The following is a 114,268-nucleotide window of genomic DNA, read 5'->3' as shown; positions in this document are numbered from 1 at the left end:
TAGTTCTATATTCATATATAAACAACAAAGTTTTGGGGGATATCCACAAATATTTCTTCCTTTTGATCTATTTATAATCAAAACAACTACTCTTTATACATATAGAGTTCTATCATCAGATCTTCAGCTGAGAAGCTCATTCTACCAAGGTGCATTCTAATGTGAACATAAGCAGAACTTTTATATGTTAAAAAAAAAAAAAGAGAAACAAGTAGCATTTGCACATAAGAAGGAAGTCTGGTTGGAGTCCTTGAGAGCAAGCATGGTGACTGCATTCTCATTGGAAGGAGTTATGTTAGGTAAGACTACTGTAATTCTAATTATATGAGGTGACTTGTAGAAGAATGTTCCCACTGATAAACCATGGTCATGGTCCTGGTGTAATCCAATGTCCAATAAGAATTGGTGTTTTCCTGTCCTCAGATGTTTCATTCACACATTGAATGTTTCATTCAACCCTAGAATGACTTTCCACCTGTAATCGGCCACATTAGTTGGAGCTGGTAATCTTTTAAAACTGAAATGGAAGAACAACCTATTAAAGTTTTACTTGATCTGAATATGTGGAAAATCTCCAGGTCTAGGGAATATAGGTCTGATATGAATCACCAAAACAGAGTTACAACTCATCATTCAAATCCCAGACTTCCGACATAGCAGATCTGATTACCCTAATATCATCAATATGTGGACCAGCATGGTGTCCTGTTGGTAGAAATGTGATCAAAGTAACTGTGAACTAGATTGTAACTAGGGTTGTAGGGTTGGTATAGCTCTGAGGTAGGATAGTGAAGGTATAGCCAGCTGAAAGCAAACAATTTTTGATGGTCTTTACTAACAGGCATAGAGAAAAAAAGCATTCACCAGATTAGATTAGTAGCTGCAAATCAGGTGCCAGATGTGTTGATTTGCTCAGTACCAAAACCACATGTGGAAACAACAGGTGCACTTGGAGTCACTACCTGATTAATTTATGATAATCCACTGTCATTCTACAACATCCATGGAGGCAGGCTGAATGGGGAGTTCATAGCTTTGATGGTGGCACTTACCTTGTCAATTTCTCCAGGAGTGCAATATTGCTTTGGTCCACCATTTTCCTGGGTAGAGGCAGTTCTAGTGGCTTCCACTTGGCCTCTCCTATAAAGCCTTCACTCTATGGGTCAGGGAATCAGTGGGATTCTGCCAGCTGTTGAGTATGTATAGTCTAATTCTGTGTTCCAGACTGGGAAAATAATTGCAGGATGAATATAGGAGGCCTACGGTGGAGCTGAGCAAAAACTCCATCAATCACTGACCTCCAAATGCTCATACTCTGACCAGGGGACCACAGTGGCATTTTGAGTCTCCTGTAATTAGTGTCAGTTCAGAATCAGGCTTGGGCAATCCCAGAAAAGTCTATTTATATGCTCTTCCTGATGCAAAGTCACTCTGGTAAATGTCCTTGGGTGTCTTGGGAGAAGATGAGGAAGATTCAAAATATAAATTGTTCTGGAGCACCTGGGTGGCTCAGTCAGTTGAGCATCTGACTCTTGATTTCAGCTCAGGTCATGATCCCAGGGTCGTGGGACTGAGCCCCACATCAGGGAGCCTGCTTGGGATTCTCTCTCTCTCTCTCTCTCTCTCTCTCTCTCTCTTTCTTTGCCCCCCTCTCCTGCTCATGCTCTCTCTAAAGTATATATATATACTTTATCAAGTTTATGCTAGCCCTATATATATATATATATACCAATCTAAAAAATACACACACACACACACACACACACACACGTATATATAGGGCCCTGCTTCATAGGGGCCTACCTACCCTTTATTCAAGCAGGTCTGGGTCTGTGAACTAGCTTAAGTCTGGGAATTGAGTGATGAGTTGTAACTCTGTTTTGGTGACTCATGTCATACCTATATTCCCTAGATCTGGAGCTTTTCCACATACTCAGATCAAATAAAACTTTAATAGACTGTCCATCCATTTCACTTCTAGGGACACCAGGATCAATTAGCTAATATCAAAGAATTCTGTGGGTCAGGCTATTCAGATTACAACTTTGACTCCACTGTTTATTATAGTAACTACATCTACCTTATCGTTGCTGACTGTTACCACATGGTCTTTGCCTCTCCTCAGGATTCCATTATCCCCATTGCATTTAGGAATCCCAGTTTAATGGAAGTAGTTCCCACTGTTTGTAGATTCCCTTGGATTTTCTATGTAGATAATCTTATCAACTGTGACTAATGGCAGTTTTATTTCTTTCTTCCCAATCTTTGTACTTTTATTTTATTTTTTACACCTGTTAATTAACTGGTTAGTTTTACAATATTGAATCCTTATCTGATTCTTGTGTTAAAGGGGATTATTCTAAGTTTTCACAATTAAGTATGATATTTACTGTATGATTAACATACATTGGCTTAAGTAAGCTCTCCTATAGTTTGTCAGTGTTTTTAAAAATTGTGAATGAATGTTTTATTTTGTCACAGATTTATTTTGCTCTTGTTAAGATGTGGTGACTTAAATGGATTTTCTAATATTAAACCATTTGTGAATTCCAAAGATAAATCCAAAGATGTATTTTTTAAAACATGTATACATCGTTGGATTTGATTTGCTAATATTTATTTATAATTTTGCATCTATGTTAATGAATGAGATTGGCCTGTAATTTTCTATTTTCCTTATCCAAATTTGGTGTCAAGTTTATGCTAGCCCTATAATTGAAAATATCTCCTGTTTCCAACTCCCTGGAAGATTTTATATACAATTAGTGTGGCAGAGACCACTAGATGTCCCCAAAGAGAATGAAAAAACGATTTTCTGGCTTTCAAGGTCAGAGTTATGTAAATCGAATCAGAGTTAGGAATTGTGGTAGTCACGTGATTAATAACCTTACTAATTGTTTTATGCCTCATCTATCAGTTAATGAGTAATACATATTTTTTAAATATCTCAGTGTGATGGTAGGATTATCATCTTCTCCATGTAAGTAGATCTATCTTTGTTTTCTCATGTACATTCAAGACAACAGTAATAACAGAATACACCTTAAGGATTGTAAAACATTGCTGGAAAACTGAACCTTTTATCGTTGTGTGATGAGCCTCTATATCCCTGGTAATACTTTATGCCTTAAAGCAGGCACAGTTGACAAACTATGGTCCATTGGCATGAGAAAAAGAGAGATAAAAAAATCCAGGAGTATGAGAGGAAAATTAGAGAACTAAGTGATGCACTAAAGAGAAATAATCTATGCATAATTAGTATTCCAGAAGAGGAAGAGAGAGAGAAAGGGGCTGAAGGTGTACTTGAAGAAATCATAGCTGAGAATGTCCCTGAGCTGGGGAAGGCAAAAGGTATTGAAATCCAAGAGGCACAGAGAACTCCCTTCAGACTTGAATTGATCTTCTGCACAACATATCATAGTGAAACTGGCAAAATCCAAGGATAAAGAGAAAATTTTGAAAGCAGCTAGGGATAAACACGCTCTAACATACAAAGGGAGACCGATAAGACTAGTGGCAGATCTATCTACTGAAACTTGGCAGGCCAGACGGAATGGCAGGAAATCTTCAATGTGATGAACAGAAAAAAATATGCAGCCAAGAATTCTTTATCCAGCAAGTCTGTCATTCAGAATAGAAGGAGAGATAGAGGCTTTCCCAAACAAACAAAAACTGAAGGAATTCACCACCACTAAACCATCCCTACAAGTGATCCTAAGGGGGATTCTGGGAGTGAAATGTTGCAAGGACAACAAAGTACCAAAGACATCACTATAAGCATAAAACCTACACACATCACAATGACTCTAAACCCATATCTTTCAATAATAACACTGAATGTAAATGGATTAAATGCTCCAACCAAAAGACATAGGGTATCAGAATGGATAAAAAAACAAGACCCATCTATTTGCTGTCTACAAGAGACTCATTTTAGACCTGAGGACACCTTCAGATTGAAAGTGAGGGGATGGAGAACTATTTATCATGCTACTGGAAGTCGAAAGAAAGCTGGAGTAGCCATACTTATATCAGACAAACTAGACTTTAAATTAAAGGCTGTAACAAGAGATGAAGAGGCACATTATATAATAATTACAGGGTCTATCCATCAGGAAGAGCTAACAAATATAAATGTCTATGGGCTGAATATGGGAGTCCCCAAATATGAAAACAATTCATCACAAACATAAGCAACCTTATTGATAAGAATGTGGGAATTGCAGGGGACTTTAACACTACACTTACAGAAATGGACAGATCACCTAGACACAGGATCAATAAAGAAACAAGGGCCCTGAATGATACATTGGATCAGATGGACTTGACAGATATATTTAGAACTCTGCATCCCAAAGCAACAGAATATACTTTCTTCTCGAGTGCACATGGAACATTCTCCAAGATAGATCACATACTGGGTCACAAAACAGCCCTTCATAAGTATAAAAGAGTTGAGATCATACCTTGCATACTTTCAGACCACAATGCTATGAAGCTTGAAGTCAACCACAGGAAAAAGTCTAGAAAACCTCCAAAAGCATGGAGGTTAAAGAACACCCTACTAAAGAATGAATGGGTCAACCAGACAATTAGAGAAGAAATTAAAAAATATATGGAAACTTGGGGCGCCTGGGTGGCGCAGTCGGTTGGGCGTCCAACTTCAGCCAGGTCACGATCTCGCGGTCCGTGAGTTCGAGCCCCGCGTCAGGCTCTGGGCTGATGGCTCAGAGCCTGGAGCCTGTTTCCGATTCTGTGTCTCCCTCTCTCTCTGCCCCTTCCCCGTTCATGCTCTGTCTCTCTCTGTCCCAAAAATAAATAAATGTTGAAAAAAAAATTTCTTAAAAAAATATATGGAAACAAACGAAAATGAAAATACAACAATCCAGACGCTTTGGGATGCAGCGAAGGCAGTCCTGAGAGGAAAATACATTGCAATCCAGGCCTATCTCAAGAAACAAGAAAAATCCCAAATACAAAATCTAACAGCTCACCTAAAGGAAATAGAAGCAGAACAGCAAAGACACCCCAAACCCAGCAGCAGAAGAGAAATAATAAAGATCAGAGCAGAAATAAACAATATAGAATCTAAAAAAACTGTAGAGCAGATCAACGAAACCAAGAGTTGGTTTTTTGAAAAAATAAACAAAATTGATAAACCTCTGGCCAGGCTTCTCAAAAAGAAAAGGGAGATGACCCAAATAGATAAAATCATGAATGAAAATGGAATTATTACAACCAATCCCTCAGAGATACAAGCAATTATCAGGGAATACTATGAAAAATTATATGCCAACAAACTGGACAACCTGGAAGAAATGGACAAATCCCTAAGCACCCACACACTTCTAAAACTCAAACAGAAGAAATAGAAAACTTGAACAGACCCATAACCAGCAAAGAAATTGAATCAGTTATCAAAAATCTCCCCAACAAATAAGATTCCAGGACCCAGATGGCATCCCAGGGGAATTCTACCAGACATTTAAAGCAGAGATAATACTTATCCTTCTCAAGCTGTTCCAAAAAATAGAAAGGGAAGGAAAACTTCCAGACTCATTCTATGAAGCCAGCATTACTTTGATTCATAAACCAGACAGAGACCCAGTAAAAAAAGAGAATTACAGGCCAATATCCCTGATGAATATGGATGCAAAAATTCTCAACAAGATACTAGCAAATCGAATTCAACAGCATATAAAAAGAATTATTCACCATGATCAAATGTGATTCTTTCCTGGGCTGCAGGGCTGGTTCAACATTCGCAAATCAATCAATGTGATGCATCACATTAATAAAAGAAAAGATAAGAACCATATGATCCTGTCAATCGAAAGATGAAGAAAAAGCATTTGACAAAATTCAGCTTCCTTTCTTAATAAAAACCCTCGAGAAAGTTGGGATAGAAGGAACATACTTAAACATCATAAAAGCCACTTATGAAAAGCCCACAACTAATATCATCCTTAATGGGGAAAAACTGAGAGCTTTCTCCCTGAGATCAGGAACACGACAGGGATGTCCACTCTCACCGCTGTTGTTTAACACAGTGTTGGAAGTGCTAGCATCAGCAATCAGACAACAAAAGGAAATCAAAGGCATCAAAATTGGTAAAGATGAAGTCAAGCTTTCACTTTTTGCAGATGACATGATACTCTACATGGAAAACCCAATAGACTCCACCTAAAGTCTGCTAGAACTGATACATGAATTCAGCAAAGTCTCAGGATACAAAATCAATGTACAGAAATCAGTTGCATTCTTATACACTAATGAAGCAACAGAAAGACAAATAAAGAAACTGATCCCATTCACAAGTGCACCAAGAATCATAAAATACCTACGAATAAACCTGACCAAAGATGTAAAAGATCTGTATGCTGAAAACTATAGAAAGCTTATGAAGGACATTGAAGAAGATACAATGAAATGGAAAAACATTCCATGCTCATGGATTGGAAGAATAAATATCGTTAAAATGTCAATACTACCCAAAGCAATCTACACATTCGATACAATCCCAATCAAAATTGCACCAGCATTCTTCTCGAAGCTAGAATAAGCAATCCTAAAATTTGTATGGAACCACAAAAGGCCCCAAATAGCCAAAGTAATATCAAAGAAGAAGACCAAAGCAGGAGGCATCACAATCCCAGACTTTAGCCTCTACTACAAAGCTGTAATCAGCAAGACAGCATGGTATTGGGTGACACATAGACCAATGGAATAAAATAGAGACTCCAGAATTGGACCCACAAAAGTATGGCCAACTAATCTTTGACAAAGCAGGGAAGACTATCCAATGGAAAAAAGACAGTCTCTTTAACAAATGGTGCTGGGAGAACTGGACAGCAACATGCAGAAGAATGAAACTAGACCACTTTCTTACACCATTCACCAAAAAATAAAAAAATAAAAATAAAAACCACCTCAAAATTGATGAAGGATCTGAAAATGAGACAGGAAACCATTAAAACCCTAGAGGAGAAGGCAGGAAAAATCCTCTCTGACCTGAGTCCCAGCAGTTTCCTACTTGACACATCTCCAAAGGCAAGGGAATTAAAAACAAAAATGAACTATTGGGACCTTATCAAGATAAAAAGCTTCTGCACTGCAAAGGAAACAATCAACAAAACTAAAAGGATACCGATGGAATGGGAAAAGATATTTGCAAATGACATATCAGACAAAAGGCTAGTATCCAAAATCTATAAGGAACTCACCAGACTCCACACCCGAAAAACAAATAACCCAGTGAAGAAATGGGCAGAAAACATGAATAGACACTTCTCTAAAGAAGACATCCAGACGGCCAACAAGCACATGAAAAGATGCTCAACATCGCTCCTCATCAGGGAAATACAAATCAAAACCACACTGAGATATCACCTCACGCGAATCAGAGTGGCTAAAATGAAGAAATCAAGAGACTATAGATGCTGGTGAGGATGTGGAGAAACGGGAACACTCTTACACTGTTGGTGGGAATGCAAACTGGTGCAGCTGATCTGGAAAACAGTGTGGAGGTTCCTCAAAAAATTAAAAATAGATCTACCCTATGACCCAGCAATAGCACTGCTAAGAATTTACCCAAGGGATACAGTAGTGCTGATGCATAAGGGCACTTGTACCCCAATGTTTATAGCAGCACTCTCAACAATAGTCAAATTATGGAAAGACCCTCTATGTCCATCCACTGAAGAATGGATAAAGAAGTTGTGGTTTATATATACAATGGAATACTAAGTGGCAATGAGAAAGAGTGAAATATGGCCTTTTATAGCAACGTAGACAGAACTGGAGAGTGTTATGCTAAGTGAAATAAGTCATACAGAGAAAGACAGATACCATATGTTTTCACTCTTATGTGGATCCTGAGAAACTTAACAGAAGACCATGGGTGGGGAGGGAAGGCGGAAAAAAAGAGAGGGAGGGAGGCAAACCATAAGAGACTCTTAAAAACTGAGAATAAACTGAGGGTTGCTGGGGGTGGGAGGGAGGGAAAGTTGGTGATGGGCAATGAGGAGGACACCTGTTGGGATGAGCACTGGGTGTTGTATGGAAACCAATTTGACAAAAAATTTCTTATTTATTTATTTTATTAAAAAAATTTTTTAATGTTTATTTTTGAGAGAGAGAGCATGCAAGTAGAGGAAGGGAGGAGAGAGAGGGAGACACAGAATGCAAAGCAGGCTCCAGTCTCTGAGCTGTCAGCCCAGAGCCCGATGAGGGGCTTGAACTCACGAACTGTGAGATCATGACCTGAGCTGAAGTTAGACGCTTAGCCGACTGGGCCACCCAGGTGCCCCAATAAATTTCATATTAAAAAAAAACCCAAATGGGGACCCTTTCCTACGAAGTCAGCCTTAAAAAAGGACTACATGTGTTGGAAAGTTGCTTAGATCATGATGGACTTCTATCTTACCATTTTTCATCATTGTCCTCTACTAACTACTTAAACTACAGAATTGGGAAATTTCACCTTGTAAAAATTTTCCAGTGTTTTCCATGGATTATAAATGGCAGGTTATTCATGGCCTTCTCAGCAAGGCAAGCCAAGGTGCAGCATGGCCTTCTCAGCAAGGCAGGCCAAGGTGCATCTGGCCTTTATGGTGTGGCCTTCTCAGCAAGGAAAATTCAGTCCATATGCCAGCACCCATCGTAGTCTAGGAAGCAATGGGGAAGTGGTAGGGGGGAGGGCAGGGGGGAGGGCTGGCCTCCCTCCTACAGGGTCTTTAGGGCAGGTGGTGATCATAGCAATTTTGAGAGATGCTTCAGGTCCCTTTGACACCAGGAACCTCTGACATATCCTGTGTGTGGGATGCCACCTGGGAGTCAGGGGGAATTTTCTTGGTAATGGACCTTCTCTCTTCTTCAATTCCCAAGGACTCTCCTTTGGGATGCCTTTTAACCCACTGGAAACAACTCAGATTGCAAAATTTAAGAAATAACTGCTCTCCTAAAGCACTGCATGGCCTCAGTAGGATCTATCAGTTAGATCTCTCCTGCAAGAAACAGGGAGAATGTTAGAGATACCCTATGTCCAGGACTTTTTGTCTCTAAATCAGGACCTCAACCTAAAGGCCTCTTCCAGACTGTGTTTGCTCAAATGTGTTTGGCTAGTAAACTTCCTCCTGATATATTGGGTGATAATGGTCTAAATAAGTCTCCCTGAAATAAATCCAGGTTGCTGGAGGAAACACAGGCCATCTCTAATGAAGGGGATGCAGACTCTCTTGCACTGTTCCTCTTAGTAGACCCAGGTTACTCTAGCTATATGTGGGGGCTTCTCCCTCATTCATTTCCCAGGGTAATGTCTATAATTGTAACCAATGGTCTCTGGTAAGTCTATCTCAGGACAGGGACTTTAAGGAATATTCCCAAGCAGCTGCCAAAACCCTCTTTGTTTCAGAAAATTTCCCTGTCTTCTCTGGCCTGACATGGACTGCATGTTTCCACTTTGGTGGAAAAAACATGGTGTCTGCTCATCTGTCCAAGCTGACAAGGTTTAGAACCAGGAACCCTCTTTCTCTGCCTTCTGGCTGTGCTTTGCCTCTTTGGTCTTCCCCTGTTTCTGCACCACCTTGGGTGCAGCCTGTATCACTGGCTCTTATACCATCATCTTTGCCTCTGGCACCATTGGCTCCTCCTTCTATCTGCACTGTCAAGGATTAAAAGGCAAAACCCCCTTGGGCCACTCACTTCAGATTTCCCCACAAGTGTCCCAGGTAAGAATTGACAATGGGGAACAAATTCATTGACTTTTAAGTGGATGCAAGTGGAAAATATTCTGTGTTTAAGCTAATTTAAGTTTGTGGGTTTAATTAATATAGACATGCCTTTAGAGTTTTTAGCATTAAATATGAAACTTTTATACTATCTAGGTTTGCTAAAGGTCAAATAATCTCATATTATCTCTGCAATTTGTCAACAAAAAGATGACTTAAAATGATGGTTAATTCTGTCTCAAAGTTTTCATGGGTAATTGTTAAGATAGCTTTCATTCTTTGGTAATGAAACTTTAAATCTTTGCTTGCATGATAAATGGGATTGAATCCACTGGACATCTAGATCTTTTCCAAATAGAATGTAGTAGTGAAGAATTGAATTACTGAAAGTAGGTTTATGTCTTTTGGCTTCTTATTGAAGAGAAACTAAGGATATTTAAATCTGTTGGAAAACATGCTTTGTGCTTAAATGTGTCCATAAATTTGCCATCTAAAGAATTCTGGTGTGACAGACCACAATTGGTTACTACTTAGTTTTCACTGGAGACTAAGATTTCTAAGAGTTAAAAATTCTGCTAACTGTAATTAAGACTGATGGAGACTGTGATTAAGACTGCTGTCTAATAATAAGTCTTAAATTATATTTGGGTAAGTGCTATAACTATTCTAGAGATTATATGAAATTCCTGAAGCTTTAATATATATTGGTACAAGGCCATCACTTGGTATTCTGATTATTGAAGTGTTATATGTCACATAAATAACCGGATTTCTTGTCAGCTATACTCTCATCAGATCTTTATGTCCATTTTTTACTCTTTTTGTCATTTATAGTTTTTGAGACTCTTGTTAAAATATTTCCGGTTCTCTAATATGTGCTCTTCCAGATTAGGGAAATTTCTCTTAAGATATTTATGATTTACAGAAAGGTGATAGAATATTCCTCTGTGAACAAATTGAAGCATTTAACTTTCTCCTTGAACCCTCTGAAATTCAGAAAACTCTCATTGAGTATTCTTTTTTTTCATGGCAACTACAGATATTTGCATAAGTTCAATAAGCATCTGTTCTTGTAAGAGGACACCATTGGAAATACTGGTTATTTTACCAAGGCATCGACTGAAATGTCATATCTGAGAGACATACATAGACTCAAATGACTCTACAACGTTAAGGAACTAAGGTTGACTTTGTGAAGCATGAGCCATTAAAGCCCCTTGGAAATGTTGGCCTGATACCTTGCTTACAGAGTTCCCAGCAGCTTTACTAGGTGAGTAAAAATTGTCACTTCCTGGCAAGTGCCAAACCTCAGGATATTTTGGGGACCTTGAGAAGAGGAATTCACCCAAATCTACAGGTATTTCAGGCATGTGTGATGGCAAGTACTTGGCTTGGCTTCTGGCCTGGAGAGACTACTAAAAGTTCAATCTAGAGATTCCTTATGAAAAAGTCCCAGCAAAGCAAAAATTTTAAAGATCTATATGATCAATCACTATTCTTACTGAGCTTATGTAAATAATTAGGCCAAGTTTGTTAAAATTGAATTTGTTTTACAAATGACTTATTTTTGATTTGGCTATGGCTCTCCAAATTAAGGTTTCTAATATTCTTCCAAAAAGCCTTTTCTTACTTGTAGAGTTAACAATAGATGGAGACTATAATGCTCTGCTAAATTATTACATGAGACCAGGTTAATTCATAAATCTCTAAATGAATATGAGAAGGAAACCTGGTAAAAAGCAGACAAAAAGGGCCAGCCAAGATGTTCGAGGCTGGATACTCCCTTTTCATGCTTTTGGTTTCTGCAATCTTGCTTGCCTCTTGTATCAGCCAGCAGCCAGGAAACAAAAGCTTCACTGTACTAGTCCCACCCAGTCTGGAAGCACTTATGTATAAAAGACCAGTAAAACGCAAGCCGGATGCTCAGCTTTTGGAATAACTCAGCTGGGGGCGGCACTGGTGCGAAATAAAGTCTTTTCTGATTCCCCAAGTGCGTGTCCCTTCCTGGGCACTGAGTATTCCTGTAACAAATATGCAAACTGTATCCTCCCTAAATCTGATCTGACAGTTACTAGCAACCCCATGTAAACTCAGGAGACCAGGTTTATTTAAAGGTTTGGAAGTCTAATACAGTGGGGTATTTAACTGCAAAATGTCAGGGTCCCTACCGGGTCATATTATGTACTCCCATTGCAGTAAATTAGAAGGACATTCCTCATGGACTCATATATCAAGAATTAAACATTTCCTTCTTCCCAGGAATCTAGTATGCCCGATGACATGCCTTCTTATTCCTATGAACCTGTGGAACACCTCAAATTCCTCTTCCAATGACAATGAAGGACTTGAGGAAAATTTTGGTCAACTATCAAAGGTCTTTTATTCAGGCTTCTTTTTCTCATGATAATATTAAACTTATTTTGTTGTCTTTTCCAGTGTCTTTCTGCCTGGCCTTTCTTCACTGCCATAACTTGTAGCTGACAGATGATCCTTTCTACTCAAGAAGGTTCATATATGTTGGATTGACTGTTTCTGCCTTTGGTAACTCCTACATGTATATATACCCCAACTGACCAATGTTGACCCATAAGTAGGGACATCTCTATGCCCTTATTCAGCAGGAAGAGGTTACAGAAGGTAAGACCTTCCACTCTCAGCAACCTTAAAGATTTAAGGGTCAAAATTGTTCAGGGGTGAATGATGTGGGAAACAAAGGCAGAAGGAAATGGTAGATAAAATTAAATTTCCTTTTAACCTGCAGCCCATTGACAAATACTTGAGTCTGGCAGAGTATGACATTCCTCCAGGAACTCCCAACTGTCTTAATGTTAATGCTTTGCTAGAGAGAAAAACAACCTTGGCTTCACAATAAGCTAGGCCTCCAGGATCCTTCGAATCTTCGTTAGCATATTAAAATCTCATTGGAAACTTCCTCTTGCCTTACCTTCCTCAACTCCCAAGTATGTAATCAGCCACTCTTCACAACCCCAGGGCAGCTCTTTCTGCCCATGGATCCTGTCCCCATGCTTTAATAAAATCACATTTTTTGCACGAAAGATGTCTCAAGAATTCTTTCTTAGATGTTGGATCCAGACCCCCCTCACCACCACTCCATAACCTCATCAATTTCTACAACCTTATTGTGCTTTTGAGTTTTAATTTGTCCTGCTTTATAGATCTTCTTCTACTTTTGTTTTGGATTTATTGAAGCCTTTAAATTCATTTTTTTCTCTATACTATGGTAGAAGTTATATGCTATTTCTGTTATCTGAAAATATCATGCATTTTATACCATATACATACTTACATTGTACCTCTATTCATATATGATATTGTTATTACTGCCTCAATTTTTTTGAAACACTGTCTCTGCTCACTTTCCATCTTTAATTTTTTTCTTTTTTGAAAAGAAATTATCCAATTAAAAACTGTAAATGAGCAACTATTACACAAAATTTTTATAGAGCAAAAATTATTAGATGCTAAGACAGAACTGCTTAAATCTCTCCTACTTCCTTTTTTCATTTAATATTGACAATATGTTATAGACTTCCTTCAAGGTCAGTATATATAGACACTTTCCATGTTATTGTCTGTTTTAATTTTGTTTGGTTTTTATCCCACAAACTACACATTTTTATTATTGTTTTATACACTGTTTACTACTGAGGTAGACATCTTTAAATGCAATTAATTTCTGTCCATTTTTTAACCTTCTGTAAATGGAGTCAAACAGTATTTTGTCTTGCATCTTTTGCTCAAAATTATGTTTGTCATTTTATGCATGTCACTGTGCTTTAATTTGTTTTATGGTATTCTGCATAACACAACTGATATTCAGCCACCGGGCTCTTTCCAGTTTTTGTCCTAGCTCACCGGGAATATCTATGTCCAACACTATGAAATAACGTCAAATCATAACAGTTCTTCTTGTTAATGCTTGATTTTGCCTGATTTCTTCACACTTGCCAATATGATAGATTTGTTATAAAAAGCAGCACACTTAATCTCATCTTTCCTCACAGCACCAATGTTATCTTCTGCAAAGGCTGCCTGCCTCTTCATAGCCACAGCTCAAAACTGTCTTGGTTGAGTGTACAGAGTGGTTATTTTTTTCAAACTTGCAAGGAACCCAATTATTCAACTGTCCATGTTATGGCAGGCCACAGTTGGAGTTACCTTCATTAATAATACAGGGTCCTTAACAACTCTTCTTGCATACTGGATAACTCCAGCCAGAGACCATCTTTCTTACAAGACTTTGCTAAAAGCAGCTGGAAAAAAGCCAAGAAATCCACCATTCTGGATTCTTCTTACCATTTTCCTAATGCCACCTCCAAACTGTGGTCAAACTGTGCTCTAACCCCCAAATTAAAGCAGACTGCAACCTGGCTGAAAACTTTACTTGAAGCACCAGCTTCCCAGTCTGCCTAGCTAAAAGCCAGGGTTTCTATTATTAGGGAAAAGTGGAGAATGGACATTGATGTCTTTGTTATAGTTTCCTCTGGCATCATTTTTTCCCCCTGAATAATATGCTTTAGACCAGTGTTTCTCCTCAAGGGGACATTTCTCAATGTCTGCAGACAACTGGGAAGAGGGTGACATCTAGTGGATGGAGGGCAGGGTACTGCTAAGTATTCTACCATGCACAACACACTGCCCCCCCTCCCCTCACCCTCTACACCCCCAAGGAATCCTCTGGCCCAATATGTCAGGAGTGCTGAAGTTAAAAAACACCATTTGAGACATTTCTTTAGGTCTGATTGTGGTAATTCACCTTGAAAATCTTTATATTTCCCTAATTCTTGATTAGCTGAGCATACAAATCCCAGCTGGTGGCTGGTTTTTCCCCATATGTTAAAGATATTCCACTAAACTCCATCATTATTGATGGCATCAGTTATTTATTTTCTTTAGCCACTTTCAAGGTTATCTTTAGTGTTCCATGGTTTTGCTACTATGTAACTTATCTTGGGATTTAGTGGGGTCCCTGAGAATTTCTGTCTTTCATCAACTTGGAGGAAGTCTCAGCTTTCTATCTTTGATGTAGCCTCCCCACCTCTTCCTGTTCTGTTCTAGAGGTTTCTCTCTCTCTGCTCTGTATGTTGTCATTCAAATTTTCTTTCTCATCCTCTCTACTACTCAAGAAATATGGCACTTAGGTCTTGTTCAAATTTAGCCCTGCTTCCATCTGTGTCTGATTTTGTTTAATCTGTCCATTAACTTCTTACTTCTAATGATATATATTTTTTTTCATTTTTAAAATTGAAAAAGCACATTAGCAAAAAGAATGAAACACTGGTATTGTTTTAAAATGAATTTATTTGTGTCTCATGTCCATAAAATACAACCAGACCAACACTGAACCATCCTACACACCTAGAAAACTGATTGGAAGATTAACATAACAATCTGCACAACCTGAACCACAGAATTCAGCAGGTACGCAGTGTGGAGAGCCGAACTTTGGGAGCAAGAAGTTCCAAAAGGTAGGGAACTGCTTTTGCGGGCAGAGGGAGGCCGGAGACTGGGGAGGAGGGGAGAATCACCCCTCCCCAAAAGCAGCTGGAGAGAAAGTGGAAAATTGGAAATAGCCACAGAGACGAAACTAAAAAGGGAGAAAGGAGAAAGGAGAGGGTTTGAATTCCATTAAGACTGTAAACAAGGGGAGCGCAAAGGCTGCAACTCCGCAGCTCGATACTTGGCGGTGCTTTGGTGGGAAGGGCGAATCCCCAGGAACAGAGTGGGGTCCGGGAGGTTCTAGGGCCACAAGGGGGAAAGTGGTTCCACTGCTGGAAGGACATTTGGTAGAGACTGTTGAAGCCACCTGGTCCCAGCAGACCCCGGAAGGCGGCCATGTTAGCTGGTGCTGGGTCAAGGTTGTTAAGGGTGAAGCTGGTGCCAGATGTGGGTTGTGATTTTCCATAATCCCTGAGACACTGCTGCTACACTGTCTCGCAAACATCTGGGATGGGCTGGCACCTGGCTGCAGTCTCGGGGCATCGGCAACAACAGCGTCCAGGAGTTCCTGGGTGCAGCTGACATTCGGCCATTGCTCATTCAGCCATTCCTCAGTGAGACCCTCCCACAGAGGGGTGGAACGGGTCAAAGCCAAAGTACTTTGGAAGTAGGGGGCCGGGGAAAACAGCCGCATCTGAGACAAAACTTGGGGGAGAGGTGCTGCCTGGGGCCTGGTCACGGAGAGTGAAGAAGCGGGAAGTGGATGAGAGCTGAAGACAGAGGACGGATGCGCAATTGCTGATCCAGGAGAACAGACTGGGGAGCTGGGTGGCGCCATTTTCGTTGCTGCCACGCATGCGCATACGCACCTACGAGTCCCACAACAATCCATCCCAGTAGGCTAGCAGCGCCACCTAGTGAAGAGCAGAGCTGTTACCCAACTGGACCAACTTCACTCTTCAAGAACACAAGTCTCACCGCCGACTTAATTTATGGACGATAAAGAGCTAGATAGACTGACTTCTAGGGGAAAACGAAGCAATTTCAGTCCTACTTCAATCTGTTAGCAGATTCATCTATTCAATTTTCTTTCTTTTTTCTTTTTCCTTTTTCTCTTTTACAATTCTTTTCTTTTTCTTGTATATAGAAAGAGAAAACATTCATTTTTATTTTCAATTTTTATTAAAAATATCTTTCTTTAATTTTTATTACTGTACTTTTTACTTTTGTATAAATTTTTTCAAATTCTACTTTACTTCCATCATTTTATTTTAGCTTACTTCAGTGTACTCACCTTTTCAAATTCTCAATTTCCTTTTTTTCTTTCTTTTTCTTTTTTCCTCTTTTTCATTTCTTTTCCTTTTCTTGAATACAGAAAGAGAAAAACTTTATTTTTACTTTCAATTTCTATTAAAAATGTTTATTTAATTTTTATTACTATATTTTTTGTTGTTTGGTAAGTTTTTTCAAATTCTATTTTACTTCCATCATTTTATTTTAGTCTACTAGAGTGTATTCACGTTTCAAATTTTCAAATGATTTTTTTTTCTTTTTTATCTCTTTTTCTCTTGTTCATTTCTTTCCTTTTTTCTTAAATACAGAAAATGAAAAAATTCATATTTATTTTTAATTTTTATTAAAAATATTTTTCTTTAATTTTTTCTACTACATTCTTTACTTTTGTGTATATTTTTCAAATTCTATTTTACCCCCATCATCTCATTTTAGTCTACTTCAGTGTATTCATTTTTTCAAATTCTCAAACTATTTCTTCCCCCCATTTTTTTCTCTAATCTGTCAAACCACTTTCAACACCCAGACCAAAACACACCTAGGATCTAGCATCATCTACTAGATTTGTGTGTGTGTGTGTTTAATTTTTAATTCAATATTTTTTTAATTTTAATTTTTTTAGTTCAATTTTTCTACCTCATTAATTCCTTTCTCCCTTCAAAATGACAAAACTAAGGAATTCACCCCAAAAGAAAGAGCATGAAGAAACGACAGCCAGGGATTTAACCAACACAGATACAAGCAAGATGTCTGAACCAGAATTTAGAATCACGATGATAAGAATACTAGCTGGAGTCGAAAATAGATTAGAATCCCTTTCTGCAGAGATAAAAGAAGTAAAAAATAGCCAGAATGAAATTAAAAATGCTATAACTGAGCTGCAATCACAGATGGATGCAGCGGTGGCAAGAATGGACAATGCAGAACAGAGAATCAGCAATATAGAGGACAAACTTATAGAGAATAACGAAGCAGAAAAAAAGGGGGAGACTAAGGCAAAGAGCACGATTTAAGAATTAGAGAAATCAGTGACTCATTAAAAAGGAACATCAGAATCACAGGGGTCCCAGAAGAGGAAGAGGGAGAAATAGGGGTAGAATAGTTATGTGAGCAAATCATAGTGGAAAACTTTCCTAACCTGGGGAAAGACATCAAAATCCAGGAAGCACAGAGGACCCCCACTAGATTCAACAAAAACCAACCATCAACAAGACATATCATAGTCAAATTCACAAAATACTCAGGCAAGGAGAGAATCATGAAAGCAACAAGGGAAAAAAAGTCCCTAACCTACAAGGGAAGACATATCAGGTTTGCAGCAGACCTATCCACAAAAACTTGGCAGGCCAGAAGGGAGTGGTGGGATATATTCAGTGTGCTGAATCAGAAAAATATGCAGCCAAGAATTCTTTATCCAGCAAGGCTGTCATTCAAAATAGAAGGAGAGATAAAAAGTTTCCCAAACAAAAATTAAAGGAGTTACAAACCACTATACCAGCCCTGCAAGAAATTTTAAGGGGTACTTTCTGAGGGAAGAAAAGATGAAAAAAAAAATGTAAATAAAAAATATACATGTATATATATACACATATATACATATATATGTATGTATATATGTATATATGTATGTATATACACATACACACATATACATATATACACACATATATGTATATATGTGTATATATGTATACATATGTATGCACACATGTATGTATACATGTATGTATGTACACATGTATGTATACATATGTATATATGTACGCACATATACGTATATATACATATATATGTATATATGTAAATAAAATATATATATATGTAAATAAATACCAAAAGCACCAAAAGATTAGAAAGGACCAGAGAACAGCACCAGAAACTCCAACTCTACAAGACAAGCATCATAATGGCAATAAATTCATATCTTTCAGTACTCACTCTAAACGTTAATGGACTCAATGCTCCAATCAAAGACATAGGGTAACAGAATGGATAAGAAAACAAGATCCACCTATATGCTGTTTACAAGAGACCCACTTTAGACCTAAAGATTCTTCAGATTGAAAATAAGGGGATGGAGAACCATCTATCATGCTAATGGTCAACAAAAGAAAGCTGGAGTAGCCATACTTATATCAGACAATCTAGAGTTTAAAATAAATACTGTATCAAGGGATGCAGAAGGGCATTATATCATAATCAAGGGGTCTATAGACCAAGAAGACCTAACAATTGTAAACATTTATGTGCCAAATGTGGAAACACCCAAATATACAAATCAATTAATCACAAACATAAAGAAACTCATTGATAGTAATACCATAATAGTAGGAGACTTCAACACCACACTCACAGCAATGGACAGATCATTTAATCAAAAACTCAACAAGGAAGCAATGGCTTTGAATGACACACTGGACCAGATGGACTTAACAGATATATTCAGATCATTTCATCCTAAAGCACCAGAATATACATTCTTCTCAAGTGTACATGGAACGTTCTCAAGAATAGACCATATACTGGGACACAAATCAGCCCCAAGTAAGTATAAAAAGATCAAGATCATACCATGCATATTTTCAGACCACAACGCTATGAAACTTGAAATCAACTACAAGAAAAAATTTGGAAAGGTAACAAATATTTGGAGACTGAAGAACACCCTACTAAAGAATGAATGGGCTAACCAAGCAGTTAAAGAGGAAATTAAAAAGTATATGGAAGCCAATGAAAATGATAACAGCACAGCCCAAAACCTCTGGGATGCAGCAGAGGTGGTCATAAAAGGGAAATATATAGCATTCCAGGCCTTCCTAAAGAAGGAAGAAAGGTCTCAGATACACAACCTAACCTTATGCCTTAAGGGGCTGGAAAAAGAACAGCAAATAAAACCCAAAACCAGCGGAAGACAGGAAATAATAAAGATTAGAGCAGAAATTAATGCTATTGAAACAACAACAACAACAAAAAACAGTAGAACAGATCAATGAAACCAGAAGTTGGTTCTTTGAAAGAATTAACAAAATTGATAAGCCACTAGCCAGTTTGATCAAGAAGAAAGAGGAAAGAACCCAAATAAATAAAATCAAGAATGAAAGAGGAGAGATCACAACCAACACAACAGAAATAAAAACAATAATAAGAGAATATTATGAGCCATTATATGCCAATAAAATGGGCAATCTGGAAGAAATGGACAAATTCCTAGAAACATATACACTACCAAAACTGAAACAGGAAGAAATAGAAAATTTGAACAGACCCGTAACCAGTAAGGAAATTGAATTAGTAATCAAAAATCTGCCAAAAAAACAAGAGTCCAAGGCAAGATGGCTTTCCTGGGGAATTCTACCAAACATTTAAGGAAGAGTTAACACCTATTCTCTTGAAGGTTTTCCAAAAAATACAAATAGAAGGAAAACTTCCAAACTCTTTCTATGAAGCCAGCATTACCTTGATTCCAAAACCAGACAGAGACCCCACTAAAAAGGAGAATGATAGACCAATTTCCCTGATGAACATGGATGCAAAAACCCTCAACAAGATATTAGCCAACCGGATCCAACAATACATTAAAAAAAGTATTCACCACGACCAAGTGGGATTTATACCTGGGATGCAGGGCTGGTTCAATATCTGCAAAACAACGTGATTCATCACACCAATAAAAGAAAGGACAAGAACCATATGATCCTCTCAATAGATGCAGAGAAAGCATTTGACAAAATACAGCATTCTTTCTTTATAAAAACCCTCAAGAAAGTAGGGATAGAAGGATCATACCTCAAGATCATAAAAGCCATATATAAACGACCCAATGCTAATATCATCCTCAATGGGGAAAAACTGAGAGCTTTCCCCCTAAGATCAGGAAGGAGACAGGTATGTCCACTCTCACCACTGTTATTCAACATAGTATTGGAAGTCTTAGCCTCTGCAATCAGACAACACAGAGAAATAAAAGGCATCCAAATCGGCCAGGAGGAGGTCAAACTTTCATTCTTCATAGACGACATGATACTCTATATGGAAAACCCAAAAGATGTCACCAAAAAACTGCTAGAACTGATTCATGAATTCAGCAAAGTCGCAGGATATAAAATCAACGCACAGAAATCGGTTGCATTCCTATACACCAACAATGAAGCAACAGAAAGAGAAATCAAGGAATTGGTCCCATTTACAATTGCACAAAAAAACATAAAATACCTAGGAATAAATCTAACCAAAGAGGTGAAAAATCTATACACTGAAAACTATAGAAACCTTATGAAAGAAACTGAAGAAGACACAAAAAATGGAAAAAGATTCCATGCTTCTGGATAGGAAGAACAAATATTGTTAAAATGTCGATACTACCCAAAGCAATCTACATATTCAATGCAATCCCTATCAAAGTAACACCAGCATTCTTCACAGAGCTAGAACAAATAATCCTAAAATTTGTATGGAACCAGAAAAGACCCCGAAGAGCCAAAGCAATATTGAAAAAGAAAACCAAAGCAGGAGGCATCACAATGCCGGACTTCAAGCTATACTACAAATCTGTAATCATCAAGACAGTATGGTAGTGGCACAAGAGCAGACATTCAGATCAATGGAACAGAATAGAGAACCAGGAAATGGACCCACAAATATATGGCCAACTAATCTTTGACAAAGCAGGAAAGAATATCCAATGGAATAAAGACAGTCTCTTCAGCAAGTGGTGCTGGGAAAACTGGACAGCGACATGCAGAAGAATGAACCTGGACCACTTTCTTACACCATACACAAAAATAAACTCAAAATGCATGCAAGTCTCAATGTAAGACAGCAATCCATCAAAATCCTCGAGGAGAAAGCAGGCAAAAAACTCTTTGATCTTGGCCGCAGCAACTTCTTACTCAACACGTCTCTGGAGTCAAGGGAAACAAAAGCAAAAATGAACTACTGGGACCTCATCAAAATAAAAAGTTTCTGCACAGTGAAGGAAACAATCAACAAAACTAAAAGGCAACTGAAAGAATGGGAGAAGATATTTGCAAATGTCATATCAGATAAAGGGTTAGTATCCAAAATCTATACAGGACTTATCAAACTCAACACCCCAAAAACAAATAATCCAGTGAAGAAATGGGCAAAAGACATGAATAGACACTTCTCCAGAGAAGACACCCAAATGGCCAACTGATACATGAAAAAATGCTCAACATCACTCATCAGGGAAACATAAATCAAAACCACAATGAGATACCACCTTACACCTGTCAGAATGACTAACATTAACAATTCAGGCAACAACAGATGTTGGCAAGGATATGGAGAAAGAGGATCTCTTTTGCATTGTTGGTGGCAACGCAAGCTGGTGCAGCCACTCTGGAAAACAGTATGGAGGTTCCTCAAAAAACTAAAAATAGAACTACCTTATGACCCAGTAATTGCACTACTAGGCATTTATCCAAGGGATACAAGTGTGCTGTTTCGAAGGGACACATGCACTCCCATGTTTATAGCCGCACTACCAACAATAGCCAAAGTATGGAAAGAGCCCAAATGTCCATCTATGGATGAATGAATAAAGAAGATGTGGTATATATATATACAATGGAGTATTACTCAGCAATCAAAAAGAATGAAATCTTGCCATTTGCAACTACGTGGATGGAACTGGAGGGTATTATGCTAAGTGAAATTAGTCAGTCAGAGAAAGACAAAAATCATATGACTTCACTCATATGAGGACTTTAAGAGACAAAACCGATGAACATAAGGGAAGGGAAACAAAAATAATATAAAAATAGGGAGGGGGACAAAACAGAAGAGACTCATAAATATTGAAAACAAACTGAGGGTTGCTGGAGGGGCTGTGGGAGGGGGGATGGGCTAAATGGGTAACGGGCACTAAGGAATCTACTCCTGAAATCATTGCAGTATATGCTAACTAATTTGGATGTAAATGTTAAAAAATAAAAAATAAAATTAAAACAAAAGAATTTATTTACAATGATTACACATACATATATGGAAAATAGTAAATATTCGAGAAAGACTTCAACATTAGATTCTGAGACATTTTAAAAGACAAACCAGGTCATGATTTGAGTCAGACTGAAAGCCTCTGAGGACCCTGTGTAGGTCCTGTGAGTAATGCAAACAGCCTGGAAGACCATTTTCTGGAGGCTGAAGGATGTTACTTTTGTGGACAAATCATAAAAGTAGGAAAGCCCCTGTTCTAGGAGAGTGCCCTGGGGGGAGGGAAATGATGCCAGTGGCCAGCACAGTGGGGGAGCCTGAGAATGGAGAGAGCAGAATGCCTGGTTCTGCTAGTGAAGGAGGGCTCTTGATAGCAATGAGCATCTGCCCAGTGCCTGGTGGAGACCAACCAGGGCTTCTTAGGCTACTTTCTCTGAGGGAGGCAGCAGCAGGGGTCCCCAATGGACTCAGTGTCTGTGTAGGGACAAAAGGTGAGCCTCTGAGATAGGAAGGAGCCACATTCTCAGCCCACATCCAGATAGAGGGCTACATCTCATGCTCAGCAGAGAAGCAGGAGATGGTGTGGGAGGATTTATCTTCTATGTAAGGTAGGTAATTTGTGCAGTGACTTCATTTGCCCATATAAATGTAGGTAAAAGCTTATTCCTTGACCCCAACTGACTTATCATCTAAAGGAGAGGAGAGAAAGCCTAGGTGAGTTCTCCATCAGTGGTCAATGGTGGGGAATTCTCTTCGCACACATTGGTTCCAAGAAACCCCATGGTCCATGAGCTTCAGTGAACTAGCCTATGCTCCATAGGGGTACAAGCTTTTCTCAGAGACTTTAAAAACTTTTCCAGGAATATGAGAGATCTCATAAGCTGCCCCAATTTAATTTTTAGGTTTGATTAGAACTTCAGTAAGAAACACACTGCATTTCTCCAAGTCATCCATTCTTGCTCTAAATAACCAACACGCATTTGCCAAGGGCCATTTCCTGTGAATTTATGGGTTCTATTTCTTTTATAAGGTATGAAGTGATGATCTTTTCCAGTGACATCTGACAGCCCTTATCTTCTAAGTCAAAATAGTTTTTGTGGTCTGAGCACTGTTTTGGAAATTGATGCTGGGTGGGGAATGTGGGTTAGCTGTGGGAAGTGTTTGGGTCCGTGACTGGAATGCTGTGACAGTTCTAAGGCCATGGTCAGTGGGTTTGGGAGAAGGATGGCTGCAAAGGGAAGCACAAAGAGGAGGAGTGGCAGAAGACCTGCAGTACTCTCTCAACTCCACAGCCCCCTCCTTTTATTCTCTGGCACCAGCACTTGGCCTTTATGACATCAAGCCTCCCAGCCAATCATAGAGAATCATAGAGCTTTGCTTTCACAATGGATTGTCCAAGGCGATTCATGAATGAAAGCACCTTTACTACCAGTATAAATACATACTTCTTTGCTTGTGCTAGTTAGCATGCTTGGGTGAGGGCAATTATTTTAGTCATATGAACTTTAATTTCTGGGCAATTAAATTAAATTTAATTTTTGTGAGTTCTATATTTTAAAGGTGAATTTGCTTCTATGATGTCATTTAAAAACATGAATAAAATAAGGTCAGATGTATCTAAGGGAATTGATATTATTTTAAGAATATGCTAAAAGTACTGAGAATTAGCCAAATAATTTGGTAACAAAGAGGAACCGCTAGTACTTTAAACATTAAAAAAATTCCACCAAACAACTATTAGAACTAATAAATGGGGGCGCCTGGGTGGCTCAGTCGGTTAAGCACCCTACTTCAGCCCAAGTCATGATCTCACAGTTTGTGAGTATGAGCCCCACGTCGGGGTCTGTGTTGACAGCTCAGAGCCTGAAGCCTGCTTCAGATTCTGTGTCTCCCTCTCTCTCTGCCTCTACCCCGCTCTCTCTCTTTCTCAAAAATAATTAAACATTAAAAAAATTTAAAAAAGAACTAATAAATGAATTCAGTAATGGTGCAGAATACAAAACTAATGTACAGAAATTATTGTGTTTCTATATGCTAAGAATGAAATAGCAGAAAGAGAAATTAAGAAAATGATGCCATTTACAATCACATCAAAAAGAATAAAATACCCAGGAATAAATTTAGCCAGGGAGATGAAAGACCTATACACGGAAAATGATGACATTGATGAAAGAAATTGAAAACAACACAAACAAATGGAAAGATATTGTTACCATGGATTGGAAGAATATTGTTAAAATGTTTATACCACCCAAGCAGATTTAATGATATTCCTATCAAAATACCAATAGTACTTTTCACAGAACTAGAACAAATAATCCTAAAATTTATATGGAAACACAAAGGACCCCAAACATTAGCCAAAGCAATCTTGAGAAAGAACAAAACTGAAGGTATCATAATCCCAGATTTCAAGGTATACCACAAAGATATAGTGATCAAAACTGTATGGTACCACCATAAAACAAGACACATAGATCAATGGAGTAGAATATAAAGCCCAGAAATAAACCTACAATTATATGGTCAATTAATCTATGTCAAAGGAGGCAAGAATATTCAGTGGAGAAAAGACAGTCTCTTCAATAAATGGTGTTTGGAAAACTGGACAGCTACATGTAAAAGAATGAAATTGGACCACTTTCTTACACTATAGACAAAAATAAACTGAAAATGGATCGAAGACCTGAATGTAAGATCTGAAACCATAAAACTTCTAAAAGAAAACATAGGCAGTAAATTTTTGGACATTGGCCTTAGCAACAGTTTTCTGGATATGTCTCCTTGGGGCAGGGAAACAAAAATAAACAAACAAACAAAAACAAAAACAAACTATTGGACTATACCAAAATAAAAAGCTTTTGCACAACAAAGAAAGCCATCAACAAAATGAAAAGACAACCTATTGAATGGGAAAAGATATTTGTAAATGATATATCTGATAAGGGGTCAATATCCAACATATATAAAGAACTCATACAATTCAACACCAAAACAAAAAAACAAACAACCAAAAACAACTTGATTAAAAACTGGGCAGAGGACCTGAATGGTCAATAATATTGTAATAACGTTGTATGGTAACAGATGGTGACTACTTATCATAGTGAGTACTGAGTAATGTATAGAATTGTTGATTCACTATGTTGTATACCTGAAATTAAAGTAACATTGTCAACTTGTATGTCAATAAAGCAAACAAGAACCTTAGTCCTTTTACATGAGAGACTGTATTAGGGTTCTTCAGAGAAATAGAATGAATAGGATGTATATATAATACATGTGTTTATATCTATGAGAGTTATTATAAGGACTTGGCTTACACGGTTATGAAGGCTGAGAAATACAGTACTGGGAGGGCTGATGGTATAGCCGCCATCCAGGTCAGAGGCCAAAGGCAGGAGGAGACCAACGTCCCAGCTTGAGAACAATCAGGTAGAACTTTTATTCTATTCAGGCCTTCAACTGATTGGATGAAGCCCACCCACATTGGGGAGAGCAGTCTGCTTCACTCAGTCTAGGGATTCAAATGTTAATCTCATCCAGAAACACCTTCACAACGCATCCAGAAATAATATTTAGCTAAGTATCAGGGGCCTAGTCAAGTTGACACATTAGCCATCAGAGACCCAAGTGTTAATTTTACTCTTTTGGTACATTATTTATGTAACAAATTATAATAAAGGAGCAATCAACTTACTTTTATTTGTATGCATTTAAGTATACACAGATTTATAAATATATACACAGGTAATAAGTTAAAGTTTCTAACTATGGCTTAAAATATAATTAACTTAATTGTATATTAATGAAACATATATATATCATACTAAAATTATCAGTTGAATGAAATGTAACAACTATTTGAAATAATAGAATATCACATCTGTATACCTGTATCTTTCTGTTATGTATCCTGTGCAATTAACTACCAATTGTTAATTAGAGTAACCAATCTTTTTTTTTTTTTTAATGAGAAATGTGGGGGGAAAAAAGAGAAACTTGGGGATGAAGAGTTAAAAATCACACAGCTATATATTTCTGAGTATTTATCTTACATTATTTTAAAATCAGAGAAGGTAGGGGCGCCTGGGTGTCTCAGTCGGTTAGGCATCCGACTTCGGCTCAGGTCATAATCTCGCGGTCCGTGAGTTTGAGTCCTGCGTCAGGCTCTGTGCTGACAGCTCAGAGCCTGGAGCCTGTTTCAGATTCTGTGCCTCCCTCTCTCTCTGACCCTCCCCCCCATTCATGCTGTCTCTCCCTGTCTCAAAAATAAATAAACGTTAAAAAAAATAAAAATAAATAAAAAAATAAAATCAGAGAAGGCAAAACCAAACATATATGCAAATATGCAAATAATCATGTTCAATAATCAATGTGTTTCTAAATCTTTTTTTCTTTTCAGAAAATGTATAGGTCTTAGGGAAGGAAAAAATAAGATAAAAACAGAGAGGGAGGCAAACCATAAGAAACTCTTAAATGCAGAGAACAAATTGAGGGTTGCTGAAGGTGGGGGTAAGTGGGGAGATGGGTTAAACGGGTGACGGGCTTTAAGAAGGGCACTTTTTGGGATGAGCACTGGGTGTCATATGTAAGAGATGAATCACTGGGTTCTACTCTTGAAGCCAAGACTACATTGTATGTTAACTAACTTGAATATATATGTAAAAAAGAAAATATATAATTCTTTAAAGATTACTTATTAATTGATTTGCTTGAAGTTTTTAAAACTAGTTAAAAATGTGGAGATGACAATTTAACACATCAAAACTTTGTGAAATGTAGTATTGTAAGTAATTTATAAAATTGAGGCATTTAAAAAAACATTCATTGGGGCTCCTGGGTGGCTCAGTTGAATATCAGACTGTTGATTTCAGATCAGGTCATGATCGCAACGTTTTGTGGGATTGAGTCTTGCGTCAGGCTCTATGCTGACAGCCTGGAGCCAGCTTGGGATTTTCTCTCTCTCTGTCCCTCTCAAAATAAGTAAATTAATTTAAAAAATTAAAAAAAAAACATTCATGGAAGATTGAGGGAAGATGGCAGTGTAGGAGGACGCTGGGCTCACCGCATCCTGCTGATCACTTAGATTCCACCTATAACTGCCTAAATAACCCAGAAAACCACCAGAGGACTAGCAGAATGGACTCTCCGGAGCCAAGTGTAGACGAGAGGCCCACAGAAGAGGGTAGGAAGGCCAGAGAGGTGGTTGCACGCTACACGGACTGGTGGGAGGGAGCTGGGGGGGAGGGGTGGCCCGCCGGCCAAGCAGAGCCCCCGAGTCTGGCTTGCAAAAGCAGAGGGGCCAGACGGAGTGTGTTCCAACAGCAAGCGGGACTTGACATCTGGAAGGTTATAAGCTAACAGCTCTGCTTGGAGAGCAGGAGGGCTGGAGGACAAGGGAGGGAGAGTTGTTGAGCCCCTGACGACAGAACTCAGCTTGGCGGGGAACAAAGGCGCTCCCCAGTGCCATCTCCCTTGCCCATCCCCCAGCCAAAATCCCAAAGGGAACCGGTTCCTGCCAGGGAACTTGCTTGCACCGCACAAACATCCAACGCTGTGCTTCTGCAGATCCATCCCTCCAACGGGTCTGACTCCCGCCCGGTGCCACAGGGCCCCTCCCGACAGATCTCTGAAGGATAAGCGAGCTGAGCCTGCCCCTCCCACCCCTGTGCACCTTGCCGATCCGCCCCAGCTAATATGCCAGATCCCCAGCACCACAAGCCTGGCAGTGTGCAAGTAGCCCAGACAGGCCACGCCACCCCACAGTGAATCCTGCCCCTAGGAGAGGGGAAGAGAAGGCACACACCAGTCTGACTGTGGCCCCAGCGGTGGGCTAGGGGCAGACATCAGGTCTGACTGCGGCCCCGCCCACCAACGCAAGTTATTCAAGACAGCACAGGGGAAGTGCCCCGCAGTCCCGCACCACTCCAGGGACTATCCAAAATGACCAAACAGAAGAATTCCCCTCAAAAGAATATCCAGGAAATAGCAACAGCTAATGAACTGATCAAAAAGGATTTAAACAATATAACAGAAAGTGAATTTAGAATAATAGTCATAAAATTAATCACTGGGCTTGAAAACGGTATAGAGAACAGCAGAGAATCTATTGCTACAGAGATCAAGGGACTAAGGAACAGTCAGGAGGAGCTAAAAAATGCTATAAATGAGCTGCAAAATAAAATGGAAACAACCACGGCTCGGATTGAAGAGGCAGAGGAGAGAATAGGTGAACTAGAAGATAAAATTATGGAAAAAGAAGAAGCTGAGAAAAAGAGAGATAAAAAGATCCAGGAGTATGAGGGGAAAATTAGAGAACTAAGTGATGCACTAAAGAGAAATAATCTATGCATAATTGGTATTCCAGAGGAGGAAGAGAGAGGGAAAGGTGCTGAAGGTGTACTTGAAGAAATAATAGCTGAGAACCTCCCGGATCTGGGGAAGGAAAAAGGCATTGAAATCCAAGAGGCACAGAGAACTCCCTTCAGACGTAACTTGAATCGATCTTCTGCACGACATATCATAGTGAAACTGGCAAAATCCAAGGATAAAGAGAAAATTCTGAAAGCAGCTAGAGATAAACAGGCTCTAACTTATAAAGGGAGACCTATAAGACTCGTGACCGATCTCTCTACTGAAACTTGGCAGGCCAGGAAGGAATGGCAGGAAATCTTCAATGTGATGAACAGAAAAAAATATGCAGCAGAGAATCCTTTATCCAGCAAGTCTGTCATTCAGAATAGAAGGAGAGATAAAGGTCTTCCCAAACAAATAAAAACTGAAGGAATTCACCACCACTAAACCAGCCCTACAAGAGATCCTAAGGGGGATCCTGTGAGACAAAGTACCAGAGACATCGCCACAAGCATGAAACCTACGGACATCACAATGACTCTAAACCCATATCTTTCTATAATAACACTGAACGTAAATGGACTAAATGCGCCAACCAAAAGACATAGGGTATCAGAATGGATAAAAAAACAAGACCCATCTATTTGCTGTCTACAAGAGACTCATTTTAGACCTGAGGACATCTTCAGATTGAAAGTGAGGGGATGGAGAACTATTTATCATGCCACTGGAAGTCAAAAGAAAGCTGGAGTAGCCATACTTATATCAGACAAATTAGACTTTAAATTAAAGGCTGTAACAAGAGATGAAGAAGGGAATTATATAATAATTACAGGGAATTAGGGAGAATTACAGGGAATCAGGAAGAGCTAACAATTATAAATGTCTATGCGCCGAATACGGGAGCCCCCAAATATATAAAACAATTACTCACAAACATAAGCAACCTTATTGATAAGAATGTGGTAATTGCAGGGGACTTTAACACTACACTTACAGAAATGGACAGATCATCTAGACACACGGTCAATAAAGAAACAAGGGCCCTGAATGATACAGTGGATCAGATGGACTTGACATATATATTTAGAACTCTGCATCCCAAAGCAACAGAATATACTTTCTTCTCGAGTGCACGTGGAACATTCTCCAAGATAAATCACATACTGGGTCACAAAACAGCCCTTCATAAGTATACAAGAATTGAAATCATACCATGCATACTTTCAGACCACAATGCTATGAAACTAGAAATCAACCACAGGAAAAAGTCTGGAAAACCTCCAAAAGCATGGAGCTTAAAGAACACCCTACTACAGAATGAGTGGGTCAACCAGGCAATTAGAGAAGAAATTTAAAAATATATGGAAACAAATGAAAATGAAAATACAACAATCCAGACGCTTTGGGATGCAGCGAAGGCAGTCCTGAGAAGAAAACACATTGCAATCCAGGCCTATCTCAAGAAACCAGAAAAATCCCAAATACAAAATCTAACAGCACACCTAAAGGAAATAGAAGCAGAACAGCAAAGGCAGCCTAAACCCAGCAGCAGAAGAGAAATAATAAAGATCAGAGCAGAAATAAACAATATAGAATCTAAAAAAACTGTAGAGCAGATCAACGAAACCAAGAGTTGGTTTTTTGAAAAAATAAACAAAATTGATAAACCTCTAGCCAGGCTTCTCAAAAAGAAAAGGGAGATGACCCAAATAGATAAAATCATGAATGAAAATGGAATTATTACAACCAATCCCTCAGAGATACAAGCAATTATCAGGGAATACTATGAAAAATTATATGCCAACAAACTGGACAACCTGGAAGAAATGGACAAATTCCTAAACACCCACACGCTTCCAAAACTCAATCAGGAGGAAATAGAAAGCTTGAACAGACCCATAACCAGCAAAGAAATTGAATCAGTCATCAAAAATCTCCCAACAAATAAGAGTCCAGGACCAGATGGCTTCCTAGGGGAGTTCTACCAGACGTTTAAAACAGAGATAATACCTATCCTTCTCAAGCTAATCCAAGAAATAGAAAGGGAAGGAAAACTTCCAGACTCATTCTATGAAGCCAGTATTACTTTGATTCCCAAACCAGACAGAGACCCAGTAAAAAAAGAGAACTACAGGTCAATATCCCTGATGAATATGGATGCAAAAATTCTCAATAAGATACTAGCAAATCGAATTCAACAGCATATAAAAAGAATGATTGACCATGATCAAGTGGGATTCATTCCTGGGCTGCAGGGCTGGTTCAACATTTGCAAATCAATCAATGTGATACATCACATTAGTAAAAAAAAAGAATCATATGATCCTGTCAATCGATGCAGAAAAGGCCTTTGACAAAATTCAGCACCGTTTCTTAATAAAAACCCTCGAGAAATTTGGGATACAAGGAACATACTTAAAGATCATAAAAGCCATTTATGAAAAGCCCACACACAGCTAACATCATCCTCAATAGGGAAAAACAGAGCTTTTTCCCTGAGATCAGAAACACGACAGGGATGTCCACTCTCACCGCTGTTGTTTAACACAGTGTTGGAAGTGCTAGCATCAGCAATCAGACAACAAAAGGAAATCAAAGGCATCAAAATTGGTAAAGATGAAGTCAAGCTTTCACTTTTTGCAGATGACATGATACTCTACGTGGAAAACCCGATAGACTCCACCAAAAGTCTGCTAGAACTCATACATGAATTCAGCAAAGTCGCAGGATACAAAATCAATGTACAGAAATCAGTTGCATTCTTATACACTAATAATGAAGCAACAGAAAGACAAATAAAGAAACTGATCCCATTCACAAGTGCACCAAGAAGCATAAAATACCTAGGGATAAATCTAACCAAAGATGTAAAAGATCTGTATGCTGAAAACTATAGAAAGCTTATGAAGGAAACTGAAGAAGATATAAAGAAATGGGAAAACATTCCGTGCTCATGGATTGGAAGAATAAATATTGTCAAAATGTCAATACTACCCAAAGCTAATTACACATTCAATGCAATCCCAATCAAAATTGCACCAGCATTCTTCTTGAAGCTAGAACAAGCAATCCTAAAATTCATATGGAACCACAAAAGGCCCCAAATAGCCAAAGTAATTTTGAAGAAGAAGACCAAAGCAGGAGGCATCACAATCCCAGACTTTAGCCTCTACTACAAAGCTGTAATCACCAAAACAGCATGGTAATGGCACAAAAACAGACACATAGACCAATGGAATAGAATAGAAACCCCAGAACTAGACCCACAAACGTATGGCCAATTAATCTTTGACAAAGCAGGAAAGAACATCCAATGGAAAAAAGACAGTCTCTTTATAAATTTTTTTTATAACATTTATTTATTTTTGAGACAGAGAGAGACAGAGCATGAACGGGGGAGGGTCAGAGAGAGGGAGACACAGAATCTGAAACAGGCTCCAGGCTCTGAGCTGTCAGCACAGAGCCCGACGTGGGGCTCGAACTCACAGCCCTCACGGACCGCGAGATCATGACCTGAGCTGAAGTCGGCCGCTTAACCGACTGAGCCACCCAGGCGCCCCTAAAAAAGACAGTCTCTTTAACAAATGGTGTTGGGAGAACTGGACAGCAACATGCAGAAGATTGAAACTAAACCACTTTCTCACACCATTCACAAAAATAAACTCAAAATGGATAAAGGACCTGGATGTGAGACAGGAAACCATCAAAACCCTAGAGGAGAAAGCAGGAAAAGACCTCTCTGACCTCAGCCGTAGCAATCTCTTACTTGACACATCCCCAAAGGCAAGGGAATTAAAAGCAAAAATGAACTGTTGGGACTTCATGAAGATAAAAAGCTTCTGCACAGTAAAGGAAACAATCAACAAAACTAAAAGGCAACCAATGGAATGGGAAAAGATATTTGCAAATGACATATTGGACAAAGGGCTAGTATCCAAAATCCATAAAGAGCTCACCAAACTCCACACCCGAAAAACAAATAACCCAGTGAAGAAATGGGCAGAAAACATGAATAGACACTTCTCTAAAGAAGACATCCGGATGGCCAACAGGCACATGAAAAGATGCTCTATGTCGTTCCTCATCAGGGAAATACAAATGAAAACTACACTCAGATATTACCTCATGCCAGTCAGAGTGGACAAAATGAACAAATCAGGAGACTATAGATGCTGGAGAGGATGTGGAGAAACAGGAACCCTCCTGCACTGTTGGTGGGAATGCAAATTGGTGCAGCCACTCTGGAAAACAGTGTGGAGGTTCCTCAAAAAATTAAAAATAGACCTACCCTATGACCCAGCAGTAGCAGTGCTAGGAATTTACCCAATGGATACAGAAGTACTGATGCATAGGGGCACTTGTACCCCAATGTTTATAGCAGCACTTTCAACAATAGCCAAATTATGGAAAGAGCCTAAATGTCCATCCACTGATGAATGGATAAAGAAATTGTGGTTTATATACACAATGGAGTACTACGTGGCAATGAGAAAGATTGAAATATGGCCCTTTGTAGCAACGTGGATGGAACTGGAGAGTGTGATGCTAAGTGAAATAAGTCATACAGAGAAAGACAGATACCACATGGTTTCACTCTTATGTGGATCCTGAGAAACTTAACAGAAACCATTGGGGGAGGGGAAGGGAAAAAAAAAGAAAAAAAAAAAAAAAAGAGGTTAGAGTGGGAGAGAGAGCCAAAGCATAAGAGACTCTTAAAAACTGAGAACAAACTGAGGGTTGATGGGGGGTGGGAGGGAGGGGAGGCTGGGTGATAGGTATTGAGGAGGGCACTTTTGGGAGGAGCACTGGGTGTTGTATGGAAACCAATTTGACAATAAATTTCATATATTGAAAAAAAACCATTCATTATTTTTATTACTTTATTTGTTCAATACTTTATGCATATGATTTTTAAGCTTAAACTAGTTATGGAAATAATGGAAACATTTAACTCATAAAACCAATCTTGGAATTTTCTGAAGTTTGAATTGTGAGAAATGTAATATTGGTCTTAGATAAACCAAAATATTTTACTAGCTTTTTTTTTATGATGATAAATTAGTAAAGACTGAATCATACTGAAGTTTTTCTTTTATTTTGAAAATGATGCTTTTTGTCATTATCTTATAGGCAATTATAAAAGCTATTAGGTAAGTATACTTAAAAAAAAAACAGATTACTGGTTTATTATAAAAGGGTAGAACTCAGGAAGTGCCAGATGGAATAGAGGCGTGGGGCAGGGTGTGAAGAAAGGGTGCAACCCTTTCCAGGACCTTCAGGTATTCACCAACCCGAAGCTCCTAAATAAACTTTCTAAAGTCCATAAAAAGAAACATAGTTTAATAATGTTTCTTTTTCTTATGTAGACAATTTTGGCTTTATCTGAACTAAACATTCCTAAAGAATTTGTATAACAAATGAATGTGTTTTGGATGAATAAAGGAAATCTGTCATGTTTCCAAGAAAGGGGAGAAGAGAGGGGGGAGTGAGGTAGAAAACAGAAGAAGGAACTGGTTTTAGACAACTAATCATTTTTCTCTGTAAGCAGAGGAGATAGCTGAGGCATGCACACACACCAAAGAGAGTGTTGTATATTAGATTTTGACATTGACATCACTTGGGTCCTTGATGGTTCTGTTGAGTCACAAGATTTTTAATAACAGCACTTATTAAATTTTTTTTAACATTTATTTATTTTTGAGAGAGAGAGAGAGTGAGGTAGGGGCAGAGAGAATGGGAGAATCAGAAGCAGGCTGCAGGTTCTGAGCTGTCAGCACAGAGCCCGACACAGGGCTCCAGCTCAGGAACCACAAGATCATGATCTGAGCTGAAGTCAGCTGCTTAACCGACTGAGCCACTCAGGCACCCCAGCACCAGCACTGATTAATTCACAATGTATGGAAAGCAAGGAAGGATGCCTCCTGCATGAAACAATTTCATGAGACTTCTTTCTTTTTTTGGTATCTATCTCCTTAAAATATATAGCCAAACACTGACATTTATGCAATCAAGTGATTTACCAGTCAACATTAAAAACAAATTTTTTTTTAAGTTTAGTTATTTTGAGAGAGACTGTGAGCTTGAGCTGGGGAGGGGTAGAGAGACGGAGAGAGAACGAATCCCAAGCAGGCTCCACATTGTTAGCATGGATCCTGATGGGGGCTTGAACTCATGAACTGTGAGATCATGACCTGATCCAAAATCAAAAGTCATATGCTTAATCCTACTGAGCCACCCAGGCGTCCCTCAGCCATATGCTAACATATCTCAGCTAACGTATCTATGATTTCTGACTGTAAGCCTTTAACAGACTGGAGAAAAAGCACGGGACATGTCAATACCAGAAGCTAATCCTACAGGTGCTGATGAGGGAGAAAATTCTCATACCTTTTATTAGTTTTAGCTACAAAATATTTTAGGAAGGCAATTTTTGAGTTCAAATTGTGTTTAGAATCCTTCTTATACCAATTAAAGAAAGATTATTGGACAGTCAGAATTTTGTTTTCATTTTTTAGAGTAAGTCACCTCTCAAATGAATAGTTGTGTCCATACCAAAATTTCTCAAAAGAGGCCATTTTAATTCCAAATTATTTTTGATGAGATTGAGCCAGTTAGGGAGATATGCATTAGCATTCTAGTGAGAAAACATACAGAAAGCAGGTATCTGGTCTGGAAGAGGCAGAGTTTTAGACGGAGAAGATCCCAGAGAATTGGGGGTATGTCCATAGGTTGGTGCTCATGTAACTTTTCGGCCCCGAGTTTGTCAAAGGCCATGCATCACCAGTCACACTTTTCTGACTGCATGGAAGACAAAGCCCTCAGAGTACATTCTCAAGAGCTGCATGTCCTGGTGGGAACAGGGGAAACCTTGAGCCCAGGGATGCACACAGCAAGCATGTGCCTGTCAGCGATGGGCCTGTCAGCGTGGGCCTCCGGTAAGGCCTGTTCCTGGTCCCGGAAGGATTTCTGGAGCACCTGGGAAAGCATCTGTCTTCCTGACAGAATCCTGGCACTGGCTGTCTAGTCCTAGCCCAGGGGCTGATGGTTCCCTTTGACCCTGGCTGTGTAGAGACAGCCCTCTGTCCCCACTATGGCCAACTAAAGATGCATCTGTGTTGCCTCAATTTCCTCCTTTGTAGCTATGTCTAAGAGTCTGGACAGGGGAAGAAACCTCTAGATACGTTTTTCTGGGTAAACGAGATAACTGGAGAAATCACCTATCCCCCATGAAGACAGATGTACTTGAAGCTTCTCCAGCTTCTCTGGAGAACCCCCAAGATAGGCCCAGATCTCAGCATGGGAGCGTGCAGGGGCTCCTTCCAGTGACCAGGGTCTGTCCAGCACGCCTGCACAGAAGGCTGTCCTTTCACCTCCTTCTAAGGCTTCGCTGAAAGACACTGGCTCAAGAAATTCCCTCCCATCTGCACCAACCTATGGCCTGGCTAAGGCTGGACCAAGGAGCACCCTCCCCTTCTCCCCACCCCCCACACCCAGCCAATCTCAGCAATTCCTGTCACCATCTCACCACCAGGAGGCGCTCCACCAACATGAGGCGCCCTTGGACCAGCAGCCTGCCCCCAGTGTCTTCCTTTCTTCCCAGCCCTTCTGTCCCCTGGGTCTTCACCTGCAAGCTGAAAAATGTCCTTAACTGGGAATAACCGATTTTCCTTTTGAACTTGAGAGTATTTGCATGGTCACACCTTCCTGAGCTGCCCATGGCCAGAGTGGCCTGTGACGTCTACACCTTCATGCTCCCCTCTGCCTCCCCTGCAAGCGCACAGGACTGTGGGCAGAGTTCTTAGAAGAACAAACCAAGTGCTTTCAAACCTCATTTCAATTTAACTTAGATTTTGACACATAGCATTTTCTAGACCTTCTTTTACCTCCCAAACCACCTTGGTATTTTGCTCCTAAGTTTTTTGGGTTCAAGAATTTGGTTCTGATGTTGGTGTCAGAGCAGTACTTTGGTTCCCAGCCAGAGTCAGAAGGATGCTTCTTTGGTGGAGATGGGAACAAGCTAGGATGAGTGTGACCCAAAGGCCCTGTGGTCCCTGGGCACAGCCCGGGGCCAGCTGGACTTGGGGATGGCCCTCAGGGCTGCCCTGGACCTTGAGCACAAAGGGGCTGGGCCCTGACGGGAGCTTCGAGGCAACCTGAGGCTGAGAGAGACTTTGGGCAGGGCGCCCCTTCCAGCTATGTGCCTTCCCTAGTGGACAGGCTCCCTGATGATGCTTTGGTGGGACAGTGGACAGCTCCTCGGCCCTCCGGGAACGGATGACCACTTTCCTACTGATCCGGTCATGCTGGAGTGGGAGGCAGAAGCAGGGGCTCGGAAACACTGTCTCAGCCTGAGGACTCCAGGAAACCCCAGTTCTCGGGCCTGTGGAGCAAAGGCCTGAGGTCCCGCCTGCCTTGATTCTGTGGCCAGTGTGTCCTGTGACCCAGTCAGAATCCTGCCTCCCGTGGCCTCAGTGCAATGTAGGGGTGAGCGAGCCTGTTCTGCACAACACGCCCGTAGCATGTCAGCCCTGCCGCCTGCTGGCCCGTCCGCACCATGGTGCCAGGCCTGACACACCTTGCCATCCAAGGTCTCTGTTTCTGTATCCCCCCTGCCCACCCGCTAGGGGCAGGACTGCTGCAAGGGCACATCTGATCCTGACTTGTGGATTGCCTATGTGCAGTGCTAGCTCAGCAGTGGGCCTACACACGGCCGGGGGTGCTTCTGCCCGCTCAGACCCCTCACAGCCCCTGGGACACCTGGGCTCTAACCCCACCTCTCTTGTCTGCCTCAGGCAGAAAGGCCTTGGGCAAGTCTCCAATTTTGGGTGTCAGTTTCCTCATATGCAACGTTCATCAGCTTAGGGGGAAAAATTGCTAGAATGCTCCATAATAGGTACGTCCCCTGAGGGAAGGGTTTTGAGGGACCAGCAGCCTGAACTTGCAGGAAGCAGGGGAATGCAGGGAAGGAGAGGGTCCCGTGGCACTGACTCAGGTCTGATCTGTCTGGACACTGGCTGCCCCGCATCCTCCTCCTCCTCGTCCTTAGGAGTGAGGGGAACCTAGGCTGGCGGCCAAGACCACCCAACGGAGGGCTCTGCATTCCTGGGGCAGACTCACTGAGGGCGGGAGAAACTTCAAGAACACAACCTGGTGTCTCCTCTTAGAGGTGAGGAGACTGAGGCCAGATGAGGCCTTGCCCAGAGCCACTCTGTGCAGGGAGCCCCTGGGAGCCCTACAAAGGTGCCCTGGGGATTGTGTCAATAATTACAGAACAGGCACCTGTGGTGACCCTGCCAGGTCACAGGGCTCGTGGTTGGGATTGGTGCCCAGGTGGCACACGTAACAGGCAGTCTGGAAACAAGGAGGCACTTTGTGGGCAGCTAGCTGCCAGGCCTCACCCAGTGCATCGGTGGTTCCTGCACCCTGGGTCTGGGTGCCAGCCTCCCGGGAGCTTAGGCTCCCAGCTCTGGGGCCTGTGGCGGAAGGCTGCCAGGACCACAGCCCCCTGTAGAAGAGCCCAGAGCCGGAGGTACCATGCTCCACAGGACATGGTCTAACTGGCTCACTCTGGGGAAGCACAGACAGGTCCCTCCAGGGAAGTTGGGGTGGGGTGGTGATACTGGATTAGTATAGGGGAGGTAGGAACTCTAGGGTGCTGGGACAGTAGCCTGAGCTGGAGGGGTTCACTTCAGGGGCCTCTGCCTGGGATGTGCAGAGTCCTTGGAGGTTTCAAAGGTGAGCTGACTTCAGATGCAGCCCTGGTCCCTCTTACTTCACCGATCCATTTCTCAATGCCCACCACTCCCTCATGAGCTCAGGGGGGCTGCCTGGAGGTAGAGGTCTTTAAGAAATGAAGGAGGAAGTAGGGCTTGGGGAGATCTGTCCTGAAGACAGATGCGGCTTCTGATGTAAGCCAGGCCATCAGTTTCTTGTAATTTCTTATTGTGTTCTAGGAGTTGTGAAACTATTAATAACTGAATAAGGAAAACAATAATGTGATTAATGTATTATTTATTATATTATTGTTAACAATCAGTTCTGAGACAAAGTCCAATTCAAAACATATTACTGAGGATTCTATATTAGTTGATTTTAGAAATGGCATGATCCAAAGCTACTTTTCAATAAATTTTCTTACATAACCTTTAAGGAAGGAATTGTTCACCCCCATCATTTGGCTCTGGAAAATCCTTATAGGCAACATTTTTACATTAGAAAAACAAATTCAGTATACTTGTTACTGAAGGTTCACAGGGATGATATGCACAAACTATAAAAATTACACATCAGTATTTCTTTTGAACACACATTTGAATTTAAACAGTTTAAACAATCGGTGTTTTAGATGAATTTGAAACATACTTCAAGAATGGTTAACAGCTCCTTCCCTTTCTGATGCACTGTGAAAAAAACTCCCTTTCTTATTTCTTCAGCCAGCAGTAGGAGCCACAAAAATGGTGTCCCAAATTAGATTCACCTTATCCTCCTGAGAAACAAGCTGGAGAGGTTTTGGATCTGGCAAAATACATGATCCGAAGGGAAAGGACTGCGGAGAGAGAAGCCCCGCGTCTCCAGAGTGGGCCCGCCATGGCCCTTAGGTCTGAGCCGTGCTGCGACCTCAGGGAGGCCACACAACCACGCACACGGGCGGCTCAGAGGGACTTCATGCCGGAGGCGAAACACTGGTAGGAGCAGGAAGCCCGGGGTTGAGGAGGTGACAAATCCTGGATGGCCTGAACCATTTTACACTTGATTCTACTCGCTGGAACTCTGTGGGACACCAGCAAGGGTTTTTCCAGATAGTTTGTCCATGAGAAACCAGAGTCCCCTCACTGATTCAAAGACATTCACTGTCTGTTGTGTCATGCTGCCAACAGTTGTGATAGATTAATGGGTAGGAAAACCCACGGGTTTAAACCCAAGTTTTCTGTCACTAAGATGTTTCTAACAAACTGGTATCAGACTGCTTATGTCCATGTCAATACCATACATACATCCAGTTGCTTTTTTTCCTTCTACTCTTTCTTTCAGGAAAAATTCGGTTATCTAATCTTTGCCGTCCGTCGGTCTTCTGTTTTGGACAGCAACTGTCCCGTGCTGGCTGCAAAAGACGCATTTGTATTGACCCATGAGATGTAACTACAAAGTTGCATGTTGAATGAGTTCCATCGCTCCGGAGCTACGCTGAATGAGACTTGATTACACTTACGCACGCTCACTCATATAAAAATATATATCCTCAACTTCGTAGAACCCCTCATTTATATACCGCAAAATATGTTCCTTGATGCTGACATCTTTTTACCCAATCTTGCCAATCAGCTAAGAAACGCCATAAGACTGGGAGATAAAACCTTTTAAAGCAAGTTTTGTAGCAGAAATTAATTTTTAAAAAAGGTCTACTTTTAGAGCAGCAGTTAGAAATTTTGTACTTGTAATATGTAAATAATACTGTTATATTAAATTGTGGATTTAAATAAGTTTAACGGTTTCTTGCCTCTTCAAAAAATAATACCGATTTCTGTGTTACTTAACGGCTTCTCCATCCTTCCAGTTCCAAGGAATACAAACGTCTCCATCTTGCATGACAGAATAAAAATGTGAAATGCAGAGATGCATCCCTCGTAGGTAAGGCAGCGACTGTTGTAGAAGTCTCTTACAACAATCCACCATTTGTATACTAGAAACGCTGGGCTCCTTATAAAACTTTCCCAGAGAAAATTTCTTCGTTGAAGCCTCTATCAGTTCATTTTCAATAACCTTTAACCTGTCATATTGAAAATAAACGTAATATTGCCACAAGCTATCACCAAATAAAATAACATAAAATGTAGATACAATTTTATATATTGGGGCTCTAACTTTCCACTCTCAACATTGAAAATGGGGTTGCCCACAAGGGGCGAATTACATGCTCAGAACACATGCCAATCGTTGTCGTGCATGTATCTCTAAAAGTATTTGTTAAATCTTTTTTAGCAGCAATGGGTAAAAATAATTGATACATAGTTTAAAAAGTTCTAATCCTGCCTCACTGAGCAGCTGTTAGTGACCAAAGAAGGCAGAAAGCAGAGTGTAAAAGCCATAGTTTTAGGAACCACCTGCACTCTGACCCTTGGGCAGTAATGACTTCTGGAAATTCCCAAATACCCAAGCTGGCCCCCTGAGGAGGAAGGGCTCACTCCACTCCCTTCCCAACCCATCAGCTCCCTTTCTGCTCCCTCCCCTTCGCCTGCAAGCAACAATGCCTCTTCCATCAAGGGCTTGAGTAAAGGCCTGCAAAGTAGACAACTCCCGGCAGAACTTGGTGTCTTAAGTACATTATCCCACAGGTGGTCAATGTTTACGGATATGTTTTAATGTTTATTTACTTATTTGAGAGAGAGAGAGAGAGAGAGAGAGAGAGAGAGAAAGAGAGAGAGAGAGAGAGAGAGAGAGAGAGAGAGAGAGCATGAGTCAGGGAGGAGCAGAGAGAAAGGGAGATACAGAATCTGAAGCAGGCTCCAAGCTCCAAGCTGTCAGCACAGAACCCCATGCAGGGTTCAATCCCATGAACTGTGAGATCATGACCTGAGCCGAAGTCAGACACTTAACTGACTGAGCCACCCAGGCGCCCCAGTGAACATTCTTTTAAATGGTTGTTTCTTCTATATGTCAGTATCGAAATTATTTAAACTTTCTTCTATTATTGTACATTTCCATGGTTTCCAGTTTGTCTAAGTGACATTAAAATTTATAGTATGTGATATAGGGTAGGAGGAAACGTGAGTGAACTTCCACAGAAACACTGAGTGAGGACAGCCTGTCTGGGGACAGCTGGCTTACCGCTAGGCCCAGGTTACCCTGGGTTACGACCGCCCTATGTAAGAGCTGTGCACAGGTTATTCCCAGCCTCCAAACACAGCAGGGGTTCCACGGACAGTGCCTGCACTCCCCCTGGCAGCCAGGCGGTGCATCCAGGCGGTGTTAAGAGGCAGTCTTGAGAAGGCCACGTGGAGTCTACTTGGGACCCTGATACTAGCCTATTAGCATAGTGGTTTTAAACCGTTGGCAGGCTCCTGCAGAGCTCTTCCGAGGTTCCCTGTGGGGACGGGGGCCCCTAGTTCCCTTCCTCTTCAGATAGAAAACCAGCGAGTTTTTACCTTTTTTATAATTTGAATTTCCGCTTGGAAATCCACTTTATAGAGATATGCAGCTAAAAGGTGAAAATCACGGTCTAGGAGCACACTTCATCTGAGGGAAGCCAGTAGTCTTAACCACCCCCTGGTGATTACAAGGAGGGCAACCTTGATAGGGTGGGGGAAAAGAGCAATGGAGAAGAGAAGGCAGAGTGGAGGGGACCTCTGGGCCCAGAGTCAGAGGTCTGCAGAAGGATGAAAGCAATGATTAAGAGGGGAGGTATACTGGGACCAGCAACAAAGTGGTTTCCTCTCCACGGGTGGTGAAGCAGGGATGAAGGCTCCAGGGCCAGGGCCAGAGCAAGGCTCAGGCAACATGCAAGTTAATGGATTCAGTCCGTTATCTTCCCCAAGGTCTCCTGTGTGCCAGGCGCTGATGCTGGCACTGGAGGGAATAAGAGACAAGAGTCCCTGCCCTTGTGGTACTCACATTCTGTCTGGGTGGGCACAGGCACTGAATAAATAAGGAAAAGAGCTTGTCAGAGGCCGATGGTGGGGAGTTCGAGGGAGCAAGGCAGACCAGGGGATGTGGAGGGGGTGCTGCAGGGGAGGGGGCTGGTTCCGCTAACCGCCAGGGAAAACCTCACCCAGAAAGAAGGTAGATGCGAGCTGAGACCCAGAGGGAGGTGAAGGGCAAACCGGGAGGACACTGGGAAGAGGCGCTGCAGGCAAGGGCCAGCCGGCTGGGGCAAAGTGAGCGAGGGATGAGTGGAGGGGGTCCTGGCCTGCAGGCCGCTGACGAGCCCCGACTGGGCTTCTCACAGAGTAACTCACTCTGGCTGCTCTGATGGTCACTGTATTGACCCGACTCACTGGTAGGATGGAACTTTCGAAAGCTAACCTATGTGAACTGCATTTCTTTTTACTTGACTTCCTCAAAACCTGGTAGCAATACACTGAACCTGTTAAGTGGCCGTTGAGAAAACAGAAGCAGCAGCAACAGTGCAGCCAACAAAACTGTCAGCCCTGACGATGACAGGCTGGTCAGGGCTGCTCCCGAGGGTTCAAGCTGACTCACAACTGAGAAAATCACATCACAAACACGGAGGCTGAGCACCCAGTCAGGAAGCAGGGTGTTTGTGCCAACGCAGCTGTCACCAACCCCACAAGCCAAACAAAGATGCAGCTCCTTCACTTAGTTCTTATACGCAAACGATCCCGTTATTTCTTGTCAAAGGGATGACTTCCGTGGCCCTCCTCCACTGCCACCCTCGATCTCTTCTGAATGAGCAACTGGTAGGGACGGAGGGGGTGAGCAGGTGGCAGGACAGGAAAACCTGGAACCAATGCCCCAACGGTACACGGCTCAACGGTCACCTCTACCTTCCGGGTGCCAGTCTCCGTCCTCCTTGCTGCCTCCCCGGACACGTGCAGCCGCCTTCTCTGGGCCTCCGTGGCCTTCGGGGAGCAGTAGCCTTGGTGCTTCTCACTCAGCCCCACCCTGGCCCAGCTACCCAGCGCTCGCACCTCCCACCAGAAACACATTCCAGGACGGCAGGGACCCGGCCTCCATCTTTCTATCAATGGCACCTTTCAGTCATGGCAAATGACAGCTGACTGACTGAATGAATGAATGAATGAATGACTTCTCAGTATCCAAACCTCCTTTGCCAACATCTTTAGAAAAACAACCCTCTTTTGAGTGTAATATCCTCCTTTCTTCATAGTAGAAACATTATTAAGCAGTATCCACTGGCCACAAAACAGGAAACTGTTGGCTAAGATTCCTTCAAAGATACAAACGACACAGATACAGGACTGCTTATGAACTGCAACAATTTTTTACTTGTAATCTCTTCTCCTTTACTTAAATTCAGACGAAGTTTGCTTTGCACCAGTAGGTCTCAAAGTTTTAAACAGAAAACATGCCTGTCATCTTTCTTTCTGATACTCTTATCTTCATTCTGCTCTTGAGTTGACTTTTTATATTAACAAGTCTTGCTCCTCAAATTGAGGCACATGGTGGTAATGTAATTTAGACTCTTATATCAGGAAACACCATATGCAATTCCTGGCAGAATAAGGTGGGGGATAAGTAAACATGGACTATGCACCAATGAATCGATTTTCTAAGTGTAATACAGTTTTTATGTCCCATATTTATGAATTCTGAATATTCAAATTTTTATTTATTTATTATTATTATTTTTTAATGTTTATGGTTGAATGAGAGAGAGCACGAGCAGGGAAGGGACAGAGAGAGAGAGAGAGAGAGAGAGAGAGGGGATCCAAAGCAGGCCCTGTGCTGACAACAGAGAACCCAACACAGGGCTCGAACTCACGGACTGTGAGATCATGACCTGAGTCAAAGTCGGACGCCTAACAACTGAGCCACCCAGGCGCCCCTGAATGTTTAATAGACTGACTGGTAGGAAGCGACAGAGGGTTCATAGCACTCACTCTTCTTTCCTCTTCATGTTGTCTCTTGCCTGTTGGGCTTTGGTTAGAATAAACCACTGGAGCTTTGTTGGATCACAGAGGCTTGGGATGTTAAAGTGCCCGAGTTCATGCAAGCTTGGAGCGTATCTGTCACTGTAATGAAATATACACAAAAGGAAAAGTCACTGATCTCTCATCCCCCACTCTGCCCCCAAAGAAAACATGTTATTAGTCTGATCAGTGATAAGGGAATTTTTCAAGAAAATCCATTTTAAAAGTATAGCAAAATTACATTTTAACTTTTGCTGTCCCCAAAGAGACACTTTCAGGATAACCGCATTCTTCCTCACTGTATGGCCACCCTCACCTGTAAATGGAGGCAGTAGCCCACTAGACGGTGAGGTGTGCTCTTAAACAGCAAGCACAGGCTGTGAAAACAATGTGTGTACAACAAACACGGGCTACTGATTCAAATTAGTCTAACGCTATAAAGTTTTCCACAGGATTGACTTTGCCTTGAAGTGGCAATGTATTTCAAAAATGTTCTAGAGATTCAATCCTTCAATCCTTTCATGTTGGCTTTTTTAATGTGTAGAGAGTGCTGCTAACAGGAGCGACATTCTTTTCTTTAGTTCCTAAGACTCACACAGTGAAACACAAAACAATTTAATCTACCTACACACACAACACATCTAAGTGAAAGAATAAAAATAATTCTTATTTTAGATATTTACCTGTTAAGGATCATTTTTAAACCACGTAGACTTCGAGGGTGAAAGGGTATTCTATTTTTCAACAGCCGATTATAGAACACATCGAGAAGAGAGTAATACTCTTCAAGTGTCAATACTGGCTGCAACTCTTCGATATAAACCACTTGTATGCCACCTAGAAGGTAGCTTATTTGGTCTTCTAACAGCATCAGCCTCCTCCGAAGGTCAAAATAACTTGGCAATCTTTCAAAAAGCTACGGTATTTAAAAAAATGAAAGAAATACTCAGTTTAATAACATAAAACTAAGTAAACATAAAACATAAAACAATGTTAGGATTCCAATTAGTGGTATTGAGAAATTTTAACAAAATTGTTTTTCTAGAAGGAAAGCTCAAATAAGTACTATGACTTAATGTAGGGCTGGAAATACTAATATTCAAAACAACCCACTATAAATCTTAGGAATTTTTAGATAGGACTGAAGAGATTGCAGAAAAAAAGAAATACATTCCAAATAAAAATAAGTCCTAAGTACTAACATTTAAATAATCAGGTAAGTGGGGCACCCGGGTGGCTCAGTTGGTTAAGCGTCTGACTTTGACTCAGGTCATGATCTCGCGGCTCCAGACGCGAGTTCGAGCCCCATGTCGAGCTCTGTGCTGACAGCTCAGAGCCTGGAGCCTGCTTTCCAATTCTCTCTCTCTCTCTCTCTCTCTCTCTCTCTCTCTGCCCCTCTCCCACTCGTGCTCTGTATGCCTCTCGCAAAAACAAACATTTAAAAAAAATTAAAAAAAAATCAGGTAAGAATCTCAAATTAGTTTAAAATGATTATATGGTCTAATAAAGAAGGGTCTGGGAAATAAAGTACATGTAGTTCCCTCCAAGTATATTTCTTCAGAATTTACTTTTAATTCCAACAAAACTCAATTACATGCAATAAATATCACTGAGCACCTACCATGTACTTAAGCACTAAACTGTGTATACAGATTATAAAAGGCGGGCCCTGCTTTTCAGCTGGGGTGCAAGGAAACAAAACAAGAACCAGGATTCTTTGTACTAAGTGCCACGTAAACATGAGTGGACACAGGGGAGAGGTTCAAGCAAAGGTTTCTAAGGAAGTCTAATGTGACCAGTCTGAAAAGCTGAAGAGACAACCGGGATTTAGCAAGAGTTAGATACTTGTGGAAGTGTTTTGGGGGTAGAAAGAAGAACACGTGTAAAGACGGAAGCATGGCAAGGGGGAGTCTGGTGTGGCTGGAGTGTGGCACGCGTGTGGAAAGGAAAAGGCTGAAGACGCGGGCGCGGCTGGACTGGGGAAGGCCCTGGGATGCTGCACTGAGGACTCAGACTTGACGTAAAGAGCTGGGGATGTACAACTCGCAGAGGCGTCGAAAGGCATCAAAAACTGCGATGATAAAGCAATAGCGGTACACAAGTTATCTGTAACGTATTTCTAACACTTTGTGAAAATAATTTCCCTACCCACTTTTCCCATTTTTTTCTCTTACTGCGTTATCCATGTATGAATGGTAGCTACCTTTTAAAAACTTTTTATTTTCACAGAACGTCTTTCATACAGTTTCCCCAACAGTAACATCTAACAAAACTACAGTATACTATCACAACTGAGAAACCGACATTGAAAACAATCCACTGACCTTCTTCAGACTTTATCAGTTTTACTTACACTCGGGTGTGGGTATGCGGGGCGGGGCGGTGTATGTGTGTATATGTAACTGTATCCCATGTGTAGACTGACGTGCCATGACCACAGTCAAGATACAGAACAGTTCCACTCTGTGGATCCTGCATGCCTGCCCATGCACTATCCACGGACCACGGCGGGGAGAGTCCCTCACTCTCCAACCCCTGGGAACCACTAACCTGTTCTTTCTACAATTTTATTTTAAGAACATTATGTACATGGAATCACACAGTATGTAGTCTTTTGATACTGACTTTTTTCACTCAGCACAATGTCCTTTTGTGCCAATCCACCCAAGTTGTGGCTGGTATCAGTAGTTCATTCCCTCTTTTTGTTGGGTAACATTCTGTTGTACACATGTGTCACAATTTAAACATTCACACGCTGAAGGACATTAGAGTTTTTCTAGTTGTTGGCTATTATGAACATTTATGTACAGGTTTTGTGGGAACATAATTTTTCAATTCTCTAGCACAAATGCCCAAGGGTGCAACTGCTGGGTCATATGGTCACACTTGTTTAGTTGTGTACCATCACACTCTTTTCCAGACTGCCTGTAGCGCTCTATACCCCCACCAGTGACAAGTGCCAGAATTTGGTGGTGTCATTACTTTTCATCTTAGCCATTCAAAAAAAATTGCCATCTGTAGGTCACCTTCTGTGACAAACCTGTTCATGTCTTTTGTTTTTGTTTTTGGATTGTTTTGGGTTTTTTTTGACTGTTGAGTTTCAGAGTTCTTTATACATTAGGTATACAGACTTTGTCAGAGATGTGGTTTGCAAATATTTTCTACCAAATATTTGATTTGAATAGCCACTTCACAAAAGCAAGTACGTGGATGGCAAATAAGCACATGAAAAGATGCTCAACATGATGGGTCATTAGGGAAATGCAAATGAAACTCACATGAGATAGAACCATACTCGTGGTAGAACAGCTAAAACTAAAGACAACCATTGCAAATTTTAGCAGTTTCTTAAAAGGTAAAATGCCCTAACATGTGATCCAACTATTCATGGACAAATGTTCCTAGCAGCTTTATTTCCAACAGCCCAAACTAACACAGCTCAATGTCCATCAGTAGGTAAATGGATAAACAGACTGGGGTAGATTTAGATGATCAGATACTAACTACATGGCAATAAAAAGGAATAAATTCTTGATACCTGCAACAGCATGGATGAATCTGAAAAAAATTATGTTGACTGAAAGAAAACAGAACCCGCCCCCCCCCCCCCGCCAAAAAAGAGAAGTATATACTTTGTGATTCCACTTATAGAAAACTCTAGTAATATAAACTGATCTACAGTGACAGCATGCCAGAGGTTGTTTGTGGAGAGGGTGGTGGGATGGAGGAGAGGGCTTACAAGTGGACACGAGCACACTTTTGTGGGTGATGGATACGTTCACTATATTGTTGTGGTAATGGCTATTTATACAGGTTAAATCTCATCAAATTATATACCATCTGTGCAATTTATTGTATGTCAATTATAGCGCAGTAAATCTGTTAACACCAAAACAATAGAATGCAAGCCTTTTAGGCGGTGCCTCAGAAAGACTACAAAATTTCCAAATAAAAACTGACTTAAAAATCAGGCCCCTAAGTATTTTAAGTACATGATAGTAAACACCTAATCTGAAAACAGCCGAAACTATGATTCCAGTTGTTTTTTAGTTCATTGACGTAACAACATAGTTTGAGACAAGCGTATATCTATGACAAATCAGAGATTCTTTTGCTTTTAAACTCTTCCTTACTTTTGTCCAGTGATGATGGACATCCATTGTTCCTAGCATCACATGGCCCACTGCACTCATCCCGGAGCGGTCTGTAAATATTATTGTACATCCTGATGATAAAAACACAAACCCTTTGGTCACTGTCCAGAGATGCTTCATTCACCACTGTGCAAATAATTACTTAAACTTAGCATACAAATTCAGGATTAAATTAGGTAGAAGCTTAAAGGCTAATTTTATGTTGCTGTTTTATTCAAAGGAACACATTTAAAAATTCAGCTGTGATATGGTCACATCTGTAAGGATTTTTAACACTTAGTTTTCCTCCACAAGTTACAGATGTGTATAGCAGCGGTGTGATATTTGAAAAGAAAATGGAAATTGTTTACCTTTTGCATTTTTAAGTGTTTCCAAGTTCTGCTGTGCTAGGCGGCCTAAACTGTGAAGCTGGCTACAGCGATGGGCGATGCCCCAGCCCCTCTGCCACCTAGGACACCAGAGCACAAAGGCACGTTAGCAGCAGGCATCCCTGAGGGAAGAGCCGCGCATTCACCCCAGCTGCTTAATTCCTATGAAAGACAGAGAATTAATTCCTGCGAATGCTTTTTTCAAGTCGTCGTGTTTTCCAACTAGCTCATTATTTTATGAAACAACCATATGGAAAATGAATGGTTGGCCAGAGGGTAAAAATATTACTACTATGTTCAGGTATCCAAAGATTTAAAACAAGCAAATACAGGGGCATCTGAGTGGCTCAGTTGGTTGAATGTCTGACTCTTGATTTTGGCTCAGGTCACAGTCCCAGGGTCATGGGATAGAGCTCCAAGTCTAGGTCTACACTGAGTGTGGAGCCTACTTAAGATTCTCTCTCTCTGCCCCTCCCCATTCACCCTCTCTCTCTCTCTTTAAATAAAATAAAACAAACAAACAAACAAACAAATAAAGCAAGCAAATACACTATGCTGTTTCTATTTTAAAATAAGGGAATGAGGGGCCCCTGGGTGGCTCAGTTGGTTAAGCATCGGACTTTTGATTTCAGCACAGGTCATGGGTCATTCTTACTCTCAAAATAAAGTTTAAAAAAATAAAAAAAAAAAAAAGAAGAGAATGAAATAGGAAACACTTAAAAAAAATCTTTTCCATCTCCACGTCACTCAAAGATGATGATTTTGTTTTAGATTTAAGTTTTTTTTTTTTTTTATTTTTTTATTTGAGAGAGAGAGAGAGAGCAAGAGAGCAGATGGGAGAGGTGGAGAGACGGAATCCTAGGCAGGCTCCTTATAGTCAGTGCAGAGTGCAATGTGGGGCTCGAACTCATGCTCCATGATATCATGACCTAAGCCAAATTCAGACACTTAACTGACTGAGCCACCTGGGGGCCTCTGGGTTTAAGTTCTAATTAGGAATTCCAGTTAGGTTTATCAGATTCTTTTTATCTTATTCTGGACTAAGTGATTTTTATGACATGTGATCTACTTATTTTATAAATGAACACTAAATCTTAGTGACAAGATGGAACCTGATGTTCACATGATGTTACAGAGGCACTGGTGTGCAAATGTAATATGTAAATATATTATTATTATATAATAATATATATTATATAGCACCGATCTTTAGCAGTGTCTGAACACCCACCCACCTGTGAATTCTAATTCCGTGGCTTACTAGCTCTGTGACCTTGAACAAGTTGCTTCTGTCCTTACTAAGGTTTCCTTTCCATACATGCAAAGTGGGATCACCTCCTCCAGCACAGCATAAATCATGGGGAGAATATATGTGAAGGAGTAAGACTCTCAAAACACGTGCTCAAACAACTTAGGTTCCTTCTTCACCCTATCACTGATTCTGATGAAAGTCATTTCTGTTAAGATTAAACCAATTTTCAAAAATTTTCCTTTAGCCCACAGTTGAAGAAGATGTCATTTCAAATAAAATTAACACTGTGATAGAGCTACTAAATACAGTTCCTATTAACAAAGGGTCTTTCACACAGGCTGAATAGTTAGAAACGTCATTGGTTGCAATGCCTCCATCTTTTGGAGGTTTGGGTAATTTTCTAATACTGGAAAGCCATCATGCCCATGGTCCTCAAATGTTTCGGTCTCAGAACGCTTTTGCACTCTGAAAAATGGAGAACCCCCAAGAGCTTTTGTTTATGTGGCTTATATTTATTGATATTTACCATGGTAAAAATCAAAGCTGAGAAATTTCTACACCATATTGTAACATAATGCTTGTTTCTTTTTATGTTTAAGAAATCCTTAAAAAAATCCTTTTATTTTCCTAATCCCAGTCTCTTTGATAGATCATTTAGAATTTGCACTAGAAAAAGTTACTTTTATGTACAGGAATTTATTTTACAAACTTTTAAAAGGGATCTTGTTATTCGGCTGGAGCTAGAAAAGTCCGTGCTACTAGATTGTGGAATTGGAAGAATGCCCTATAAACAAAGCAGGGCCTAAAAATATTGACCTGATGATCAAAGAGCAGCTATCAGCACAAAACCCAACACCCCACACACCCCAAGTCCACACGTTTTCCTTGAAATCTGAATTCTCTTATAAAACTATGATTTGAAAAAAAACCCAAAACCCACTATGATTTGAACATACAAGAACAGAACATACACGTCTTATCAATACCGGGCAGGCACAAAGAAAAGGTGCTATTATGGTACCCAAAGAATCATTTCAGTTGGAAAGAAGAAAAAGCATCCTGTTAATCAGGGTTGAAAACAACAAAGCAGGTTACAAGAAACAGTAATAGCAATGTCCAAGCGTCACACTGCACAAGTTTTTTTTTTTTAATATGAAATTTATTGTCAAATTGGTTTCCACATGACACCCAGTGCTCATCCCAACAGGTGCCCTCCTCAATGCCCCTCACCCACCTTCCCCTCCCTCCCACCCCTCCATCAACCCTCAGTTTGTTCTCAGTTTTTAGGAGTCTCTTATGTTTCACAACAGTTTCTCAGAATTCTCCTAATGGGGAGTCCTCCCTGGTGGGGAGTCCACCAGGCCCTGCCCTTTCTCTTCCTTACCATTTTAACAGCTGTTAAATCTGTTTTTATAATAAACACCTACATGTATCTTTATGTACCTGCAATTTCCAGGTTAATGAAAGCTTCTTTAAAAAGTCATGTTGGGGCGCCTGGGTGGCTCAGTCAGTCAGACTCTTGATTTCAGTTCAGGTCACGATCTCACGATCGTGAGATTGAGCCGCACATTGGGCTCTGGGCTGGGCATGGAGTCTGCATAAGATTCTCTCTCTCTTTGTCTCTCTCGCTCTCCCTCGGCCCCTCCCTTGCTAGTGTGTGCTCTCTGTCTCAAAAAAATTATATATATATTAAAAAAGGTCATGTTATAAAACATGGAACCGAGAATACAACACCCATTTTCTCTCTCCCTTCATTTTAAACTTGGATACTGATCTCACATGATGGAGGAATAATTATTTTTTATATATTATGTGCATATGGAATAGATATTTTTCTTATAAACATTACTTTAAAAAATTAAACTGCTATGCTAAAAATGTCAGTATCTAAACTTTAGTTCACTGTTTTCAGCAAGAAATTGATCATTTTCTTACATAGATGAACATTTGACAATTTCTGAAAAAGATGACTGAAGATTATTTAGTAATCAGAATAATTAAATTCAAGATGCAAATATCTAACTGCTGGAAAGCTTGACCAATAGGTAGCACCTGCTTACTCCCATCTCCAAATTAGGCTCTGCCTTTGTTACCTGATGTCCGAGAGCTGCAGCTGATTAGACAGGTCATCTTTTAGACGATCTAGTTCTTTTCTAAGTGGCAAACTGTTCTTCAACTTTCTAACTGCACTTTTCCCATTGTTATCTAACCAGGATCTGGAAAGAAAAAACAGACATACACACTTTGTAATACTGACTATAATGCAAATATTTCTAGTACTAAAAGATATAAGCACTACCGTAAAGTAGCCCCAGTATTAAACTGAGTTTCCAACCAAGCCTTTACCAAATTATAAGCAAAACACCAGGTGGGGAAGAGTCGAGCACAGCCCACAGTAGCAGAGTGGACGGGGCATGTGGTAAGGTGGAAGCAAAGGAGGTGGCAGTGAGCCCCAGGGGAGTAAACAGACAGGTATTTTTGGAGACTCTGGGGTAAAAACAAAAACAAAAACTGGACTGGTAAGGTCTGGCCACTGCGGGCCTTGGATAGAGCTATGGGGGAGTAAACACTGAGAGCTCAGGGAATTAATGATGAAGATTAAACTAAGGAAGGAGCTGGAGTCTACACAGTTAGAACCCACAAAGTAATCTTTGCAAGTTCCTTCAGCCACGGGCATTGCCTTCTCAATGTCACCAGCACCATTAGCTGTGCCTTCTGAGTCTGACTCTTTCACCTTATTAGTTTGCCCATCTGCTCTGGTTAGAAGTGTAGCTCTGCCCTCTCACATGGACATGGCTGATGTGTGTGAGTGACGGGCTAGTGCAGCCTACTGAAAGGCGTAGCACATGTGACTGATTCTGAAGTATCCTGACGTTTGAAATCTTTATCCCATCTCTAGAAATCCAGCAACAGGTTTAGCATAATTAAAATTTAGTTTTTTTATATACAAAGGAAGTTATCAAAACTAGAGTAGGATTTAAGAGGTGCTGGCAGAAGAGACATTTTAAAAATGATCAAAGTTGATAATCTTGAAACCAATAAAATCTTCTGCATTTATCCAATGCCTGATACTGTGCTGTGCTGAGATATAAGGAAGATAAAGTCGCCGTGTAAAGGAAGACACACCTACTAAGGAATACAGAGATAAAAAATTAGGATAGATGAGCCTTTGCGAGAACAGAGGAAGAATGAATTCTGTCTGTAAGAGTCTGTGGAACAGGTGATATGTGACCTGGAACCTGAGAGACGTGTCAGATGTTTCCAGGCAGATTACTGTCGGGGGAAGGGCAAGCCAATCATGCTAGTGAGCTGGGAACCGTGAGGTGAATCAATGTGCCCAGATCATATAACGCCCCGAGGGAGGGAAGTATGAGATGAGACTAGGGAGGAAGGTGGGAGGACTTGCACATTGGGAGAAGGAATTGGGACTTTATCCTCTAAGTAAAGGTATTCAACTTTTAATTAATTTTTAATTCACTAACTCTGTATAGTAATTAATAACTCTTCCTACTCCCTTTTTAAGAATATTGGTAAAAATTTTGTCATCGGTGCATAATGGGATAAATAAGAAAATAAATAAAAATATCTTATTTCACCTATTATAAGCTATTGCATTACAAATTTTCAAGATTTTCCTCATTTATTAATGTTATTCAACTTATTTTAAATCATGTAAGAGAAAGCATGATTTGTTGACAAATGAATCATCAAAGAGCATGCCATATGTGGTTGGAGACAAAATGTCTTAAAATGTAGGCTCAAATATAATCTTATGACTATATGCTCATGACCTGACTTTTGGAATTCTTACATTTAGTGTATAAAAATCAGCTGGTCTAGTTTAACAGTTTTTGTGTTTTGTTTCTAAACACTGAGATAGAAATGAAGCTTCTAAACACAGTATTTACTACATACATGTAGATAAAGATACATGTTTCCTAGCCTCAGCCATGAGGGGTTTGGGAGCTACGGAGCACATTTATCCGCCCCAGACCTCAGATTCTAAAAACCATTCCTTACTAAAAAGAATGAGAACTTCCTGGCAAAATGGCTGAATCAAACATTGGGGCATGGACAGTCCAGATGAGCCTGGAACGACTTAATGAATCAGAAAGCAAAACTTCCCAAGGAACGATAGGGACATAGGAGCCAGCTTGAAGGGATGATGAAATTAGAAAATTGTTATATGGATGCTATCATTTAATATGTGATTTAGGCAAGAATCATCCATGAAGATTAGGGCTAAGGGGTAAGAATGCGGTGAGTAAAAGGATATCTAAATAGCTGTATCTCTTCAAAAGCAACTAATCGAAAGGAAAACTTTACTATGGAAAAACAGAGGTAATCATCTTACTCATTTTTTTTTTCTTTAGTGCACTGGTTGGACCCTCTAAGACATGTAAGTTATAAAGGGGGACAGTAGTCTTGTTGCTGGCCAGCTTGTTTCTCCTCTCATCTGCTTTCTATTTTTCAAAAATTCCCCCAAACATGCCTCTTACTGACATTCCTTTGCTTTCTCTCACCAACCTCCATGAACTTTCATAAATTCCTAAGGATCGGCAGGCTACCAAAGAGAAATGCTTCTCTGGATAATGCATGAGTTATTAAGGGGAATGACAGGATAAAATTGAATATGTAGGTTAGGGGGAATACAGAATCTAGGATGCAGGGAAGAGAAACCAACAGCACCAGATCCTTTAGGAAGTTACAATCCAGGAGAAAGTAGCAATGCAGATTTCCATTAAGTATTTTTGAATGATCTTTTTCTCCCCTAAGTGAGAACTATGAAAACAAACTGGAATAAGTCAAGAGCTACATTTACTTTAAAACTTGTCTGGACATACCCTCCCCCTAACTTCTGTCCTATGACTGGCCAGTGTACTTTTTCAGTATCTCTTTTTGAGAGATACAGTCTGTAGAATAATTTCTGTAAGTGTTTCATTTCCTCCATTACCTTATTACCTCATGAGGGAAAGATAAGTCATCCCTTACCTAATGTTGTTTTAAATTCAAACTTCAGATTTTCAATTTCATCTCAGGAGATCACTAGACAACCTACATTTTCACTATGCAAATTAAACCATAAGGCAAAGAGAAAAGTGTATTTTCTTGTCCGATATGGAGACACATGGTTATCCTGACTGTCCATGTTCTAGAACTAAGAGACAGAATTCTATGTTATTCTCTAGATGGATTTAAAAAGGACATTAAGGGGGCGCCTGGGTGGCGCAGTCGGTTAAGCGTCCGACTTCAGCCAGGTCACGATCTCGCGGTCCGTGAGTTCGAGCCCCGCGTCAGGCTCTGGGCTGATGGCTCGGAGCCTGGAGCCTGTTTCCGATTCTGTGTCTCCCTCTCTCTCTCTCTGCCCCCCCCCCCCCCATTCATGCTCTGTCTCTCTCTCTGTCCCAAAAATAAATAAAAAACGTTGAAAAAAAAAAAATAAAAAAAAAAAAAAAAAAAAAAAGGACATTAAGGGCACCTGGTGGTTCAGTCAGTTAAATATCCGAGTCTTAATTTAGGCTCAGTACATAATCTCGTGGTTTGGGAGTTCAAGCCCTGCCTGCTCCCCCGCTGATGGTGCAGCGCCCACCTGGGATATTTCTCTCTCTCTCTCTTCCCCCTTCCCTCCCCCCCTTTATCTGCCCCTCCCCTGCTCATGAGCTCGCTCTCAAAATAAATAAAAAACATTTAAAAATTTTTAAAAAACCAAAAAGGACAATTAATGCCTGAATTTGCCATAAAAATAATTTAAATTCTTAATTTTACAATCATAGTCATTTGTAAAATTTGAACACTTGATTTTTAATGGGGAAAAGTCCATTCAAATTATTATTGAGATTAAAGAGCCATCTTATAGTTATTCTATAATAAAATACAGTTAAACCATACTTTAAAATTTTTTTAAACATTTATTTTTGAGAGAGAGAGAGAGAGTGTGTGTGGGGAGGGAGGGTGGGGGATGCACAGAGAGAGAGGGAGACACAGAATCCGAAGAAGGCTCCAGGCTCTGAGCTGTCAGCACACAATCCACGCGGGGTTGAACTCACAAACTGCCCACATCAGATGCTTAACTGAGTAAGCCACCCAGGTGCCCCTAAACCATACTTTTTTTTTTTTACTTGAAAAAACTTTTTTTAAATGTTTGTTTATTTTTGAGACAAAGAGCATGAGCAGGGGAGCACAGAGAGAGAGGGAGACCCAGAATCTGAAACAGGCTCCAGGCTCTGAGTTGTCAGCACAGAGCCCGATGCCGGGTTCGAACCCACGAACTGTGAGATCATGACCTGAGCTGAAGTCGGAAACTTAACTGACTGAGCCACCCAGGCGCCCCCGCAAACCATACTTTTTAACCTTTACTAGTCAAGAACTTTAAGAAATGTTGAAATTTCTTATAAAAATTTATCAAAAATGAAATAATCCAAATAAATAGTATTCATGAATATGTTTTTTAAAAATAGTAATAGTTTTGTGTTTAAAACTTTATTGATGCACTAAAAACCATAAGATGCCTCGGAATACACCTAAGCAAAGAGGTGAAAGACCTATACTCAGAAAACTATAAAACACTGATGAAAGAAATTGAAGATGACAGAAAGAAATGGAAAAAAAAAAACATTCCATGCTTATGGATTCAAAGAACAAATATTGTTTAAATTTTTTTAAATTTATTTTTGAGACAGAGAGAGACAGCGCAAGCGGGGGAGGGGCAGAGAGAGAGGGAGACACAAAATCTGAAACAGGCTCCAGGCTCTGAGCTGTCAGCACAGAGCCTGACGCAGGGCTCAAACTCACGGACTACGAGATCATGACCTGAGCCAAAGTCGGACGCTTAACCGACTGAGCCACCCAGGCGCCCTTTTTTTAAATTTTATTTTATTTTTTTTTGAAGAACAAATATTGTTAACATGTCTATATTACCCAAAGCAGTCTACACATTTAATACAATCCCTATCTAAATACCACCGGGCATTTTTCACAGAGCTAGAACAAACAATCCCAAAGTTTATATGGAATGATGAAAGACCCAAATAGCCAAAGCAATCTTGAAAAGGAAAAGCAAAACTGGAAGCATCGCACTTTTGGACTTCAGGTTATATACGGAGCTGTAGTCATTGATACAATATGGTAGTGGCACAAAAACAGACACAGATTGTTTGTTTGTGGGCTCTGGGCTGACAGCTAGGAGCCTGGAGCCTGCTTCAGGTTCTGTGTCTCCCTCTCCCTGCCCCACCCCCACTCACATGCACACTCTCTCAAAAATAAAAATTAAAAAAAAAAGAAGAAGAAGAAGACATAGTGTAGGAGCGCCTGGGTGGCTCGGTCGGTTAAGCATTGGACTGTTGATTTTGGCTCAGGTCATGATCTCACCGTCTGTGGGATCAAGCCCCATGTCCGGCTCTGTGCTGACAGTGCAGAGCCTGCTTGGGATCCTCTCTCTCTGCCCCTCCCCTGCTTGTGCTCTCTCTCTCTCTCAAAATAAATAAATAAACTTAAAAAAAAAGGAAGGCGTTGTGTACACACACACACACACACACACACACACACACAATGGAATATTATTTAGCCATAAGAAAGAATGAAATCTTGCCATTTGCAATGATGTAGATGGAGCTAGAGAGTGTAATGCTAAGTGAAATAAGTCAGTCAGAGAAAGACAACTCACTCATATGTGGAATTTAAGAAACAAAATAAATGATCATAGGGGGGAAAAAGAGGAAAACCAAGAAACAGACTCTTCACTACACAGAACAAACTGATGGTTACCAGAGTGTTAAATAGGCGACAGGCATTAAGGAGGGCACTTGTCATGAGCACTGGGTGTTGCATGGAAGTACCGAATCGCTACCTTGTACACCTGAAACTACTATTACACTGTTAACTGGAATTTAAATTAAAAAATAAATAAAAATAAAAGTTTCACTGAAATGTAATACACACACCATGCCTGTCGTGTATATTCTCAGAGTTGTGCGATCACCAGTACAATCAATTTGGGGATACTTTCATCACCCTAGTAAGAAACACGTAGCAGGGCGCCTGGGTGGCTCGGTCGGTTAAGCATCCAACTCTTGATTTCAGCTCAGGTCATGATCCTACGGCTCCTGAATTCGAGCCCTGCATGGGGCTCTGTGCTGACAGTGCCGAGCTTACTTGGGAATCTCTCTCTCTCCCTCTCTCTCTGCTCTTCCCCTGCTCTAAATAAATAAATAAATAAATAAACTCAAAATAGAAAAAGAAATCACGTACCTATTAACAGTTACTTCAATACTCACTTCCACCTCTAAGCAACCACTAATCTACTTCCTGTGTCACAGATTTGTCAATTCTATACGCTTCACATAGATGGAAGCATTCAATATGTGGTCCACTGTGACTGCTTCTTTCTCTTAGCGTAATGTTGTCAAAGTTCATCCATGCTGTAGCATGTATGAGTACTTCCTTTGTTTTTAGGGCCAAGTACTATTTTCACCGTATGAATATACTACATTTCACTTAACCATTCATCCATTGATGGACCTTTGGGTTATTTCCACTTTTTGGTGATTATGAATAATGCTGCTATGAACAGGTTTTTATGTAGACGTGCTTTTTTCTACATCCTTCCCAATACTTGCTATTTTCTTTTGATTATAACCATCCTAGGCTATGAAGTGTTATCTCATGGTAGTTAATTTACTTGTTAGACCTTGCCTTGGTTCCAAAAATGATTTTATTATACTTATAATAATAAATATGAAACATATATTGTTATAAGATGCAGGGAAAGAGAAAAAATGCTGGTAATGAAATGAAGCCACAGGGAAGTGGTATATAAAAATGAATACAGGAATATCATGTACAGGGTCTAAAGTTAGACTGCAGACTGAAGACAACTGTTTTAGTTCTTAGGCTAATGATTCTTTTGAGATAAAAATATTTCCCTAACTCAAGAGAAGTTCAGTTTTTCGTGGATACAAGAGGACGAAAAGGACAGCCATGATCCGAATCGAGTAAAGTTAAAATGGCATAAATTTCAAACTCTTAGGCCTCAAACTACATGGAACTACATGACATTTACACCACAGCTTTTCAAACTTCTCTGATGGCAATGCACAGTAAGAAATTTTAAATGGTGACTCAGTATACACACATACGCATATACATACATGTTTACACAGAACTCAAACGAGTATTTTGAGAAACATTGAAATTTACTGAAAATATATATTTAAAAAAATGTTTAAAAGGAAGAACACAAAACAACTTTGCTGGTCCCAAATCACTAAACTGTGTCATGACTTGTTATTTGAAAAACACTGACTTAGCCTGTAAACAAGGGGAAGAATAAATAAAGGCATGATAGGAGTTAAAATTTCCAAATGTTCTATAGAAATAATTCCAAAGTTATAGTTGTCCAAGGTGTCATTTCGTGGACAAAGATTGATTTACAACTTAGACACTGAAGGTGAAAAAAAAAACTACTTGAGCAAAATTCGAATGGAGAAAACAGAAGTCTGACATTTATTGGTCTTCCAGTATCTGATAGAATAGCATTTCAATGATCCTTCTACACTTTATGTTTTCTCAATGGGAAAGATATTACATATGGGATTATTTTATTTTGTTTTCAAAGTTTATTTATTTTGAGAGAGAGGGAGAGAGAGAAAGAGAGAGGGACAGAGAGAGAGGGAGACAGTGAGAATCTCAAGCAGGTTCTGCACTGTCAGCATGCAGACTGATGCGGGGCTCGATCCCATGAACTGTGAGATTATTACTTTAGCTGAAATCAAGAATTGGACACTTAACCGACTGAGCCACCCAGGTGCCCTGGGATTATTTTGTTTAGACATAAATGGATCCTGTTGGCTCCTTCCAAATACAAATTATATAATTAAAACCCATTTTTGTTATAACAGTATTTGATAATCAGAGAATATTTTCAAAATATGAACATACTAAAATCTACAACATGGAGTGACATTTCCTAATCTTTTTGAGACTGGTAAATTCCTATTACAGTATATAATTAAAGAAAACTCCTGAGGTATTAAAAATTTAATTTTATCCTTTTTATATGGTTATACAGTAAAATGAGTTTGAAGTAAGCTAAAGCATAGTTGAGAAATTCAGAATTACACAGCATGTCCTAAAATGTGGATTGAAATACAGTTACCAGATGTAGTATTAAAACAGATTAAATGGAGCTTCTATGACCTGATAATTCTTCTATTTAAAAAGCAATCCCACCTGATTTATTTTCACAATTTCTGTGCTTTATTTCATAATAGTAGGAGACTACTTCAGCCTGCACTTCTCAACAAAAACAGAATTATTGAAAAAATTAAGTCTAAACTAAGTAACATTGCTGCTATATCTTCTGTTTTTAATATTATATCCTAAAATATTAGAAGTATCTTAATGTGCTTTCCAAAATGAATTTTGGTCAAGTGAATGTAATTTATCAATCAAGTGAAGATTAGTTTGATGTCAATTTGATGCTCCTTCTGACTATATAATTCAGCATGTGCTCTGATTCTTCTTCTGCAACCTACATATATAAGATGAAATTAAACAATACAAGAATACAAACAAAAACTTAAACTGCAGAATGGCCAAAATGACCATGGTGGCCAATAAGTTTTGGTTGACTTATAGGCACCCTAAATCTTACTTATCAAGTGGTGTCACACAATTCATGAGTTGAAAGCTTTAAAATGGTTCAACAATTTTGTAATTATTTTTAAAATAATTACTAATTTATTTTTTTTTATTTTTCAATATATGAAGTTTATTGTCAAATTGGTTTCCATACAACACCCAGTGCTCATACCAAAAGGTGCCCTCCTCAATACCCATCCCCCACCCTCCCCTCCCTCCCACCCCCCATCAACCCTCAGTTTGTTCTCAGTTTTTAAGAGTCTCTTATGCTTTGGCTCTCTTCCACTCTAACCTCTTTTTTTTTTTCTCTTCCCCTCCCCATTGGGTTTCTGTTAAGTTTCTCAGGATCCGCATAAGAGTGAAACCATATGGTATCTGTCTTTCTCTGTATGGCTTATTTCACTTAGCATCACACTCTCCAGTTCCATCCACGTTGCTACAAAGGGCCATATTTCAATCTTTCTCATTGCCACGTAGTACTCCATTGTGTATATAAACCACAATTTCTTTATCCATTCATCAGTTGATGGACATTTAGGCTGTTTCCATAATTTGGCTATTGTTGAGAGTGCTGCTATAAACATTGGGGTACAAGTGCCCCTATGCATCAGTACTCCTGTATCCCTTGGGTAAATTCCTAGCAGTGCTACTGCTGGGTCATAGGGTAGGTCTATTTTTAATTTTCTGAGGAACCTCCACACTGTTTTCCAGAGTGGCTGCACCAATTTGCATTCCCACCAACAGTGCAGGAGGGTTCCTGTTTCTCCACATCCTCTCCAGCATCTATAGTCTCCTGTTTTGTTCATTTTGGCCACTCTGACTGGCGTGAGGTGATATCTGAGTGTGGTTTTGATTTGTATTTCCCTGATGAGGAGTGATGTTGAGCATCTTTTCATGTGCCTGTTGGCCATCCGGATGTCTTCTTTAGAGAAGTGTCTATTCATGTTTTCTGCCCATTTCTTCACTGTGTTATTTGTTTTTCAGGTGTGGGGTTTGGTGAGCTCTTTATAGATTTTGGATAGTAGCCCTTTGTCTGATATGTCATTTGCAAATATCTTTTCCCATTCCGTTGGTTGCCTTTTAGTTTTGTTGGTTGTTTCCTTTGCTGTGCAGAAGCTTTTTATCTTCATAAGGTCCCAGTAGTTCATTTTTGTTTTTAATTCCCTTGCCTTTGGGGATGTGTCGAGTAAGAAATTGCTACGACTGAGGTCAGAGAAGTCTTTTCCTGCTTTCTCCTCTAGGGTTTTGATGGTTTCCTGTCTCACATTCCTTTATCCATTTTGAGTTTATGTTTGTGAATGGTGTGAGAAAGTGGTCTAGTTTCAATCTTCTGCATGTGGCTGTCCACTTCTCCCAGCACCATTTGTTAAAGAGACTGTCTTTTTTCCATTGGATAGTCTTTCCTGCTTTGTCAAAGATTAGTTGGCCATACGTTTGTGGGTCTAGTTCTGGGGTTTCTATTCTATTCCATTGGTCTATGTGTCTGTTTTGTGCCAATACCACGCTGTCTTGATGATTACAGCTTTGTAGTAGAGGCTAAAGTCTGGGATTGTGATGCCTCCTGCTTTGGTCTTCTTCAAAATTACTTTGGCTATTCGGGGCCTTTTGTGGTTCCATATGAATTTTAGGATTGCTTGTTCTAGCTTCGAGAAGAATGCTGGTGCAATTTTGATTGGGATTGCATTGAATGTGTAGATAGCTTTGGGTAGTATTGACATTTTGACAATATTTATTCTTCCAATCCATGAGCAGGGAATGTCTTTCCATTTCTTTATATCTTCTTCAATTACCTTCATAAGCTTTCTATAGTTTTCAGCATACAGATCTTTTACGTCTTCGGTTAGATTTATTCCTAGGTATTTCATGCTTCTTGGTGCAATTGTGAATAGGATCAGTTTCTTTATTTGTCTTTCTGTTGCTTCATTATTAGTGTATAAGAATGCAACTGATTTCTGTACATTGATTTTGTATCCTGCAACTTTGCTAAATTCATGTATCAGTTCTAGCAGACTTTTGGTGGAGTCTATTGGGTTTTCCATGTAGAGTATCAAGTCATCTGCAAAAAGTGAAAGCTTGATTTCATCTTTGCCAATTTTGATGCCTTTGATTTCCTTTTGTTGTCTGATTGCTGATGCTAGCACTTCCAACACTGTGTTAAACACCAGTGGTGAGAGTGGACATCCTTGTCGTGTTCCTGATCTCAGGGAAAAAGCTCTCAGTTTTTCCCCATTGAGGATGATGTTAGCTGTGGGCTTTTCATAAATGGCTTTTATGATCTTTAAGTATGTTCCTTCTATCCCGACTTTCTCAAGGGTTTTTATTAAGAAAGGGTGCTGAATTTTGTCAAAGGCCTTTTCTGCATTGATTGACAGGATCATATGGTTCCTATCTTTTCTTTTATTAATGTGATATATCACGTTGATTGATTTGCGAATGCTGAACCAGCCCTGCATCCCAGGAATGAATCCCACTTCATCATGGTGAATAATTCTTTTTATGTGCTGTTGAATTTGATTTGCTAGTATCTTATTGAGAATTTTTGCATCCATATTCATCAGGGATATTGGCCTGTAGTTCTCTTTTTTTACTGGGTCTCTGTCTGGTTTAGGAATCAAAGTAATACTGGCTTCATAGAATGAGTCTGGAAGTTTTCCTTCCCTTTCTATTTCTTGGAATAGCTTGAGAAGGATAGGTATTATCTCTGCTTTAAACGTCTGGTAGAACTCCCCTGGGAAGCCATCTGGTCCTGGACTCTTATTTTTTGGGAGATTTTTGATAACCAATTCAATTTCTTCGCTGGTTATGGGTCTGTTCAAGCTTTCTATTTCTTCCTGATTGAGTTTTGGAAGCATGTGGGTGTTTAGGAATTTGTCCATTTCTTCCAGGTGTACAGTTTGTTGGCATATAATTTTTCATAGTATTCCCTGATAATTGTTTGTATCTCTGAGGGATTGGTTGTAATAATTCCATTTTCATTCATGATTTTATCTATTTGGGTCATCTCCCTTTTCTTTTTGAGAAGCCTGGCTAGAGGTTTATCAATTTTGTTTATTTTTTCAAAAAACCAACTCTTGGTTTCGTTGATCTGCTCTACAGTTTTTTTAGATTCTATATTGTTTATTTCTGCTCTAATCTTCATTATTTCTCTTCTGCTGCTGGGTTTAGGCTGCCTTTGCTGTTCTGCTTCTATTTCCTTTAGGTGTGCTGTTAGATTTTGTATTTGGGATTGTTCTGGTTTCTTGAGATAGGCCTGGATTGCAATGTATTTTCCTCTCAGGACTGCCTTCGCTGCATCCCAAAGCGTTTGGATTGTTGTATTTTCATTTTCGTTTGTTTCCATATATTTTTAAATTTCTTCTCTAATTGCCTGGTTGACCCACTCATTCTGTAGTAGGGTGTTCTTTAAGCTCCATGCTTTTGGAGGTTTTCCAGACTTTTTCCTGTGGTTGACTTCAAGCTTCATAGCATTGTGGTCTGAAAGTATGCATGGTATGATTTCAAATCTTGTATACTTACGAAGGGCTGTTTTGTGACCCAGTATGTGATCTATCTTGGAGAATGTTCCATGTGCACTCGAGAAGAAAGTATATTCTGTTGCTTTGGGATGCAGAGTTCTAAATATATATGTCAAGTCCATCTGATCCACTGTATCATTCAGGGCCCTTGTTTCTTTATTGACCATGTGTCTAGATGATCTGTCCATTTCTGTAAGAGTAGTGTTAAAGTCCCCTGCAATTACCACATTCTTATCAATAAGGTTGCTTATGTTTGTGAGTAATTGTTTTATATATTTGGGGGCTCCCGTATTCGGCGCATAGACATTTATAATTGTTAGCTCTTCCTGATTCCCTGTAATTCTCCCTAATTCCCTGTAATTATTATATAATTCCCTTCTTCATCTCTTGTTACAGCCTTTAATTTAAAGTCTAGTTTGTCTGATATAAGTATGGCTACTCCAGCTTTCTTTTGACTTCCAGTGGCATGATAAATAGTTCTCCATCCCCTCACTCTCAATCTGAAGGTGTCCTCAGGTCTAAAATGAGTCTCTTGTAGACAGCAAATAGATGGGTCTTATTTTTTTATCCATTCTGATACCCTATGTCTTTTGGTTGGTGCATTTAGTCCATTTACGTTCAGTGTTATTATAGAAAGATATGGGTTTAGAGTCATTGTGATGTCCGTAGGTTTCATGCTTGTGGCGATGTCTCTGGTACTTTGTCTCACAGGATCCCCCTTAGGATCTCTTGTAGGGCTGGTTTAGTGGTGGTGAATTCCTTCAGTTTTTGTTTGTTTGGGAAGACCTTTATCTCTTCTTCTATTCTAAATGACAGACTTGCTGGATAAAGGATTCTTGGCTGCATATTTTTTTCTGTTCATCACATGGAAGATCTCCTGCCATTCCTTTCTGGCCTGCCAAGTTTCAGTAGAGAGATCAGTCATGAGTCTTATAGGTCTCCCTTTATATGTTACAGCACGTTTATCTCTAGCTGCTTTCAGAATTTTCTCTTTGTCCTTGTATTTTGCCAGTTTGACTATGATATGTCGTGCAGAAGATCGATTCAAGTTACGTCTGAAGAGAGTTCTCTGTGCCTCTTGGATTTCAATGCCTTTTTCCTTCCCCAGATCCGGGAAGTTCTCAGCTATTATTTCTTCAAGTACACCTTCAGCACCTTTCCCTCTCTCTTCCTCCTCTGGAATACCAATTATGTGTATATTATTTCTCTTTAGTGCATCACTTAGTTCTCTAATTTTCCCCTCATACTCCTGGATCTTTTTATCTCTCTTTTTCTCAGCTTCTTCTTTTTCCATAATTTTATCTTCTAGTTCACCTATTCTCTCCTCTGCCTCTTCAATCTGAGCCGTAGTTGTATCCATTTTATTTTGCAGTTCATTGATCGCATTTTTTAGCTCCTCCTGGCTGTTCCTTAGTCCCTTGATCTCTGTAGCAAGAGATTCTCTGCTGTCCTTTATACTGTTTTCAAGCCCAGCGATTAATTTTATGACTATTATTCTAAATTCACTTTCTGTTATATTGTTTAAATCATTTTTGATCAGTTCGTTAGCTGTTGTTATTTCCTGGACGTTTTTCTGATGGGAGTTCTTCCATTTCCTCATTTTGGATAGTCCCTGGAGTGGGGCGGGACTGCAGGGCACTTCCCCTGTGCTGTCTTGAATAACTTGCGTTGGTGGGCGGGGCCGCAGTCAGACCTGATGTCTGCCCCCAGCCCACCACTGGGGCCACAGTCAGACTGGTGTGTGCCTTCTCTTCCCCTCTCCTAGGGGCGGGATTCACTGTGGGGTGGCGTGGCCCGTCTGGGCTACTTGCACACTGCCAGGCTTGTGGTGCTGGGGATCTGGCATATTAGCTGGGGCGGATCGGCAAGGTGTACAGGAGCAGGAGGGACAGGCTCAGCTCGCTTACCCTCGGAGACCCGCTTCTGGAGGGGCCCTGCGGCACCGGGCGGGAGTCAGACCCGCTGGAGGGATGGATCTGCAGAAGCACAGCGTTGGGTGTTTGTGCGGTGCAAGCAAGTTCCCTGGCAGGAACCGGTTCCCTTTGGGATTTTGGCTGGGGGATGGGCAAGGGAGATGGCACTGGCAAGCACCTTTGTACCCCGCGAAGCTGAGCTCTGTCATCCGGGGCTCAACAACTCTCCCTCCCTTTGTCCTCCAGCCCTCCCGCTCTCCAAGCAGAGCTGTTAGCTTATAACCTTCCAGATGTCAAGTCCCACTTGCTGTCGGAACACACTCCGTCCGGCACCTCCACTTTTGCAAGCCAGACTCGGGGGCTCTGCTTGGCCGGCGGGCCGCCCCTCCACCCCAGCTCCCTCCTGCCAGTCCGTGTAGCGCACAACCGCCTCTCTTGCCTTCCTACCCTCTTCCGTGGGCCTCTTGTCTACACTTAGCTCCGGAGACTCCGTTCTCCTAGTCTTCTGGCGGTTTTCTGGGTTATTTAGGCAGGTGTAGGTGGAATCTAAGTGATCAGCAGGACGCGCGGTGAGTCCAGCGTCCTCCTCTGCTGCCATCTTCCCAGGATTCTCAACAATTACTAATTTAAAAACACTAATAATTGAAGCAAGAATTGATAGATAACGTTCTGGCTTTCATGATAAAATCCCCTGGAATCCTTACTGGGAAAACTAACATAAAACAAACTGTTGAAGAAGCCCTCAGAGAATGCCTTCAAAGTGGGCAATTATCTGTGTTTGGGAGCAGGTCAAGACTGGTTTGAAGGGGCTCAAAGGGGCTTGAAGCGGCCCAAGGGCATAGCAACCCACTTGACTTCCAATGTAGCCTCTGCACGTAATTCACCTTCAATCATCTTTTATTTTTCTAAACTTTTTTTCTAAATTATCACTTTCTATCCTACCATGACTGCTCTTTGTTTTTCTTATCCCTACTTCTTCATGCTATCTTCATTACTGCTGGTCTATCATTAAATTATCATTCCCAGTGAGCCATAGCATAAGTGACTCTTAAAAACAGAACAAACTGAGGGTTGATGGGGGGTGGGAGGGAGGGGTGGGTGGGTGATGGTATTGAAGAGGGCATCTTTTGGGATGAGTACTGGGTGTTGTATGGAAACCAATTTGAGAATAAATTTCATATATTAAAAAAAAAGAAAAAATAAATTATCATTCCCAGAGCCACATTTTCCTCTTGGTTTTATTTACAAAGAAAATTTGAACAATTAAAATCCACATATTTAGGGAGGTGATTTACCTATTAGCTACACATATAGATAGAGACACACCTTCACCACAGACATGCCTTCAGGCAGACACTGGTCTCCCTTTCTGTACAAGACTCTGTTACTTTCTTGTCTCTTCATCTTTGTTTGGAATCTAACTAGATAATGGGAGCAGGGATTCCTGAGGTAGTACAGGTAATCTACAAAGCAAATGTTCTGCCAATGGAGGATTAAGGATTATCTACCATGCTGTAATAAGTGAGAATCCTCTGGTAAGCCATGGACTCTTTAAATACAACCACAGAACAGAATATGGCTGGTCTTTACAGAGTCCAAAAAGGACTTACTTAAAAAACATTAATGGTGACTTTACAATCAAGATAAATCATAGGGAAATATTTCATACATGGCTTCTATAACTAAAAATTATTCTTTCTCAATACATTCCAGATGATATATTTAAAAAAATTAGATATAAGTGACATATAACATTAGTTTTATGTATATAGCATAATGATTCGATATTAGTGTATATTACACTTACTAAAGTAAGTCTAGTTAACAGCTATCACCATATGTAGTTATCAACTGTTTTTCTTATGAACATCTACTCTCTCAGCAACTTTCAAATACATAATACAGTATTATTGACCACAGTACCCATGCTGTATGTTACATCACTAGGACTAGTTTATTTTATAGCTGAGAGTTTGTACTTTATAACCCCCTAGAGATGATATTTTCAAGCGCTGTCTCCATGCATTTTTATTATGTATGGACTGTTACACTAAAGAACATTACTCCTACACTAGCTGAAGAAACTGGAAATGCTTACCTGAAGAAGCCTCATATTTTTTATAGTCTTAGGTATATACATCCTTTTTCCATATACCAGGGGTAACTTGAAGAGTAGAATTTTTAACATTTAAAACAACTTCCTGCATTTGTTTGGCATCAAAAGACCACAAATTAAATACATTTGAAAATATTCTGGCCACTTTAAGAAACATGAACTATCTTTTTCATAATGGTCACTGGATTAACTATATTGATAGAATTATTTTTCCTGAAAAATTAGGCTTTAATTTTAAACATGAACTAGAAATAAGTTTAATTAAATAGGAACTTTTACATACGTGAGGGTTGTTTCCATTCTCGAGACTTGTTCAAGGTCTTCATGAGGGTCCTTGAATCCAGTAAAGTAGTAATAAGACTTGTCCCACTTGATGGGCCTGTCAGGCATCCTTTTAGCCTCTTTGAGAGGCTGGGAACACACATTAGTATTCAAGCTTTGGATATGTTCAACAGATAAACTGCAGGAGTTGAGAATATATAATACTGTGCTTAGCAGATCTCTGGTGTGCAAAGTAAATTTGACTGCTCGAAATCCTAGAGAATATAATTCCCCCAAACAATTAATACAGATGATTATTCATTTATTTAAATATAACTTTTCATGCAACATTAATAAAATCAAAAACTTTTAAAACATTTGATTACTGCTTAAAATCCATCCTATTGGCAAATCATCTGTAAATGGAAAACTATCTTCTCTAAAACTTTACCACAGTATCTTTACCTTCATGAATTCCTCTGTCAGTTTTTCTTTCTAGTCTGGCACTAGAGACCAAACCCATTCCAGCCCAAGGAGGGGATTCACAATATTTTCAATGCTGCCCATAAATATGGTCTCTATAGTCTAGAATGGAAAAGCTCTCCTACTAGCAAGTATCCATGAAAGATGGTTTCTAGCACTAAGACAAAGGAGGAGAGATGGGAGATGGGGAGGTTTTACTGTAACAATGGTTCAGATGGGAGTGGCCTAGTCTCAGGGGTGACAGAAACCCATCTCAAATTTTCTCTGTGATTACAGGAGACCATCTTCCTATTTGTCCACTCAGCTACCTAGTAACTCAATATTTTTGGCAGTGATGTAAAATTCCCTAACTGGTTAAAAGTTAATGCTTCACAATCTGATTTTGATTTTGGGTAGTCAGTGGGGTAAGGTCAGTAATCTAATGTGTTACATCCTCAATAGGAAATCCACTGTTTTTTCTTTTCTTCATTACTAGGGGTTAGGTATGGTTCCAGCTGAATTTATACAACTTCTCAACATCCTCACCAACTGTGTCACTATTATCTTTCTTCAACTGTGAAGAAATCTGGCTTAAGGAGGTTAGGAAAACAGAGCAAGGGCTTAAATCTGAGCTGACCCCAAGCCCAGTATTTTCTCCATTATACCACCCCAACACTGACTCTTTCTTCTTTTTTTTTTTTTTTTAAAAAGTATTTTTAGTAGGTTTCAAAAATTATACAATTATTTTATAAGTACATCCTCACTATGAAATTGGAGATACATATAGTAAAAATAAAAGTCTGTTCACAGGCATACAGACTCACATCTTTACTAGACATAACCATTACTAACAATTAGGAACCTATGCTTTTCGACCTGCACTGTCTAATATGGTAGCTACTAGCCCTCTAATGGCAGTTTAGAATTAAATTAATCAAAATTAAATAAAATTAAAATTCAATTCCCAGTCACATTAACCCCATTTCAATAGTCACATGGGGCTAGTGCCTGCTATATTAGTGCGCATACAGAACACTGACATCATTACAGAAAGTTCTCTTGGACAGCACTGCTCTAGACCTTTTCTATGTGCTTATGCATGTATAATACATGTGATATATGCCCATATTTGTTTACACACACCCCTACAGTTTGAATTGTTTCTTTTTAATACAGAAATAGTAACATTCTAGGTATATTACTTTGAACTTGCTTTTATTACTTAACCAGTTGTCTGTATGTATAGATCAACTTATTCTTTTTAGCAGCTATTTATACCAGTCCATATACTGAAGGCAGTGCAATTTTTATTTAACACTTCTGAAACTGATGGACACAAACATTTTTAATTGTTCACTTTTCATATAAGGCTGAAATGTATTTTCTTATCTTGGCCACTGATGACAGACACCAGAGTTTAAATCATTATGAGAGATACACACACGCCTTGCCACACAGACTTAAGGAATCCAGAACATGCAAACTAAGAAGTTTTTTAGTTCAATCATCTGACGGTAAAGTGAGAAATACTGGCAGGAGAGTTGTTCTAGTTAGTGAAAGAAGAAAGCAAAGTCCAAATTCCTGCATTTGAGGTAAGGAAGAGCTCAGTCAAGGAACAAATCCCCAGAAGAGTTGTCAGGAATAAATCTCAGTTTCTATCTTATCGATTCTGTTAATTATTTATTCCAATGTAAGGGCTGCTATATAGTGAGGAATACCTCTACCAATGTGACTACAGAAGCTACACATTTTAATGGTTGCTTTGGCTATTTGTATATATTATTTCCTGGGGTGCCTGGGTGGCTCAGTCAGTTAAGCGTCGGACTTCAGCTCAGGTCATGATCTCACGGTTCGTGGGTTCAGGCCCCGCGCTGGGCTCTGTGCTGACAGCTCAGAGCCTGGAGCCTGCTTTGGATTCTGTATCTCCCTCTCTGCCCCTCTTCTGCTCACACTCTCTGTCTCTGTCTCCCTCTCTCTCTCACAAATAAACATAAAAAAAAAAAATAGAGAGGTGCTTGGGTGGCTCAGTTGGTTAAGCATCTGACTTAGCTCAGGTCATGATCTTGTGGTCTGTGAGTTCAAGCTCTGCATCGGGCTCTGTGCTGACAGCTCAGAGCCTGGAGCCTTCTTCAGATTCTGTGTCTCCCTCTCTCTCTGCACTCCCCTGCTTGCACTCTGTCTGTCTCTCTCTCAAAAATAAACAAACATTTAAAAATTAAGAAAAAAAGTAGAGGATTTTTATTTCTACTCAGTCACCGCTGACTACAACTACTTGTTTTAGCATTTTTATAAAAGTTTATTTATTTATTTGGGGGGAGGGGAGAGAGAAGGGGGAGGGGAAAGAGTGAGAAAGAATCCTAAGCAGGATCAGTGCTGTCAGCACAGAGCCCGACACCAACGCAGGACTTGATCTCACCAACCTTGCGATCATGACCTGAGCCAAAATCTAGAGTTGGACACTTAACCAACTGAGCCACTCAGGCGCCCCCTACTTGTTTTAACATTAACTCACAGAAGGCTCCTGGTGACTCTTCCACTTGTTTTAATGGAGTATATTTCCTCACAGGCCACCAAAAAATGTACAGCTAAAGAAACGATTTAGGCCTTTCAGGACTGAAAATCAGTAGTAAACATTTTACCTTGTTACCATCTTAATTATCAGTGATCTTGATTTTACAATCAGATAAAAAGGTTAAAAACATAAAAATCTTTTAAATACTTGTCAGATTTCCAGACTCTGTCATAACGGCAGAGGCAAAAATGATTACTAACAAAATTTTTGAAGAGCAATAGATAATGTAAGATACAAATCACAACATTAGACTATGAATGAGGAGATGTTAGGTCTAGTAACAGCTCTGTCCCTAATTTGCTGTGTGAAACTTTCTAAGTTTGAGTTTCCCTCTGTTTGCTCCTTCCCTAACAAATAAACCTGGTTCACTCTTTTTTTTTTTTTTTTTTAAATTTTATTTTTGAGAGAGAGAGAGAGAGAGAGAGAGACAGAGGGAGGGGCAGAGAGAGGGGGAGACATAGGATCCAAAGCAGGCTCCAGGCTCTGAGCTGTCAGCACAGAGCCTGACGTGAGGCTCGAACTCACGAACCATGAGATCCTGACCTGAGCCGAAGTTGGCACTCAACCAACTGAGCCACCCAGGCGCCCTATAGACCTGGTTCATTCTTTAACTCCATGTGAGGTGAACATCCAAGACAAATCCAGTTAATGGCAGTAGTGAAAGTGGCAATGACTAGAAATGAGCCTGACTCTCCAAAACCCAGACAAATAAAAACTGAACGGTGATAATATTGTTTTAAAAACTGTAAAGGACTTAACCTACCTTTACAAATTCTATCTGTCAAGGAGAAATCATTAACTCTAAGTAGACAACTATGCATAAGTATGAGGTTTTTCAATTCCTAGCCTAATCTTGACTGTGTATCTATTTGAAGAGTATTTATGAATATTTGGTCTTATACTACTAAAGAATGTATCTCAGCTGCTTAAGAAGAGCACATTTATAATTACTTACAATTTCAAATAGAATTGTGTCATTTAGAGTGATAAACATAATTACTTGTTACGACTACTATTATCATTAACAGCATTCTTCAGTAGGGCTGTGCTTTCACAACAGGACTCTGAGTTGACTTTTTGTCTCTGGATAATGAAGAATAGTGTCTTTCTTTAAATAAAACTCCCAAATCAGAGGTAGATGGAGAAACAGACAAGGAATTTCTGATTTCTGATCTCCCACATTCAAACATGAGAGGGTAAGAAAACAAAGAGAAGATACATGATCAAATGTTCATTCCTGGAGAGATTGGGTGGGAAGTGTTTTTCAACATAAAGATCCTGCTTTAGCCCTTTTTAGCCCAAGCTCTCCTCACTCCATGCGAGCTCCTGAGAGCCTTATGAGCCCCGGGTATAAGGTAGGGTCTTCACTGAATGCTTCAGTACTTACACACAGTACTTCACCTCTTTCATTTTAATAATGAAGAACCAGGAATTAAGGTCACATAGCTAGTCACTGGCAGAGCAAGAAATAGACTCTAGGTCCCCAAAACGATCACATTTTGAGTTTTCTAATAGTTTGTTTCAAGAAAAAACATTATAGTGCATTTTCTAATTGTTTTGACCTTAACTCACAGAAAGCTCCTGGTAAACCTTTAAATTATTTTAAGGTTCACTCCAAAAATAAAGTTATTTCCTCAAGGATCACCAAAAGGGTATATATTTAGAGAAAATATAGACCCTTATTTGCCCTTAATTTTAAGTATTTCTGGATCTGGATTAAAGTAGTAACAAAGGATCAAAAAGAAGGCTGTATATTGGGGTGCCTGGGTGGCTCAGTTGGTTAAAGCAAATGACCTCCGCTCAGGTCATGATCTCATGGTTCGTGAGTTTGAGCCCCGCGTGAGGCTCTATGCTGACAGCTCAGAGCCTGGAGCCTGCTTCAGATTCTGTGTCTCCCTCTCTGCCCCTCGCCCACTCACACTCTGTCTCTCTCTGTCAAAAATAAATACTAAAAAAAAAATAATAATAAAAAGAAGACTGTATATTAAGACTGATTAAAAAGAGCCAAAAGGCACCTGCATGGCTTAGTCTGTCGATTTCAGCTCAGATCATGATCTCTTGGCTCTGAAGATTGAGCCCTGTGTAAGGCTCTGTGGTGACGGTGTGAAGCTTGCTTGGGATTCTCTCTCTCTCTCTCTCTCTCTCTCTCTCTCTCTCTCTTTCTGCCCCTCCCCATCTTGCTCTCTCTCTCTTTCAAAATAAATAAATACCACTTAAAAAAAATAAATAAAAGAGCCTAAAGCTGGAGTTGAAAGGTCTAAGTTCAAGACCCATATTCCATCTCCACAGTCCTGGCAAAATCCCCGCACATTACCAATTTATTTGGGCAAACACTACCTACTTCAGAGTACTTTGAGGACAAAATAAGGGATTATAGGCTGTACTTTACAAAATGTAAATTGTTATAAACACGTTTAACACTTAACACAACACTGAAATAGGAAGTGGACAAATAGATTAAAAAACAATTTTAAAGGGGGCACCTGGCTCATGAGTATCTGACTTCGGCTCAGGTCATGATCTCATGGTTCAGGGGTTCAAGCTCCACACTGGGCTCTGTGCTGACAGCCTGGAGCCTGCTTGAGATTCTTTGTCTCCCTCTCTCTCTGTCCCTCCCCGACTTGTGTTCTCTCTCTCTCAAAAAAAATAAACATTAAAAAAAATGTTTTTAAAAAGTGGACAAATGGGAACATTTTAGTTTTACAGACAAAAAAGTTTAAACACAAAAAATGGCTTGTTCAAACACAGGTAGCCAGAAATAGAATCTAATTCTAGGAAAACAATTAAATGATATTATTACTACTTTTTTTTTTTTTTTTTAAGACCAAGTCTTCAATCCAAAGGTATTCTGGCAACAACACACTTAATGAACAGATTTATCACAGAGCTTATAAGGGAAACGCTAGAAATGAGAACACATACCGGATGTGCTAAAGGGTTCCTGGCCTTCAGAAGAATTCTGCTCTGTTTCTCTTACATAAAATGTAAGCTGAGTTGGTTTCAAAGACTTGGAGCCTGGTTTCTGGAGGTTTTCTAAGTAGACACTTAATCTCTTAAGAGAATTTTCATTGACTTCCTGGGGAAAAAAAACAGTAAGGGGCATTTACATGCAAAATAGAACAAGGAAACAATTATACCCTGACCTTTAAACACATTATTGAGGGTATTAAATAATTACTATCAGTGTTAAATAATTTAGTGTTAAAAATGTTGGGATTTCATAGCTCTCTGGTGAAGAATAAAACTGGACCCACGTCTTATAACATGTAACAGAATGAACTCCTTATGACTAAGATGTGAAAAAAAGTAACTGCCTAAGTAGTGGAAGAAAACATGGTTGAATTCCTTTATAACCTTGGTGTGGAAAAAGCCTAACTATGACTCAATCTCAAACTGATACAGGATTGATAAATCCAGTTACATAAAAAATTTAAAAACAAAAAAAATCACACAAAAAACCACACACACACACACACACACACACACACACACACACACACAGCTGTTTACATACAGATAAGCTACTGAGAGAAAATATTTTCAAGTTATTTGTCTCTATAAATGGCTCTTAAAACGACCACCCAGAGGAGATTGGTTGAATTACAGTACATTCATTCAATGGCGTACTATACAACCAAAAAAGAAGGGAGAGAAAATGTGGTGTAGAAGTCTAGGAATTGACATGGAATTATTTCCAAGGTTTTAAGTGAAAAAAGTAACATCCTTTAGTGAAGGAACAGCTCTACAGAACGGCATAAATAGTAACCATGCTTCTTATCACGGTAGATTTCTTCTCAGACACATTTTGTGATCTGAAATTAGGAACACTTTATTTTTTTATTTTTATTTTTATTTTTTGAGAGAGAGACAGAGAGAGCTTGTGAGCAGGGGAGGGGCAGAGGGAGGGGAGGGGAGAAAGAATCCCAAGTAGGTTCCATGCTGTCAGCACAGAGCCCGATGGGGGGCTCAAACTCATGAATCGCGAGATCATGACCTGAGCTGAAATCAAGAGTCAGACACCTACCCGACTGAGTCACCCAGGCGCCCCCGTTTGTCTGTTCAATTTGATTATAATATGCTGTTCTTAGCTGTGATCCAGTGGGCTAAGGTACATTTCCTGCTAAGACTAAATCTTATTATGTTTTGCTACAAGTTTCTACTTTTGCCAGAAAGAAATAGGCAGAACAACCAAGAAAGAACCTAATAAAAATGGTTGCCTACAGGAAGTTCACAGGAATGGGGTAAAGGAAACAGGGACAGGAGTGAGACTTCTGAGTAAGCTTTGCATTTAGTTTTGATTTTTGAAACTTGGAAATGCTTTGTGTATTTTACAATGGAGTTAAAATGAAGAAACAATAATAAAACAGCGATAACTGTGTTTCACTTTGAGACCCTGGCCTGATGCTGACTAGATGGCACTTTAAGTCTGCTTCCCTAGAAGAGGGATGGGGGTGTCCTGCACAAGTGAAGAGAAGACCGGACTGAACATGTGGTGCCAAGAAGGGTGAACTGCCTGCTCAGAGCTGGCCTCTTGGTGCCAGTTTTTGACATGTGAGGGAAGGGGACACACACAGCAGCAGAAACACTATGGCAGGGCATGGGGGACAGAGTGCTGGGAAGCAAGGTGGGGTGGCAGGCAGTCTCAAATGGCGCAGTCTGGGAGAGCCTCATGAAAAGGAGATACTTAAACAAGAAAGGAAAGGACACGCCACACCTATGTGACCAAGTCCCAGTAGAAACCCTGGACCCACGGCTTGGTACAGAGGAGGCACGCAAACACAGTGAGAGAGTAAATGGAAATACAGCTGACTCTTGAACAACACAGATTTGAACTGCACAGACTCACTTATCTGCAGACTCTTTTTGGATAAATACACAGTAAGTGTATTTTCTCTTCCTTATAATTTCCTTTTTAAATACATATTTTTGATAGAGGGCAGGAGCAGGGGAGGGACAGAGAGAACGGGAGACAGAGGACGTGAAGTGGCTCTGCACTCTCAGTGCAACTGACTGAACCACCCAGACACCCCTCTTCCTCATGATTTCTTAATAACATCATCTTTTCTTAGCTTATTTTAAGACCTTAGTATATATTACACATAACATGTAAAATATGTGTTGATTATTTATATTATTGGTAAGACATCTGGTCAACAGTAGGCTACTAGTAGTTAAATTTGGGGGAGTCAAATGTTATATACAGATTTTCAAATGTGCCATTTATGTGGCCATTCAGAGCACTAAAATGAGACCATCTTCAGAGGGGACAACCAAAATGAAAACCCCATAAGCCATGCCCCTGATGTGGAGACAATCACTGGTAATCTGAATGCATTGGGGACCTCTATCTATGAGGGCTCAGATAACCAATGTCTGGGGCTCTTCACGGTGACTCCCCTAAACCAACTGTCTATCAGAAACCCAGAGCCTCGGGTGACTCTAGATATAGAAGAAAAACTGGTTGATTTCCTTCTTAACACCAGAGCTACTTTTTCTGTCCTCCTTTCCACTCCAGGCCAACTATCCAAATGCAGCATGATGATTAGAGGCATCTCCGGAAAATGTCTAACTAAATTTTTCTCTCAGCCCCTGGGATGTATATGGGGAAACCTAATTTTTTCTCGTTCTTTCCTGATAATGCCAGAGAGCCTTACTCCCTTGCTAGAAAGGGACATTACAACTGAATTAGAGACTATGGTGCTACCAACTCCAGGGCAGATAAACAGTTATGTGAGTTTTTGGAGATTACTAGACATTGTAGGCTGTGCATATCAGGGTTCAGGAAAATAGTTTGCCTGCTATATCAATTATTAAAGGAGACTCAATCCCACCTACTCTCCAAAAAGATAAATAAATAAACAAACTGGGGTCTGACTCCTAGACACTGTTTCTAGCCCTTGGAATGGTTACAAACACAGCAGGGCAATTACTATTACCAAGCTCACAGAGCTAAACATCATTAAAACACAGCACCAGGCCTTTCTTGAGGGAGGGACAAACCTTATCAAATGGCCCAAAGGATGTTTACTAAAAAAAAATTTGTCAAGGACAGTTCTGCAAGTAGTGTCAGCCTGTGAAGTGTGTCTTAGAAACAATCCTTTCAACCACAAACTTGTTCGCTCAGGCAATCAAGGAACCGGAGGCTATCCAGGCAAGACTAACAATTAGGTTTCCCTCATATGCCAAGGTCAAAGGAATTCCAACACCTGTTGGTATGGATTGATACTTTCACTAACTGAATAAAGGCCTTCTCCTGCAACACAAAAAAGGCACAACAAGTAATAAAAGTTTTGCTTTATAAAATAATACCCAGGTTTGTTTTACCTAAAATTGTGCAAATTAATAATGGTAAATGGCTGCTTTGACTCTTTCTCTAATAGAACTCCTGGCTGTTAAAAAAGTTTTACACCTCAAAATAAAACAGGCTGTCTGCTTATACTCAGCAAAACTCTAAATAATACCTCACAAGCATTAGATGCTTTAAATTTTTTTAAATTAAATTAGGGCCAAACTCTTGGAAATAGAGCCACCACTGCTCTCCTGCTTCTCCATCACCTGGGTTATGAGAGACTCCCCAACATATATTGTTTACATAGTCAGGGTCTCTCCTAGACTGTTTCACATGTTTGGAAACTGTAGACATTACCTTAAGATGCCATCTTGTTGGTCAGTATAATCTTTACTTTGAGTTTTTCTCTTTGTGTCTGCTAATGTTTATGCCACCTCATGCCTGCCAGCCTTCCTGTAAAACCATACTGTGGGCCACTCGAACAATCCTTGAGTAGACTCTAACTGCTGTACCCCTACACCATCCCTTATCAGCTTGAAGAAACCAGAACCGTCATCATCCCTGTTCCCTAATGGCAGTTAGGGGCCCTGTTCCAGGGGGAGGAATGAATAGGAAAAGAGATAACATGAGGCAGGGAGAGATAAGGGGCCTTCAGGGAGGCAGATTGCAGCTGCAGGTGGGAGGCTGAAGAAGCAGATGCGATTTTCCCCTTATAAAATGCTTTTTGGGTGCCCTCCGTCCATTATCAAGGGTACAAGGTGGGGAATGTAAATGAGACAGACAATCTAACCCTAAGATAACAGATGCGGGCCCTTGGTTCTACCCTAACCATCTTACACCACTGGGTCTGGGAGCGATTACCTGTGAGTCTGACCGCAGACGCTCACCCCTTTAAACCAGGAGATGCAATATGGATAAAGGAGTAAAATGTCCAACCCCTAACACCCCTCTGGAGGGGCCCCTTCACTGTCATTTTGTCCACCCCTACTGCAGTAAAGGTGGCCGAGGTAGGTCCCTGGATTCATCACAGCAGAGTGAAGCCCGCATCTTGAAACTGGGAGTGCCTTCCTGATCCATCAACGCCTTGCAAGCTGACCATATGGGAGAAGCAATCTGCAACTCCAGAGGCTCTGGGAGACCGCAGCCCTGCTTCAGTCACTCCGGAAGCTGACTGATCTAGGCACGGCAGAAGCTTGAGGAATGGACGGTCTGGTGAAACAGAAGACTGTCCTTATTTTCTATGTTTCCTTACTGTGACGCACTGTCACGCCTTGTTTCTCACCGTTATTGTGATTGGTGCTCTATTCTTTGCCATAGGATTGGCCGAGGCTGACCCGGAAATGTGGGGAGAGGTTTCTATTAGCACTCACCTTCCTCTTGGAGATAGGATACTTCATTGGTACCAACATGGGGAAACAATGGCCATAAGAGACTAGAAAATTAGATTCGCACAAACCTTATAGTGAAACAAAATATCCCAGTCCTACTACCGGGGTCTGGCTCCTCAAAAGCTCAATTATTGGGAAAAAAAGTTTTGCTTGGTGGAAAAAAATTCATCATCGTCTCTGTTAAAAACTTAACATACCTAGGCCAAAGATTTTATAACCGAACTGCCCAGAAAATCCAATGGAGGGGGACCCCAGATCACCTTGAGCCAGATCCCCATTCCTTGTCTAACTTCTCTCATCTCTGAGAGGCCTGGGACAATGTCGATGCAGCCATCAAATGGCAGGCCCAGGTGGACTATACTAGATTATGTGGAAGGACAGCCTATATAGTACTTCCCTCCGTCTGGTCAGGGTCATATGTACTGAAAACTATTCATCCATCTTTCTTCCTGCTCTCACTTGCTAGAGGGAAACATTTGGGAGTCCAAGTGTATGGGGACAGGGAGACTCAAAGGAAGCAGTGTGCCTTACAAATTGGCAGTTAAAAAGATAATAAATGGCTTCCTGAGTGTATAATCCAAAATTATGGCCCTGCCACCTGGGCAGAGGATTGTCCTGGGGCTACCACACTCCCATTTACATGCTAAACCATATGATTAGAGTGCAAGCAGTTGTAGAAATTATAACCAATGAAACTGCCAGGGCTCTTAACTTACTAGCCAAGCAACAAACCAAATGGGCAATGTTATCTATCAAAATCGCTTGGACTTAAATTATCTGCTTGCTTCTGAGGGAGGAGTTTGTAAAAAGTTTAACTTAAGCAACTGCTGCCTACAGATAATGAGAAAAAGTCATAGAAGAGATCACAGAACAAATGAAAAGGACTGCTCATGTCCCCGACCAGGCCTGGAATGGTTAAAACCCCAGGGAATTATTTGGAGGATTTTCAACTGTCAGGGGATTCAAAACTCTCATAAAAATTATCCTCCTAATTCTGGGAGGGTGCTTAATCCTACCTTCCTTAGCTCCCCAGTCTGCCTCCAGTCTCACTGAGGCCATGATTACAAAAAAAAAAAAAAAAAAAAAAAAAAAAAAGACAGCACTCATGTAATGGTGTTATAAAAATATAAACCTCTAAACCAAGATGATGCTCTTTGACCCAAAACAGAGGGGTCTGAGCATGAAAGGGGGGAATATGGTAGGGTCCCCTCCCTAAGGAAAGAAAAAAACCCCTCAAGGCAATCTGACTATATGCTTATGACAACATCCCTCAGGACCTTGTAACATGAGACCACTTAATCAGACTGCATGTTTGTGTGTTACCATATATGGGAGACAAAGAAGTAAAAAATACATTAAAAACTGTGCCATGTGGCACTGGGGCCTCAGTTCTTCTGGTAAGAACCCAACTAAGCAGTGCCCCAGGAATAAAGTTGCTTCCTGGAAGGCAAAGCCTGGTATCATGACTTTCTGTGCGAGAATCCTGCTACAGTGGAGGAAGGAAAACATTCACCTACTACTAGGCTTAATTTTTCCATACATGCTGGTTTAAAAACTAGGTAATTAGCAACCCCGAGGTAATGGCTATTTTTCTGTTGATTCATTTTACCAATCACTTAGAAAGGATCTGAACTTGAGTAGCCAACATATGTATCAAATATCACAATCAGAATATTTTCCTAGAGCAAAGAAGCAAAATTAATTTTTTCCACAAGTAGAAAAAAATTATATAATAATGTTCTAAATTTTCAAGAGTTTTAAATTCCTTATCATGTTAAACCAGGTATTAACGTTAAGGAAGATAAACAGAACCAATGAAATAATTTCTATCTAATGTCAAACAATATTGACCCTTGCACTAAGTTTATTGTAAGTTCCTTTTCATCTCAGTTTGCATTCCTTCAACATACAATAACTGAGGCTGTAGGGAATTAATCAGTGGCATGCAACAGAAGGGAAAACCATTTAGGGAACTAAAAAACCTTCCTGTAACCATCCTTTTTTTACTTTACATTTTAGTTTTTATTAAAAAATTTTTTTCTTACATTTATTTGAGAGAGAGAGTGTGAGTAGGCAGAGGGGCAGAGGGAGAGAAAGAATCTTTAGCAGACTCCATGCTCAGCACAGAGCCCGATGCAGGGCTCCATCCCACGACCCTGGGATCATGACCTGAGCCAAAATCAAGAGCTGGATGCTCAACTGAGCCACCCAGGCGCCCCCCTTGTAAGCATCCTTAACAATAGGATGGACCATGGTCATAGAAGCCTGAAATTTTCTTTCTAACTCTCAATTTTACTCTGAAAACTGATCAGAAAACATGATTACTAATACTGTAAGGAGTTTCCATGATAGCTTTATAGACTTCATTAAAAATGACAGCTTTCATATAAAGGAAAAACTCAGTCTGTCTCCTGTGTGCCTCCTTTATTATTCACACAAAACACTTCACTTCTGATACTTCTGGTCACCAAATGGGTGGTTTTTCCCCACAATAAGCAATTCTCTGTGACATCAGCTGGGTGCCCTACAATTTAACTCAATTGTGACATTATTCACCCAGAGACAGCATCAGATCCCACAGGTTAAGGGCTCGGTCTCACAAGACTGTCCTCTCCCCCCACCCCATACGCGCGCGCACACACACACACACACACACACACACACACACACACACACCAGATGCCAGGTGCACCTGTTATCACCTGTGCCTCTGACCAACCAGCTATTTGCAGCACCCCCTCCTTAGGTTCTATTAATTTGCTACAGCGGCTCACAGAACTCAGGGAAAAACTTACCTATGTTTACCGTATTAAAGAATGTAAAGGATGCAGATAAACAGCCAGATGAAGAGATACACAGGGAACTTGTGTCCCTGCAGAGTCGGGGAGCCCTACCCTCCAGTGTAGATGTGTTTACCCACCTGGAAGCTGTCTGAACCCCATACTACAGGAGTTTGATGGAGGCTTCCACACCAGGCATGATCAATTTTTAACTCAATTTCCAGCCCTTCTCTCTTCTCTGGAGGTTGAGGTTTGGAGCTGAAAATTCCAAGCTTCTAATCATGCCTTGGTCTTTCTGGCGACCAGCCCTCATCCAGGAGCCACCCAGGGTCACTTCATTAGAACAAAAGATGCTTCTGGTGCTGCTACCACTTAGGAATTTACAAGGGTTTTATGAGCTTTGTGTCAAGAACTGGGGGCAGAGAGCAATATATGTATTTTCCATTTCCTCAGATTTCATAAAAAAACCATAGCTATATTTTCAATTTTCAGTATATATATTTCAAATTAATTCAAAACACTGACTTTATCACCATGACAGAAAAATTCAAATTTATAAAACTCTGTATTATACTGTGTCAAAAAGAAATAAAATAAACTGAAATGTGAACTAAAGGTTAAATAAATAAATAAATGTTTACCCTCTCTCTGGGGTGTTGTCCAAAGAAATCTGGATGTACTGCAAAATAGAATGGCCTCAAGGCATTGACTGCTTCAGCTCCAGATAAAGCTCTTGAGGAGAGAAACCAGTGTGGAAATATCTTCTCCAGACATAACCTTTTAAAAAGATTCAGATTTATTATTTATCAAGGCACGGACACACACACACTCAGATCCTCAATGCATAAAGTGACAATAACATCAAAATTATTATGTATGGAAGATACCATAGAAACAAGACAGAAACCAAAACTGTGGTTTTCTGAAATATATAAAAGTTTTGACAAGCAAATGTCCACGTCTGAAATAAATAAGTTGCGGGGATGTGATGTACAGCATAGGCAATATAGTCAATAATATCATAATAACTTTGTATGGTGACAGATGGTTAACTATGCTTATCAGGGAGATCATTTAATAATGTATAAAAACATTGACTCATGATGTACACTTGAAACTAAGGATACTGTATGTCAATTATACTTAAAAAGAATTTAAAATTAAATTAAGAAATATATTAAAGTTTTAACAAGCAGCGAGTACCACGTGGCTTCTAAAAACAGTGATTTTAAATTCTTCTGGTGCAATATGAAAAAATAATATCAATTAATAATGAAATTTCCAAATTTCCCCTCAAAGCCTATTATGAAATACTAAATGGCATTACTACAGATGATGACAATTTTCTATAACATTTTTTTCTTCAGATAAAAAAAACCCTCAATATCCAATAATATAATCTTTTCTTTATAGTGAAAAATATTTTGAAAATTATAATGCTTAAAAAGAGATACAAGATGTCCCTTGGTTTACTTCCTCATTGCTAGCATGCTAAAATTATTTTAGTTGGATAACTTAACATTCTCATTCTTAGATTCTGGCATAACTCACCTAGGAGTGTTTTTTTAAAGTGTAGTTTTAAATCCAAATGAAAATATTTACAATTTTGGGGAAGCACTTCCACGACATCTATTTTTGAACGTTACAATTTTACCTTTTCCATTCCATAATGGTCTATAAAGAAGTCTAAATATTAGGCACATTTTTGTCTTAATACATTACCTCATAGATAATTGAGCATGAGTGTTGTCTCATACAGTATTGAATCTACAGAAAGGTTTTATATTTTTAAAATGAGAGATTATCGAATCATTTATGAGATTTTGTTAACAATCTGGAGACCACCAGCATATTTTCAGATTACCTTTGGTTTTGTTTTGGGTTTTTTTTGCATATATTTGACCCTTTTACAAAGTCAGTATATGTAGGCTGTGTACAAAGGACGACAACAGGAGCCTGAACAATAAAGGAAGCAGTAAACAGGTACCCGAGTCCTCAAAGTGAGGCAGCATAAGTAGATTGGTGATGGCTCCACTCAGTCCCCATTTGAGTTTCAGTTCTCATTTCTAAGTGTCTCACGGACACTTAGCTGTCCTGTCAGCCTGTCAAATTTTGTGTCTATAAAAAGGAATAGAGGTCACTGTCTTCCTTCTAATCTCTGCCTGGATACAGAACGCAAGGAAGCAGTTCAATCCAGGATTATCTTCCTTATTTCTGTCCTTCGGGTACCACTGTTCTCAGAGTTGCCAAAGCACAAACCTGCAGAGGTACCACTGCCCAAAGCAGTTCACACCCCCACCCCATTTTGGGGTGCTCTGGAAGTGGGTTATTTCTTCTCACTTTACAGTGTCCCTGGAAACCGTTCCCTCTTTCCATTTTCTGTGCTCCCCATTTATCACCACAGGGTTGGACTGCATAGCCTCACCATCCGTCTACCCCCCAGTCTTATCCCTACCATATTACATACAGGTTAATTTTCCTGAAATTCCACTACCACTGTATTCCCTGCTAAAACACCTCTGCTGGTGTTTCAACTCCTGCTGAAAAAACTCCACTTCTTAGTCTGGTATTCAAGTCCTCTGTAATCATTTCCAATCTGTCTTTACAACATGACCTCCTACCACTTCTTTAGACACCTCAGGTCAACTCTCAGTGATCTCTCTCATTCTTCCCTTTCTTCTGTGTGGTTTCTAAGCCCTAAACACACTCCCTGTGCCTTAGTTCCATCTACCCAAACAGTACTCACTCACTAAACAATTATTGTGTAAGTGCTACGTGCCAGAAGGCAAGATGCCCGTTTCCCCCAGATACTTCCCTTTAGTATCCTCACTATAAACAGTCTTCCCTTCTTCTAATCTCTAAAAACAGAAACTGTGGACCCAGCATATTTGGAGCACCATAGCATAATGTGTGAGAGATGTTTCCATTTGTCCTCTTCCTCCACCCACACCCATCCTCCTCAGGTATCATGCACCCTTGAAAGCTGTAAACATGGTTTACATGTGTACTTGCTGTTGTTCGGTTCGTTAGTTGGCATCTGCTGAGAAGCACTAGCCAAACACACTTGGATGTGCGAGAGAAGTGCTGGGAAAGGGAGAAGGTAGGGAGAACTTTCAAACCAGGAGTTAGGTCTGACACCTGTAGGAGAGAGGGGAGGCAGGACTGGGTAGGAAGTCTTGGGTTGCAGCACAGTTCTAAGAAGTGCTCAGGTAGGCCAGTGGAGTGTCCTTGGGCCAAAGATGCCCACTGGCAGAGTTCTGTGTCTTGCTGGAGTGAGCCTGACTTAGTATTCCTGCTTTGCTTGGTCACTGACAGCCAGGAAAGCGTGGCTTCGGGACCAATCCTTTGGTGGACCCGGAGAGGCCAGAGAGCTCAGTGGGTATCTTATAACCACCACAGCACAGGGTCTGGCACAAGTATTATTGTTTTATTTTTTAAACTTTTAAAAAATGTTTGTTTATTTTTGAGAGAGAGAGACAGAGACAGAGAGTGTGAGCGGGGGAGGGGCAAAGAGAGAGGGAGACAATCTGAAGCAGGTTCCAGGCGCTGAGCTGTCAGAACAGAGCCCAGTGTGGGGCTCAAACTCATGAACCACGAGATCATAACCTGAGCCAAAGTCGGACACTTAGGTGCCCCAAGTATTATTTTTAATGTACATTAAATGAATGTATAGTAGGTTTTTAATGAAAGGAAACAAAACAATCAAGGAAAGGTAAATGGAAAACAATATTATACTGCTTGAAATTGAGCAGATTCAGCACATGAAAATCTGAAATTGCAAGATATTGAGGAAAAGATTAGATTTTGTAGGCCACGTGGCCTGTCTTACAACTATCTTACTTTGCTGCTATAGCAGGAAAGCAGCCACAATGAGCACGTGAATGAGTGTGGCCGCGGTCAGACAGAACTTCACTCACATAAGTAGGCAGTGGGCCCCTCTGCCTCATGGACTATACTTTGCTGACCTCTGCACTAGAGGAAGCATCCCAAGTACATTAAAACATACGTGCACAATTTCCTTCTAATTTTTGTGGAACAGACTATGCAAGAGAGAGATCTGTCAAATTATTTGCATTTTTCCAAAAGGAAAGTTATCCTGCCTATAAGAGCAAAGCTGCTTTGAGTGCAATGCAGAGCCATTAACAACCCGTCAGGGGATCAGGGCCTTTGCGAGGTAAGGAATGTCACCACTGGTATCTGCTTTGCATAGGATGCGATTTCTCATTAACGAAGAGTCTGCACTGCAGCTGCTCCAGGGCAGTGTTCATCAGGATCCATCGCACCGTAAAAGCAACTTACTGGGCTACGAACCGGCATTAAAAAAGAGAGGGTGCACAATAGAAAATATCACTGGATACGTATTTTTTAATGTTTTGTTTTTGAGAGAGAGAGAGAGAGAGAGAGACGTGTCGTGTGACAGAGCGTGAGAGGGGGAGGGGCAGAAAGGGAGGGAGACTGAATCCCAAGCAGGCTCCAGGCTCTGAGCTGTCAGCACAGAGACATCATACCCTGAACTGAAGTCGCAGCTTAACCGACCGAGCCACCCAGACGCCCCAATATCACTGCATATTTTCTCAGGCTCAGTTGGTTAAGCCTCTGACGTCAACTCAGCTCCTGGTTTCAAGGTTCGCGGGTTGGAGCCCTGTGTCCGACTCTGTGCTTACAGTGTGGAGCCTGCTTGGGACTCTTTCTCTCCCCATCTCTTTCTCTGCCCCTCCCCAACTTGTGTGCGCGTGCATGCTCTCTCTAAATAAATAAATAAACTTAAAAAAAAAAAGAAAATATCACTGGGTGACTATTGTTATGAAACTTGTATTTTAAGGATTATGATTAAAATACTGTTTTCCGAAGGCTGGAATAAAAACAAGCTGGAAAAGCGTGGCTCTGTTCTACAACCACTACTATTCACTGCCTGTCAAAGGCATGGAGTGAGGAGGCAACCATCACTGAAGGGAATGGTCCATGAGATGTTACAGAACTCATTCCTCCAGGCTCCCATGGTCTCTCCTGTATCAGAGCATGAAAACACAATACTTGAGCCTGGCTTTCTGTGGCATGAAGAATGTCTCCTCATCTGCAGAAGAACAGTTTTTCAGGGCACTGTATCCCAGTTACTTTGTTTCCCTGCCACTCCCCCTCCCCCTTATCTCTTCACAGTTGTGTCAGGAATTCTGTCAGAGAAAGTCTCCCTTTGTTTGAGAATCCTTGTTATTTACAACTTGGTGGAAAAAGTGTTTCCTCTAAACAACTTCCTTTTGACAGGAACTATTTACTTACACAGAATAGTTATTTAAAGGAACTAATTACTGCCAAGTATGTTTCAGAAACCCAAAACTTCACATATTTTTATGTAGCAGGTCAAATTGTCTTGTAGTTATATATTTTGAGCCAAATGAACAATATTTTCCCCTTTTTTGACTTGGCTACCAAGAAGCCAGGACTGAATTTGATGTCTGAGTAATTGTTGACCAGTTCTGTTTTTTTTTTTTTTTTTAATTCTTAATGTTTATTTATTTTTGAGAGAGATAGAGTGTGAGTGAGGAGGGGCAGAGAGAAAGGGAGACATAGAATCCGAAGCAGGCTCCAGGCTCTGAGCTGTCAGTACAGAGCCCAACGTGGGGCTCAATCTCACGAACCTCGAGATCATGACCTGAGCCAAAGTCAGATGCTTAATCAGTTCTGCTTTTTAATATGATTTTTTTTCTCTACAGGGCTTTTGATCTCTTTCAATTATACTATATTTGCCTATTATACAATGTCAATTAAATTCATATATTTGAACTCAAATCCTTTCTTGAAGTAGGATTTAGATTATATATCATTAGTAGCAAATACAGTAATCAAATGATCCTACTATACAATTAAATACAATTTAAATGTAAAGTGGTTTTCCATATGACAGCATAGACTTGAGGGCAACATGACAAAAACTGTGCTAAGGACAATCTTTATCTTTTTTTCTCTTAAATTTTTCATACTGAACTATTCTGAAACATGGTATTTTTTTTTCAGCTTCTGCCCTGAATGAACTCTTGGAGGGTCTGGATGTTCATATGAATTTTCTTTTTTCTTTTTTTGTTCCCGTCCTCCATCATAATATAATTTTAGAATTTGAAAAATAAAAATAAATTAAAATTATCCAAATGCATAACAGATACCCCCACCCACACTATTTACAGATTGGACCACACAGCTTACCTTCTCACCGGTCTCAGGTGGCAAAACATTTCTGAATATATGTATATACATCAACTGCCAGCCATCCATTAATCACCTAAAAAGTTAAGCAGATACAAGTAATGAACAAATGGAATTTGAAATTAAAAATTACCATTTATATTAGCATCCCCCACTCCCAATATGAAATGCTTATCCATAAATCTAACAAAATATGTACAAGATCTATGAGTAAAACTGTGAAATTGATGATGAAATCAAAGAATTAAATAAATGGATATCCTATGTACATGAATAGGAAGACTCAATATTGTCAAGATATCACTACTTTCCAACTTGATCTATAGGACAATAGATTAAATCTATAGATTCAGTGCAATCCCAATCAAAACTCCAGTAAGTTATTTTATGGATATTGGAGGTTCTTCAAAAAGTTAAAAATAGAACTACCCCAGAACCCAGCAATCACACCATTAGATATTTACCAAAGGATACAAAAATACAGATTTGAAGGGGTACATGCATCCTGATGTTTATAGTAGCAATATCAACAATAGCCAAACTATGGAGAGAGTCCAAATGTCCATCAAGTGATGAGTGGATAAAAAAGATGTGGTACACACACACGTAGGAATATTACTCAGCCATCAGAAAGAATGCAACCATGTGGATGGAGCTAGAATGTATTATGCTAAGAGAAAGAAATCAGTTAGAGAGAAAAATACCATATGATTTCATCACTCATATGTGCAATTTAAGAAACAAAACAGACCAAGAAAAAAAAAGAGAAACAAAATAGACAAACATATGGGATGGGGGAAGAAAAAGAGAGAGGGAAACAAACCACAAGAGACCCTTAATGATGGAGAACAAACTGAGGGTTGATGGAGGGAAGTGGGTAGGAGATAGGCTAGATGGATATTAAGGAGGGCACTTGTGATGAGCACTGGGTGTTGTACGCGGGTGATGAATCACTGAATTCTACTCCTGAAACCAATACTGCGCTGTATGTTAACCAAAATTTAAAAAAGAAAGAAAGAAAGAAAGAAACCAGCATACAGATGTCTAAAGAAGCTTTATTCATAATTGCCAAAACTGGGGAGCAACCGAGATGTTCTTCAGAAGGTGAATGGATAAACTGTGGTACATTCAGACAATGGAATATTATTCAGCACTAAAAAGAAAAAAAGCCATCAGGCCATGAAAAGATGTGGAAGAAGCTTCCAAAGCTATAGTAATTAAAACAGTAGACTGACATAAAAACAGACATATAGATTGATGTGACAGAATAGAGAGTCTCAAAATAAGCCCATGCATATATGGTTAATTAATTTATGACAAAGGAGCCAAGACTATACCATGGGGAAAGGACATTCTCTTCAAGAAATGATGCTGGGAAAATTGGACAGACATATACAAAAGAATGAAATTGGACCCCTGTCTTATACCATACACAAACATTAATTCAAAATGGATTAATGATTTGAACATTAGACCTAAAAGCATAAAACTCCTAGAAGAAAACAAAAGTGGCCAGCTCTTTGACAATGATATTTTTGAATATGACACCAAAAGCAAAAGCAACAAAAGCAAAAATAAACAAGACAATATCAAACTAAAAGGAAAGCATCAACAAAATGAAAAGGCAACCTCCTGAATGGGAGAAAATCATTGCAAAGCATAAATCTGATAAGGGGCCAACATCAAAATGTATAAAGAACTCAACTCAATAGCAAACAAACAATCTGATTTAAAAAACCTGGGGGCGCCTGGGTGGCTCAGTGGGTTAAGCGGCCGACTTCGGCTGGAGTCATGATCTCGCGGTCCGTGAGTTCGAGCCCCGCGTCGGGCTCTGTGCTGACAGCTCAGAGCCTGGAGCCTGTTTCAGATTCTGTGTCTCCCTCTCTCTGACCCTCCCCTGTTCATGCTCTGTCTCTCCCTGTCTCAAAAATAAATAAAAACGTTAAAAAAAATGATTAAAAAAATCTGAATAGATATTTTCTAAAGACATACTGATGGCCAACAGACATATGAAAAGATGCTCAACCTCACTGATTTCAGGGAAATGCAAATCAAAACCACAATCTGATATCACCTCATGCCTGTTAGAATGGTTATTATAAAAAAGGCAAGAAATAACAAGGTTGGTGAGGACGTGAAGAAAAGAAAACCCCTGTACACAGTTGGTTGGAATGTAAATTGGTGTAATCACTATGGAAAATAATATGGAGTTTCCTCAAAAAATGAAAAATAGAATTACCATATGATCCAGTAATTACTTTACTGGTTATTCAAAGAAAACAAGAACACTAATTAAAAAAGATAAAAGCACCTCTATATTTGCTAAAGCATCATTTAGAGTAGCCAAGATATGGACACAATCCAAGTGTCCATTGGTTGAATGAATGGATAAAGACATTGTAGTACACACACACACACACACACACACACACACACACACACACACATAGAGGAATATATTATTCAGCCATAAAAAAGAATGAAATGTTGCCATTTGCAACAACATGGATGGACTTCAGGGATCATATGCAAAGTGAAATAAGTCAGACAAAGAAAGACAAAAACTATATGACCTGTCTTATGTGTGGGATCTAAAAAAAATAAAAAGAAAAAACCCATCAAGCTCAGAGATACAGAGAACAGATCGGTGGCTGCAAAGGGTGGGGTGGGGGTGGAGGGAAGAAATGGATGAGCTGTCCTTTTTTTAGTTTACATAAATTCAATATAAAATTTTTAAAAGTTTAAAAAAGAAAAATAAATGAGCTATCAAACCATGAAAAGATGTGGAAGAAACTTAAAGTGACAGAAGCCAATCTACAAAGATTATGTACAGTGTGATTCCAACCATATGACATTCTGGAAAAGGCAACACTATGGAGACAGTAAAAAGTTCAGTGGTTGCCAGAGGTTGGAGGGAGAGAAGGATGAACAGGTGGAGCACAGAGGATTTTTAGGATAGTGAAACTACTCTCTGTACTACCATGGCAGACACACGTCATTATACTTTCGTCAAAACCCATGGAATGTACAACACCAAGAGTGAACCCTAATGTAAGCTGTGGATTTTGGGTGGTAATGATGTAGGTCACTGTAGGTTCAAACTGTAACAAACGTACCATGCAGGTGCGGAAGACTGTGTGTCAGGGACAGAAGGTATGTGGGAACTCTATATTTTGCTCAATTTTGCTGTGAACCTAAAACTGCTCTAAAAAATAGTGTACTTTTTTAAAAGGTAAGCAGATAAAAGGGGGAAGATTTTAATCACATGAACTTTTCCAACAATTTAGATTATAGGAAGATGTTCAACTATAGTATGATATGCATGTCAACTGACATAGTGATTTAAAAAAATCCTAAGAGGAAAAAAAATCGTATGAACAGTCCATTAATAAGTATTGAAATGCCCTATTCACCCAATAATCACCAAGTAAAACATTCCTTTTCTCCCTATTATCAAGCTCTTAGCTGTCTTACTCCCTATTATTCCACTCTTCCAGGCATCTGTTCAGCAGCATTATTCTCTCAAACAAACCATTACATGGCTAAAGTCCTATTCCATCAAATCTTGAGCATTAAGTATGTTTAAAAAATATTTTCATGATGTAGTTAATATACCTGAACCAAGGTAATGTAATGAAGCATATCTGCCATTAATAAAATGACAGAAATATGTATTTTAAAGACAAATCGAGAATTACCTTGAAAAATTTACGTATTCAAACAACAATTATTTGTTGTATACTTTACTTTCTGGTGTGGCAAAAGCCTCTGGAATGCAGAATTGTTAGACATATTCATTTCAATGTTTAAAAAGATGATTTTACTTAACCATCTACCTTTATATTTTGTTTGAGACAAATACACAGATACAGGAGATACTCCTACCATTTTGAAGATTTCTGAGATGAAATGGAGGAAAAAGAACCATTTGGACTATCTAAAAGTTCAGTGCAATCTGTGATGGACTGAATTCTCACAAAATTTTCTCAAGAAGTAACCAGAATAATCTAATCTTAGTTAAGATGACACAGATAGAAGGCTCAAAGCTTGCAAAGACCAGAAGGATATACATATCCAATCTTTAACTGGCTACCTGTAGGTAATAAGATATTAAGTGCTTTAATTTTATTTCCTGGTTTTCTTACAATGAACATGTGGCATACATTCTTAATTTTTTTTAATCAATGCTTTTAACATTCAAATTTAATGAAGAAAATGAGTATAGCAGGAAAGAGCGTTGTTCACTCAGTATTTAAGACAGGACCCTAACCCTGGAATATCTGTCCAAAGACATTCCTGGACTGTAGTCCCAATTTAGCTCAACAAGAAACAGCTTACCACACTCACACATAATGAATTCATTTTTATATTATTATTTTTTTAAGTTTATTTATTTATTTTTTACTAATCTCTACACCCAATGTGAGGCTTGAACTTAAAACCGTGAGATCAAGAGTCACATGCTCTTCTGACTGAGCCAGCCAGGTGCTCATTTTTTATATTATTAAGAAAATTTATGCAATTTAATGGCAAAGATACTAATAAATGAGCTAAAACTGTGGGTAAGAAATGAGGAATAATACTTGAGAGGCATATGATCATCTAAGAATACAGATGGGAAACAGATGAAATACACAACCATGCTCTAACCAATATCCATTATTCAGCATAAAATGATCTAAAAGCACCCTTGAAAAGCCAGGATTACTAAACACCACAAAGCACCTCGGTCTACAACACAACAGTGCAACCTGTTTTGTCTTTTGCAGCAATATCTTAGAAGTTCATAAAATCAAAATGTCTACATCCGGGGCGCCTGGGTGGCTCGGTTGGTTAAGCGTCCGACTTCGGCTCAGGTCATGATCTCACGGTCCGTGAGTTCGAGCCCCGCGTCGGGCTCTGTGCTGACAGCTCAGAGCCTGGAGCCTGTTTCAGATTCTGTGTCTCCCTCTCTCTCTGCCCCTCCCCTGTTCATGCTCTGTCTCTCTCTGTCTCAAAAATAAATAAATGTTAAAAAAAAAAAAATTTAAAAAAAATGTCTACATCCAATGAATAATGTAGGTGATCCAGAGGACATGCTCTCCTACACATTTTCAAAAGCAAGACATTAAAACACAACACTGAAAAGAAACTGTTATGATAGCTGATTTGAAATAAATGTTTTGAATTTTGAAAGTTAAAGCACACCATAAAGATAATTTAAAAATCTGAAATGAATTTAGGAAAGACTAGCTGTTTCAAATTTGACTCAAAAAGTGTTTTAGAGGCAAATAGCCAAGTTACACTAAACACTTATGAATAAGATTTCCTAGGAAAAGTAGCTCATTTATCACAGAAAGCAGTTTTGTAACTTCAGAGTCAGCTTGGAATTGATCTCCAAAGAATCACCAACAGCAAAATTACAAAAAATACAGAATGTGACCTTAATGATTTTTATTTTTTTATTATGAAATTTATTGTCAAATTGGTTTCCATACAACACCCAGTGCTCATCCCAACAGATGCCCTCCTCAATACCCATCACGCACCCACCCCTCCTTCCCACCCCCCATAAACCCTGTTTGTTCTCAGTTTTTAGGAGTCTCTTATGTTTTGGCTCCCTCCCTCTCTAACCATTATTTTTTTTCTTCCCCTCCCCCACGGTCTTCTGTTAAGTTTCTCAGGATCCACATAGGAGTGAAAACATATGGGATCTGCTCTTCTCTGCATGATTTATTTCACTTAGCATCACACTCTCCAGTTCCATCCAGGTTGCTACAAAAGGCCATATTTCACTCTCATTGCCACGTAGTATTCCATTGTGTATATAAACCACAATTTCTTTATCCATTCGCCAGTTGATGGACATTTAGGCTCTTTCCATAATTTAGATATTGTTGAGAGTGCTGCTATAAACATTGGGGAACAAGTGCCCCTATGCGTCAGCACTCCTGTGTCCCTTGGGTAAATTCCTAGCAGTGTTACTCCTGGGTCATAGGGTAGGTCTAGTTTTAATTTTTTGAGGAACCTCCACAATGTTTTCCAGAGTGGCTGCACTAGTTTTCATTCCCACCAACAGTGTAAGAGGGTTCCCGTTTCTCCACATCCTCTCCAGCATCTATAGTCTCCTGTTTTGTTCATTTTAGCCACTCTGACTGGAGTGAGGTGATATCTGAGTGTGGTTTTCATTTGTATTTCCCTGATGAAGAGCGACGTTGAGCATCTTTTCATGTGCCTGTTGGCCATCTGGATGTCTTCTTTAGAGAAGTGTCTACTCATGTTTTCTGCCCATTTCTTCACTGGGTTATTTGTTTTTTGGCTGTGGAGTTTGGTGAGCTCTTTATAGATTTTGGATAGTAGCCCTTTGTCTGATATGTCATTTGCAAATATCTTTTCCCATTCCGTTGGTTGCCTTTTAGTTTTGTTGGCTGTTTCCTTTGCTGTGCAGAAGCTTTTTTTTTTTTTAATTTTTTTTAATGTTTATTTATTTTTGAGATAGAGAGAGACAGAGCATGAACGGGGGAGGATCAGAGAGAGAGGGAGACACAGAATCTGAAACAGGCTCCAGGCTCTGAGCTGTCAGCACAGAGCCCGACGCGGGGCTCGAACTCACAGACTGCAAAATCATGACCTGAGCCGAAGTCGGCTGCTTAACCGACTGAGCCACCCAGGCGCCCCTGTGCAGAAGCTTTTTATCTTCATGAGGTCCCAATAGTTCATTTTTGCTTTTAATTCACTTGCCTTTGGGGATGTGTCAAGTAAGAAATTGCCACGGCTCAGGTCAGAGAGGTTTTTCCCTGCCTTCTCCTCTAGGGTTTTGATGATTTCCTGTCTTACATTCAGGTCCTTTATCCATTTTGAGTTTGTTTTTGTGAATGGTGTAAGAAAGTGGTCTAGTTTCATCCTTCTACATATTGCTGTCCAGTTCTCCCAGCACCATTTGTTAAAGAGACTGTCTTTTTTCCATTGGATAGTCTTCCCTGCTTTGTCAAAGATTAGTTGGCCATACTTTTGTGGGTCTAGTTCTGGGGTTTCTATTCTATTCCATTGGTCTATGTGTCTGTTTTTGTGCCAATACCATGCTGTCTTGATGATTACAGCTTTGTAGTAGAGGCTAAAGTCTGGGATTGTGATGGCTCTTGCTTTGCTCTTCTTCTTCGATATTACTTTGGTTATTCGGGGCCTTTTGTGGTTCCATATAAATTTTAGGATTGCTTGTTCTAGCTTCGAGAAGAATGCTGGTGCAATTTTGATTGGGATTGTATCGAATGTGTAGATTGCTTTGGGTAGTATTGACATTTTAACGATATTTATTCTTCCAATCCATGAGCATGGAATGTTTTTCCATTTCATTGTATCTTCTTCAATGTCCTTCATAAGCTTTCTATAGTTTTCAGCATACAGATCTTTTACATCTTTGGTCAGGTTTATTCGTAGGTATTTTATGATTCTTGGTGCACTTGTGAATGGGATCAGTTTCTTTATTTGTCTTTCTGTTGCTTCATTATTAGTGTATAAGAATGCAACTGATTTCTGTACATTGATTTTGTATCCTGCGACTTTGCTGAATTCATGTATCAGTTCTAGCAGACTTTAGGTGGAGTCTATTGGGTTTTCCATGTAGAGTATCATGTCATCTGCAAAAAGTGAAAGCTTGACTTCATCTTTGCCAATTTTGATGCCTTTGATTTCCTTTTGTTGTCTGATTGCTGATGCTAGCACTTCCAACACTGTGTTAAACAACAGCGGTGAGAGTGGACATCCCTGTCGTGTTCCTGATCTCAGGGAGAAAGCTCTCAGTTTTTCCCCATTGAGGATATTAGCTGTGGGCTTTTCATAAATGGCTATTATGATGTTTAAGTATGTCCCTTCTATCCCAACTTTCTCGAGGGTTTTTATTAAGAAAGGAGGCTGAATTTTGTCAAATGCTTTTTCTGCATCTTTTGATTGACAGGATCATATGGTTCTTACCTTTTCTTAATGTGATACACCATATTGATTGATTTGCAAATGTTGAACCAGCCCTGCAGCCCAGAAATGAATCCCACTTGATCATGGTGAATAATTCTTTTTATATGCTGTTGAACTTGATTTGCTAGTATCCTGTTGAGAATTTTTGCAGCCATATTCATCAGGGATATTGGCCTGTAGTTCTCTTTTTTTTGCTGGGTCTCTGTCTGGTTTAGGAATCAAAGTAATGCTGGCTTCATAGAATGAGTCTGGAAGTTTTCCTTCCCTTTCTATTTTTTGGAACAGCTTGAGAAGGATAGGTATTATCTCTGCTTTAAATGTCTGGTAGAATTCCCCTGGGATGCCATCTGGGTCCTGGACTCTTATTTGTTGGGAGATTTTTGATAACTGATTCAATTTTTTTGCTGGTTATGGGTCTGTTCAAGTTTTCTATTTCTTCCCGTTTGAGTTTTGGAAGTGTGTGGGTGTTTAGGAATTTGTCCATTTCTTCCAGGTTGTCCAATTTGTTGGCATATAATTTTTCATAGTATTCCCTGATAATTGTTTGTATCTCTGAGGGATTGGTTGTAATAATTCCACTTTCATTCATGAATTTTTCGTGTCATCCTTGCGCAGGGGCCATGCTAATCTTCTCTGTATCGTTCCAATTTTAGTATATGTGCTGCCGAAGCGAGCACTCATTCATGAATTTTTCTATTTGGGTCATCTCCCTTTTCTTTTTGAGAAGCATGGCTAGAGGTTTATCAGTTTTGTTTATTTTTTCAAAAAACCAACTCTTGGTTTCATTGGTCTGCTCTACTGTTTTTTTAGATTCTATATTGTTTATTTCTGCTCTGATCTTTATTATTTCTCTTCTTCTGCTGGGTTTAGGCTGCCTTTGCTGTTCTGCTTCTATTTCCTTTAGGTGTGCTGTTAGATTTTGTATTTGGGATTTTTCTTGTTTCTTGAGATAGGCCTGGATTGCAATGTATTTTCCTCTCAGGACTGCCTTCGCTGCATTTCCAAAGCGTCTGGATTATTGTATTTTCATTTTCATTTGTTTCCATATATTTTTAATTTCTTCTCTACTTGTCTGGTTGACCCATTCATTCTTTAGTAAGGTGTTCTTTAAGCTCCATGCTTTTGGAGGTTTTCTAGACTTTTTCCTGTGGTTGACTTCAAGCTTCATAGCACTCTGGTCTGAAAGTATGCAAGGTATGATCTCAACTCTTTTATATTTATGAAGGACTGTTTTGTGACCCAGTATGTGATCTATCTTGGAGAATGTTCCATGTGCATTCGAGAAGAAAGTATATTCTGTTGCTTTGGGATGCAGAGTTCTAAATATATCTGTCAAGTCCATCTGATCCAATGTATCATTCAGGGCCCTTGTTTCTTCATTGACCCTGTGTCTAGATGATCTATCCATTGTTGTAACTGGAGTATTAAAGTCCCCTGCAATTACCACATTCTTATCAATAAGGTTGCTTATGTTTGTGATTAATTGTTTCACATATTTGGGGGCTCCCATATTCAGCCCATAGACATTTATAATTGTTAGCTCTTCCTGATGGATAGACCCTGTAATTATTAAATAATTCCCTTCTTCATGTCTTGTCACAGCCTTTAATTTAAAGTCTAGTTTGTCTGACATAAGTATGGCTACTCCACCTTTCTTTTGACTTCCAGTAGCATGATAGATAGTTCTCCATCCCCTCACTTTCAATCTGAAGATGTCCTCAGGTCTAAAATGAGTCTCTGGTAGACAGCAAATAGATGGGTCTTGTTTTTTTGTGCATTCTGATACCCTATGTCATTTGGTTGGAGCATTTAGTCCATTTACATTCAGTGTTATTATTGAAAGATATGGGTTTAGAGTCATTGTGATGTCTGTAGGTTTCATGCTTGCAGTGATGTCTCTGGTACTTTGTCTCACAGGATCCCCCTTAGGATCTCTTGTAGGGCTGGTTTAGTGGTGGTGAATTCCTTCAGTTTTTGTTTGTTTGGGAAGACCTTTAGCTCTTCTTCTATTCTAAATGACAGACTTGCTGGATAAAGGATTCTTGGCTGCATATTTTTTTCTGTTCATCACATTGAAGATTTCCTGCCATTCCTTTCTGGCCTGCCAAGTTTCAGTAGACAGATCCGTCACAAGTCTTATAGGTCTCCCTTTATATGTTAGAGCGTGTTTATCCCTAGCTGCTTTCAGAATTCTCTCTATCCTTATATTTTGCCAGTTTCACTGATATGTCGCGCAGAAGATCGATTCAAGGTATGTCTGAAGGGAGTTCTCTGTGCTTCTTGGATTTCAATGCCTTTTTCCTTTCCCAGTTCAGAGACGTTCTCAGCTATGATTTCTTCAAGTACACCTTCAGCACCTTTCCCTCTCTCTTCCTCCTCTGGAATCCCAATTATGCGTACATTATTTCTTTTAATTATGTCACTTAGTTCTCTAAGCCTCCCCTCATGCTCCTGGATTTTTTTTATCTTTTTCTCAGCTTCTTCTTTTTCCATAATTTTATCTTCTTTTTCACCTATTCTCTCCTCTGCCTCTTCAATCTGAGCTGTGGTCGCCTCCATTTTATTTTGCACCTCATTTATAGCATTTTTTAGCTCCTCGTGACTGTTTCTTAGTCTCTTGATCTCTGTAGCAATAGATTCTCTACTGTCCTCTATACTTTTTTTCAAGCCCAGTGATTAATTTTATGACTATTACTCTAAATTCTTGTTCCACTATATTGCTTAAATAGTTTTTGATCAATTCGTTAGCTGTCGCTACTTCCTGGAGTTTCTTTTGAGGAGAGTTATTCCATTTCGTCATTTTGGGTATTCCCTGGGGTGGCTCCAAACTACAGGGCACTTCCCCTGTACGGTACTGTCCGGAGAAACTTGTGTTGGTGGGCGGGGCCACAGTGAGACCTGATGTCTGCCCCCAGCCTACCACTGGGGCCACAGGCAGACTGGTGTGTACCTTCTCTCTCCCAGGGGCAGGACTCACTGTGGAGTGGTGTGGCTCCTGTCTGGGCTGCTTGCACCCTGCCAGGCTTGTGGTGCTGCTTTGAAGGGATCTGGCCAAGGGCATATTAGCCGGTGGATCCGCAAGGTGCACAGGGGCGGGAGGGGTAGGCTCAGCTCGCTTTGCCTTCAGTGGTCTGCTTCAGGAGGGGCCCTGCGGCACTGGGAAGGAGGCAGACCCGTCGGAGGGATGGATCCACAGAAGCACAGTGTTGGGTGTTTGTGCTGTGCAAGCAAGTTCCATGACGGGAACTGGTTCCCTTTGGGATTTTGGCTGGGGGATGGGCGAGGGAGATAGCGCTTCCCAGCACCTTTGTTCCCCGCCAAGCTGAGCTCTGTCCTCTGGGGCTCAACAACTCTCCCTCCCGCTCTCCGAGCAGAGCTGTTGACTTATAACATTCCAGATGTTAAGTCCCACTGGCTGTCAGAGCACACTCTGTCCGGCCCCTCCACTTTTGCAAGCCAGACTCGGGGGCTCTGCATTGCCGGGCGGGCTGCTCCTCTGCTGCCCCGGCTCCCTCCCACCAGTCTGTGTAGCGCGCACCACCTCTCTGCCTTTCCTACCCTCTTCCGTGGGCCTCTCGTCTAAGCTTGGCTCCGGAGAGTCTGTTCTGCTAGTCTTCTGGTGGTTAGCGGGGTAAATTAGGCAGATGTGGATGGAATCTAAGTGATCAGCAGGACCCGGTGAGCCCAGCATCCTCCTATGCCGCCATCTTCCTGTCTTCCCTTAATGATTTTCAAACATGGAACAAAAAGTATGTTATACAGAGAATTTTTTGTTTGTGCAGAGAATTTATGTTGCATGCTTTAGAAGCATTTCCATAAAAAAATAAGGCAAAAAAAAAGTTTCTGTACCTAAAGTACTGGTTTTCAGTTGTACAGAAAAATTATATATTCAATGTCCAGTCTGTAATCACACGGCAAATTTACTACTGAGCAATGACTAATAAAGGACATTAATACTTAGAAATGGGACAACGGATTCCCCCAAAGAAAATAAAATGTTCCTAAATACAAATCTGAACATCACATCATGGTTTCTAGATTTAGGGAGAACTTAAAAAAAAAAGTGGGACTGTTACAGGTTAAAAGTTAGGTGCTTTCTGCCTGCTTTTTTGGTGAGTAGGCAATTTCCTTAAAAGGTGCACATGGCAGTAAAACGATTTCAAATCTAGGCCACCTAATAAGGTAGCCACCTAAAGCCACCTAAAGCCACCTTCCCCAAAGGCCTTAATGGTCTCACAGGTAGAATATTTTGTGGCAGGGAATGTAATAGACTCTGGGGTGTGTGTGTGTGTGTGTGTGTGTGTGTGTGTGTGTGTGTGTGTGTGTGAATGTGTGGCTCAGCCAGCCTTGCCGATTTCGAGTTAGTGGCTCCACGGACGGGCACCCTTAAGGTCCCCGAAAGTCTACGGAGTCTGAGTGGGCTCTCCTTGTCCTGTTGGGAGCATAAGGTCTAGGGCAGTATTGGATCCGATTCTGATAGCAAGTCACAAAGCTGAGTCCGCTCCAGCCAAACCTCACCTAAAGTTTCCCTCAGGAACATGACCAGAGGAGTATCTGATTAGTCCTCTCATCCGAGGAAATACTCTCCCTTTGTCTGCTTTTATGACACTGAACATGAGAAAGAAATTAATAATGGGATCAAAACAGAGTAAGCCTACGATTTTAGAGGTCATGCCCAAAAATTTTACAAAGGGATTTTTCAGGTGATTATGGGGTGAAAATGACACCTGGGAAGTTAAGGACCTTTTGGGAACTAGAATGACCTATATTCAATGTAGGATGGCCCCCAGAAGGGACATTAAATGCTCAAACAGTGCAGTGGGTTTGGCTAATAGTCACTGGGAACCCAGGCCACCCTGATCAATTTCCATACATCGACTCCTGGCTTGAAATTGCCCGAAACCCCCTACCTTGGGTGCAATTCATCCTTAGCAAGCAGAGCCAGGCAATGTTTTAGCCATTTTATCTGGACGCTCACCCAGGGAACCAAAGAAGCAACCCACTGCTCCTCTAATATTTAAAGGAGACGTGGAGAAAGATCTTGTCTTTCCACCTCCTTATGACTCGTCAAACTCCCTCCCCGATGCCCCTGAACTTTAAACCCCTCCCCCGTCTGTCTGTCTGTCCCATCTGCTGCTGTTGCCGCCGCCATTGTCACCACAGCCCATCTCCCTGCCCCTCTCAGACCTGGAGAACCTTCCCCCACAAAGGCCAGCAGCCAGACTGCACGCCAGACCCAGACCTAACGCTCTCCAAATGCCTGTAAGGGATATGAGAGAGCCTGAAAGACAGAATGAGGAGGGAAAAGCCCAGCCCAGCCATTCCATGATGTATTACCAACCTTTCTCTATAACTGACCTCCTCATTTGGAAACACAACACTCCATTATACTCTGAAAAGCCACAAGCAATGGTCGACTTGATGGAGTCCCTCTTCCAGACCCACCGACCGAGTTGGGAAGACTGTCAACAGTTACTCCGTACTCTGTTTAATACAGAAGAAAAAAGAAGAATGAGAGAAACATGACAGTACCTAGAAGATCACACACCTCTGGGGATCAATGACCCTGCTGTCTGGGCTCAAGCTGCCATGCCTGAAGAATGCCCAACATGGGATTTCACCACAGAAGGACAAGCCCATATCCCACGATACCAGGAAGCCCTCCTTTGGGGAATTTGAGCTGGAGCCAAAAGGCCTATGAACATGACTAAAGTATCATCAGTCACGCAGCACCCTGGGGAGTCTCCCAGAGACTACTATGAAAGATTATGTGAAGCATACCATGTATACACCCTGTTTGACCCCGAGGCACCAGAAAGTCAACAAATGGTAAATACCTCTTTTGTGGCACAGACTGCCCAAGATATCAGAAGAAAACTCCAGAAGTTGGAGGGCTTTGCCGGAATGAATATCACTCAGCTGATAGAGGTCGCGAGTAAAGTTTTCATGAACAGAGAAGTCGCAGCTGAGAGAGAGAAGCGGAGAGAAGACTAAAAAAGAAAGCCACCCTTCTCGCAGCAGCACTAAAAGAAATGGACACTGCAAAGACAGGAAGACCCCAACCACCAAAAGGCGGGAAGCCCAGAGCACCCTCAGCAAAAGACCAATGTGCATACTGCAAAGAGAAGGGACACCAGAAGAACAAATGTCCGAATCGGAAGGGGCTCTCAAAACCCAGCCGATATCGGGAGGAACTCAAGGCGAGAACCTCACTGGTCTGGCCAGGGTAGAATCAGACTGAGGGGGACTGGGCTCTTTCTCTTGGCCCCCATGAGCCCACGGTCGGAATGAAGGTAGGAGGCCAAACAGTAACTTTCATGGTTGACACTGGGGCTGAATACTCCGTTGTTAATTCCCTGGTGGCGCCCTTAAGCCAAAAGACGGCAACCATACTTGGGGCTACTGGGACACGGGTGATGCAACAGCCCTTCTGTCAAGTTCGACAATGTGAACCTGGGGGTCACAAGGTGCGGCATGAGTTCCTCTACTTACCTGACTGCCCGATTCCTCTCCTGGGCCGAGATATGCTCTCCAAACTTGGGGCCCAGATAACTTTTGAACCCAATGGACACACTAGCCTCCAATTAAACCCAAGCAGGAAGAAACCCTGGTCTTGGCGATTACCCTGCCAAGGGAAGAAGAATGGAGACTATTCTGTGCACAGGCCCTACCCTGTAGCCCCTCAGAATTCAGGCTTACATTCCCCTCTGTATGGGCTAAAGATAACCCACCTGGACTAGCTTGCAGTCGGGGCCCCACCGTTGTTGACCTGATCCCTGGAGCCCAACCTCAGAGACAAAGGCAGTACTCTCTTCCACTCGAGGCTAGAATGGGTACACAAGAGCACCTGACCAAGCTCAGAGAAGCAGGTATTCGAATTGAGTGCCAATCGGCTTGGAATATCCCACTCTTGCTAGTCAAGAAGCCAGGAGGAGGATACTGACCAGTACAGGATTTGAGGTCCATTAACAAAGTGACTGTTTCCTTACACCCAGTGGTTCCGAACCCATATACTCTCCCCAGACTCATTCTGGGGTCAGCCAAATGGTTTACATGCCTCGACCTAAAGGATGCTTTCTTCTGCCTCCACCTGGCTCCTCAAAGTCAACCATTGTTTGCCGTTGAATGGACTGAGCCCGTTACAGGGTGCCAGATGCAGCTGACCTGGACACGACTTCCCCAAGGTTTCAAGAACTCACCTACTCTTTTTGGGGAAGAACTAGCTGCAGACCTTGCAGACTTTCTGAGGGAAACCACAGGGTGTGTCCTCCTCCAATACATAGGTGACCTCCTCCTTGCCAGCGACACCCAAGAAGACTGTATGAAAGGTACCAAGGCCCTCCTGCAGTTCCTGTCCTACTCGGGGTACCAGGCCTCTTGGGAAAAAGGCACAGGTTTGTCAGCAGCAGGTCTGATACTTAGGCTTCCTCCTCACAAAAGGAAAAAGAGAACTAGGACCGGGAAGGAAGAAAGTTATCACCACACTGCCACAGCCCCAGACAAAACGAGGTTTGCATGAATTTTTAGGGGCCACAGGGTTCTGTCGCATTTGGATTCCTGGATTCTCAGCCATAGTGAGGCCCCTCTATGACCTGATGGGAGGGCCAGACTGGGGGCCCCTCGCATGGACTGAGAAGGCAAGGGCTGCTTTCACAGAAATAAAGCGGCTCTGGGACGAGCCCCAGCCCTGGGTTTGCCTGACATAGAAAGACCCGTTAACCTCTTCGTACATGAAAAGGACAAATAGCCCTTGGAGTGCTTACTCAGAGTATGGGGCCTTGGCAATGGCCAGTGGCCTACCTGTCAAAAAAACTTGATCCTGTGGCTGCAGGATGGCCACCGTGCCTCAGAGTGCTGGCAGCCACAGTCCTGCTCATCAAGGATGCAGACAAAGTCACGCTGGGACAAACGCTTAATGTTAAGGTCCCACACGCGGTCATGTCCCTCATGAGCACCCAAGGATATCGTCTCCTCTCCAATTCTCGGCTGACACAATACCAAGGCCTTCTCTACAAAAACCCAAGGGTCGCTCTTGAAGCAGTAAAAACACTAAACCTGGCCACCTTCCTTCCCATGGGGGAGGGAGAACCCGACCAAGACTGTTCCGAAGTAGTGAATGAAGTCTACGCCAACTGCCCGGACCTCCAAGACCAGGTTATATAATAAGCCCGGAGATCACCCTGTTCAGCGATGGGAGCAGCTATTTACAAGAGGGCAGCCGAAGAGCAGGATACGTAGTAACCACAACCACCGAAGTTCTGGAAGCCAAGGCCTTGCCGGAAGGATGGTCGGCACAATGGGCTGAACTGTACGCCTTAACCCGAGCCCTCATCCTTAGCAAAGGTAAATGAGTTAACATCTAAACTGATTCCCAGTATACCTTTGCTACTGTGCATGTACACAGGGCCATCTATAAAGAAAGAGGTCTCCTTACTGCTGCAGGGAAAACTATCAAAAACAAGGAAGAAATACTAAAGCTTCTTGAGACCGTATGGCTACCAGACAAGGTAGCTATCTTACACTGTAAGGGACATCAGAAAGGAGATGACCCTATAACTCAAGGAAATCGCCTGGCCGACAAAACAGCTGGAGCGGCTGCCTGTGGTGACCCAGGACAAGCTCCTATCTACACTATGACTCTTGCGCCCCACAGGGAAGCCTCCCTGCCCCTGTACACAAACAATGAAAGAAGTTGGGCCTCGACAGAAGGGGGCACACTAAGTGAAGAGGGTTGGTGGGTCATGCCAAATGGACACATCTTTGTCCTGTCATCTATGGGAAAATACCTAGTGAAGGAATATCACCAACTGATGCACTTAGGGAAAACTGCACTGGAGGCCCTCCTCAAAAAGAACTACTGTATCAGCCAGGTGCCGGCATTATGCCGAGCTGTCAGTGAACAATGTGTAACATGTACCAAAACCATGCTTGGTCTGCCCCATGGCCCCCGCCTGGCACGCAAATGATGGGAGCCGCCCCTTTTGAAGACTTAGAGGTGGACTTTACTGACATACAACCAAATAAAGGATTCAGGTACCTTCTTGTAATCATCTGCACATATTTGGGATGGGTCGAAGCATTCCCGACCAGAACGGAACGAAGTCGCAAGGTGGCCAAAGCTCTTCTATGGGAGATTGCACCTCGGTTTGATCTACCCTTAACCATACACAGTGATAATTGACCTGCATTTGTGGCAGACATTATACAAACCCTGACAAAGTCCCTCAACAGTACCTGGAAACTGCACACTGCTTACCGACCCCAGAGCTCAGGGAAAAGTAGAGCAGATAAATCGCACCCTCAAGGAAACCCTGGCTAAGTTCCACCAAGAGACTAATCTCCCATGGCCAGATTTACTAGCGCTGGCCCTCCTGCGTGCCCGATGCACACCTCGGGCACTAGGATTCTCCCCTTTCGAGTTATTACGTGGGCGACCCCCTCACATGTTTAGGAAAACTCCCAGGAGACCTACACCAGATTGGAGACAAGGGAATAAGAGAACAGCTCCAGACCTTGGGGGCAGTCCTAAACAAGTTACAGAGATATACCATAGAGAGGGCCTCAATTTCCTTAGGGACCCCCATTCACCCCTTTCAGCCAGGAGACTCTGTGTGGGTCAAAGATTGGAAGAGGGAACCTCTTAAACCACAGTGGACTGGGTCTCATACTGTTATTCTAACAACTCCTGCAGCCCTTCAAGTTTCAGGTGTCACCCCATGGGTCCATCACTCCAGAGTTAAGGCCAACTCAGAAGAACCCACAACCTGGCGAAGTGATCCAGATCCAGTCAACCCACTTAAACTGACCCTCAAAAGGGAAACTGCCCCTGAGACCTCCAGCCCTGCTCCAGCCACACCCCAGAAGCTGGCTGGCCTGCGCACGGCAGAAGCTTGAAGAATCAACGCACGAACCTAGCCCAGGGGTCTGGATGCAACTCTGCCAGCCCTTGCCCCTTATTGGTGTCATAGCCCTGATCTTACTTCTTACTGTTGGGCTGATAGAGACTGTACCAACAAGCTGGACACGGGACAAAAGATGCATGCTGGGTCTCACATACCTCCTCTGGATGGGAGGGCCATTAGGTATTGCCTGTATATTATGATAGCCTCTCTCACCCTCACAACTGCTGCTTACCCACTTTGCCTCTAGGATTGTTATATGACAATAAGGGGGTCAAGGGCATTCAGTGCCTTCATCTGCCTCCACAAGATTGCTACAAGGGAAAAACACCCACTCTCTGTCAGTCACCCAGTGCCCCAAGGACTAAGTATTGGACTGTAGAGATAACCCAAAATGTCAGGAACCCATGTCACAACAAGGGCCTCCAGAGAGGGAAGCGAGCTTGCTACACTTACTTTCCTCAATAGGGGAATCTCGGATGGGGGAGGGGTGCAAGACAGGACCCATCAAGAGGTTATAAAGGATACCCAGGATAGGGTAATACAAGCCATAACGGCGACCACTCCCCCGGCAGCCTACCAAGGTGCGAACCTTTCAGCCCTCAATCAGACGCTTACCATTTCCCTACTCCAGCGTCGGGCCAACACTACTCTACAAGTCCTCCATAAAATAGATAATCACCCCCAAACCTGCTGGATGTGCTTGCCCCTCAGCTGTAAGGCTTACTTAGCCACTCCTATCCCTTTGACCTGGGAAGCTCCTGAAAATCTCAAAACCAACACCTCTGTCTTAATTGGACCCCTGGTCACTGGGGTCCGTCTCACAAATGCCAACAATCTAATCTGTACAGTCCCTGAAGGTATGAACAGTACCTCCCTATGCGGAAGAAATATAACCTTAGAGAGGAATGCAACCCTGTGTTCAACCCCTGGGGTGTTCTATCTGTGTTCTAGTTCGGCCTACCGATGCTTAGAGGCCAAGTGGACTCAGATATGTTATTCCGTCTTCCTAACCCCAGAGATATCCATGTACACGGAAGATCAGCTCCTAACAGCCTTTAGCCCCAAGTCCCAGGCCAAACTGCAGTCTTGCTACCTGTTCTGATAGGAGCAGGAACTGCGACAGGAATAGGAACCAGAATAGGGGGCATAGGTTTATCTGTAGGACTCTACCATAGACCATCTCAAGAGCTAAATGAAGACGTGGAACAAACAGGTGGCAGATTCTCTGGTAACTTTACAAAGCCAAATAAACTCTCTGGCAGCAGTGACCCTCCAAAACAGGCAAGCCCTCAACCTCCTCGCTTCAGAAAAAGGAGGGACTTGCATCTTTCTGAGGGAGGAATGTTGCTATTTCATAAACCAGTCAGGAATAGTTATAATTAAGGTTAAGGAACTCAAGGAAAGAATTTAACGTAGACAACAGGAAAAAATCAATGGAAAGGATGGGATCTCAGGGATTGGGCATCCTGGCTTCCTGCCCTGGCGGGGGCCCTCCTCTCCATAACTTGTATCCATTGGCCCCTGTATACTGAATGCCATGGTTATATTGAAAACGCTGTTTGCTTGCCAAACTACTGCACACGTATCTTAGCCTTCCGAGAGTACCAACCTGTAAAACCGAAAGGTGATGCCTACTAAACATTTTTTTTTAAAAGGCATCAAACGGGGGAATGTTGGAGAAGTGAATAAAGTATGCCAAAGATGGCAGACAGGGCTAAAACAGATTCTGGTCTCTAGCTTATAGACACCTCCTCCGGGTTCTTCCTTTGTGTGCTGCGCGCACAAAACCCCCACAGATATGGAAGCGGACAAGTACAAATTAGCCTCCCCACTTGCGTTCGGCACTCAGGTCTTTGAAGAAACGGTCTCCTCTGAGCCTGCCGGTGTTACATAAATCTCTGATCCACCAAGATCGCCGAGTGCCGCTTGGTTTTTCTGCCAGCGTTCCTGCCTGGTTCCGTAACACAAGAACTGTCTGTTCGGCTACAAAAAAATTTCTTTAATGTGAACTAGCTTATGTGCAATTGGTGAATAAGGGAAATATGTTACACCTTGTGAAGTTTTTTCCCAGCATGTAAGTGGTTTAGAGCAATCAGAGGTGGTCTTTCTACAATTACAGTGGCTTCAGCTGTATGTAAAGACCTTACAAAACCTGAAAATCCCCCAGGACTTCCTTCCTTTGATTTAAGCTTATGTTTAGTGGCTTCAAGCATCCCTGCGTTTTTCACTACATCAAGCAATCTGGAAAGCTGCTCGTGCAGATGAAAAAGGTGGAGACTTCCACACGTCTCATTTTGAGTGGTATATATTTTTTCTTCATAACACCTGTTATTTTAATGTATTATCCTACAGAATGTCAGGATTTCCAGGAATGTGTACATATCCTTACAGCAGAAACACCTGTATAATAGGCACTGTCACCCCAAACTGCCCTTTAATTTAAAATTTAAAAATTTTCATTAACTGAGAGAATACTTTAAGCTAACACTGTCTGCTAGACAGGAGTGGTTTAGTCAGAAACTTTACTGTAGAAATGTTAATTCCGTAAGTATTTTATTAAATTTTGTCTTTATCAAAAGGATTACATTTCCTTTTTTTTTTTTTTTAATTTTTAATGTTTATTTTTGAGAGAGAGAGAGAGAGAGAGAGAGAGAGAGAGAGAGAGGGGAGGGGTACAGAGAGAGGGAGACACAGAATCTGAAGCAGGCTCTAGGCTCCGAGATGTCAGCACAGGGCCTGACGCGGGGCTTCAACCCATCAGCTATGAGATCATGACCGAGCTGAAGTCAGACACTTAACCGACTGAGCCACCCAGGTGCCCCAAAAGAATTACATTTCTAGTGCTAGCAATAAAGACTAACAAATTGAATACAAATGAAACAATAAATACAAGTATCATCATTGGTCCTTTATCTGGTGCTCCCTAAAGCTATCTTCACTGTGTATTTAAGAAAAAATGTTGACAGACACATATAAAATGCTGGAAATATTCATTACAGACTGTTTCTAAAAGGTGAAATGTAATCTAGAATATTACAATTATTTTTTAGTTCTCTGGATATGGAATCCCACATCAAACTTTTGTACATGTTTTAATGAGTGTGTTATGTATAAAAGTAGGGGCTACTTGTGTTAGGATTTTGTGAATCTTAAATAAAATACATAAAGGATTAGCAACATCTGACAAATAGGAAATTTATATGACATCTATTATTATTAGATAATTTGGGGCTCATAAAATTCTGCAGAATTCCTTTTTCCCCTCCTAAGGGCTTGCATATAGATAGAACATGTAGTTAAATACAACATTTTATCCAAAAACAAATTTTGTGATTGGAGAATAAGGATAAGGATATGTGAAAGTCTTAAAAAATACAATGCAAGGCTAGACACAAGTCAAAAATCACAAATGAATGATTTAAGTTTACAAACTATAGGGAAAAAATTGAATCTATCAGAACAAATAAATACGGCTATTTTTGTTATTCAAAGACAAATAAAGTTAGCATTTGCTAAGTAATAAAAAAACAAGTTTTCACAGGAGTATTTCTCTTAAAAAAAAGAGAGAGAACTTAAGTGTGTATAATAAAATTATATTGTGCTGTGGGAACTGCCTTTTTAATGAATAAAGTGGTTTTCTCAACTGGGAGATGGACGGACTTCTTTTCCTTTGGCCAAAAATCTTCCCCTGCCCCCATCAATGGTGGCCAACTCATATTTCTATAGGAAAATGCCTATATACATAAAATGTCCACTTAATTCCGATATACCCTCAACCTAATTATTACCCTAAAATGATTGTTTCCTATTTAAATCATTGGAAAAAATTAAAAATATGTGTTCTGGTTCTGTTGAACCAGACAGGACAGGAAATGCGTGGTTTCCCCTGGAAGTCCTAGGAGTGTTTTTAAGTGTTTCCATAAGCTCTCCTTGAAGAGTAGGCTGACAATTTGATCATGATGGGTGGGATCAGAAGTCAGCTCTGGAAGGGCAGGGATTAGAGAAGAGAAGAAAGGGGCGCCTGGGTGGCTCAGTCGGTTGAGCGGCCGACTTCGGCTCAGGTCATGATGTCGCAGTCCGTGAGTTCGAGCCCCGCGTCGGGCTCTGGGCTGATGGCTCGGAGCCTGGAGCCTGCTTCTGATTCTGTGTCTCCCTCTCTCTCTGACCCTCCCCCGTTCATGCTCTGTCTCTCTCTGTCTCAAAAATAAATAAACGTTAAAAAAAAAATTAAGAGAAGAAAAAGAAACTGCAAACAACCTTTAGGGCAGTGGTTCTCAAAGCTGGAAGAACATCTTTGGGAATTTGTTATAAATGCAAATTATCAGGCCCCACCCTAGACCTGCAGAATCAAAAACTGGGCGGGGCCCAGAAGTCTGTTTTAACATGCTTTTAGGATTCTGATGTTTAGGGAACCCTGATGTCATCATTTAATAGGACCCAGGTGTCTGTCCAGAAACTTTTAAGCTTTAATTCATTGAAAAAACTTCTTTAACACAACCTTAGGGAAAGATCTCTAGATAGCTGTAGCGGAAAAGTCAAATAACTTTAAGTTTTGTTTTAGCTAGTTGTTTTCTGTATGATTTACCCACTTCTTAAGAAGGAAAAAAAAAAACCAGTTCTAACTGGAAATGATGAGAGAGCATAAGGCAGGCTGAGGGCAAAGTGTAAGTGAGCATTACCACGCCCCACCCCCAGGTGGGATATGTGTGGCATTTCTCAGGCACTCCTGGCTGCCCAAGGACAGAAAACAAATGGTTAAATGATAGAGACTGCATTCATACAGGACGTGGGTCTCCCTCACTTAACAAATCTTAGTAAATTACCAGAAAAGGCAATCTTATCAATAGCCTAATCTCCAGAAACCTACAGACTGTTTCCTGGAGCCCCAACATCACCTTCCCTCCATAGTGATGGGGGGGAACAGAGGCAAGAAGGAAATGGCAGAAAAAACTGAATTTCCTTATAACCTGCAGCCCACTTGACAAATATTTGAGGCTGGCAGAGTAAAACTTTTCTCCAGGAACTCCCCAGGGTCTTAATGTTAATGCTTTGCTAGAGGGAAAAACAACCTTGGCTGGACAAGACCTACGTCTCCAGGATCCTGTGAGTCTTTAGCATATGAAAGTCTCCTTGGAAACTTGCCTCAGGACTTTACCCTCCCCAAGCCCGTAGTGTATAACCAGTCATTCTTCACCACCCCAACGCAGCTCGTTTTGCCCTGGGGTCCTGTCCCCGTGCTTTAATAAAATCACTTTTGCACCAAAGATGTCTTCAAGAATTCTTTCTTGTCCATCGGCTCTGCACCCCCACGAACCCCACCATCATCCTAAAACCTCATCAGAAACAAGGTTAAAACCCAGCCGGTTGGCAGGCATGGCTGCTTGTCTTTTCACGTGGCACAGATCTTAGATCAGTTCTCATCTCTGCAAGACCAAGAACCCAATTACACCACTTTAGTCAGAGATAAACAGGCCTAGGGAAAACAAAATCATAGGGGGCCTGATTTGATAACTGCAATGTCAACTTTTTAATTTACTATGAGAAATGTGATTGCTAACGACAAGAAGATTTAGATCTGTGGTTCTTAGGCCTTAGTTACCCAGAAAGTCAAATGATTTTTAGCAGATTGAAAATCTGCTTCAGAGTGGAGTTGGGTGCACTCATTTGCTAGTGATAAATAGTCTGAAAGCCTGGGACACCCAGGTCAACCGCAGGGTTTTGTCTCCAGATAAATTCTTCCGTTGCCTACTATTCTTCCATTTGGAAAAGGCCTCAGGCATGCTACAAAATAACTAATTTTTCAGACTTCAGAGGCACTCTGGGTCCCTAATTCACCTAATTCCTCAACAGGCATTTACCATGTTCTTATGTGCCAGACTCTATGCAAAGTACTGGGAATAAAAAAAACAAAACAAAAAACACATTAAGACAATCCACTTGTCCAAAATTTTAGCGTAGGAAAGAGGGAGAGAGTGGAAAAATAGACAAAGATAATTATAAAACAATATAGAAAATGAAATAATACAGCCGCGCACAGAGCATTATGGGACACTCTCTGGTACAATAGGTAGAATGGGAGAGGGGAGTTGGACGGTCTTTTCCAAGGAGATGGTGAACTCTGGACGGAGGTGGAAGATGAGGAAGGTCACAATTTATTTACAGTCCATCGAAAATGGCCTCTGTCATCCGTTTAATAGTGATGTTAGCTTTTATTTCGTAAAATGCAAACTTCTCTGACCTTAACCTAAACTCTGTGCGAACCGAGGCATTAAACCTATGCAGTTTCAGGTCAAATGTGGTAGGAAGAGATCATCGAAATTGGTGGAAAAGCCACATTATGGGTTGTTAAAAAAAAAAAACAAAACAAAAAAACAACTATTCTGCTTACCTCTGATACAGAAACAGTAACAATGTTTGTTAAATAAAGGCCCTAAGATTGATTTTTGGCCATTTGGCATAATTTTTATTTGAAAGTAACTTATTTTAACAAAGTTTAATATCCCCAGGCTTCTCTCATTTAAACTGTGACTTATCTTACTATTTTGCAAGGGTTTAAAAGCAATTTGCTCTGTCAAGGAGGAATAAAAGCAATTTTTCATTGCTTTTCAGTTGACTACTCAGGAAAGCGAAAAAGGTAAAGGAAAAGCAAAAGCAGCAAGTCCCATTAAATAAATTAATAAATTACAGCAAGAGCAAAGCAGGTAGACTCTTTAGTTTCCAAGTCTCTGGCTATGAGGTTTGAATCACGACAGTTTCCTATAAGGTAAAGGGCTTCGGGGATATACTGCCGGAAGCAAACCTAAACCTTCTTTGGCTTCTCATTTCAAAACAAGTTAAGACAGGTGCGGTGCAGGTACCCCCGGCCCTGGCAACGCCTCAGTTCAAAAGTTAGCGCGTCGACCTAAGGTGACTGTGCACGCTGCCCGCCCAGACGCCCGTTCTGAGCGCGCCCGTTCAGGGCCGAGCGGCCCGAAGGTACCACTTGGCGCACCTCCCCTCCTGCTCCTTACAGGTCGGCCCAGCGCCCAGCGCCAACGACTCCTCAGACCTGCTCCACCTACCGCCCGGTACCAGGGCGAAGGGCGGTCCCTCCCGCAGGGCGGCGCGGGGGCGGGGGGCGCATGCGCAGCGGAGGGCCGGCCCTGGCAACGGGAGCGCGCCGCGGGGCCCGGCGCTCCCACCTCCACTCGCCCCACTGGGGGAGAGGCTGACAAATTCCTACCAGCGGTGCTCGCCAAGCCCCCGTCCCTGAACTCGCAGCCGGGCGCGCACCCCTGCGCGCGTCGCTCCGGCGCCAGCCGCGACGGGTCGCTCGAGGCGAGTCCGGCGTCTGGCCGGCGCCGAGCTCGCGCTCCCATTGGCCGACGCGTGCCCGGCCTTCCTTCCCTGAGCGCCTGCGCGCAGCCGGACGCAGGGGCAACCCCGAGCGGTCCCCAGCCCCGCGCTGGTAGCACTGCCCAGGTCACCGGCCTGGGGCCCCCGGACCTCTTGAGACCCTTGCCCCTCCGCCTTCTTACCGCCCGGCCGGGACGGAGCTCCGCCCTCCCCGGAAAGCACTGGGAGACGCGAATGAGCACTCCAAGACCTGATGGACTAGGCCGGAGGGAGTCAGAAAATGACTGGGTGGCAGGTGACGGGGCCTGACCGGAGCAGGGCAGGCTGCACGGGGAGCGGAGGGCGACCGAGCACGCGCTGGAACCCGGAGCGGGGACTGGCGGGGGGGGGGGGGCGCGCATGCGCCGGGCCGCCCTCCGCCCTCCCGCCCCGCGTCCCCCACCGGGGCGGCCTGGGAGCGTGGGGGGCGGGGGGAGGCTGGCCCTGTGAAACGCGCTCGGCGCTTTCGGAGCTGATGCCTTAGGTCGGCTCTCAGTGGGGAGTACCAGGTTTTAAAGGTATTAACGTGTGCCCTTTGGCATTCCATATAGAAACATAGCTAATTTTTAAACATTTCTTTTCTCCAGCTTGCATTTTCTGACTTTGGTCCCTTCGATATCTGACCTGTTTCAAACTTGAAGCGCCCCCTTGCCCTCCCGTCACCGCCGCCTCTTTAAACTATTCATCTAGGGTTTTAGCTTTATTTTGCTCTTTTGGCTTCGATTATTC

At 41.0% G+C, this 114,268-nt stretch overlaps 1 protein-coding gene and 1 non-coding gene across 7 annotated transcripts; both read right to left on the bottom strand.

The window, feature by feature from the left end:
- Positions 1 to 15,732: 15,732 nt before the first annotated feature.
- TCAIM (T cell activation inhibitor, mitochondrial) lies at positions 15,733 to 113,975 on the bottom strand. 6 transcript variants are annotated; one of them, XM_019418531.2, is made up of 12 exons: positions 113,683 to 113,970; positions 101,622 to 101,747; positions 88,314 to 88,389; positions 82,757 to 82,892; positions 74,581 to 74,734; positions 68,647 to 68,899; positions 52,275 to 52,397; positions 48,912 to 49,009; positions 48,541 to 48,632; positions 45,091 to 45,323; positions 44,378 to 44,509; positions 38,796 to 40,566 (listed from the first exon to the last, which is right to left on the bottom strand). In XM_019418531.2, the coding sequence occupies exons 3-12, from the start codon at positions 88,340 to 88,342 to the stop codon at positions 40,326 to 40,328; spliced, it is 1,491 nt and encodes a 496-aa protein (XP_019274076.1). In that variant the 5' UTR covers positions 88,343 to 88,389; positions 101,622 to 101,747; positions 113,683 to 113,970; the 3' UTR covers positions 38,796 to 40,325. The 6 variants fall into 6 exon arrangements, with proteins under 6 accessions (XP_053760115.1, XP_019274076.1, XP_019274074.1 ...); XM_019418529.2 differs by lacking the exon at positions 113,683 to 113,970 and adding an exon at positions 113,388 to 113,509; XM_053904140.1 differs by lacking the exons at positions 38,796 to 40,566; positions 101,622 to 101,747 and adding an exon at positions 15,733 to 16,102 and having other exon boundaries at positions 113,683 to 113,975.
- Positions 96,833 to 96,940, bottom strand: LOC128777431 (U6 spliceosomal RNA). The gene has a single exon (XR_008422691.1). It is a non-coding gene; the product is annotated as a U6 spliceosomal RNA (small nuclear RNA).
- Positions 113,976 to 114,268: the final 293 nt, after the last annotated feature.

This window comes from Panthera pardus, unplaced genomic scaffold (genome assembly GCF_024362965.1).
Source record: "Panthera pardus isolate Hobbes unplaced genomic scaffold, ASM2436296v1 HiC_scaffold_16, whole genome shotgun sequence".
NCBI lineage: Eukaryota > Metazoa > Chordata > Mammalia > Carnivora > Felidae > Panthera > Panthera pardus.
This window is presented reverse-complemented; position numbering and strand designations above follow the sequence as displayed.

What these genes read in the sequence shown, in the direction of transcription:
- TCAIM (XM_019418531.2), bottom strand. Translation starts at nt 88,342, where the DNA reads ATGTTTTGCCACCTGAGACCGGTGAGAAG. An exon ending in CACCTGAGACCGGTGAGAAG is followed by an intron (nt 82,893 to 88,313) that starts GTAAGCTGTGTG and finishes TCTTTTTAAAAG; the next exon opens with GTTATGTCTGGAGAAGATAT. An exon ending in GGAACCCTTTAGCACATCCG is followed by an intron (nt 68,900 to 74,580) that starts GTATGTGTTCTC and finishes TATATTCTCTAG; the next exon opens with GATTTCGAGCAGTCAAATTT.